The sequence below is a fragment of the Plectropomus leopardus genome, chromosome 12 (genome assembly GCF_008729295.1).
Source record: "Plectropomus leopardus isolate mb chromosome 12, YSFRI_Pleo_2.0, whole genome shotgun sequence".
Taxonomy (NCBI): domain Eukaryota; kingdom Metazoa; phylum Chordata; class Actinopteri; order Perciformes; family Serranidae; genus Plectropomus; species Plectropomus leopardus.
This window is the reverse complement of record NC_056474.1, coordinates 6563839-6676288: the sequence shown is the minus strand read 5'-3', so window position 1 is coordinate 6676288 and position 112450 is coordinate 6563839. Positions and strand designations below refer to the sequence as shown.

Here is a 112450-nt window from a genome sequence, read left to right as displayed (position 1 = left end):
ACCTCACAACGGTATATATGTAAGATTTATGGTAGATTAAAGACAATTTTCACAGGAGAATAAAGTAGATTGTTTGAAAACCACTCATCTATTACAACAGCAGACATTGTGAGAACAACAAAAGCATTTTTCTCTTGAGAAAAGCCATAACATTAGATCCATTGCAATAAATGTGTGATGATTGAGTCATTTTAGTTAAAATGGACAAAACTTTTTACAGTGGCTGAACCAAACCAATCACAAAACTACTTCTCTGAGAGCACTTAGGGTTAAGAGGATAACTGTATAGCTCATTGTAGAAAACATCCTGAAGCAGTTTCCAGTCTCCAATCATCACTTGCTTTACTGTTGATAAAATAAAACAATCCTTACACCTTCCATTAGGTTTCAGTGTCATATAAAACAATAAAGCAGAGGGCTAATACACTTAACAGGTCAGAGGTCCTATGTCTTTACTGATATTGCCTTCATAGAAAACTGCTATTAATCTCTCATCAAGATATCCAGATAAAGTACTAAAACCACGCAGTTCAAAAGACGATTCAACTGCAGAACACCAGGCAGGCAGGTAAAAACCAAAGAGTAAGCTTTGATGAAATAAAGACAAAAGACAAAAACAGGCAACAAAACTGGAAGTTGGTTAAAATAAAACATGTACAAAGAAATCTGAATTACCATTTACGGTTGCTTGCTTCTGTGAACCAGTTTTACAGTTTACAGTTTACATCTGTGTCTGTGTAAATATGTATGCTTCACACACATCTTCCCCCCCGCAGCACAGAATATCTATATATTCAGCACAGTTTTAACCTAAGACTAGTGTCGCAGGGTTTGAACAATGTTTCCCCTTCTAGCCCTCAGATATGATGTTGAATAATGGCCATTAGTGTTTCTGCCCAATATTATAATGTCACATTGATGCAGACCTTTGACCTTTTGTGTATATAATCACCACATTATTTAAAAATTAAAATTTCGAGAAATCATTCTTGAACCAAGTGTAACTTTGTGCCAAATTTGAGAAAAATCCCTTAAGCTGGTTTTGAAATCTTAAGTTAATAAGAATGAGACAGACCCAAGGACAGTGACCTTGCCTTTGAGGCACAGTGATAGCTCTGGTATTTTTTGTTTATTAAGTGACAGATGTATATTAATTTCTGTGGACAAAGAGCTTCATTGTCCACACTAGACACTCGCTTTCTTTTGGGACATGCTGTCATTTTGCTCACTCAGGACTGACTGCTGAATCAGTGGCAAACGTGGTAAAATTCAGTAAACCAGTCCGGTCCAGTGTTTAGCTTAATATCAAATCGGTCTGAAAATGTTCACACCAGCCCAACCCTACTGAAAACAAACTGGAAGGATAAATTGGTGGATTATTGGCACGTCCTTATGGGACCTCTGTTGCCAGTGGATTTGTGATATAAGGGGACTCAAGAAACTCTAAGATACTTTAAAATCTCCCTGATGAGCTGTACTGTCCACAAGGAAAACAGACAGAGAATCCAACAGGGAGCAGCAGTAGTGAGCGGCACAGATGGACTGACAAAAGACAAAGTGACAAAGGCTAAATACACAACGACAACAGGGAGATAATGCGGGACAGGTGACAGCAGGGTTAATGAGGGAAAGGTGAAAAGAATCAGGGTGAGGCACACAATCAGTTAGGCGGGAAAACACACAGAGACAGGAAGTAAAACTAGACATGACACATGCGGAGTGAACCTACAAAATAAAACAGGAAAAAGACCAAACATGAAAAAATACATAAAAAGGGAAAAACAGACACCTCACAATAAAAAAAAACAAATAGACTACAAACAACAACCCAGGATTGTGGCACTTCTTAAAGCCGGCACTATTTGGAGTCAGTCCACACGAATAGGAGAAAAATTTAAACAGATCTTCTGTAATTAGGTGATCTTAATTCCTATGAGCCGAGTGTCCAGAGCCTTATTAGTATTCTGTGTTAGGTACAGCGGTTTTAGGTCACGGAGGTGTTAAGTCCAAAGCGTCCCTTAAAATACTGTGTCTTAGGGGGACACTATATAGCAACAGTAGTGGACAGCACAGCAGATCAGGGAGAATTTTAAGTATCTTAGAGCTTCTTGAGTCCCCCTTAAATCACAAATCCACCAGCAACAGAGGTCCCATCAGGACGTGCCAATAATCCACGAATTACCCTTTAACTAGTGTGAACTGTGCTTTATGTGTGACTGCAAAGGATCATTGATTGTAATCAAATTATTATCCAAAAAGTTCAGTTATATCTGCAAAATATTTAGTGAAAGACAAAAAATAATTTTTGGAACCTAACAATTTGTGTTCGGAAAAACAGCCACTGAGCCTGGGAAGCTTAAAATATATACATTTCCAATAAGAATTTGTTTGTCCAAGAATGCATCTATGGATGTTCAATTTTTCAATTTATTTTTTTTTATGAAGCTTCTGCTGAAATGTGGACATTGAGTATTAATGTATAAAAACACAAGATTAGAAATGTATTTAATTTGCTCAATGTATAGTATACAGATTATGTGGACTAATCATGAGATTTGCAGGTTAATCTGGCTGTTCTCCTGTACTGCTGTACACCTTTTCTTATGTTGTTCAATTTTTTTAGATCACACATAAAGTTAAAAACTAGCTGGGGACCTGATCGTCGAGCATCTATCAGGCTCAAGTTCTAGTCTGTGGAAACCAAAACAGACCTAAAAGGAAAGTGAATGCCAACTTTAATTCTTTCTGAGATTCACTGACTTGATCTTATCCGGCCAGTTGGGGCATATTCCATGTTATTCTGTCCACCTCAGCCTGCTAATGTTGCAGCGCTGCTCTCCCACATGACAGCCAACATCTGCTGCATATGTGTACTCATAAGTATTGATCTGAACTGTTATCAGCAGATACTCAACAATAAATTAATTAAATCGGGATCAGAGACCAAAAAAAAAACTGATAACGTCATCTCTAATTGTCAAAAGTGTGTTGTTTGATTGCAGGGACATGCTGACAATGAGTTCTGAGTAACTGTCAGCACTATAGGGCTGATTAACACTGGTTCATATTTATGCAAATGTTCTCAAAACCTACAGATACGGACAAAAAAGCGCAGCAAGCCATATACAACCGTAAAAGACAACAAAGAAATTTAAAAAAAATAGCGGTACAGAGCAAATCGGTAATATAGTGACTAGAATTGGTGTATTGATGTATTCAATGGCCTCAGATCAGTGCTGTCAAAAATTACACCTCGTTGAAACTTTTAGTTTTTTCATCTTCTTGCAGCACCGTATTGTTTTTATAAAATTCCAAAATGTGCACTATTATTGCAGTACAGGATATATTTGCACTTGCTTTTATCTGTGGTTATCATGTCTACGTCAGTAATACGTGCTGGATAGTGAGGTAGACAGTGGCGGCCTACATCCTGAGGGTTTATCCTGCTGCATCATGTTGACAAGGTAAAGACTTTCCAGTGTCTGTAGCCTCCAATTATGAGCTAAGCTCTTTAGCAGTTTCGCCCAGCCACAAGTTATTGATACAGGCTTATCATCTTGACGCATAATACAGCAAGCGCCTCTTGTTAATATTTCATTGTTAAAAAAAATTGTATCTTAGTGCTTCTCCGTTTTTGGGGCGGGACTGAATAACAGTTTTTTACAACTGAGCTATGGTGTTCCTTGTGAATCAAATGTTGGCTGATGAGCTGAATAGTCTGCCAGAGAAGGTGATGAAGACAACAGGAGCAGATGAAAATGAGTCCAAAAGCATGTCCAGGGAGGAGTTTGAAGGATAACAGAAGCAGCAGTTGGAAGATAAGTGAGTAGGCAAAGATGCTTATGCTATATCTTCATAGCAAGACTGACTGTAGCACCAAATATGATTAACTGGTGTGGGACAACAGATAAACTTAACAGGATATTCTGCTTAAAAATGATTTTCATGTACACAAAAGTAATCCCACTCAATGCCCCACTGAAAGTGTGTGGCAGCCTATGTATCTGCAGAGACTCTATTTTGCTGTGGTCATTTTTGGGCAAAGAACAAAAGTGAAGTCAGGACTTGATTATAAAGGTAGCAAAAATATTAAAGGAGTGTTTCAATTTTGCACTTTATTTTGCAAAATGAATAAAGAACTAAAAGGCTAATGCACTGCAGAGCTGTTCATTTCATTATATTGCCAAACATAAGATAAACATTTGATTTATTTTCATTTTTATTTATTTTAATGTGCACTGTAGTGTAGAAGTATTGGATCGGGACTCCGTATCCGCAGATACTCAATATAAAAACACAATTTTTAAAAAATGGATATTATTAATAAAATTGATCATAACAGGACACCCCTAATATATATATATATATATATATATATATATATATGTGTGTGTGTGTGTGTGTGTGTGTGTGTGTGTGTGTGTGTAAATTTAGTATATTCCTGCTTCCTGTTTTACATTCTGTTTATTTATTTGCAATTATTATTTAATGTATTTAATTTTTCTTTTTTTTTAAAATGTTTTTTCCTGTATTTTAACTTGTGCTTTTTGGTGAGATTATATTTTGTTTTTATTTGCTAGATTACTAGATTTTCATCACCAAAGATTGCCTCTCTGTAATCACTGAGTATAAGATAAATAAAGAACTTGAACTTGAAGATGATGTCTGTTTTTATGTAAGGAGTGTGTGGGTGTGACTTAGTCAGTTTGAACTTGCCTTCCTGTGTGACTGTGTGATGCATGTGTGACATCAACGGATGTGAGCAAAGCTTATAAGGTAGGTTTAGGTAGGGGTTTATTTCCTTGGGGCTCAAATTAGCCAGAGAAGCAGATTAGGCTCTGTGTGTAATAACTCGTCAGGGCTCGGTTTCAGGAAGCCACCATTAAACACGTCTCTTAGCCAGTGTGCTTTAAAATGCCTATTAGATCACCTTACAACCTCAGGTAATGCTGATGTGTTGCTTATCTTTAATTAAGTAAAAAGACAAACTGTAATGACGTTAAAGGAGCAGTGTGCAACAGTCAGAGCACATCTATAATTCAGAGTCTGAGCCGGGATTGTCTGCACACGTCTCTCAACATGGAGGTTTCTGTGTTGGCGGCTAGCAGCTTACAGTGCTAACATTGTGATTAGTGCGAAAGGCAACACTGCTGTGTTGAAATCCTGATGTTTTTTTAAGCCCTAAATGGATTAGCTCCACATTACATACTGACCTGCTAACTCTATATTCTCTGCCTGGGTCACTCAGGTCATCGTCACAGCAACTCCACTCACTCCCTCAGTCACAGCTCAAAAACAAAGGTGAACGAGCTGTTTCTGTTGCTGCTCCCAGACAAGGCTTCCCTTTGCTTTTTTTCCCTTTGTTTTACTTCGGTTTTTAAAAAACATATGATTATTATTATTATTTTATCGTATTACATAATGTATAATTTTTCATAATTTCATCATGTAAGATTGTGTTTAGACAAATCCTACCACATCTGCCTCGACTGGAAAGCACTTTTCAGGACTCATCCAATTAATAATGGGGCAGCCTGATGAGACACACATCTGTTATGTCTTTAAATTCTGGGGGCATACGGTGTCCAATAATTCATTTTAAAATTTTATTCAAGGTTCCCACACATTTTCATGGGCACAATTTCAAGCTTTTGTTTTTTAAGGACCCAAAATATTTTTTTTTGCTTGGTCGTCTTGCCTAGCATTTTTCAAATTAAAAGAAAGAAAAGGGAAAAAAATCCCCCAAAATGTCTATAAAAATCAGCAAAAATTAAAAAGATGTAAATTATCTTTTTTTAAGCACAACACAGTTTGTGATTTTTCCAAGCCTGGAAAAATATGATTGGTTTTCCATGACCGTAGGAACCCTTTTTATTTGAAAATTCTTCTGCACTTGGCTAAATTTTAAAGAAATAAAAATTGTCTGCATCTTTAATACCTCTTAAGATTCCCAGCCCCTTTTCTATATTTGAACAAAACATGTCAAAGGAATGGTGTGGCTGTTAAAACAACTAATTACTTAATTAATTAAGAAAAAACATTTCTTAAAAGTCCTCATATTGTTTAATCTGCATAAGAGACAGTTTCTTGGTCAGTAAATCCCCTTAGACAACAGAGTTTAAAAATATTTCAGTGAGTTTGCTTCTGCAGGTTCTGTAATTCCTGTGGGGCTTGAATTCATATTGGTTTGTGTTTTTTGACAAAGCACATCTCAGTAAACGTGAGATCATCTTCGCGTACAGGTGACACAGCAGTGTGAGAATGAGGTGAGAGAGTTCATCCATGGCCAGGACGTCAAGTAACTGTGGATCTGTGCCAAGCTGTGGCTCTTGGTCAAGCTAATCCTTTTAAAAGAGGGTCAGGGCCTGCACAGACCACCCTTAAATAGACAAGGTTGAAGCCTAGTATAAATATGGAGACCGCTCTTCAGTACTGATAACAACATTACCGCTGATACACTCAGAAGAGTGGGCTTATAACACTGATGACGTGCGTTCAGTTTTTTTCAGGACAAGATGATTAAATCTGGATTGAGGTGAGGAGGTGAATAAGGAACAGCTTCTTTTCTGCTTTAGTTAAAGTGGAGCACCTTCTAAATTAATAACTCCTATGTGTTAGTCTTAAAGTCTTAAACTTGTCATGTCATCCAGTATGAAGTGTGGAGCTCCTCTGTAGACAATATATAGGAGCCTGATTTTGTGGATAAAGAATAATTGTTTTCTATATACCAAAATGAGCTTCATTTTATTGTAATGGTCTCAGTGATGAAACAGAATATGTAATATACTTAGATAGGTATCTGCGGATACAGAGTCCTGATCTGATAGTTATGTTTACCTGGATAATACAGCTGCATAATACTAATTTCAAGTACTTTTAAGTTATTAAAATCAATCAGTGTATATGCTTTACAGTTTAAAAGCTCTGCAATGCAATACATGAAAAAGTCTGTATCCAAACAGTTCCTAAAGGGTTTTTTATTCAATTTCCTAATAATAACAAAGCAAACAAACTTAAAATATTTTTATATGGCTCTTATCATAATTAGTGCATCATTTGTTTTTTCAACAAAATAACAGTGAAGAAAGTAAAATGTGTCTTTAGAAACTGCTGTCACATCACTTTGTGCAGCATTGTAATAAAAGTACAGAACACTATAAAGGAGTAATATAATCACTATTCCACTTCAAAGTAGTGTTATAACTGAACTTTAACATTCATAGTCATAACAAATAAAAACTGATCATAATTCAGCTCACTACAGCATTATAGTTCACTACAAAGGAACAAAAAAAATTCAAATTTCACTTTAAGTGGTGTTGCAGCTTCAGTTAAATGTGAAAAAGAAATCAGTTTCTACTTATTGGAGCAGCAGCATTACAATAAAACCTGAATATCTGCCACAAATCTCTCTCTCCTTTTATGACACCTGTGTGACAGTGGATGCTAACAAAAGATCAGGCAGGGCATATGCTTTTGTAGGGTACAATTAAACCAATTAAGCCATTATAGGAAGGGATATCATAAAAAACAACTCTGAAAATTCCCTTAAACTTCCCAAGGGCCTGCATCACCTCTCTTGTTTGTCAACAAAAGTTCGTGGTACAGCACACATGCTCTGCTCTCTTAACCAAATCAATTAGCGCAATGTGAGTGGCTGATTGGGTTAATGGGATCATGTTTCATAGAATGATCTCACACACTCTGATCAGGCGTTCCTGGTGTGAATTGTTTTCCCTTGCTAACAACATTACCGTAATGTGGTAATGCTGTTGATGATTAGACAGCAATCTTTAAGGAAAGCTTTACTCAAAGCCACCTGCTTCTTTGTCCACCCTTTAACCTTTTAATACACTGTCCGTATGCTGGGACACATTGTTTGGGCTTAAGCATCTTGGACACAGGACAGAGGACACAGAGATAATGTAGGGGATGAATTCAGATGTGGAATATTGATGCAATTTATACAATAAAGGCATTCGAAATATTAAGACTATTAATTTAATTTCTCTTGTATTAATTGATAATGGTAAATATTGCTGTTTAATGGCATTTATACATGCATAAAGCTACATCTTAATTTCTTATTTCACATTTTTTCCTCATATTTCTTTCATGTTCTTATATATATTATATATATATATTATATTTTTACCTCATTCTTATTTGTCTGACTTTCTATCTGCATCTATGAAATTATTAAATACCCAGCCTATAAAGTTCTAAAAAGTTGAAAACCATTTTTGTAACATCCACTCAACATGAACGTGTAAACGGTAAATGAGACGTTTAGACTCTAGGTGAGGGAAGCATTAACTGGGTCAAGGAAGGCTCTAATCTGGATGAGTGGAGGGAGGGTTAACCCCTTTGACTGTTATGACAGACTAAAAGATTAAAAGACAAAGTACCTGAATTGACCAAATATTTATTTTCCTCCCGCCTAAGGACGTTATCTGTCTCGGTTAAACTAATAAATAAGCTGACTTTAAAGTAGCATTGTAATAGGACAAAGGCACTGTGTTTACTGTACATCCATCAAGGATGCACTTCAACCACATTTAGGTCTGATCTGCCTTTGTTGTGAATATGTGCCTTCATTTGCCAACTAATAACTAACCAACTAATAGTTGGTTCCTAAAATGTTAGTTATACCAGCCTTCTAATGTATTATTTAATACTGGCCAACTTAATTATAAACAGACACTTCACTCCTGCTGGTGGGTGACGTAATGAGGAAATCGTCTGTGTGAAACAATGGCGGGCAGCCTGCACGTCTACGGCAAGATGTGACAAAGTCAGCTTTTTCCTTCACGTTTTGGCACGATCTGATCACATGACCAGTCTCTCAGCATTTTACCCTCCCTTTTCCATCATCTCCCTGTCATCCCCCTGCTGCTCACCATCCCCCTTTCCCCCTGTAAGCTGACACAGCGCCTTTAAACATTAGCCGCTTTCTTTCTAATAGGATCTTGTGGGCTTAAATTGTCATCTGATAAAACTAAGGAGCTTGATAGCTATGCTGCACCCTCTTAACCAATTTGTACTCAATTAGGATAATGGGGAAACAAGCAAAGAGGGACAGCTTTAATATATTAATGTGATAAAATGATTATCAATTTCCCTTGCCTACAACTTGGGTGGTACCGGGAGAATCTTGTGAATCTCATAAAAATATTAGCAATTATTGAAGCGGTAAAGGTTATTAGAAATACTTTGGTTAGATCTAAGAACAGGTTAAACTTGATTTGTTCCCTGTCCCGATCACAGAAAGTTTTTGAACATATATGATTCAAACTATATCTATTTTTTTTTTTTTAAAAATCAGTGGCTCCAATGATGTGTTCAAGGACCATTGGAAAGTTGAAAATCTATCAATAATTTCAGTTTTTACAGTTTTTGGCTATGATAAGCAGTATAATTTTAGCGATTTTTAAAGAAAACATTCCAACCCCAAAACCAGTTTATAAGCACGCACACACACACACAAACACACACACACTCTCTCTCGCTCACTCGCACGCACACGCACAACATGCAACATGCCCTCTAAACCTGTGGTTCTATTTTTTTTTTTTTTTAAATTTAAAAAATAAAAAAAAAGAAAAAAAAGAAAATGGCCAACATTTTTTTTTTTTTTACATTTTTTCTATAAAAACTGCCAAAAAAAATTAACTCGCCAAAAACTTTAAAAGAAAAAAAAAATTGCCAAACCTGCAGGGTCTGCAGGCTTTAAAGGTGTGTCTTCTCTAAAAAATTGGGGGTAAAATAAATACAAAATTTAAGCAACGTACCAAAGCTACTTTCATGTCGTCAGCTATAGAAAATACATTTGCATTTCCATGATTTTTCCAAAACTTTCAATGATGTTTCTAGTTCTTGACTTTTCAAGGCCTGGAAAATGACAGTGTATTATGAGCTGAATTCCATGTATGTATTTCTTGTTAAGGTTTGATTTGAAATGCATCAAGTCATTTTTTGACACCTTAACAACTGAATATAACACAATAAATCTTCTCACTTGCATCACTAACTAATGGGACTAATTATCATCTGCTAAGTCCATTGACGGTCTTATGGTATCAGCTTACTAAGGCAATTAATGATCCCTTCAATGTTTTGTCCTGCCAAAAGAATATTTTGTAATTTTGGTACAAAATGTTTGATGAGAGAACGGAAATCCCAAATGACAACTCATTTAAAAAAGCATGCATATGATAGTATCTTATTCAATAAATACCATTCTTGAATGGTCTTTTGTTCTTGTGCATGTATTAAAAGTTACAGGAAGATGGCTCTCTGAAACACCCCACAGGCCTGACTCACTTTATAGTCACCATATGACAACAACTTACTTCAGGGCAAATCCCTGCCATGCGGACATCTTTAAGTACATCATTTCATTCGTCTAGAGGCAAAGCTCTTCACAGGCAAAAGTAATGGGCTTTGTAGTCTCTGCTTTCTTCAAAAACAACCGTGACAACCAAGAAAAGGTGTTCAGCCAAAGCCACTTAACCCACAGCCATTCTGCTTATAGACAGCATTGGCAATGCAATCCAATGTTGCCAGATGACTTTAAACTTGTTAGCATTTTAAATTCCTCAGGCTGCTTAAGGTATGTGCCAATCGGACAGACAAGTGTTTCCTTGCTGTGTGACTCCGAGAAGATGCTGTATCCACGTGTCAAAAGGTATTGTTGGGTTTAAAGTTATGATATAATATAGTGAAAAGTCAGCGTGCCCTTGATGTGGCTGTGTTATTTGTTTTTAAGTGGGGTTGCATGGGGTACTTGTACAAAGACACTATATAACAGGCAGCTAAACAATCTACTGCTGCTGACGAGGGCAGCAACAAAACATACTTTAGCCACCTAAAACAAGTCCAACCTCAAAAAAAAAACAATATTGAGGTGCCATGTAGCTCAGTTGGTAGAGCGAGTGCCACATGTACAGAGGCTATGTCCTCGCCACAGTGGCCGCGGGTTTAATTCTGGTATTGGCCCTTTGCTGCATGTCATGTTTGTATTTATTGATGAAAAAGTAGCCATGTACATTAATACAGAAAATTGAGGACGCAATGCATCATGATGCATCGTGGAATCAAATCGTTGCAAAGCAACTACTTTTTAAAATCGATTAGTATCGAGAATCTATTTTTTGACAACCCTAGCCTACACTTAAACTGATACTATTCTTTTTTTTAGATGTATTTAGGTGACTAAAATAGATTTTATTGCTGACCCCCATCAGCAGCAGCAGATTGCTTAGCTTCTGTGTCAGACAAACTGAGGGCACGGGGACTCAAATCTACTGTAAGTAATACAGCTACGTACCCCATGCAGTCCCACTTCAAAAATGTTGAACTATGCCTTGAATGTGATAACACCTCAATCTGTATTCCTGTTACTTTCTCTTTTTCTTTTTCAAAAACTGTCAGTAAAAAATCCACTCTGAACCGCTATTCTATGTTTTATTTTTTTTCTTTTGTCTGGCCTGCAAAGAACGCCTAAATATATCTTCAGATAGGAAGAGTGAGGTCAGAGGAAATCTCTAGTGAAGTCTTTAGGCTCATTAAGGATAGGATTGATCTCTGCAACACCTACTGTAGCTGCCACAGCTTTGGTGCTGCCAGCTGGCAGAGGAGAAACTTGCAGGCAGTGGGATAAAACGGCCCCGATGCCCCCAGCCCAATTCTACTGCTAACTCTCAAACTCTCAGGGGGCGAGCAACAAGAGTATTATTAAAACAGGACATTTTATTTGTAATGTAGTTTTTTGACATATGTAAACACATGTATGTCAAAGACTCAACTGAAAAATGCTAAAGGGATGATGGGTTAAAACTTTCGTCCCCTAATTGCTCATGTTTGAGTTAATTAGGTTGAGCAAAGATTATTACTTTTCTAGATAAAAAAACATTCATTTTTTACACTGCCTACTGCACACTCAAACTTATTTTTAAATTGGAATTTATATTATTCTTAATAATCCTTAAATCTTTGTACCTTTTTTTAAGATCATTTAGTAATTAATCTTAGCTTTTAAATCTTATCTCTTTTTTATTGTAAATCTGCATCCTTTATTTTGCTTTCATATTTTATTGCTCTGTAAAGCACTTTGAATTGTCCAGTTATATAAAATGTGTTACACAAATAAAGTTGCCTTGCCTAAACTCCTGGCTTTCTTTGGTTTCTTTAGGTCCCCAAGCATCACACATTAGCCCTTTATAATCGTTTGTACTGTAAAACTTAATAGCTGTGTTCTATTTATAGTAACTCTTTCAAGGTAGACAAAGTAGAAAACCATAATAACACAAAATAATACTGTTATCAAATTGGGATTGAACATGTTTGAGTCACGTCTTTTTTTTCCCGTTATTTAAGCTATTTCAAAAGAATCGCTGCTCATAAAGAATTAAGTGCCCACTTGAATGAAACTCTTTTTGAATACAAGTCTTTACAGTGTGTAGCCATTCAAGTTAAAAGTCCATCTCTGTGTCTTTTCTCCCTTACATTGTCTATAATGAAGGGATTAGCGAAAACTCTCGGTACAAGCCATTATCTTTCAGACAATAGATTTTTTGAAAGAAAGTTTTGTCGAGGCTTCATTAGCAATGGCCTCCCTCTGTGGTCTGAATGCAGGACACATTTGGAGCAATTACTTGACCAGAAAACAACTGTCAGTCATTCTTAAAGGGGAAGGATTCCAATTAATAAACCTCTTAAACCCCTTTGGTTTTACTACCATTCCCCGCAAGCTTTGTTGTCTCGTGTGGTTAAGAAAAGTTTTGTCAGGAGAGAAAGACATTACATGTGCTTGCTGCACAGGACTCCAACGGTAAGTCCTTTGCTCACTTGTGTGCAGGGGATTTCGAGGATTTAGCTGGGAGTAACAAGTGCCTACAGGAGATGTTGTTAGTGTCACTCGTCTGCTTATGGACTACAGAGACAACATGCATGTAGCGTAGCCTGTGGTAGGAATCTGGAAGAAGGTAAGATTACTTAATGTGCTTCCTTATTGTGAGTTATATCTACTGATGCATCAGTTTCCATAATGCTCATCTTTAATCAAGACAAATTATGTCAAAGTGCAACTTGCTTTTTTGGTGCCTCTTAAGACATTTTCAAATGTCTATGGGTAGATCTTTAAACAATTTAGCTGCATACCTTTGCAAAAAATGCAAAATTAAAAACTGATGGGAATCAGACTTTGTGTTTGAATTTGTTTGCTTTGCACATCTGTGTATGATCTTGATTACCCATCATAATGGAAATCACACTAGCACGGCATAACTTGGTGTCATGCTTTTGTGGTAGAAAAAGGATGATATTCATACTCATTATCCTCCAAACTACGGAACGAGTTGCCTCTACACGTTAGGTTGGCCCTTACATTACCCGTTTTGCCTGTTTTTAAATCCTGTCTTAAAATGCTCTTTTTTTTGGCTTTTAACTCACTTTGAGTGTTGCCTTTCTTCATTATTATCTTTTTGTGTTTTAATATGGCCTTTGTGTTTGTATTGCTTTTTTTTTTGCATATTCTATTATTATCATTATTATTTATTTTCTATCATCTGTGCTTTCCTGCGTTGTTTTTATAGTTTTTGCTATTTTTTGTTACGGCCAACTGTTGTTTTTAAATGTGCTTTATGAATAACTTTGAACTGGATTATTTAATCCTTTGAAACCTGGACTGACATCACTTTTCTTATACCGCATTAGGACGCTTTTTACAAGTATCTAAATCACTGAACTCTCAGCAAGTTTGATTCCTTTCAAATCATGAACTTGGCAAGAACAATGCTGGAAATTGAAAGAAACTATTTTTTTTAAAGCTAGTGAAATATTTCTAGAGAACTATATTTAAATATATCATGGTTATATATTTCAGTTTTTTTTAATAGAATTAGTATAATTTCTAAGCAGTTTAACTACTGTTTTTTGTATTTTTTTGGGGGGGGGTTGTGTTCTTTTTCAGGGAATTTTCTTGAAATTTTTAATAATTTCTTGCTAATTTCTGGGTTATTTCTTAAGTTGCTCATTGCCCTTTTCCTATGTTTTTAAGTCAAGCCAGTTTGCCCAGGTTTCAAAGTAATTAAGTAATTTTTCTTTAAAAATTAAAACACATTGAAATGACTAATTTCCACTCGAACATGTAACAGTCTATAAAGATTATTAACAATCCATGAAATTACTTAATAATTCTATGTGCACATCTTTGCTGTATTTGTTATGTCTTATTTCTTTTCTCTTATTTGTTTGCAGACAAAGATGTGAGTTTGTCCTGCTTTTGTGAAAACAATACATTCAGCCTCACAGAACTGATCATTGAAGGATACAACCCTCACGCTTCACATAAATCTGCTCCATCTCACGTGAAGCAGAACAACATCTCTGTGCAACAACTGCTCTGCCTCGTCTGACTTGGTAGCATTTTGTTTGTTTGTTTTCTCTGACAAAGAAGAGAGAAAGTGTCTCAAAAAGGCTCGGATGCATTTGTCAATGGATACCCTGGGAATAGTGGACGATAGTTGCTTGGACAACTATGACATGGCAAAAGGTGCTGGGTCCGGCGGTGCAGGCAGGGTCCATAGTATTGATGTCATACTGGGATTCACAAAAGACCAGGACCCTTTACTCCACTCAGTAGGAGATGATGACAGCCAAAAAGCAAACGGAGAAAACCCACAGCACCCTGAGAAGCAGGTCTCATCGGACACCTATGGGCACCTTCCAGAAATGGGTGACAGCTCCCAACATTCGTCCTACCATGGTGAGTACTTTCAGAAAAGAGGCATGAAAACTCTCTTCAGGATCACAATAAGTTCAGGGGATTTTGTCTTCAACTGTACAACAAGCGGAGGTGGAGGTGTACTAAGTTTGAGTCTCTATGTCCGGTTTAATACGCCCACACAGTTTTCCAAAAATATTGCACCAGAGTCCTTACTTAAAAAGTCTAATGTTAACTTTTAGCAGCCACTCTCATAACAAGTTATTTGGTTGTCTGAAATGATGGTGATGTAAAGTATGTCAATAAATATTGCACTTTAGCCCCTAATTTGCAAAATGACCAGCAATGGCAGCAGTTTTGGTGGATGGAAGACGGAGAGGCATAGCAGTTCATTGATTAAGTCCTGAATTTATATTTGTATTTTATTTATGAGGGTAAAACCAGTAGTTTCTAGGAACGGGAGAAAATCAATGCAGCATAGAATCTGATATGTTGTGATAGAGATGCACCATATTATCAGCATGTCATCGTTATAAGCAGATTTTGGCTTTAAAAATGAAATATTGGTATCAGCCAACATGCTGATTTCTGTTGACATCACAAACCAACAACATACACACACACATATATTAGCTAATATTTTAAGGCTATATTGCGATTACATACGTAAACAAATGTTTACGACTAAAATAAAAAATATTGCATGAACCGCAGTTAAAATAATGTTAAATTAAGTACAATACAGTTAAACAAAGTTGCAACTGTGAAATATAGTTGAATGCACTATTGTTATATAGTTATATTTAGTCAAATACGGTTATAAGGAAGTTAAATAAAATATTTTTATAATGAAAATTTAAAAAGCATTGCTATAATAAATAAATCAAAGCTGGACCCATCGTGCCTTTATTTTGAAGGGCCTGGCTCGTCTCAGGCTGGAAGTGTCAATGTTTTTGCTGTAGACTGAAGTTGTGATAGCTTTAGCAAACAGTTAACAGATACCACGGTGTCTTTAATCGTGACATTTCAATCATTGTGAGCAGGCAACGTTCTCTACTTATTACAAATGTTTACAAGTTTCATTGGTGCCCCGTGGTCAAAAAATGTGATTAAATAGTCACAATCTGAGCTCTGCAAACACAAACACATGCTTCACCATGCTGCTCACACTACGACCACTACCACTCATGAAGTTAGACTGTTACTGCAGAGCTGTTTGACTTGATGATTTATTCAATGTAAGCTGGAAACAAATTAACAGCTCTGATTCATTTATTAATAGTGTTTGCAAATTACAGTAGTGCTCCATGGTCACAAAATGTGACTAAATAGTCACAGTCCGGAGCTCTAAAAAAGCCCTGCACTGCGTGTCTGTGTCTGGTAGAGGCAGAGACCCGTGGGAGACAGCAAGAAGAACCAAAAAGCCTATGGCTTAAAACATCAAGTATATTCGATATATCGCCCACATGTAATACATACAATATGAAAAAGTGAACATGTAGAAAACATCAACCCTAAGTGTAAGTATTTTTCTTAACTTGTAAAATGAAAGAATATTACATACAGTAAGAAGATTGTGTTTCATGTCTCCATCTGCTGGTGGGCCATCACAATAAGATTATGCATAATATGATGTTAATTTTACTACAGAAGAGACTTAAGGATCACTAAAATTAGGTGGGGATAAACATGGACATATTGATAATGGTAACAGTTATCGGCCAAATGAGTTGTTATATAATAGCATATCGACAAAAGATCCAATATTGTGCATTGCTATTTTGCTCGGCAATATATTGTTGTTCGACAGAGACTAAGTACAGATTTTTCTATTACATAAATTATTAATATTGCAAATACAAATCAAATTTTTGGTAGGCTATTAGAAAAACAGAATTGCTTTTTAAGTCCACTATATAAAATTTGCTGCAATAAAAAATATTCAAGGGAGATGAACAGGCTGAGAACTTTTTCTTATTGGATAAAAACAGATGTTAGCAAAGTTTTTCCCTAATTTGCACATTAAAAAAAATGTAATAAACCGCAATATATGTTCTTGCAATTCTAAGTATATTGCAATATATTTACAATCGTTATAATATTATATCATGATAATATTAATATTACCAATATTACCCGAATATTACCATTGGGAGGAGGGCCTCTGGTGGTTCCCACCCCTGGCAGTTTCAGCAACTGGACTTTAACATTTGCATTACAAAAACAGACAACGGCCAGCCAAAGATAGGTGAAATAAAAACAAATGGCTCTTACTGCCCTAGATAACGTCAGCTTGGCACATTGAGTGTCCTAACTATGCTGCTGAATTCCGATTTTCTCCTAAACGCAGCCTTACTTTGCTTCAAAATTACTCAAAACTTACTTAAAATATCCAACAATATTACAGACAACATTTCTGCTTTTGTGGTCGTTGTGGACGATATAGCCCTAAAATAATATCACAATTTCTCAGGGTATTTTTGCAATAATGATATTTCATTATTAATTTCACAAACATTCAAACAAACAAAAAAGGCTGAGTTATTTTCCTCCACCTGGACCTGTATGCTCTGCCATGTTTGGTCCACTTGTCCCTGTAAGTTGTGTCACTTGGTGCAGACTAACATTATTATCAAGTCTGAATATGAGCATATGAAGTTTTCTTATAAAAATTGAAGTTTTCCTTCTGGGATATAATTTTAAGTTTCACTATATGTTATCACACTGCTCAGCTCATTGCAACACATTTAAAAATCACAATAATATTGTACTGTGATTTAAGTATTGTAATTATATATCTTGAGGCCTCTGGTAATTCCCACCCCTAATGCATAATTGTTGGTGCTCCTCCATTGGTCAGACCTGCTTTTGTTGCTCAGCCATTGACTTTTGTGGCTACTGTACTGTTCACTTAGGTTGCAGCCATGTCAATATACCACAAATATTTTCAGCTGTTAAGCATAAACAGCAATTGTATAATCTATATTCAGAAAAGCTTAATTACATCCCTAATACTGTACAAAGAATTTTTCTCTTTGCAAAAATCTGTAGTTTTCAGGTAACATTCAGGCACGGCCACTGAAAGATAATATGAGTTGCAATTGCTTATGGATGTGCACTCTAAACATTATGTTTATTTTTTTAGGTTTTTGTAAGCACTGTTAACAGCTCTATATCTTTGTATTGCCAGTGGGTGAACAGATTTATCAACAGACTGTCTTGGTTGCTTGTAACAGTCTGTAGAATAGACTTATTTCTATATAAAGGACTAAAATCCAAAGGATGTGACACTTCTGCAAGCTCTGCAGAACCTTTCCTCTCTTCAACTCCCCTATGGCACCAACAGTGTGCAACGGTAGCTAACTTCAGCTAGAAAAGTCTGCACCTACCACTCCTGCTGTGTTTCTGTTATATATTCTGTTTTGCAACAGCTACTTGAGGATAGACCTTCAATTAGTGGCTGTAGCAACTCGAATTCAGCCAGTGCAATACCCAGTGCTGGGGTCCAATCCTGGACTGCCCTGACTCCTTGCCAGATCAGCAAACCTCCTGTTTGTTGCTGCCATCATACAGGTTAGAGCCGGCCTGCTGTGACCTCCTGCACTGGGATTTGCACTGTGTGAATCTGAGTTACTGCACTAACTGAAGTTAGTGGCTGCAAAAGGTGGAACTAATGATTGCTTTCTACCAGCCAGGAGGAATGCAAGTCAGATGCATCTAAATTCACTAGTTAACCTAACCTAAGCTAAGAATAGCCAGCTACACTGCATAGATCTGCCATACATTGTAATAAGTTCTGTGGGTAACACTAGCCTGGAAACTTTCATTTTTTGTTCTAAAATACATCAGCGAATACCCCAATTGTGAATTTTGAAGCTTCTATGTGTCTAAAACAAGGTGGTTGTGAACAAATGGCTCAATGGTACTACAGAACATCATCATGGCAAACATGGCTTTACAGCATTGTTGTGGCAGGTATTAAAAAGTCATGCGAACATTGTGTAGATTGTTTATAGCCCAACTTTATACTTGTAGTGATTGCCATTTAGGCTTCAAAAATCAGAATCACAAAAGTAGTGTTAATTTGTGAAGATTATCTTGCTAATATATAATAATAATAATAAGTAATAATATATATAATAATATAATATTAATACAGAGCTTATTTTCTGAAATAATCCAAAATCTAATGAAAAAATCCTATAGGCTTTTTGACAAGGGAACCTCAGCTGGCACTAACTTCCACATCAGGCTACAGAAAATGTTATCCTTGGAGCAATCCATTGGTTGCTTCGTAACAAACTGATAAAGCAATTTGTAATAACGGCAAGATGGTTAGTATCATGAAGCCAGGGATGTAAATAAAATACAATAACCTTACAGATAATAGAAATATTCTAAATATGATTGGAATATTTCAAGCTTTCTATCAACATGATGCAGTCAATCACATTCAGTATTGTGTATGTCATAACACTGTTTTGGTCAATGCCTTGGTGCTCGCTCATGCCTACACAGTGCAAGCACTAATAGGATGTTGAGTGCAGTTCATTTAAGGGCCTTAGGGGCTATTGGTGCCATTAATAACAAGGACTTTCTTGAAGTTACATGCAAAACCTTTCAGTTGTGAATAAAGCAACATTGCATTGGATAACTTCCAGCAGGTTAAATAGGTTCATACAATTTAAAGGGTCATGTCTATTACTGGATTTAATAGGATTTTTTTTAGGATACAAGTGGTTTTAAAACAAAAGTAAAAGAATATTTAATTATGTACCAAATAATATACCTAATTACAGGTAGGTTTAGCCAATTTACATAAGTTAGTAATGGCTGATAATGGGTTAATATCACTGGCCTCTTAATGATAAAAATTTAAACTTTTTTTTTCATTCAGCAGAAAAACATATTGCCAGTAACTTTTGATGGGTATTAAAAACCTCATCTCACTTATTCCTTATTCATCGGGTACTCTTTAAAACAATCAAGTGTGAAGATTTCGTGAACAACCTTGAAGACAAAGCGTTTGCTGCCTGGCATCAATCAGTGATCTGTTGGCCATATTGCCTTAAACGATTTGGTATGATTAACGAGCTTTGGTGCATCGCACACACGGCTCAATTGCTTAAAATCCATTTCTCGGAAGACACAATCTGGACTATGACTGTTTACTTGGCTTGTGCAGAAGCCATCTAAAGTCCCTTGTTAGATTAGAGGAGGCGGGGACTTGCAGGTTTAACTGGTAGCATCTGTTACTATGGGATTAGTGCGAGGGAAGAGTTCAGTGAAAGACGTGATGTCATTCGGACTTGCCAAACCCCTGGTGTTTGCAAGCCCTCAAGTGTATAAAGGGCATCAGTCATTAAGCTGTTTTATCATGTGGAGATGAGTTAAGATTTCACTTTTTGACCACGCTGCCTGGTTTAAAATGTTACATTTATTTTGAAATGATCAACAGGCACACATAAGTAGAGGTGCTTTCATTTGATGACACATTTTTGTCTTACAACTAGACATAAGAAAAGGTGTCAAAACGTTTTAACTATCTAGTCTGAATGAATACAGTACCAACCAAGTTGTCATTGGAAAACAAAAATAAGCTTTGAGGTAAAAACTCCAAAAGATTCACTTAGATGTAATTATTTCTGACTTATTTTGGACTTAGTTATGGGTATGGCGTAAATGTACAGTTCTCCAAGATCTTTAATTCCCCTTTTATCTCCACCTTGCTTTATCCTTATGTCCTTGACTTCACTCAGCCAAATAAGATTTGTCTAAATGGTCTGTTGCCAAACTTAAACTGTTTACTGACTTGATACCAGTTGTGAACCAGTTTGTTTAAAGTGTTATATTAACCCACTGAAACCTAAGCAAGTTGGTGTAACTATTGGTGCGCTAATTGGTGCAATTTTGTTCAAAAACTTGAAAAAAAGCAAATGTTCAACAAATTGCAAGAAATTAGAAGATTTAGAAAATTAGATTCTTTTAAGTGTCTAATGTTACAGAATTATTGTAATGTAAGCTTTTTTCAAATCAAGCCAATTTGCTCAGCTTTTAAAGGGTTAATTCTGATAATTAATTCTGGTATTAATTGACACACATTTTCTTGCATCTCACAAATATGTTTCCTGTTCTTTATTCAAGAATCGGACCTTTTCTCTAGCGACAAGTGTGATGAAGAAATGAGCAACCTGCAGAAGGAAGCGGACGTTGCTGAGGGGTCTCCAGAGGCCAATACAGAGGAGGAGCACACTAAAAAAAAACACAGAAGAAACCGCACCACCTTCACCACCTATCAGCTTCATGAGCTGGAGCGAGCCTTCGAGAAGTCCCACTACCCAGACGTCTACAGCCGGGAAGAGTTGGCGATGAAGGTTAACTTGCCTGAGGTTCGAGTTCAGGTAAGGATGTTATGACATCCTTATGGTGTACTATGAAGTTGTTACAGGGCTGTTGCTTCAATTTATTGCTTATTAGGCCTAAAATGTGAACAATTTATAGGTCAATACAGCTAAATTTATTCAGCATTTTATCTTAATTTTTTCGCAATACTTTTGTGGCAACCTCCAAGGCTTAAAAATAAAACTCCAAAACAGAATAAAATCCCATAGACCCCCATGTTAAAATGTCCAACTTCACAGCAGAAACAAACATGTTTACAGCCTGGCTCAAAAAGCAGGTTTAGTCTCTATAGCAAATTTCAACATCCATGACAACTGTACAGGGCATTCTTTTTTTTCATAAGTCAGCCATTAACATTTTCTTAAGGCCCAAAGTTATACGTATTTAAGGCTGTATGCAAGGCGTCACCACCGTCTGTCAATCAGATCTATCCCTTGCTTCTCCACAGCTTCACCCTCTCATACAAATATGGTCACATCCGGCTCCAAAAAACATAAACAAACGTGACGTTCATTGTTATTACAGTCTATGTTTTGCACTCAGCAGCCAAAAAGAGATGGCCCATTTTTGATACGAATAAAGTTTAATGTAGCACAATCAAAAACCACTTCTCAGTTAACTTGAAAGTTTCCAACTTCTGCACTACCTGGGTGTCGTATCAGAAGGAACATAGCACAGTCGGTGCTGATTCTGTATTTCTCTGGGGCATAATTTTGCCCAGGTCTCAGTGGCTCACTGCACCATCTCAAGGCTCAATGACAAGGATTGCCAGATCGCCCGTGAAAAGTAAATGTAGCCCAGTTGGGAAAGTGGTAAAAAAAAACATCTCACATTGCCCATAGCTATTGATGGAAGTAGCTAATGAGTGAGCCATCTGGCTTCCTTCTCATCTCTGGTGAGAGTTGCACGTGTGCAGTACCGACTGGGCACTAGTGAAAATAAGATTACATAAATAAACATGATAATTAACTTTAGGGGCAAGTAAAAACTGACTCAGGGCAAGGAGATTACTGACCCACTTGCTCAGGCGAGTAGGAAAAAAAACACTTAAAAGTCCAGGTAGTACAAAAACTGTATCTTTCCAAATATATTCTAAAGGTTAGAAAATACTTGTTGAAAATATGAAAATACTGGAAACTGTGTAGATCTGTGAGTATGTCCCATTTATGATTATTATAACTACTATGTTTGTTATTATGTCATGTTAGGGAGAGAATTACCATTTTTACTAAAAGCCCCTTCAGGTTTCTTAACCTCTCTTGCACAATTTTTGCTATGTTTGTTATTATCTACTTGTTTTTATCACATCTTGTGCGCTAATAAATTCAAATTTGTCTAGGTGTGGTTCCAGAACCGGAGGGCCAAGTGGAGACGACAAGAAAAGATGGACACCAGCACCATGAAGCTGCACGACTCCCCCATGCTATCCTTCAACCGTCCTCCTATGCCTCCTAGCGTGGGGCCAGTGGCCAACCCGATGCCCCTCGATCCCTGGCTGACCTCGCCCATCTCCAGTGCCACGCCCATGCACACAATCCCAGGCTTCATGGGCTCGCCGCAGGGCCTGCAGCCTGCCTATCCAAGCCACAGCTTCCTCAACACCCCGCCTGGCATGGTCCAGGGGATGCAGCCAATGGGCCCTCCACCATACCAGTGCCCACCCAGCTTCAACGATAAATACCCGATGGAGGACGACAGGAGTTCCAGCATCGCCGCACTCAGGATGAAAGCCAAAGAGCACATTCAGTCGATGGATAAAACCTGGCAGCATATGTGATCTGATGAATTTTGAGCTGCTCACGTGAATGTTTACAAACTGCTTTGCCACTGTTTGTTTCATGTATCCGTGACGAGGACACATGGCACCAAAGGAGTCAGACTTTTTTTTTCCCACTGACACTTATAATTGAAAATGAACTTCTTGTGATTTTTTTTTTTTTTTAATTCACTTTAAAAATGTTTAAGCCCCAAGAAAAGTGATCAAATCTCTGGGGCGGGGGCATTTAGTTTTTAGCTCGAAAGGTTTCTCAAAAAGAGAAAATCCTTAACATGGATGTTTTGTGTCAACATTCATTTTGTTTATTTCTGATAAACTTCAGACAGCACTGTCAGACTGCAATATAGTATATGAGAGGCTAAGTAGAGCCATGTGGTCAGCAGTAGAAATGTTTACAGTCTTAATTAAGGGGTGTCCTGTTTTTGTGAAAATATATTTTATAAAAAATATTGACTGTAGCTCTGTCTACATGTTCTTGCAACCCTGATGTCATGTCTTTATGAGGTTTAATGAACACTGTGCTGTGATTTGGGCATTTGCTCTAGGTCCTCAGAACTAGAAAGTATTAGTATAAATTGTTGAAAGATGTTTTCCTCGTATGTCTGTCTGGCTGATTTTGTCTTTTTTTTCCTGAACAGTGTTGATGCCGTCCACTATTGTCTGGTGTATTTCCAGGTTCTTTGTTAGTGGGTACAAATGTGTATTTTAAAACCACTACTCCCACTTGAAATCTGATGACGTTTTAAAGTGATATGTGTGTGTTTTATTTAAACCATTAAACTGGCCTTTTGGAGAGCACTGAGCCCTGATGGGGGGAGGTTATCGGAAGTCACAGAGCGTAATCTCGCACGGAGGCTAATTTAAACAGACAAGCATACCTCTTAACACCTAATTACTGCTTTTAAAGCGATTAACCCCGGATTCTCAGCCACAGACAGAATGCCCCCAGATGCCCCTGAAAAATCCTTTTCAAGACCTGATTAACTTCAGGCCCTCCCCTCAAACTTGATCATTTACGTTATTTCTAATTTACACAATATAGAACATATGAATGTTGCTTTTTTTGTCATGCCCTCTTAATGTTCATCTTAATGGTAAAAGATGCTCCTCATTGCGTTGTTGACAAAATAATCACTGAAGATAGGTGGATTAAGAGTGAGAAAGTTAATGGGAGCTGGCAGCCTCTCTTACCTTGGAAGTAGCACAGTTTGATTTCACTGTTGGACCACAACCAGACAGAAATTATATTAAACTGAGGAAGAGATGGGTATCGTTAAGATTTAAATGGTACTACTACTCTTAAAGATACAGCTTACCGATATGGTACTTTAACAGTTCTCATATCGGTTCTTCAGGGTTCAACACATTTTTACCAATACAATTTCACAACTTTTCATGATTATTTTACCCCATTATAATAACTTTGACTAAAGACATGTATTTCCCAGGCATTTATGAATAAGCAAACTGCTAGTGCTTGCTATCTTAGCTCGCAAATGAGACATTCCTGTCACTAACTGGCTTCATATGCCAAAAGACCAGACCAGCAAACATGGGTACTCTGCAAAACATCAAGGCCGTGACTCTTTTTTTGGGGATAGATAATTAAAGATCAAATCAAATGTCACACAGCACAGCACTAGATTTTAAATGCACCATAAATTGCAGAAATTTAGACACATTTTGAGACTTATATGAACATATTTTGAACAATATCCAAAATAGTATATATTCCAAATTTTTCCAAAACTTTCTGTTAATTCCAGAACATTTCCAGGCCTGGAAAAACAGTTGGTGAGATAAAAACTGTACATGATAACATTTATCTAACGGAAATAAACAAGAACTACATTTTCTTAATTTCTACAACACCGAAAGCAGAACCAATTACGTCTGAACTTATCATTACTACAGTCTAAAATAATTTGGCCCTGGGGCCCCTTTAATACCAGGTTTTGGTACCTGTCCCCACACTAAGGTTTGTCAGAGACATAAGCTCATGATCATATTCCTGGAGTAATATGCAGAGTAATATGGAGAGCTGGGCAGTATGGAGAAAATCAAATATCACAATACTTTTGACCAAATACCTCAATATTGATATCAAGATAATGTTGTAGGGTTGAAAATAGGTGCTTTCACAAAATATTTACACATTGACAATTTTTTTTTTTTTTTTTTACAAATAATCAGTAATGTGGACTGACTAAGTGGGTAAAGGGAAATAACAAAACAGCTAGAACAGCCTCACAAGTTCAGAAGACTGCATCACTTTACTGTAATGCAGCCATTAAAACCTGGAAAAGACAACACCTTGAACACACAAAAAATATCTCATGAGAACTTGCCATTAATTTCACCCATGCTTTCCACTATCTTGCAAAAAGACTGTAATAAGAGAGAGAGAGATCATTACCTACCTTTAGGTGACATGGAGCGCTGTGGCAATGCTTTGACTCATCCGTCAAACTGAAGTCCCCTGTGGACACCAGAATGAAGTTTGAGAAAGAGTTGTCATTTACATCACTTCAAAACATTATCTGTATATCATGGCCTTTAGAAATGGCAGCATCCACACTGTCTGTTTCACAGGTTTTGTTGTGAATATTTTTATAATCCCTGTTGACAACAGCAGACTAAAAAGCCAAAGAAATAAAAGAGAATATTTCTAATTACTAGGAAACACATTTATAAATGTGTGCTTCTGTTTGTTTGGGTTTTTTTCATCAGTTTTCATCATAACAAATATGTAGTCCTTTCAAGTTTTAGAACGTGACTTATATTTTCAACATGCAAAAATAAAGTTACAGGAGCACTGCTGTAGCAGTACTGTCATTGTGGATCTTGTTTTTCTTTCTGCACATGCATTAGTGAGCCACCAACATGACTTAGTGCCGTTAATGAGCGCCACTGTACAATAGGCCATGTAAACTGTGACAGAGCGAGCTGGCCTGATGGAGGCCTGTTGTGTTCGTCCAGGCCTGTGGAGCTTTGCCAGACTGTTAGGCAGATGAAGCTCCACTCCATCAGGCCCAACCGGGGGTGTCAGGAGGCCCCGCCTGCTAGGCTGCGGAGGCCACAAGGGCTCAAGCTCTAATTGCCCTCCGGTAGCCTGTGTAGTTCAGCTGCTCAGATTTATTTTTGGATTGAGGTTATTATTGAGGTCTATTTTGCATCTGAGTACATTGTAACAATGTGTTGGCAGGCAGAAAACATAAACTTTTTATAATGTGGACATCAACTAGACACTTCTGTCTATTGTAAAAAAGATTTGGGGGTTAGGGAGGAAATTTGTTAGATATACAGTCACTTTATGAGAGGTGTTCAGCATGATACAAAAAAAAATAGTGTGCAAAAGTAGAGGAAGAGGTGAGAATGAAAAACTTGTGTGTGCAGGGTCACGTTTATTTCATTTGATCTGATAACTAAACTGGAGCACAACTTGAGTTAGCAGAGTTGGACAGTGAGAGAAACTGTCGGGAAAAAAGTACCTTTAGACGAAGGGTAGGAAACCTGCGGCTCCGGAGTCACATGTGGGTCTTTAGTCCTGCTCCAGTGGCTCCTTACACATTTAACAAAGAAAATCACCGGGAAATTAATTCAAGTTATTTCGTTCAGCATTTTAGCGATAATTTTATCCTGTCTAGCCTCTACACTGAAGATTAAATACAATCTTTTAACATTTGGTCTACTGGAAAGTGCGTCACACATCTACGGCCTCATGCCTTTTCCTCTAAATTTTGCCAAAGCTCAATAGCGGCGGCTATATATTTCCAAATTTTAAAAAGGAGAGCCTTGAAGGAAAAAGGAGAAATTGATAGTGCATGGACAGATTTGTTTGCTTTCACTGCCAACGCTGCAGAGTGAAAGTACCAAATAATCATAAATATCCCACTGCAGAGTGGCCACCTTGTGATTAAACACATTATTGAATGCTCATTTAGCCCTAGTAGTAAATCTTATAGGCCAATTTAAACACAATAGGTTGTGTTACTTTCACAGTAAGACTCTAAGAGTTTTTGCATGTACCATGATTAAGTCTTGGTGAGGCAGATGACCCAGTTTAGAGTTAAAGCCTGTCATCTTTTAGAAGGCACCATTCAAAATATGACAAAAACATTTTTTGGCAGAGACAAGACCAGAAGACTCGGGCCTTAGTTTACGTTTGAGAACATAATAAGATAAATTATACCCATGATGACCAAATAAAGTAGGCCTCCAGCACCTCTCCACATTACAAGCAATTGCCAAGTTTTATAATTTTGCAGAACAATTCCTAAATATTCACACCATTTATATGCCTCAGCAGTTTATAATAATAACATCATTCCAAACCATGTGGATGAAAAGATGTACACTGTGCTATATTTAGTGATAACTCTCACCACACCTTTGTCGTAAAGACTTAATGTAGCAACACCCAGAATTTTCTGGAGACGCACTCAGAACTAGTGATTAATTACGCACATCATTATGTTATTTTGCTTGGTCAAGCGTGACCTTCGCTGGGGCCTGGGCTCTAGTTAACAGGCTGACTAGCGGGACGTGGTCCACGGTGGAAATAATAAGGGAAAGGAGCGGAATTAATTGGGTTTGATGAAGAACACTTTTCAAAGGGACACCATTTTCCCCTGTTGACTTAATTGGGAATCACTTCAAGGGTGGGGGGATTTTGATGGCTGGCGCCAGTTGCTCGTCCTCGTCCCAGTGTTCACTTTAGGGGGAAAAAAGGACATAATACTCAAAAAGAACTCCCTCTCTTGTGTTAAACTTATGTGTGGTCACAATAATATTTTAGTTTTGCATTCATTGTACTGACTCACATTCACTCCCCGTTACTCATCTTAATATTAATGAAAACTTCATTTTATTTCAACCTGGAACCCGTGTTTGTGTCTAAGTGAGTTAAGGCACTCACGAAAGATAGGTCCCGTTCTGAAATCTCGCTGTCTTTTCCACATGGTCGAAATCAGCAAAATACTCAGCCATGACACTAAACATCTTCTAAATAACACTAAGCTACGTTTTCTGTGGTCCAACACTACAAACTCTTCTCAGCAATCCTCTCTCCAACTCTCGCTAAGGTTACCATCGTTTTTCCTGCAAAAACTGGCATCTCGCATGACAAGACTTGTTGAGTGAGACTTGGTCACAATAACAAACAGATCACAAAAAGTAAGTAATGTTTTTTAGCAAATGTCAGCAGGGTGGCAATGATATGAGATTTTCATTGTACAATAGCCCTCTAAGAAAATATCGGGGTACATGACATTACACAATTATTATCATTATCATTATTATCAGTTACAATAAGCCTTAAATGAAGGACCATACATATGTTTTTGGGGGTTAAACAAACACTGTATTGTAAATTAAACTTGAGAATTTTTTGAATGGATGTGTAAAAAGGCAGTCAAGGGGGAAAGGAGATGCACGGGACATTCTTAATGTGACTGCATTTATTTTGGGGCGCATCTAGGGAGTGGCCTGGTGTGGCACAAGCCACCACCCGAAATCTGATTGGCAGCCACAGGTGTCACTCCATTATGATTGGCTGTCTGCCCAGGTAGTTTGATGAATAAACTGGATTTTTTTTGTTTATAGGAGCAATTCAGTGTCAAAACGGACAGGCAGTATTGTGCCACAGTTGCATCTAGATTGACCAATTTTACATACAAATATACTGACATAACTGTTAAAAAGTTTGTTCACACAGCCTTTCTTGTTTTAATTTTTTGGCATTTTAATCACGTTGGCACTTTATTTTTGATATTGCACCATTTACTTTTAGTGAAACAATTTTTTAAGTTAACTAAGGAAGCTTTCTTTTACATTTGTGTAGTGTCACTCTGGTGTTTTGTGATTAGTAGGTCTATTTATATTTAAAATGTAAAACATAAATAGTAATGTATAAATGTAAGACACTACAATCTTAATAATTAATGTAGGTATGGGTAGTGGAGACAAAAATGGCAAATTAAAGCTGTGTGGCCATGTGTGCCCACCACAGTGCTCATACTTCATGCCACCCCTGCAAACTCAATGCTCCATTTGGGCCACCCCTGTTACAAAAAGCCTGGACACGCCACTGCTTAACCAAATGTTAACCACAGCACTGTTGGAACTTTAAGTTGCAATATATCCGCTACACAATAAAGTAAAAAAGTTAAATATTCTGGGTCTACTGACACATTCAACTAAATCATGTATTCTCGTGACTGAGCTGAGGAGCTACATGAAATCTGCTCAGACTTACAGTTGGTTCTGTTGGTCCAAAAAATGTGAACTCCGTCGCCTCGCACACGATTAGTTTCAGGACTGTATGTGTCAAAATGTTAAATAACTACTTCTGAATGGTGGCGGACATCCAGTTGTCTCTTAACTCGGTGACACACGTCCCCTGGAAAAACTGTCCCCTCCGCTCGTCTTCCGTTCCACCATTAGCTAAAGTTAGCATAAAACTCGATCCCGATGAATACGTCCCCGCAGTCCAAGTCCCTCGCGCACAGGTAATTTATGGATCTAAAAAGCAGCTTTAAAATAATACTGTTATATTTCTGGTCGTTCTCGGTGTGTTCAGACTGTCTGCTTTTTTAATTAGCCCCAGCTACAGCAAATCCCTGTCCAAGTTTAACGTTAGCTGCTCCACGAGCTGAGCCCGACCTGAGCCTTGCACTTTGACCTGACGTCATGACGTTATAACGTCAGATCGGAGGATGAATTAAAATGGCAAATTTTAAATTCCTTATTTTTACTTGAAAAAACCTATCCCATTTCATGAGCCATCTGAACATTTGTTATAAAACAATGGCATATATATATATATATACCACTGGAATGATTTGTCATCTTTCAGAACATGTATTCAAAATTATATAGCATTTGTTTTTCAGTTTTACACTGCAACACAACCAGTAACTATATTAAGTACTGTATACCTCCTGGCAGACACTGACAATAAAAAGACATTTATTTTCATTGTAAGCATGCAGCTATCTTTTATGTGATGTCACAGAGCAGCGCAACCCCACGCAAGATCCAGTGATCTGGTGACTCGTTGGTGGGCAGCACCACTGCTGTGATGTAATTCAGGTCTGTGCGCCTCGGTTTCTTGTAGATCGGACAGACGTACAGTTTAGGATCCGGGGGGGCAGTGGAGTTGATGGCAAGCATGTGAATGACGGGCAAGGGCGTGAACAGCACTTTGGGGGAGGACTCGATGAGACGGATGTTCTTCCTGTCCCAGCCGGCACCATCCAGGTACAGACCGTAAACATACACTCCCTCCTGTGAGGGAGAGGCAGTCAGTGATAGAACAATGTTCACTTGTGTCACACTTAAAACGACAATGCTGCTGTATATTTCTTGTCATGTCTGACTAAGTTTATCATGAATGGAGGTGTAGGCTTAATTTAAGATCTGTGTGTGATTATTAGTTGGTGTATGGCTCGTAACTTCATGCTTTTTGACTCACTGTGGGTGAGGCTGTGATGTCCTCCTTTGCCTGATTCAGGACTTTGTTGTACAGGGTGACTGTGTCCAGAGCCCAGCCTTTGTTTGCTCTTGTTACTTCTTGTCTCATAGCAGTCAGGAACCCTGCAAGCATCCCCACCTCTTACTATTATTAGCATAAGTCTTCTATTATATTTACTGGTGTGAGACACAATTGAATAATGCCTTATTCTACAAAAACCTGTTACTCACCCTGCGGGTTGAAGAAGCCTGTCATCCAAAAGGTTTTGGGTCTTCCTTCAAACACCCAGCTGTGGAACTGTTTGTTTCTCTCCAGGAGCTCTGTGAACCAAAAGCCCAGGGTGGATGACTCCCAGGAGATTTTCCTCCACAGGTTTGGCACACGGGCATCAAAAATATTGTCAAGGGCGTTGCGGAGGTTCTAGGAGTCAAACACAGATCAGTGGATTTACAGCACTTTAAAATCAAATAAAAATGCTATTGTCCAAGAAAGTTTAAAATTTATCAAATTTTCAGGTATAAAAATGTTTTTCTGCACTTTAGATTCAAAATAACGTGTCAGTATTGCAATATGCAAATATTCCGTGAATATAATCGTGTAATTCTTTCTGTATTGAATTACAAATATGCATATAAGTGAATTCCGTATTTTAAACTGACCTCGCTCATTATGATAGTACCATCAATGGCCAGCTTCAGGTCAGTCAGACTAGTGCGCACCACACTGATGATCCTTTGCATTCGATCCACCTCCTGACGTAGGAAGATGTTCATCGGGTTCAGAGCTCCCATCTTCATCAGCCTGGCTTTGACCTTCCACCATAAAAATTGCAGAATTTAGTTGGTGTTAGCACTGGTGACTGTAACCTAATGAACAAACACACTGACCTCATGTGGCACATAATTAGGGGGCAGTTTCTCCAACATGTCCTCTGCCATGTTGTAAACAATGGACTCCCGAGTCGCTCCAGATCCCCCTCCGCTCTCCTTGGGCTGAATATTCGTGATTGTGTCTAGCACTTCAGCAGATGTGTTCGTCTGGTACCTGATCAACAGTGTACACATAGAATAAAAGCTATGTAAGCAATAAGATTACATATTACGATGACTTATTAAAATGCCACACATTATAATGTTTCCTTACGTGATATCAGCATTAGGATGCAGCCCCAATGCCTGGGGTGAATCCAAAGTGGGTAAGCTCTGAATGTATTCCATGTACTCCTCCACTGTCTTGCACACTGGAATTTTGTAGCCCGTGTAGAAGCAAAACGTTGGGTCAAGCATCTTTTTACTAAACCACACCTGCAATAAAAAAAAAAACACCCTCTCTGAAGTATTGAAACCAGTCAGACACAATTATTGACCAGAGATCTGTAACACAAGAATAAACACAAAAATAGGACTATTACACGTGCAAAGCACTTGAGTAGGCGCTTGTCATAGTCATCTGTAACCCTTCCTCCGTATTGCACCTCAGCTAACATGTATCGCACAGTGACCCATGACACATCCTGTTGGAAAAAAAGTACAAAATGAGGGAAGATGACTTTTTTTCTTTAAATCCTTAAAAGTTAAACTGCCGTTACCAAATTCTCACCTTTTTAGGGCCACAATCATCCAAGTGTCTCTCAACAAATTCAACACTTGCAGTGAAATCAGCAGAGTTGAACTCGTATGGTATGTTCCAACCCAGTGGTCCGAATTTGCGTCGTTCCTCAAGAAGAAAGCAGTAAAACATGATAAGACGTTAAATCAAATGACATGGAAATGATAAAATGAACTTATATTAATGGAAAACACTGTGTGATTAATAAAAAACATTCTAACTGACTTGAAAAGAAAAAAACTCAAAATTGAATTTTGTATATGTTGTTCAGTTTCGGATCTGCTGTTGTGAACACTGATGACTCAACCGTAACAGGCTATCAGATGGATTTCCCTATCACAAGTGATGAACACCAAACAAACACACCAGACAGGACAAGTTTTAATTCACATACTTACAATGGAATGGCGATGTATATTGGGTTTGAAGACATTTTTCTTTCCTTCCAAATAACAGCATTAAAAATTAAGTATTGTAAAATGTAGTAGGACAATGTCAGGATTCCTTTTATATTTTGCTGCTTTTATTCTGAACTGTGCCAAGAGTTACACATTTCTCTATCAGATACTTTCAGTCAGCTGTCAAACTTTTTTTCAATAATGAACCACCTTTGAAATAGCACTTCTGGTAGAAATACAGTGAACAAATGTATACATGAACATGATTTCATGTGTTATGGCAGCTGACAGTTTACAACGGTTAACAATCTGATTGAAAACAGGAATACTGCAGTACTCCAAAGTACCCCCAGGGGTACCCCTACCCCCACTTGAGAAACACTGCTTGACATAAAGCTTCTCTACCTAATCATGCAGAATCTGAGAAAGGACAGTACCTGCACAGCCGTGTGGAGAAAGGCCACACTGTACAGCATGGGCTTCCACGTAGGCAGATTGCTGACTTCCAACTGGTTCTGTGAAATTCCTGCAAATGTTCGTTTCAAGCCAGCACGTATTCCCTGGGGTGGATCGTTGGTAAACTTGATGGAGGACTAGAGGTAAACAGGTGAGAAACAATTTCTCAGCTTGAACGTGCTGTTTAAAAGAGCACCACAGTATTTGTAGAGGTAAGGTCAGGAAATAAAGTACACATTAACCAAGACTTTTATAACACAATACATAATAGCTTTGCAAAGGGTCACCTGTAAGAGTGTGATGGAGAATTGATTGTGAGGCTCTGTGGTGATCCACACCCTGAATGTGTCATGCATGGTCTCTGCATCTGTGATGGTTTCTAGCAGCTCGTCCATGAACTCCAGACCCAGGTGGCAATTTTGCAGAAGGACCCAGCCTCCCTGTACACATCCAGACACAGAGGCCAGAGATCAGGTCATATGGCCAACCCGCACTTTAATCAAAATTCTACCTGACTGACTTATGCCGGGTTTAGACTATATGATATGTTTGTCCGTTTCAACTGTCACTATGTCAGATTAGGCGATTATAAAGTCATAAAATCTTGCTGCAACCTGCAGACATGACAGACTACACAACAGTCATCACTGCTCATCTTTCACAATGTGTGTGATGTCATAAGATCATTCTTGTCCTCTTATTATTATCATTTTAGTCACTCAGTACTCAGGTAGTACTCACTGGTTGAAGAACCTCTGCTATTGAATGTGCATAGGTGCAAGTCACCATGTGCAGACATTCATGTCAATTGTTGTATGTTTCTATGTCATATTGTTTGTGATCAAACATGCTAGACTTTCTGTTGGGATGTCGTTGGATGTCCCAGACATGGCGTCTGTTGTTGTTTACTATAACACACCACACAGGATAAAACAATCGTCATTTACAACACTCATCATTGTTAACGATCCAAGCTGACGCTGTCGGAAGGTCTTGTCGGGCTATAATCGGGCTGATATTGTGCAGTCTGGACCTACATACTGTACATACCTGCGAAATTGATGTCTGAACAAGCTTCCTTGCGTGTACCTCCTGCCCTTGCCCCATGGATATAGCTCTGCATTCTGTTATGCACAACACAACACAATGTAGTGACATCATGACACGCAACACATATAGATTCTTCAGGGTCTAGGATTCATGCGAAGCTTCAGGGTTAACTTGTGAAGCTTATAAAAGTTGTAAGTTGAATAGAGCTCACCAAGTTGAAGTTTCTTAGCAAGTGCTTCAATTTGCTCAGTGGGGTCAGAGCCCATAGAGAGGAAGCAAATTAAAGGGGTGCGAGGGTCACTCTCCTCCCATGTGCTGTGAAGGTTCAAGATGACCGGCTCAGCAAACCTCATGCCCATGGATTCCCCTACATACTTTCTGGCCTGAGACAGGGTACGGTCAGGACACCAAGACCTGTGACAGAAATAGCGAACAGGAGTATTGTATTAAACATCATTTTGTGTAACTGAACATAGAAGCAGCACAACTGGAAGCAGGATCCAACCTTATTAGCAGAAGTTTAAGGAAGACATCAAGGGAGTTGTATCCATCTGGGATGACACCTTCCTCTGGGGCGTCGAGATTGAGCCATGCTTTCCAGGGTTTCCCATTTTGGGACACCTACAAAATATATCAATAGAAACTTTTAGGGACATTTTTATTGAGGATGCAGATGTACCATCCATGCAACTCAATCTCACCTGGTTTAAGATGTTAGTAAATTCTGGCCCTTTGCTGAGTTCCACCAAATTTAGCCATACCAAATCAAGGATCCAACTGAATGGCTTTGGAGGGCAGGTTTTCAGGTCAAGAGCTGCACCACCTATTTGTATATTCAGAGAAGTTATCATGTTATAAGACAAAAGGTGCATTACAATTTCCCAGCAGGGGATGATTATCTTACCTTTAATAAGTGTCTGGAATTTGCTGTGCTCTATTTTGTTATTCTGTAAGTCGATCTTGAGGGCCAGCAAGAGTGTGAAAATAAACTTGTGGTTTTCATAGAGGCTTCTCACAGTGTATCTGAACACCTCGTATGTCAGGCATTCAATGATGTTTGCGATTCGCTTCTGAGTTTTTGCAGACTTCTCAGACCTGCAAAAGCATTCTCATGATCATCACAATAGGAAACAAGGGAGAAACAAAGTGTAACAAGGTGCCTCGATATGATGAAATGACAAAGATTAAGAATGTTATGATGACACAAAGTGGCAATTATTTTCAACATCAGTGCAACTTGGAGCATGTGAAACATAAAGGCCATGGTACACAAACTGTTATAGCCCCATGCTTTATGGACAAAACAAGCACCAAGATTTTTTGGACATGTTTCTTAATCCAGTTTTGGTGAAACTGACCTTTCCAGTGACAGGTCAAAGATTTTGAGAAACTGACCCAAGGAGGTCTGGTACATGACATTGACCATGCTCATTTCCGTGATGAGGAAGTAAAGGATGCTGCCTCGGGAGGCAACAGGACGATATTCTGCTTGAGCCATATTGATCTTCAACTCTGCGTCTGCTGCAACACTGAGCTTTTCACTAACTTCAGCAGCAGTTTGCTTGGTTGTGCTCAAAATGCCGATCATGGAGTCATCATCAACCAAGGAACCTTTAAACACACAGACACAATGTTTTATTGTTAGACATATATAAACACATAACCAGTGTGGCTTCAACAAAACTGGCATTAAACTACACCAGTAATTGGTCACCTTTTGTGCTGCTGAGTTTGTACAGCAAATTGTCTTCCAGCTCCTGCATCTTTCTCTTATTGGCAGTTACATCTTCAATTAGCTTCAGTCTTTCTGCCTCTAGTTCCTGTTAAAATAATTGAAATAACTTTCACAACTCATTAATGCAACTTAAAATCACATGTAACCCAAGACATGATCAATATGAGTTGCTAAACACTGAGAGAGCAGGGCAATATGAGAGAAAACATTGATTCAGCAAGCCTGACACAAATAACCCGTTTGAAGAAAGCACCATGATTCTTCTAAACCACTCTGCAACTGCATTATGGTCTGAAGTTGTTACTGCTGTTTTCATTATTAAATGTTATATTACAGTGGTTCCAAACTGATCAAATCAAAGGGGGCAGATTTTTCCCCTAGTCTTTAGTTTTAGGTCCACACATAAGATAAATAACCACATATTCAATTTAATTTCACAAACTGTATACAACATTTCAGCAATGAACACAATTAAATTAAACATATCGCAAGAATAAAATGATATTACTTAAAGTAATTAGTAAATAAATTGCACAGCAACCAAAAACGTGCATATTATAGCTACAAGATCAGTGACAAAAATGCTGCAAAGAAACAGCATTTTTATAAGCCAAATAATAACAAGAACAGGGCAATAAAATAGCAGCCAAGGAGGATGAAATGTTACTTCAAAATAAAAGCCCTTTGCCTGAAATTCAAAATAAAGCGTGTTTTTTACAAACTTGACATGTTTGGGAGTCACTTGCGGTCGATTCAGAATGGACCCGCAACCCACTTTTGGACCATGACCGAGTTGGAAACCACTGTTATATTATATTCTGCTAATAAAAAAATACTCATGTAAGGAAATCCTGTTTTGTACAACATGGAAAAAAAACAGATACTGACATATTTCTCTCTGAGGATGACGCGACCGAGCAACTGGTTCTCCAGGCCCTTCATGTTTACAGTGAAATCAATGATGGATGTCTTGGCACTGACTTCTGGGGTGTATGCTGGATTAGGCAGTTTGGTGGTTATATAGAGCTGGAAGCCATCCATCACATTAACCTCTTTGTCTCCCACTTTAACCTACACAAAACACATCCAAGAATTGAATAGAGGGCACTTTACTTGTATGGTTGATTTCAAAAGGGCATGGCAGCCACATTACCTTGAAACTGGTCCCAGATTTAATAAAGTTTTTCTCGAGAACATTATCAAGGGCAGGGTCCAACTCCTCACATACATCTTCAATAAGCACTGGGCGTCCCAAAGACAGACAATCCTCCAGATGAGAGCGAAAGAACTTGTGGTTGAGTGATGTCACCTGAAAGTGAGATCACAGATTAATTCCACTTCATTTATTACCAAATCAACTAATTTGGCTTGTACTTGTATTTGTACTTAGACAACGTACTTGGAGTGCATTAGCCTTTTCTTTTTCCTTAATCCAAGCTTTTCCCTGAGTCTGGGGATCGATGAGGAGGGGATATCTTGTTGCTTTTGTGACAATGATGCCATTCTGCACTGACAAATCATCTCCTGGAAGTCCTTGAAGGTTCCACTCGCTTATCTGTCACATAATCAGGAGAATGTGTTTCATTCATTAATAACTTCTTGTGCAGATAGTAGGGACAGAAAATAAAAATTTGGTTTATGTTGTTCTTACAGTGGGAGGGTCCACCAGGGCAGAAATGAGGCTGAGGTTTTCTGTAAAAGGGATTTTATGGCTCCTGAGCTCTTTCTCCCAGATGTCCTTCAACAACATGTCACGGAAACTCTGATTGAACGGCCCGCAGTAAGACAAGAAGCCAGTGAGCTGGAGCACGTCTCCCACGAGTCTGCCAGGACGCACAGAAGCAAATTACCTCTTTTAACATTTTTATGATCAATAAATTGCAAGTCTCCCCTGAAAAAAACAGACCTCATTATAATAGTAAACATACTCCCTGAGTCACTTAGAAATATTATTTTTCAATATTAAATTATTTTTTTTTGTATCCTACCTGTTGATCTGTGATTTAAATTCTTTGCTTTGCTCTGTCCAGCGTACTTTCTCGCCACTGAGTCCATCAATAAGCGCAGACGCAGCCTGCATTTTATTCCTACAACTCTCAGCATCATCGAGCAAGTCCTGAAAGACACAATATTTAAGTGACCCACTATTTGAATTTCTAGCCTTAAGTAAATGCAATATTAAAATGTTCTATAAGGCTAAATCACACCTGTTTCTCTTTCATAGCAGCATCACATTTGGCCTTGACTTTGTTAAACTCTGCTTCTTTCTCAGCCAGCTGAGCCTCAGCCGCACCTAGCTCATTATTAGCCACTTTTAGCCGGTTTTCCTGAATGGCCAGGTTAGCCTGCACACAGCCAAAGGACATAAAAGTTAACAAAACCACAATGAAAGCAGTGCTTCTTTAATAATTATTTTATATGTCTAAAATGCAGCCCCATTTTATATATACTGCAGTTTATAGAAAGGAGGGCTATGAGCTAAAAGCTGCAATTCCAACACTTAAAATGTTTTTTACACTCTAAAACAAACTTAAAGCTGAATGTTTTGAACCCAGTACGACAGTACAACAATCAACTATGCCAGATCTACATTGCGAAAAATTATTGGCTGCCATGATTTACTTCACCTTGAGTGGTAGCACTTCTTTGTTAATCCCAAAGAATGTGGCCATAGCCCGGGTCCATGCTAGCAGACCAGCTACATTACCACATGCTTTCCTGGCCTGTTCCATGGTGTAATCCTCCTGATCGAAGTACGGCTGCAGCAGTTCTACTGTTTCCTCATTAATTTTGTCTTTTTGGAACTGCTGGAGGGAGGTCAGAAAACCTGCAGCACTAATGAGCTGAAGAGAAGACAGAAAATTCGACAAAAGGAAGTCATAGGTAACTTCATAATGTTGTTAATTTTGTATGTTATTAATGTTGTTAACAACACAGAATACAGAAACTTAAATACAGATACTCTCTATTAGGGTTAACTGAAACTGCTTCAAATGTGCACATTACACAACTCAAATTCAGTAGAAGTCATTTTGGTACCTTCAGTGCTTCTGTCCACGATGGCTTAATACACTTTCGATCTGGATCAATAGTGACAGAGTCCAACTTCTTTTGGAATAACAGCAGACAGCAATCCATAATCCTCATGATAAGATGTGGAGGCTTGGCTAATTTTCTCACAGTGGCAATGTCAGCAGGCTTGATGGTCTGTAACGTTTTAAAGTCTATCATGTAGTGCACAATTAATAGTGTAAATACACAAATATGTTCAGACAAAGACACAGAAATCTCACATTCAGTGCAGCTTCAGCCTCTTCTAAAGCTGGCTTGGCAGCCTCCAGTTTTTCCTCTGCAAAAGCTTTCTCTTTCCCAATTCCGTCCACAATTTTCTGGGCTCTGTCCTTCACAACCTGGACCTCATTCTTTACAATGGTAGCAGCTTCAGCACTGACTGTCACCTCTGCCACCACCTACATGAATGCATCAAGAAATTTCTTGTGTAATAAGTTCTATCACATAAAAATCCAGATTTATTCTACAATGAGAAATATTTACATGACCCCTGAGCCTGTCATATTATTTACCTTGTCAGCTTTGACAGATGCTACAGCCAGCTCTTTTTCCTTGATTTCAAGATCTTTAGATAGTTGAGCCACAGACTTACTAGCCTCCACCAGTTTGTCCAAACCTAGAAATCAGTGACATTTTTAAAATTCTGGATAAACCTTGCAACGTTGTCCATGCACATGTCATCTTACAGAATGTCATAACCTTGCTGCTGAATTTCCTTACCAACATTCATGCGCTCTGCGAGTGTGTTGATATAGTTGTACTTTTCAGTGTACAGTGTTTTGTAGCCGTTTACAAAAGAGAGGTAGGATTTAGGGGTGACATGAGTTCTTCTTCGAAACCTGAAAGATGAAACAGAATACAACTTTAACTCTTTGAAAACTGGAACAACATCAATTTTCTTGTGCCACATTCAGCTTTGAAATCTCAGCTTTGAGCTTTGAAGTAATTTGGAAAAGAAAAAGACCTGAAAAATGGTTTTCAAAAGGGAGAGAGAAAGAACAAGATAGATAAAATTATTAGAACGTAATAATTAAAAAAGGGAAAATGTCCAAAAAACTTAACTTAACTACATCAAGATTGATTTATTATTTTGTTTGTTTTTTTTCCTTTTTTTTTTTTAACTTTTGCTAAATTTCAGGTTATTCTCTTGTAAGTCAGAACTTGTAACTTCTTCCTGTGCTTTCAAAAGCAATAAAGCCAATCTGTTCAGGTTTTTAAGGGTTAAGTTCATGTAAATTATGTCTCTGGAGTACAGAAAAAAAACTTAAAGAGTATCTGGATAAAAATAATTACAATGTAAAAGTGTGAACCTAGATATGATTTTCATGGTGTACCTTTCAAAGTAGCTTTCACAGGCATGGGATACTTTGTCATGATATGTACCCATGGTGGTCACCACTGAAGCCTTCACATCAGCGGAGCAAACCACTGGAAACTCAGACAAGAAATAGTTGGACACAGCCACCAGAGCCTCATTGGGCCAAGGGGTGAACCAATCCATGGTGCAGCCAGAAATTAACCCTGGAAACTTCAGCGATCTGGAGCGAAACTTTTGCCCCACCTGTCAGGGTTATTGTGTAGCTTGGTAAGTGAACATTTAATGCAACAATAGGCATGCATGAAACAAAAAATTACAACGGAATGTAAAGTAAAGGAATGTAATGTAAAGTTTCTAAGTACTGTAAACATATTTAATTTAAACTTACTGGTGAAAAGCAAAGAACTACATGCAGATTCTTTCTAGAGCGGGATATGAAATAGTCATAAAGATTGTCAAAAGTTGGTGGAACACGAGGAAACTCCCTTTTCATGACAGATATCAGGTTCTGGGTGATCTCTTGCATCTCATCTTTGGCAAAAAGGTTGGAGACCTGCACACAGATAATTTACAGTCAATCTTAATCAAGACCAAAATATGGTTTTCTTTGAGAACACTTTTACTGGTCTCTTTGTTTCTGTGATATAGGAATGATATATTATTTCAGTTACATTATAAATAGTAACATTGTGAACGAAATTCTCTAAAGTTGAGTTCTCACCTCTCCAGAGGAGAGAACATTGTTGAGGTACTCAAGGAAGGCTTCATCTTTTATTTCATTGTCCGTAAAGATGAAGGTGATGCCTTTTCCCTCAGCCCCAGCTGTTTTATACAACACTTTCAGGTCATCCATGAAATTACTTATGTTGTATGTTCTGATGAAAAAACAAACATAGCAGTGTCAGAAATAAACCCTAAGCATCTCATGTAAATTGTCCTGTTAAGAAGTCAGAATCTTACAAATGAATTGCGCAAATTCAAAACAGTTAATCATGATTAATGTTTATTTAATTGCCTCTACGTAGAGACTTTATTGAGTTTTCACTTTATCTTGTAACTGCATGGCTACTTTCTTTCAAATTGCCGCATAAATGCTGAAAGGACATTATTTTTTTCCCTGTTTTTACCTTGTCAATGTGATCTGGAAGATGCTGTATCCGGCGATGTATGAAGCCAAACGAGTCAGGCTCTGTTTCCCTGATCCTCCCACTCCAACAAGCAGGCCGTTACCGTTGTCAGTTCGAATGATTCGCGAGATCTATACGAAGGCAAATCTCAAATACTGTAAATAAGAATTATCTACAGCTCAGAATACAGGATATCAGTCACACTGGTTTTTAGACTGACCTTGACAAGGTGAGTCATGGCGTCCGTGAAGAAAACCAGATCCAGGTTGGCACCTCTTACGATCTCATTGTGCTGGGTCTGATACATAATCAGCTTCTCTGATAGAAACTCAAAATTTGGCACCTGAAAGAACGTTAGTTTGCTCAGATTTTGGTGACAGTTTTCTGTATCAGTAGTAAAGATATCATACAGTGGTCTCAATATCAAGTTCATACCAGTTCGTAAATTTTGGGGGCATCAAAACAGGCATCATCATCCTCTTCTCCAGTTGGCTCGGGAGCATCTCTCAGGAAGTCCACAAAGTATGGCTCAGGATGAAGCTCTGGTACAAGGCTGGGGTCAATGTGCTCTTGAATCACACGAGATACAGCCTTCTCAAACCACTCTCTGTCCTCAGAGCAAATGAACCTAAAGCAAAACAAAGTTTCAGTTTGACTGTTTGTCATGTTGTTGCACTTAAAAAAGGACTTACTTTGTGTAGGCACTCTACCTGTCAGCAATCACCCTCGTACATTCACTCTTGAAAAGAGCCAATAGAGTGGGGATATCATTGCACTGCTCGGCCTTAATGTTTAGCATTCCCTGCCAGATCCTGGACAAGTCTCTCAAATTAAAGATGTAGTGGAACTTGGATGGTGTTGGAAGCATTTTTGCCTACAATGAGAAAACATTGAATAAGGTCATGTCTTACTAAATATTTTGCTATAGTCAATTCCACATTATTTTTTAATTAAGTGGTTCCTGACTGGTGGCTTGCAATCCAAAAGTGGGTTGCAGGTCCATTCGGAATGAACTGTAAGTGACTTGTGACCATTTCAAGTTTGTAAAAAACTGGCTGACTGGATTTTGTTTTTTGTTCATTTTTAAAAAAAGAAAGCATGCCTTCCAAATATATTTCCAACAGAGGTCCAGACTAATCCCTCAGTGTCTTAAAATCCAAGAAACACCCCTGGATTTAACTAATTGCACTTTATTCTTGCAATATGTTTTATTTATTTGTGGTCCACGTGTGATTTACATTTTGTAAAATAAAATAGAATATGTGGTGATTTCTCTAATGCGCAGACCTTGAACTAATGACTAAAGTAAATCTGGACCCAGAGGCTGGATCTGTTTTAAGTAATTACCTTTGTCCACTGCCATAAAATCCTCCCAGCAGACACAAGATATTTCACCATTTCAGATATCTCGGGCTTGAAATTCCTACACATATGGAAATATCCACAGCCGATTACACCTGCAGAGAAACACAATGAAAAAGTAATTGCAAAGTTTCACACACCTTAAAATAAGCAGAAAAATGAATAATTTAAGAGAAAGCTACCAAAGATCTTATCAATGGAGGTGTTGGATGGCAGAGTACAGTTGAAAACTGTAAACTGTCTCTTCAGCCTTTGTGGGATGTCATTTCTCCCACCACCAGGATGTATCATTGCAGCCAGAATCTGTACATCCACAATGGTGGTGAAGTCTCCTGGTTTGTCTAAATTGTACATGCCGCTCATTTCCATCATCTGCCGTACAATCTCATTGGTGATCTGGTTGGACAGTCGCGTACAGTAGTTACTCAGACTGAACATGGAAAGGCATTATAAATTTAAAAAAATACACAATTATATACCTGATCTCCCCATTCATTGACGATAGGCATGTTGATATCATCAATGAAGACCGTCATCCTGCGTCCCCCTGGTGGACCATAGGTGCTGCCAATTCTTTTCTCAATGTAGCTTTCCACTGTTCGCTATAATGAGGGGAAAAAATCTTTTGCAATCAAAAAGCAATTCAGATTCTATGCAAAGCCACACATAGAGCACAATAAATATTCTACCTGAAACATCATTGGCTCTGTTGCAGATGAGAAGTTCAAGGACTTAAACAGGTCTGTCTCAGGATTGTATTTTTTTGTGTAGCCTTTTATCATCACGGTTTTGGCTGTCCCTTGTTCACCAATGAGCACCACGGCCTACGCATATACAATATTAAGCTTTCACAGACATACCTTTCAAGAAAAAAGAAATCACGTTTCTATAAATAAAATGCCTTCTGTTATTTTTGAGGAGACACATTACCTTGCGTTGTTTGGCAATAGTCTCCAGCAGGAAAGAAGTTCTTGTGTTATCCACATTTGGGACAAGAATGGAGGCGTAGTCAGGCACAGAATCAGTTGGATAGACATACTCCCCCACATGGTTATTCCAGTGGCACCATTCACCTGAAACAGAAGTAGCCATACATACAGGCATCGGTGCAGGATATAACAGTCCTTCAACCACTCACTTAAAAACCAGATAAAGAAAGTAAAGAGGTTGCATTTAACCCTTTGAAATCAGGGCAAAATGGCTTGATTTCTTCCAAATCGACTAATTTTTGTAATTGTGGAACATTTCCTACGAAGTTGCTCATAGCCTTTTTTCCCATGTTTTTGAAAGAAATCACACCAATTTGCTGAGGTTTCAAAGGTTTAAATACTTGTGAAAGGTGTCTGAAAGCAAGAGAAGTGATGTCACTCCAGGTTTCATATATGTGTATATGTACCATTTGGGTTGACCATGTACTCAAACATAGTCTCTCCTGGCTGTGTCTGAGGCACATCAATACCACTGTCATGAGCTCTGATGAAATTCTCAAGTTTGTCTCTATCGTCTAACTCCAAAAGGGCTCCCAGGCTCCACATCAGGCAGAAGACAAAGAGGCGTTCAAGTTGTTTGCAACTGGCAAAGCCCCCCTTGGTTGGGATGAGGCCCTCCAGCAGATTCACAGACTGTGGGTGGATCATATTCATTTAATGTGTTTTGTTAAACAAGATTAGAGCCATTATCTGATTTCTGTTTGTATTAAGCATTTTTTCTGCAGATATACCTGCATTATGTAGTTGCACTCCAAAAGCTCCATTTTGGGTTTAAGGTTCTGCTTCATGTATAAGTAAGCATCCTCAAATATTTTGTTGTATAAACTCATAATGCTTTCAGCCTCTTTTGCATTGCGCTTGTGAGCCCATCCCTACAACATAAAGACCAAGGTCAACCCTAAGCAAGTCATTGTAAAACAAAAAAGCATTGTTTCTCTTCTGCAAACATGCGCTTCTTTAATGATTTAAGAAAATGAAATTAAAACAACTGTACCTGAAGTATTGGCTGCCAGCTGAGAGCTGACGAGCTCATGAAGACCATACCCACCCGCGACACCGTAGCAGGGGAGGCATTATCCATGTTGTGCACCTCAAACACCAGCTTGCAGCATGGAGACATGGTGATGCGGTCACCATTAGCCAGGGTCAGTGTTTTGTTATCATCCAGCACAGAGTTGAGGTTCTCAATCCATATGGCGTCCACAGGGCCATCCAGTACAATCCATATGAACTCCCCTGAAGTGAATGCATTTCAGGACTATCACAGTTCAATCCTTTAATCCTTATCTTTTCTACATTTTCAGTTACTCATTATGTTTTGTCTAAAGAACATCCCATTTTTCCTGGTGGTGTTACCAAAACCTGATGCTTAAAGAAGAATTTCACCGGTATAAAAGACCCTCACATAAAATTAGCCTGCCTCTGCAGTAGAAAGATGCAAATCATTTTGAAATTGGTGTTCTATAACCAGAGAAAACACAGTAATGTGGAATGGTCCATGTGAAACAATGGCCATTGGCCAGATCTGGTATTACAGTTAAGCTGTAAGCTAAAACATGTTTCTGAAAACATTTGAGGTGAGAAATGTGAAACTCAGAAACGGAATCTTGGGTTACGTTTGATCAGCACTGCTTAGCTTTACCATTTGATCCCCATTTTTTCAGCCTGCGTTTTCACTGTGCAGGAAGCAGTGTGGTGCCCACTTCCTGTTCACCAAGTCTCACCATTTCTGTGAAATGGGGTGTTAAAATACGTTTCTGAAAACATTTTAGGCAAGAAATGTGCAGTGCAGTAACATAATCTTGATTTATATTCAATCAGCACTGCCTAGGAAGGAGGGATACCTGAGTACTGATTAGATGGAGGAAAGTTTACCACAGTAAATCTACACATACTACCCACACTGTTTTGATACAAATTTGGTTGAAAATCGGCTACATATCTCTTCAAGCAAAAAGTGAACCAAAGCTGCTTCTATCAGACAAAACAACAAAACTTCATGAATCCTGCTTCTATGTGTTCTTATAGTCTATTTTTTACATATTTAATTAATTGGAGTTTGGGTAGTGAAAGTGCTTTATTATAAAGGCAATTGGAAAAGTAAGTTTGAGTGGGGATTTAAGTCTGTGTTTACAAACCTTTCTTGGCTTTAAGTGTCCTCCTCCAAAGAGTGGAAAAGATCCCATCAGTCCAATCATTGGTGGCTGCATCAAGACGACCGAACATCTGTGGTGCAGTGATTGCTTTGGGGTTCATGCGCATCTCCCTGTGTGGAGTTCCACATTCACTCATAGCTCGCATGAGCATGTTGATGACTGTGGTCTTTCCAGCTCCACTTGGGCCCAAAGTCATCAGGCCATGGCGCACTCTTGAAGACTCATAAAGCTGATAGTGACAGTGACAGTGACAGTAACACATCAGTGACGTATAATCCAAACAATAACATTATCACACACCAAATACAACAGGACCTTACAGGGTTCCCCACATTTTCGTGGAAAAAATTCAAATTTCAAACATGGCCAAGAATATTGTTATATTATATATTGTTATTATATTGTTATTGTTATTATTATATAAAGATCGGCAAAAAATTTTAAAAGAAAAAAATTGCCAACATTTTTTAAAGAAAACATGCCATCAAAGTTGGGTTTTCTTTACCCTTATTAAAGCTATGTTGCATTGTTATCTACAGATAATAAATTCACTGTACTGACAGACAACAAATTTCCATTATTTTTTCACAACTTTCAATGATTTTTAATAGTAACATGACTTTTCCAGGCCTGGAAAATATTATTTTGAAATTCCATGACTTTTCCAGGTTTTCCATGGCCATAGGACCTTAACGTACAAAGAGACTTTTTTAGGTACCTGAACCAGTTTGAGATTCCATGGTGGGTGGTTTACAATACCAGCAAGCTCAACTTGATGGGCAACAGCAGCTTGAAGTTCAACATATGTGCTCCCGTCCAACTCAATACCAGGGAACAAGTCATTGATCAGGCTAAGGAAGAGGGGCTCGTCCTCATCCACCTGAAACATACACAAAGATTCACACTCAGTACCTATTGACACAGCACTATACCTCTGACACAAGTTCCTGTCATACCAGTTTAGAAAGATTCATGTCACGCAGCACTCTCATGACAATGCTGGACTCGGTGTCATTGGGTCGTGCTCTTTTATTGGCCCCCAGTGTTCTTAACACAGACAGGATATTCCTCAGGCCAAAGTCATAGTGGACCTGACAAATAGCAGAGGCTGTGTATCAGTAAGTCAGTTATTGTACAATATTAATAATTCAGCACTGGCCACAAGATCCTCACCTGTTTTGTAAGTTGTTCTTCACACAGTTTATAAAGGACAAAGAATTTCTGGGCTAAGATGACATTTTCATTGAATCCACAACTGGCTAGTTTGACTCTCATGATGATCTGCCAAAGACAACATTGGAGATGAGACCATGTTAAAAGTATAAGTATAAGTATAAGGAAAAATATCACTGTCCAGCCTAAGCACCTGTAGTTTTGACCCACCTGCCGATCTGGTACCATCATTGACACTGTCCTGAACTGCACCTTCAGGTTTTCAGGAAGTTCCTGGCGACCTGCATACCCAGGGTTCTAGACACGAAATGCCAACATGTTATTTAGTGTATGTTTGTTTTTTTATACAGGATTCCTGTCCATTTTTGTATCCTACCATAGTGATAAACAGTCCAAACTCTGGATTCAGATCCACACAGTCTCCATCAGTGAAGATGAAAGTGTTTTTGTGTTTCTTCCGCGCCATCAGAACAATGTAAATCTGCTGGGCGGCAACAGAAAGCACTGGCAGGTCGATTCTGTTGAACTCATCGAAGCAGCCCCAGGACCCTGACTGTGCAAGACCTGAAAACAGAACACATCATGATGCAACTGAAACTCTACATCACATCTCTAAATGAATTGTTTCATTGCCTGGGATACCTTTGTATATCCTGCCAAGTCCTCTGAAGTCCATTTGGTCCGAACAGTTGAAAACCACCACGTACTTGCCGAGGCAGCGACCCATATCTTTAGTGGTTTCAGTCTTCCCAGTTCCGGCTGGCCCTGCAGGGGCTCCTCCCATGCTCATACCAAGAGCCTGGGACAGTGTGATATAACACCTGTAAATAAAAAGCAGATCTCTGATTCAATTTATAAATTAACCCTTTGATACATGGATTGACATCTATTTTCCTGTGCTGGGTTCAGATGCCTTTCACAAGTATTTAAATATTTGAACGCTGAGCAATTTAGTTTTTTTCGAAAACGAGGGGAAAAAGTTGGCAACTTGACAAGAAATATCTAGCAAAATGCAAGAAATAAGTAGATTTCGATTTTTTTAAAGCTAGGGGAAAATGTCCATTGAACTATATTTAAATTATCATAACTATGTTACAGAATAACTATTTTTTCTTATGCACTTTTTAAGGTCATTCATTTTGCTCAATTTTCAGGTATTTTTTTTTTAACTTTTACTGACATTGTGCTACTTTTTGGGGTAATTTCTTCTTGAGTTGCTCATTGTCTTTTTTCAGTGTTTTTGGAAGAAATCAGGCCAATTTCAGGTTAAACTCTGATTGAAAAGTTATTTCAACTGTTAAGTAACAAAATCAAATTCCTCTTCTCTTGCCTGTCGGTTAGAGGTGTGATGACAAGACGGTCGGTACAGCCTAGGAACTCATTCTGATAAATGAAGTCCACATTAGTTATAGACACAATGACCTTATCCAGGTCATCCTTGAAGTAGAATCTGCTCTGCTTCAGCCATTCAAAGTCACTGACAGATTTTATCCGCTTTTTTACCTGACGACAAAGTAGGATATCAATCTGTTACTGTCATTGTCAACACATTCATTCAGTCAACTGCATATAAGGATCTATGACAAAATTGACATTTTTTAAAAAAAACTTACAAGGTCATTAAATATGTCACTCTGGTGCACGTGGATTGTGACAAGTGTCTCATATTTGACTCTGTCAAATTTGCTTAGGTCATAGGTCGTTTGTTTAATAAGAGCACTGAGTAGATTTAAGAATTTCTTTTTGGTTAAAGGCATGACCTCCTTGTCATCCTCAGCCTTTTGCAGTGCCTCTTCTGCATCTCTTGTCCAAAGCATCTGGATTCCAAGCAAGCCCACCTAAAAAATGTCAGAGCAAAACAAAGAGAAAAAAAATCCTGATCATTTTAGTAGATGTATCATAAGGTAATAATTCTGGACACACAGGCTAAGTTGTCAAGCAATTACTATGTCGTAGTTTGATATGAATATGAATTTCATAAAATGTGTAATTTGGATTTTCTTGGAGCATTTTCAACAGCAGAGCAGAGTTTCAAGCATCTAGTAGGAGCTGTGTTCAAAAAGTTGTGTGGCTGGTTGCAGTCACGGTTGTCTTTTGTTCCACTTGATTTGTGGTAACATGGAGAAAATCTATCATAATTTTACCCAGTAGAGGCATAATGTTGATCATATATCGAATACATAGGTGGGTGCCACGAGCATGACAACTGTCAACATCCTGAACATTTTCACTGCTGTCTTCTGACCTGTGCTTGGAAGTTGTTGAGGAAAGAAAGAAGATCAAAATCATCATCGTTGATCTCCAGATCTGAAGCTTTGATTACAGAGTGTAATGAAGCCTGTTGTTCTAACAACAACTTTCCAAGCCAGAGCTCCACTGGTCCCTGTGCCATGACAGGATTGTCCAGCTGAAACCACAAACGCACATTTACTACACTATACACTTACTGTTTTATAGATTAAGATTTCACAAACAAAGAAAGATACACTGTGGTGTAAACATAATGCTATATTATACATTGTTAAATAATACCAACAATGTATTATGTAATTAAAATCAACCCTACATTGACCAGCTGCAACAAAGTACCCCACATTAAGAAAAAAATTAGCTTAACATACCGGTAGTTTCTCTCCCTCTTGTGAAATTACAGCCAAAATCTTGTCATACTCAGTTCCATGAAACTCAGCTTCATTGACATTATCAAACACTCCGAGAAGATGTGACTGAAAAAAACAATTGCATTTATAATTAGTTTTACTTTTTTTTTTGTACCACAAAAGTTTAAGAAATCAACATGACAAATGAGATCGCTATTTGAACATTTTGCATAGTTTATCAGTGTACATTTTAGAACTATGAAAAGACAATCAGAGGATTCATGTGCCAGATGTTAATATGTAGCAGATCAAAAGAAAAGAAAATCTATGAACTTCCTACATTTTCCTATCTGTACAAGGGTTACATCCTAAACTCCCCCACATTTCACTGAATTATGTTGACGATTTTTTGAGATATTCCACAAACTCTCAGACAAAACTTTGACAATCAGTGCTCTAACCTGAATAGTGTGAGAATCACTGGCTTGTCCAAGGATATCCAAAAGTGCCGGATCAGACACAAAGAAGAACCGTGGGAAGATGAGTCTCTTTTTCTCAAGGTACCTGTTGATTTAGATCACATCATCTCCAATTTACATATTGCCTCCATTAACTTTAGCAAAGCAAGGAGTGAGGAGTAACAAAAATGTAATAAAAAATAAATAAAATTATTAATAATTAAGTGTGATAATTTTGCTTGACTGAAAAGTATTAAAAAGCAATTACTGGCAAAAAAAAAAATGAAAGAACTATGAAAGCAGACGATCCGATAAAAACTGCCTATGCAGTTACTTTGCAATGAGGTAAAAAACACACATCTGTATTACTTGAATCTCTCATACATCAGCGTTTTGATTTACAGAATACTGACAAGAGAAATTTCTACAACGACTATGGCATGTTCCTGTAAATAAAATACACATAATGCATTATAATGCATTAGGGTAGCACTACCCGGAAGAGTTTTAAAAAATTGTTTTTATCGCCACCAATGTTTCCAACAAAAAAGAAATTTACTATAAAAGTACTTTTGAAAGTTTTACCCTGCAAGAGATTTTTGACAGACTTCCAGCTGTTTCTGGAGATCAGGGAGGAGCTGTCCCAGAGTTTCATCGCTCACACAGCACTCCACCACATTTGGGACTTTTTGGGCTCGCTGCATGATTGTAATCCAGGACTTGTCAATGCTCTGAAAACGCTTTGCTTCCTACATTGGGAAAAATGTTTATATTTTTATATTTTAACTTTGGAGGAACTCAAAATAATGACCTTCAAAGAAAGATAAAAAGTACTAAGTATACCTGTGGTAGGTCTTTGGCGATATCACCCCCAACAAACACAGCCTCCAAATAGATCCACAGGTTTTGCACAATAACCCACTGTTCAATGATATCAGATGATGTTGAAAGCTTAGAGACCCAGTCCTGGATCTCTGCTTTGTAGTAGGCACTGTACCTAGAAAAGGCAGACAGGGACACAAGTTCCTTAAAACAGCTCGAGACATTTTGTTGGAACTATTTCTTAAATAAACAGAACCAAAATTATCTCCATAAATACTAATTTCCCTCTTTGAATCATCAGTTGCAGTGTAATTGAGCTGGCAGCAGTCTTTTCTTTTAAGTGTGTCAATCTGTTTTTTTCTAACTTGCTGTTAAATATTGAATCTTTTATTCTGGCATGATCATGTTTAATTCTATCATTAGTGTTATTATTTCCATGTTTACTGATTAATTTAATTTTTTTTTTGTATTTGCTCTTATTGGTACGAGTTGTTTTTTTGTTTTATAATACTTTCTATTCTCTATTTCTCATCATGTCTTCGATCTCAAATGTTTTTGCCTCAGGTCTCGTGTGATTTCTACTTTAAATCCTGTCTGGCCTTAGTTCGACTTTATCGTTTGGGTCTTAAAGTTATGTTGCATCTCAGAGATACCCTTCCCGCTTCTGCTTTGCCTTGTTTGTCAAAGCACTTTGTAAACTCTGTTTTTAAAGGTGCTTTATAAATAAAGTTATTATTATATTACTTTAGTCACTGTTTTTAAATCTCCTTCTTTGATAATCATGAGTCAGTGTTTGCTCTGTCGTACCTGTTGCTCAGCAGTGACCCCAGCACCATCAGACTATCCTCCAGGTTGGTGAGGATCTCTGTTGTGTCTGCCCCTTTCAGCATCAGTTCACCTCTATCTTTGAATGTATTCAAGCTCAGTGCCTGGCTGGACCACACTTCTTTCACTTGTGACAACTTGGCCTCAATATCCTTTTCCTTCACAGCCGATATGCAGATGTCCTACAAGTTCAAGAGTTCGAGTTTAGGATATCATAGATATAATATCGTAACTAGAGATTAGGGCAGATTGCAACCAAAGTATCCAAATGCCAGCAAACCTCAATATCGTCCTTGTACTTTAACAGAGGCGCTTCCATGATGTTCTGCAGCATAAAGGTCTTGGACTCCACCTCAAATTGGTGCCCAGTCAGGTCTGTGATCCGGTCCCAGTGTCTCCTCATCATAGACTTGTTTGCCATCATCTCAAGCAGAGGGCATGACTCACTGAAATCATCAATCGTCTTCTTCAGGTCTAGGAAGGCTTGCCAGTCCTTCAGTGCTTTGGGTAGCTTGCGGCATCTAGAAATAGGGATAATCATTGACTCAATTATTCAGATTGATCAATCTGGTAATTGAGATTATTATATAAGTGTTCTTTTTGTATTGCATTTTGACTGGATGTTGTGCTCACTCAATTGTGGTGCATGACAGTTGCTTGTTTGTGTTTATAGTTGACTTCTACCAAGATATAAAGGCTGTAGTTTTCTTCTTCCTTACTCATTTTGAGTACTTTTACTTTTTTTTATTACAGGGATAAAGTATTAATTAGGGCAAGATTATTTTAATATTTACTTTAAAGTTTTCATGGTATGAAAACAAAGTACATAACCTAGAAAGTAAAGTTGTTCTCCATCATATAAAAAATTTACAGTTCAAAGTAGATTGGTTGTAATAGTACGGTGAAGAGAAATAACAAATACTTAGTTACCTATTCTGAAATTCCAAAAGCTCTGCATTGATCTTCTCAATATCCACATCTGTCCACAGAATGTTGTAGTACCCGCTAATCTTACTCATCACTGCATCATAAAGGCTGTAGAGTTTCTGTAGCAGGTCCAGCTCTTTTCTAAAACAATCCAAGGAAACCGTACATCAGTTAGTCTAAATACATTATGAAATACCATAAACATTAACAACTGATCATTTATGATTAACTGATCATTTTCATTGTTCTGGCAATGAAGGGCAAGCATTTGTAGAGTGTCAACATACTTTTTCTTTTGAAGACATTCATAATTTGTGACTGGCAAGCCAAGAAGCTGCTCCCCAGAGGTATATGTGGTGAAATTTTTCCACAGTTCTTCAAATCTAACCTGAGTTAAAAAGAAATTAAAGGTCAGCAGTAAAAATGCACTTTAAATCTAATCTCTGAGAGGTAAGATATATTTTTGTTTTTACTGAGCAAAACTTAAAACATCCACCTACTTTTAAACATTGTAAGATTAAAGGTTTAAAAAATGAAACAGAAATGCCATTATCAAAAATGTTTAAAAATTATACTTTTTACAATTTTAATAAAAGTTAACCTGAAACTGAAATGTCATTACTGTGCCACATAATGCATGCAGTGTTTGGCTTTTCTACTTGTTTAAATACTTTTCATGAATAATAGATCATTATATGATGGCATTAAATCAACCTGACAGATCCGGAGCCTGCGGCTGGCTTCTTGGGGAGCTATTCCATCAGCCATGGGACCTTCCTGTAAAACAAGACCATATTAACTGATTGATTAATTTAAATTGGTTGACTGAAAATGTACTAACACTTACAAGATATAAAGATTCTCAGATTACTTACTGAATCATATTGTTTCATAAAAGTGCCAACATCATTTTGGAAAATGGTGACACACTCCAGAAGGTTCTGTTTGAATGTGGGCTGCTTACGAACGAGTTCATCTTGCACTGATCTCTGGGAAAGTCAGGAATCAAAAACCAAGATCAAAGCCGAATAACAGAACAAAATGTGATAAAATCCCAAATAAACAAAAAGTACGAATACAACAGTAATACTAACAGCTTTGGACTGAAGCTCTGTGAAGAAACGCCTTAGAGTGTGCACGCCCTCTGCTTCTCTTTTGGTCACATCGGCATCATATTTAGTCAAAATTTCATATGCTTCCTGTAAAATATAATATCATCAAACAGTGATTAACAGCTACATAAATCGCAACTGCAGGGTTAACTTAGGAAAAAGAAAAATGTTTGACTTTGATTAGACAATGATAGTGAAAGACCTCTCTGAACCAGCTATGACCATCTGCAAATTTTTGAGCACACACAATTAAGAGAAAGCATATAAACCTTGAATCTGATGGTGATAAAAATACAATCTACACAAATACACAAACTCTGATAACTTTCACAGGTAATGCCCCATAGATCATGCAGGGCAGTTCACTCAGTTTATGTTTTATTTTTTTGTCCTTCACAACACTAAACTCCCAGCTGCTCATCATTTAATTACTCTGTGTGTCTTCAATCACACAAAAGTTTTTTACCAAGATTTCTCCATATTCCAAATCCAGAAACCTAAAAAAAAGCTTAAATTCTTCCTGTGAATCCCAATTAGTCTGCTTTTTGATCAAGATGTATTTATTTATGTCAGTGAGACCACTGGGCTGACGCAACATGGGTCCAATGCAGAAATGCAAAAATAAAGTGCATCCTTCAGCGAATAAAAAAAAAAACTAAAGCAAACTACCTCTTGCTTTCCATTTGTCGAGACAGTGGTTTAAATGACTGCTGTTTTAAAAACCTTTCCAGAGTTGTAAAATAGCATCTTGTATAACAAATTGTTCTTTTACTTTATTTCCAGGATGATATATCATCCTCTTACCAGTACCTGTCACCACTGCCACCCTTGGTTGTTTTTTTAGGAGCACTCCTTTTTTTGGTTCATACATGGTCATTTAACCACTGCAGATAAAGACACGACTTAAGCTACAGCACATCCCTGAAAACAAATTTTTGTGCCATTCATACCTCAATGGAAATCAGTGTCATATCAGTTTGTATTTCAGCATCCCGAAGCTTAGACAGGGCTGCCATGGCACACCGCACATCCTCCAGGTTCGTCACAGGGTGAGATACTTGTACAAGGAATTTGTTGGTCCGTATGCTGATGTCAATCATTTTCTTCTTGTACTTCTCTTTCAGGTATTTGCACAACAGTTTCTTCCAGGCTTTGGTTTCAACTGTCAAAGACTTCTTTAATGGCTCTGTATACAAAAGATACAATTTATAGTGCAGAATGTGCATCCCTCCCCTCTCCAATAGTTCTCAGACCAAGCACAGCCTCCAAGTGATGACATAACTGACTAAAACATTTTGCTATAAATTGAAATGTTTCCAATGACAGAGTAAATGTTTCCTCTCAGGTCAGAATGTTTCTTGTTAATGCTGTAAAGCTCTAACTATCTGTCTTCATTCTTCAGTGGAATTTGACCCAGCAGCACACAATGTAACATTTAGTGTATAGGCCAGGAAAAAACAAAACAGAAAGGGTTCTTACAGTTCATTTAGTTGTCAAGAGCACATTAGACTACTTTACCTGTTGACAGTTCAATAGAGTCCAAAATAATGATGGGTTTGATGTCATCAATTTCTTGTTCAACTGAGTCATAGCGCTGAATTTCTGATTTGATCTGGATCAAGGATGGATTGCTATCCATGAATTCCTTTTGAAGAATTTGTTAACATTATGTTAGTATTATAGGAAACATGTTTGTCAGAAGCCAAAACAAGAACACAAGATAACAAACCTTGACTTTGAGGTTCCTGTCCTCATCCCAGATCACTCTGAAAGGACTGAACTGCTTCAGAACATCAGCTGCTTCTCCTCTTTTGGAGCTGATCGCTGATTTTAGAATGAGCACAACCTTTTTGATGTCTTTGTGTTCAGCAACTCTGTGGTAGAAATTATCTTTTTCTCCACCTATAAGATCATCACATACAGTGAAAACACACAAAAATAACCAAAACTGTTACTAAAAAAAATTATATTCACCCAAACTAAAAAAGGGCTAAAAATTATGATTACTCTCAAAACAAAACAAAAAAATCAACAAATCCAATACTTAATTTGCTTAAACTAACTGCATACACTTTTGTGTAAATTCAAGCTCGTCATTTACTAAAGATCCACATATTTTCAGTATATCTAGGATATTTTAAGACATTTCTGACAACTTTTCATGTTGTTTTTTTATCCTTGTGCATACTGATAATGACTTACCTTTGTTATTTATACCATCACTACTGTACTCCCACTGCCATGAAACGCCCTTGCTAATATCCAGCACCAAGTTGATTAATCGATTTACGGCCTGTTGCATAAGATCTACTGTGGGGATTATTTCCTGACAACAACAAATATCAGACAGAGAAACACAATTTTTCGCTTCACAAGATTGTCAAGAAATTGTAGATAATCCATCTCATCTAAAAAGTAAATAGTGTGAAGTGGAATCAGTTGTGAATGGTTAGTAGGAGCTCACCACATCAGATATAACCAGCTGGATTTCACATTTTATTAGTGAGCCCATCTTAGTGTCACACTTTGACTTATGGTAAGTCCCAAAATTCCCATTTTGTGATGTTGATCTGTAAGGAATCAAATAATTTCTCTAAGATGTTGGACTTTTTTTACATACTGAATAACAGACATACTTACGTAGAGCCACAAATTCTCCTTTTCAGGGTCTCCAGAGACAGTTTGGTTGTTTTGACCAGTGTGACTAACACCCTTGCACTGAGGTACTCATAAATCTTCTTAAACTCCTAAAATTAAGCATTTTATTGGAAGCATTAACATATTTGTTGGAATGCTGCATATAAGAGCAATGTTTGGTGTTGGTAGGAAAAAACTACCTTTTCAAATGCAATTGCTTTATGTCTGTCTGGCCCTTCTAAATTCATTCCCTCTTCTTCATTAGCCTTCCTCTGGCTCTCTTCTGAAAATGTCACAGTCCTCCGTCCTAAAATGTTCAAAGAAAGAAAAAATACACAGACACCACACACAAACATAGAACATATTTAAATTGTGGGAACTGCATAACTGTTATTCAAATACTTCTATATTATTTACACTTTACACTTGGGAACACTTAGGATATAAGAGCACCTGAAACGGGTCTTTCGGCAGTCTTCTTGGTGACTTTTGTTTCATAAATGGCACTGAACACATTGTTCAGCTCCTTTATTGCTTCTTTAATACGACTACTTTTGCAGTCCAACGTCTTTGCCCACTCTTTACACAGATTCTAAAATAAATAAATAAAAATAAAATATGAGTGGATTGGTGAACACAATTCATCTTTCCTTTAAAAAGCACTTAAAAACAATAACCAGGCCTTTATTTTGGTCTCTTGGGGGACAAGTTGTGGTCACCATATTGATATATTGTCATCTTTTAAAATGGTAAGAGATGCCTATGTGCATGTCCAGTAGTTACAGAGCAACACATGTAAGATGAATGTAAGTCTAAAACTCATTCTCTCTTAGCTGTTTTTGTCTCTATCAACTCCTAACAGAAGTATCTGGATCTTTAGCTGCTAAATGCTCCAATATATTCACCAGCTAGTCAGTGACTGTGTCCGTTTACTGCTGAGCTGGTTGCGTAAAGTGGGTTTTCAGTGCTTTTTCAGCTGAAAACAGCTGCCTGACACAACTTAGAATAATGAGCGTGGTGAGACTGAACTAGGAAAAGCTAAACAATGCTATGAAACTCAGCATATAGATTGATGAATTTTTGTAGGTTTATCACTACAAGCGACCCCTTTTCACATTGCCATAGTTTTTATATTGTGAACTGATACACTGGCTTTATAAAAAATATCTATTACAGTAACTTTAAGAATTAATATAATAGAGTAACATTAACAATTCATTTTTACTTAATGCCTTAATTTAGAGGCAAAAATAAGATAATAATGAAAAAGTGAAGTCCTAACCTCATTGCGGTCAATTAGGTTCTGCACTGAAGATGCATTTTCAGGAAGCTCAATCAGCACAGTCTCTGAGATTTCTTCAAGAACATCATCAATGTGTATCTTACAGATATCCTCCACCTGATAAAAAGGAATAAATGCCTTTTTATTTTTGTAGACCCTGAACAGTAAAAGTGTGACAAAGGGTTGCTGACTGGTGATGTTAATGGTTATTTTACAACAGCTATATCAATATACAAAAAGGAAAGCTAGCTATTGTTTTGCTTGGTGCCTAAATTCAATAACATACCTTCTTCACAAGATGTTTGAGCTCAAACAAAGCAGTGTCAACATTTTGGAAGAACTTGTCCAGTAGAAAGGAGGACCAGGTGAGCAGCACTGCCCCATGGCGAAGTGCAGAGTCCACCTTTTAATTTATCAAAATAAATGAATAAGTAAATGACAGTTTCAGTCTTATTCATAACGCCTGAAACATGCATCATATTTCCTAGTTTATACCTTTTTTCAACATAAAGCCCATTTGATTTTTTGGCAAGCAAGAAACACTTTGTATTTGTTTACACTCACCTGTGGCCCATATAATAAGCAGAACTATTTCTTGTTATATTTTTAATAACATGATATGAGCAACTCTTCAACGTTTATATATTTTAATCTGCTTAAATGTTTTGCTTTTAGATGTAATGTATATAAAAACTGCTTACATTTTGTATTTTTGAAGCCATCAGGCTGGTGAATTCCGCAGGTATGCTTTCACATGTGGACTCATAATCTGTCAAAATGGTCTACATAAAACACAAATAAGGCATGCGAGTCATTTATAGAAAAAGGTAACCATCCTTCTGTGTAAAATGCATGATGATTTACCTCCAGTCTGAGATGATCTGCATTTATTTTGCTTTCCAACTTGACCAGTCGCAAAGCCTGCTTTGGAACCTCCAGACCCATCTTCAATAAACACGTAGCTTCCCGAATGACCTCTGTTACTTTAGGATCAAAGTTGACAACTAGTTTTCCAGTCTTTGGGTGACGAACCAGCAGTGTAATGTTCAAGACTGTTGTGAAGTAGAACAAGGGACAAAGTATTTGAAAATAGTCTTACTTTAAGAGGGAGATCGTGTACAATAGGCATCAACACATTAAGTCAGAGCCAGAGAACCAACCGTATTCCAGTTTTGAAACTTCATCCATCCACGCTCTGTGGTAAACAGACTCATACTCTACAAACGCAGCTGCAGTATGATTGTACATTTGGAGCACATGTTGTCCCTCTGGGCTGCACAGGATGTCAGCGTCTTTCTGATAATAACAACAGACACAACGTTAATATACATTTCAGTACAACAATAATTCAGAGTTTTTAGTTTCGCTGGTGGAAGAAATGCAGGATTACTTTGATGTATGACATGGGTTCGTCTATTTTTCTGTAGAGGTGCCTGACCCAACTAATCCTGCCGGCCACAGGAGGCATGTTTCTCGCTAATGGGGGGTTGTCTCTCTGTGTGTCATAGTGCTGCAAAGAAAATTTACACAAGTACATCAGATTATTTAATCAAAAACAACAAAGTCCATATTTAACAGTATATTTGACACTAAATTAAAATGTGATTCTTAGTACCTGCTAACAATGTAAGTGTGCAAATGGTATACCTTTTTCACAAACTCTACTTCAGAGGCAAAATGCTGAAGAATGAGACCCAAAATGTTTGAGATTTCTGTGTCAAGACAGGGAAGGTTCAGCCTCTGAAAACTACAAATAAAGCAATATATTAGAGCTGTTTTATATCTATATATCTATATATATTTATTAGTTATAATGCATAACTATCTACAGTTTTTGTAATTATAGCACAATATGTATATTATTCTACTCTACTATATTACACTGACCGTTGCATTAGGGCCAGAGCTTGCTGAGATGAAAAGATCTTTGAGAAGCATGAACACATAAATGTCTGCAGCTGTTTCTGTAGATGCCCAAAATATAGAAATTTAATATGACAATCTATATTGGAAACAATACTTGTTGTTAGAAACTTAGAAATTAGAACAAAGCTGTACATACCTCAATGTGGCTGGTTTGCGCCATAAACCTAGCAAAATCTGTTTCGAATTCAACTGTCCTTGGAGCCAACATGTCATACTGCTTCATTTTCATATTACTGGCTACAGTGTTGAATTGTCTGGCCAGAATCTCAATGCCCTCAATATTTGATTTTCCAAGACACTCGAACATCTTAAACACTTGAATTATTTGTGTGATCTACAAAAGATAATGATTATTGTTATTTGGCAAGGCCTTATCAGAATGTGATTGATTTTTTTTTTAATACTGTGGACTGCACCCTTTCCAGTTGCTTGCAGAAGCCCTCAAACTTGCAAAAAATCTGCATCTCAGAAACCTCACAGGGTCTTTTTCCAGGTCTTTCCATTGTTTCTTTCTTTGTTTTCTGGAAGCAAGCCTGATATTCCTGATATAAGCAGATACAGTCCTGACAAACATAAAAGATGAGTGAAAACAGTGCCATGCTTTTGCCAAAATGTGTACTTAAGTTAATCAATGGTACCACAGACGATATCCATGTAGGTAGCTGTCATTATCACCTGCATTTTCTTGACGATGTCTTCTGCATCTTGGTCCCATATTAGATGTGTGCCGTTGTCAGTAATGTATGACCTGCATGCTGTAACCATCTGATTTGTGACCTGGAAGGTTTTTTTTTTAAACACAATAACAAAATTTCAAAGAAAACTGGATTCTTAGATTCTCTTAACAAACCTTTTCTCTGGCTGAATATAATAAACTTACTTTGACATACAGCGCGGATATCTTTTCACTGGTATTGTAGTACAGTGAAACACTGTAAATCATCTGAATGACATTGATGACATTCTGCACACTTCTCATCATGGTGACCTGAAATCACACATCCATGTATGTCTTCATTATTAACCTTCTAGTCAACAAGTACATTCAAAATGGAACAAACTTGAATAAAAGATCCTGTGAGAAAGATTAAGGGGGATATATTGGCAGATATGAAATAGAACATAATAAGTATGTTTTCTTTAGTGTATAATCACCTGAAAAAAAGATGATAATAATAAATAACATAATAATTATGAATAGGAACTTTGTTGTGGTTTTGCACCCTTAGAATGAGGCGTTTATATCTACATAAGGAGTGGTTCCTCTTCCACAGAGATCGCACTGCAATATTTCTACATTAGCCCAGAACAGACACCCCAAACACTGGTTCTAGATAGGTTCATTCACCTTATCCCATTGGCCACTGCAGTCAGCAGCCCCTCCATGAGAGCATCGATAAAACACTGATTTTTTAAAGGTGACACTGGCTTAATTCAGTGTTTTACGGGTTTAAATCATCTGATTTGTTTCGGAGAGGAGGAGACTTGTCATATCCGCTCCTTGCAAAAACCTCCTGAACGTCTGGAATTGCATTATAAGAGAAAATGGTGAGCTGGGCTGGTGATCCATCTCTGACATGCTGAACTGCTTTGGAGAGACATTGATTTGTAATGTTAAACTACTTTATTCAGTGTTTTTACCAATTTAAATCTATAGGTCTGATTGTTTTGAAGAAGAGGTGACTTTTATAGCTGTTTGGTAACATATTGGTCTCAAACACTTGATACAGCAGTTGCTGTCATAAGAACAATTCTGTTTTTTATAAATACAGTTGCAATAGCCTGATATCCACTAGAGGTCAGTGGACCTAAGATTTAACCTGCACCTGCTGAACACATGGGCTGAACACATGGGCTGCCTGCATCTAAATATTTTTACTTATTCAATATACACTGAATTCTACATTGACATTATATGGGGTGTAATTAATCCTTACAGCACTACAAAATGCATTTACATGCTAAGTCCTTAACAGCACTTAGGGCAGTCTTTTCATAGTACTTCTTTTAATCTGCTATTTTTGCAAATATTGTACCTGAATTAAGTTCCTACATTTTACAGTATGTATAAAATTATGTAGTAGGTAGATCCTCATTAAATCCTAACAAATACAACCATTCCTTAGATACAACTATGTCTTCATGATATCAAATAATCAACATACCGGATCACTGTTGTAAAGAGGTTGACAGACTTTCTCCAGTGTGTTCAGGAATTTCACATTGTCTTTTGCCTCGTTGGCACGATCTGTGATCCTGGCATCCAGCTCCCGCCACATCTACATGATTAAATATTTGAAAAGGTTACATTTGGAATGTGATCCTTCAAAAAAAAACCAAGTTGGTTATTGACTTAAGTTTTCAGATTTTGTGAACTAATACATATTTCTTATTATTAAATCTTTTTGTCCACATTCCCTTCACAAGTTATTGTACCAGAATGGAGTGTTTTCAGTTTGCAGAATATTAAAAAACAAAAATCAAACAAACATGAAAATAGCGTGCACAAATGTATGTTATCTTTACTTCGTAAAATGTCTTTAAAAGAGTTATTGATGAATCTATTTGCACAAGAAATTTTCATCCACGCGGTATGATCATGTTTACAAGGTGGGCATTGGATTTGTGATAATTCACCACTATAGCTCACGCAACTGTAACATTTTCTAGCATTAACTGTGCAGACATCTGACTTGTTTGGTTTTATACAAAACCAATGAGTCATATTGTGACAATACACACATCTAACCACAGTCAGCTTTGCCAAAACCATGCTAAAATTCTGTATAATAATTTCTTTAGGTATAATATCTAAGTGTACCTTCATAACCTTGGAACGGCTGATATGGAGCACCATTACCACTGCCTTACACTCGGAGCCTTTGATGTGATCGATGATGGAGTTGAACCTTAAAGACATTTTTTTCCAGTGTTCCAACTCGCTCAGCGGCCCTGCAGAATCAACCCCTTTCCTTAACTGATCACTTTCTATCAGGACCTAATGATTACAGACACAAGAGTGGTTAAAATTTCCTCTTACAGCACAGGAACTCTATAAATTAATCTACTATAAGATTATCTACTATAAGATTCATTTGGGACAAGATATGCTTTAAAATGTCAAATATGGTTTCATTCACCTTGGAAAATCTTTAATGTCCAACACATCATTTTCCATTTATATTTTGGACCAAATGCATAGTCCATAAACATGCTCTTTAAGTCTTAGTTTCATGATCTTTGATCCTGTTTTTGTTCACATACATGTGACCTCCTGTTATTGTTATGCAATAAATATAAAATCATAATTTTACCAACCTGCTCAATTTGCTTATACCATTGCATCAGAATTTCTTCCAGTCGATGAACCATGTCAAAGTTGGCAGCTGCAACTTTCATGTCTTCAACGCAGGCCAATTTAGAAAAGTCAACATCTGTGACTTTATGCAGATGAACAACACTTTTACTGCTCATCTGGATATCTGGGGTACGAACAAGAGAGACAAAGTATTATTTCATCAAATTTACTTAAGGACCGCCAGTTGGTTAAAACAATACTATCATGTAAAAGACAACAACATATTACAGTTTTTATCAAACAAGTATGATTTGCCAAACAAAAAAGTTAATAAATATTACTGTTAAAATTTCTTTTAAAAATCAAAACTTGGAAGATTAAAAAATTATGTAACAAATAAAATAATGACTTACCATCTAAGGAGCTAAGACAGCGTTTTAAGTTGTATTTGAAATTCTTCTTAAATTTTTCACCATGTTTAGACTTATCTAATGCACCCCAGTTTTGTGCGTCAAGAGCAGGTAGCACACAGTTGAAAGTATTGCTTATTCCTTTCAGAAGGCCCTCTCTGGCATCAACCATTGAAAAGAAAATCTCCTAAAAATCATAAAGACAGCATCATCTATCACTTCTTAAATAATGCAAGACATGCTTTCAATTGACAGGTTTACTTTATGTATGGGGTTACAAATTGCAGACTCCTGAAAAATAATAGCAACAACTTAGAACAATCTTCCAAAATATGGCAGTATTATGCCAATAAGAGCACTACAGCAACATGATGCATTTAATAGATCAGTTCATGATTTGTTAAGATCTGTATTTTTATCAAGAACCATCATTTCAGATATAAACCTCAATGTTTTTGTGTAATGAAGATAAATAGCCGTGGTGGATGTATACACTCTCTCATAACTTTATGTTTTTTGGTTTTTTTTAAAAAAAACAACTTATTATAAAAAGGCACTCTAACATATTTTTAATTGTTTGTTAAATTTTAATATTTTAGCTCAAAGTGATTAGGATTAGTTAATGCTCTAAAAAAAGAGAAGTAAGTGCACTTTTTTTTAAGATGACTTTTTGCGGGTTTTTTGCCTTTATTCAATAGCACAGCTAATCACAGCATTTGGGTGCTAAATTCAGATGTATAGTGCATATAATAAATCAGCATCTTTTATGGCCAAGCCAAAACTTCCTTTAGTATATTAATAATAATTCTGACATGTGCATTCAACAGTGATTTCATTAAAGAAACACACTTTCAACATACAAGACAGTCTTACCTCATGTATGTTTTCTAAATTCACAGGGATGTCCACTGTAGCCCGTCTGAAAGAGCAGCAAATGCCAGTAAGGCATGTCTGAGAAAGATCAGCTATAAACAGCCTCATTATATTTCCCCCTTTGGTAGTTCCAGGATATGAGCGTCCACACTCTGAAATTAAATCCAAATGATTCTTGATTAAATGAAAAACTGAAATGGACCTGTGCAAATGAGACAGATTTTATGTACTATAGTTTGATTATTCACTAGTATGGGGACAAATACAATCATTTAAGCAATACATTTATGCCTACCTATTCCTGGGACATCAGACTCTTGATACACAAAAGAAATGGTTTTACAGCCTCCTTTGGCGAAGAAATTATCAAAAGCAGCCAGCTGTAGAGCAACAAAAGACGGAAATTATTACTTTTTTTTTTTACAGTATGGTATAGCAACATAGGCATCCTGTCATCTTGAAACATTTATGGAAATGTCAAGAGCCAGAGAGCCATAACAATACTGTGCTGGAGTATGTCATAAATTGACAACAGAAAAACAGAGTGCACATTTCATGTAAAAGTCCCTGTGTTTAAGGCTTCTGAATCTTTCAGTGGTACTTTGGCAAAAAAAAAAAACAACAAAAAAATACAAAGTGGCAGACTGAAATACGCAATAATGTGACGTATTGATGTGTTTGAGATATTGCTACTTTCAGTATAATACTCCCAACAGTCAGGTGTAGGCAATTTTCAACAATCATGGAAACAACATAAACCTTTGTTGAGTGCCATCATGAAAAACAATTTGCCTGTTATTAAATTAAATAACAGGCAAAAAAAAAATTGCCTGCTATTCCCCCCCACACACACACACATGCATTAAGTGCCACATATTTTTACAAAACTAATAGAATGATTAACTACTTCTATTATAGGATATTCTGCACTGATTGTCAAAATCCATGAGAAAAAACTCACCGATGGAGAATCTAAAATAAATTCCTCTACTTCTGTTGGCTCCAAGGACAGCCTGTCTGCCAGAATGTCAATCATGTACTTGTGTGCAGAAGTGAGGAGTTTCTTTCTCTCCTCTCTTGCCTGCTTGTATTTGGCCTGGGGAAGGTTGTAAATAGTAGTAATTGTATTTGCGCATGTAAAAATGCTGAACCACCATGCTAAATAAGTTAAATTGATCATTAACTTGTATTCTGTAATCCTACATGTTAGGGTGTTAAATCCATTTACCTGAGACCCATGCTTGTATGCCTTTGAATCATGTGCATCCATCATGAGGAGCTCGGTAATATCACCTCCTTCACTGTTGGACACTCACCTTTTCAACTTGTTATCTCTGAATTTAAAATGAAAAACATAATAAGACAGCCACTTGGTGCTGGAGCCTAAAACTGACATTAAAGATGATGGGAGTTAATGTGTTAAAGTTAACTGTAACCTTACATTTTTGGAGTGGGATATGACGCACCTCACACACAATAGGCCTTTCTCACAGCAAAAATTTTGACTTGTCATAGTTGGAAAAGCACAGGTGAAACTGACAACATTATTGATGGCACAGTTTCATTTAGTGTCCCGTAAGCTGTTCCAGAGAGACAGCATTCACCATACCAGGACATCCCCTAAGTGGAATGTTGCCATCATTATCATAAACACACCTGTGCGTTTCCTAGTGTGACAACTCAAAATGTCTGCTGCTGTAAAACAGGTCAAGTTACATTACACACCAGCTAATGTTAGAGTACATTAAGTAACCACTTGTCTTGTGTTGCTGTCAGATGCCTTTCGCAAGTACCTTTTTAAAACATAGAAGAAAGGCAATGACCAAAATGAAAAAAAAACTAGTAGATTTCATTTAAAAAAAAAAAATAAAAATTTAAAAGCTACTAAAAAACATTCTAGGGAAAATACACGGAAAAATATATTAACATTGTGTATATATTTTAAAGTGGTTTACAGAATAAGCTCTTATAAGATCAGATAATTTCCTTCTTTTTTCACTCTCTTCCATGATTTCTTTTTTGTTCTAATCTTTTGGTAATTTTCTTGAATTTTTAACGAATTTCTTGCTAATTTTATATGGCTAAAATTTTTCAGTTTGCTAATGACTTCTCCCTCTGTATAGGTTTTGACTTTTGCACTGTTTTATACATTCAGCAGTTTAACAGTTAATAAAGTCTACATTTTGTTGGCTTTCTCCTACTGTTGTATATCATCAGCTGGCTATTTTTCATTGAACAAACTCTCATGTACAAACAGTACGGTAAGATCTGTGCATTACATCAACAGGATCAGGAGCATATAAAATAGACAATCACCAGCTAATGGTAAACACTGGCTAACGTTAGAGTACGTTAACGTTAATTTTCCTTTGAAAAGGCATATAATTGTTGAAAACATGTCATCCCACAAGTAGAATACAACCAGAAGCTAGCTTGTTGCTTTATTGTAACTTAGTAGCTAAATTAGCTGCTAGCGTTAACATTGTTATAACTGAACATTTAACGTTAGCTAGCTAGTTCAACGGTTTGCTGTTAGCTAACGTTGCCGTTAAAATATTCTTCGTATTATTATTCTCTGCCAAAACCCGGTCACTCACCTGATAAAAATATAGATTCCATTTTTTTTTAGTAAGCTCTGTTTTTGTTTTCAGAGTAGCAAAGGCTGGTGCTTTGTTTAATGACCGCTGACAATGAAGTTTTCGCCAAAATCCAACAGTTAAAACTGCTGCGGTTGTCCAACGCTTATTAACCAGAGACGTCGCGCGCACTAGCCGTTAGCTTTAGAGATGACGTAGTTGTTACCAGCGGTTAAAAATCTCCACGAGCTAGTTAGCAGTTAGCAGTTAGCTTATATTCGTGTCTCTGTTTGTTTGGGTTTGCTTGTCAAAGATATGGTTATTGATACATAAATATATCAGTGGCGGATAAAATACCTGAAAGCCATACTTGACCAGAGGTACAGATATCTTCACAGAAAATAACATTGGTAGAAGTTAAAATCATCTATTAGTATATTACTTCAGTAAAACTCCATAAGTGCCTGATATTTACTTATTTATACTTATTTATTTAAAAAATAATTTACTGATTTGAATCCTTGTTCTGTGCACAAAATGCACAAAATAAGGCTATAAAAATATTATATCTCGACATTGATATGATTTTCTCCTTTCATTAAGTTGTTTTTTTAACCAACATCAGTGCTAATCATAAATAATAAAAATGATTAATTTTCAGAATTTTAACCATTTAAATGTCAGGTTTTTGTCATGCTGCCACTTTGTTTTTAGATGGAAAAAAGAAGAAAAAACTGTTTTCAATATACTAGCCTACATCCAAAGTAAAAGTTGATTAATTTATTATCTGAGCCTGAGATATGGCAATGATTTGCAGCAACATTGATTGTGACAGTGCACCTAGTGGAAATAGCATGTATTTTCTACATATGCCAAATATGGTAAAAAAAAAATAAAAAAATAAAAAAAAAAAAGACAGCATCAGGTGGAAAATAGTAAAAATGAAAATAGAAAGGATTTTTGAATTTTCCCCATATATTCAAAAAGCAATTTTCTCAGGGCTCAGTGCTTGTGAAAGGCATCTGTTGTTAAATTTTTTGTGGGTGTTAGTCTGATATTTTTTTTTTACTATTTTCCACCCGAGGCTGTAATTTTTACCATTTATCTGCTTTTTTTTTTTTTTTTTGTTAAATGTATACAGAGACAATGTTGCACCTGTTTTGCCAATGTCCCTGCACTAAGCAATTTTGGAAAGACGGTATATCGCTGATAACACTGACTCTGAATTTTCTCTTTACTTGAAAAATGTAGCCTAGTGTTTGGTTTCTACAATATCAATAGCACAAAACTTAATTACATTTAATTTTTATTTTTATTTTTATATTTGATGCTTGGCCCCCCCCACAGGACTGTTGATATTACGACAGAGACTAAATGATCGAAATGAGCGCTGATCCTGGATCAGGCTGTGGAGAGGACATATGTTTCGTGGTCTACTGTGATTGGTCCAGACACACCGTCATGTTGACCAATGGGAGGCAGACATCTGTTCGCTGGAGCGACTCTAAAATATTCTCCTCTCTTCCTTTTCCCCCTTCAAGGTATTCAACACTGAGCAGGGACGCTGTCAGCAGTGAAAAGTTGAGCTGAAATGGGGAAGAAAATGCAGGTTTTGGGTGTCGTAGCGGTAATATTAGCTGTTTACTGCGTACATGCAAAGATTTACTTTCGGGAGGAGTTTCTGGACGGTGGTAAGTTGGGCACACTATTATATCACTAGGTGCAGGAGGTTGATTCGTTGCACGTTAGCTTGACTGTTAGCCATAATTATTTTCACATTATTCATCGTGAGTTTCTTATGAAAGCCTGTTCTCTTCACGAATGTGTTTGTGTATTCGGTTTTACAAAATAACGTACGTCCAGTCTCAGTCTTTTAACTTTAACTAGGTTGGTATCTGGCAAACTTAATCAAGGCCCCAAAGCTAGCAAACGTTAAACCCATATTACTGACTCAAGTTGCTAGCTGTGGCGTAAGTTACAGTGCACATGTGTAGCTGATCAAACGAATTTGTGTGTGGACAGTTGGGTAATGAGATTATTAGGAAAAAGTCCCCCCAGTGTTTGAAACTTAGCAAACCTACCGGTGTTTTTTCTGTGCAGATGAATGGAGAAGTCGCTGGGTGAACTCCAAACACAAATCTGACTATGGAGAGTGGAAACTGACTGCTGGCAACTTCTATGGAGATGCTGAGAAAGACAAAGGTAATGTTCTTAGTTCTAATCTGCTAATTTTTAACAAAAATAGCACGTGTTTTGGCTTTGAATAAGAATCATTAGTGTTGATCATGCTATACTCATTATGGGTAGAAGCCACCTGTCATTAAAATGTGCTCCTGATGTAAATACTAAATTAATATTTCATTGACAAAAATGAGCAAATGAACCTGATTTTACACTCTAAGTATTTACGAAAGTAATCAACAGAGACAGGACACTTTTTCAGCTCTTGTGTCAACACTCCCAGTGTACCAGAAGTCTGGTTTGACTATTTTAACTATTATTTTTATTTTATTGTATTTTATTTTATAAATTATTTTATTTTATAAATTATTTCTTTTTCTGGTTTTAACTTAGGTGTTTTTTTTTGTTTTTTTTTTTACTTTTACTGGTTTATTGATTTTATTCTATTTTTAGTTTTATTAATTTTAATTCATATGTATTATCCTCTTCAAATGGTCTAATTTTAGTATTTATTTAATTTTTTATTAGTTCTGACTAACACGTCTTTATATCTTGTATTGGTGTATTTGTCATCATAATTATTTTATTTTAGGCTTAGTTTTAATTTTAATTATTTGTTTTGCTTTTGTGTTCAGTTGACGGTTTTGTTATGTGCTTGCAACTTGTACCTCCCACTTTGTGCTTCCCACTGGAATGAAATGTGCTAAATCAACAAAGTTTTGCTTGCTTTTTAATGTAGTTCAGTTTTTTTATGTGAGGTTGCATTGGGTACTTTGCATAGACTTTGCAAACAGTGGATGTCAGTTGGCACGCCCCCAGTTTGGCGACGCAGGCACAAGAAACTTAAAAGTCTTTCACTTTCTTTTTCAGGTCTACAAACAAGCCAGGATGCTCGTTTCTATGCTGCCTCCGCCCGTTTTGAGCCTTTCAGCAATGAGGGCAAGCCTTTAGTCATTCAGTTTACAGTCAAGCATGAGCAAAAGATTGACTGTGGCGGTGGCTATGTGAAGGTCTTCCCTGCTGACTTGGAACAGACTGGCATGCATGGAGAATCCTCATACTACATCATGTTTGGTAAGGGATCATGTTCATCGTAATAAACAATTAAGATTACATAAGTGTTTGTAGCATCTACTGATTTTTTTTTTTTTTTTTTTTACTCAGGCCCTGACATCTGCGGCTACAGCACCAAGAAAGTCCACGTCATCTTCAATTACAAGGGCAAGAATCACCTCATCAAGAAAGAGATTAAGTGCAAGGTAATTCTGCAATTCTGCATCATTTCCTTATGACATACAACATGCTCTGCATCTGAACCTGTGGCTAAACACTTTCGTTTTCTTTAGGATGATGAGTTGACCCACATGTACACGCTGATCCTGAATCCAGATCAGACCTATGAGGTGAAGATTGATAACGAGAAGGTAGAATCCGGCAGTCTAGAGGATGATTGGGACTTCCTGCCTCCTAAGAAAATTAAAGACCCAGAAGCCAAAAAGCCAGAGGACTGGGATGATCGTGCCAAGATTGATGATGCTGAAGACACCAAGCCTGAGGTGAATAAGCTTGCTATTATAATTGAGTAATAAAGTTAGTGAACCTCATTCAGCAGGAAACTGAGCTTTGTTCTGTTTTGCACTGACTAAAAGTGCTGTTATGTCAATGCGAAGTGCCGACTGGAAGAGGAGTGTTTTTCCATTTATTTCTCCCCCAGACTTCTACAGCACGGGGATCCGTGGATCCTTAAAAAGTCTAAAAGGGCATTGAATGCAAAGACATTGTATCTTTAATTCCTCACAATGGCCGTTAAAGCAGTGGAATAATCCCACACACAGTGAGACGCCCAAATTTGGTAATAAAACTCACCAATAAATGCTAGGTAGTTCTTGTTAAAAAAAAAAAAAAAGCATTAAATTTTAATATCTTGAGCTGTAGGAGCCCTAACAGCAGTCCTGTGCTTTAAAGAGCTAAATTTACATTCAGAATAGTTTAACTTCCCTCTTTTTTTGGTCTTTCTTTAGGACTGGGACAAACCTGAAAACATTCCAGATCCTGACGCTAAAAAGCCTGACGACTGGGATGAGGATATGGACGGAGAGTGGGAGCCTCCCATGATCCCTAACCCAGAGTACAAGGTAGGTTAAAGTTGGATAGTCATAGTCAGGGCGTAGACACAGAATAATCTATTCTGCCTGAGAACTGCTTAAAATGTACTTTGCTAAGGCCTCTGCAGCCTGATGAATACCTTCTGTATTGCAGGGAGAATGGAAACCGAAACAGATCGACAATCCCAACTACAAAGGAAGCTGGGTGCACCCTGAGATTGACAATCCTGAATACAGTCCTGATTCAAACATCTACAAGTTTGACAATATTGGTGTTGTAGGTCTTGATCTTTGGCAGGTGAGAGAGAACAATCTTCTTTGAACAGTAATGTTGTTGTTGTAGTGATGCTTAAACTACTGTGTAACATTTGTTACCTTTTCTTTTAATCTCAGGTGAAATCTGGCACCATCTTTGACAACTTCCTCATCACAGACGACGTGAAGGAAGCTGAAGACTTCACAAAGGAGACGTGGGGTGTGACAAAGGTATGCTGGTCTTCTTTTTAAGCTGCAAATAGACCGAATAACAATTCTTCTTCCGGGTGGAAAACTGCCACGTCATGTACATATAATCAAACAGTACTGAGCAAACTCTGCCATAAATTATAAGTTTCGAGCCACTTAAAAAACACACATTAAATATAACATACACTTTAAGTGTATGTTATTTTTAGAATATTTTCACCACTTTAACATGCTGTAAAATTGCCCTCCCCGGCAGGGATATGAACACAACACTAGACTCGGTTGAGAAAAACAGTCACATTACTGAGTTTCTGGTCTGCCGCTGCCCTGATCAGCTATTAGGCTTGTTAAAGATAAACTGCACCACACCTGGAATTTGGACGAGAACCGTTTTCTGAATTTTCCAGCAGCTTTCAGACTGTGCAGGAGGTCACAGAAACACTCACATCCTGTTAGATCTGATTCCATTTCAATAAAATGTTATCATACCCATAAATCAGTTCATTCGCAGTCCCCCATTTTGACTCAGTAGTCAAAAGTATCAAAGTATCAAAATACTTTACAGGCGATCTGTGATTTCTTTTTGTGGTTCAACGTCCATTTTACAATTAGTCTCTCAGACTGAAAAACTTCGCCATCGGCCACAACATTTATTCTGTTACAGAAAAAAAACAACTTTATACCAGACAAATGAAACCAAAATCCATCAGGGACATGAGAGCCAGGAGTTTCCCATCATGAACTTTTGAGGTTTTTTTTTTGTTTTTAGGTGTTGGAAATATGTTTAGGTGTGGCCCCATCTACATCAGTACATTGTTTAGTTTCTGTGCTTTTTAGATTTGGTTCATATAAGAAGTTAGCAAAGAAACACAGTTGAAGAAATAAGCACAACTTAAACGTCAGGTCGGACCAACGTGTTTAACTCGACTGAAAATGACAACAGAAATAAACAAGTTTACATATTTCGGCCTTTTCAAACAGCCAGTTGTTTTGTACCCAGAAGATTTGGGGTTTTTTTTTTTTTTTTTAGATATTTTGGGGGGGTTTTGCCTTTATTTACATGATAGTGATGGCTTGAAAAGGAGAAGGAGGACGACAGGCAGCAAAGGGCCAAGGTTGGAATTAAACCTGTGGCTGCTGCAGCAAGGAAATAGCCTTTTGTACATGGGGCGCCCGCTCTGTAAGGCTGCTTTCAGCCTCAACAAAACATTTATTTAAACGGAGATGGTGGTGCATTGAACTCCATGTTGTGTTGCACAAGCGCACTGCCTTTTGATACCACTGGGTTTAATTCAGCTCAGTCTAATTAGCTTTTTTGGCATTGAAAACATTTGTTTCCATTGCCAAAGCATGTGTGAAATGTAAACATGTAAGTACAAAATGGACATTTATTTCTCTACATGTAGCTGTTGATTGGGTTACACATCTGACAAACCCACCAAACAGGAGAAGAGAACAGAGTTTGTTGGAAAACGTTCTGAGATTAAATGCGCTCCGGGTGAACTACTGGCCGACTCGGTGAAGTGACTTTTGTTGTTAGCTGTATTTCACGGTGATTCGGTCTGTTGTCATTTATCGAACACATGAAACCATTGCCAGCGACACACTGAATAGATTAAACGACACAGTTTGTGATGATCTAAACTGTCCCCTCAGGAACCAGAGAGGAAAATGAAGCAAGAGCAAGATGACCTGAAACGAAAAGAAGAGGAGGAGAAGAACAAAGAACAAGACACCGAAGTAGATGAAGACGGTGATGAGGATGAGGACGATGAAGAAATTGATGACGAAGAAAAGGACGACATGGAGGAGGCACTTTCAGAAATGGATGAAGAGGAAGCAAAGCTTAAAGATGAGCTTTGAGGAGGTGTGGCCACAGATTTTGTCTGTCCCTCCTTTAGAAACTCTGTCCTCTATTTTCCAGGGGTATTGTGGCTGCTGTGCATCCTTTCCCTGAGATTTGGACACAACCCAATTTTGGGGGGCTAATGTAATGAAGTGGGGCGAGTGGATGTTAATGGACTTAGTTTCTCTTCGATTTTGATCATGATATTACCCTGTTTCCCCTGAACTACTGGATTTATTTTAAGGTCCGTCACCTCAAAAGTCTATTCTTCATTTTGTAATAACAGAGAAAAAGGTGGCACTGACACCCACTGTTGTCTTGATTTTTTTTTTGACATCCACGTCAACTTTATATGCAGATTCCCTTTGCACAGGTTGCACAGTTAACTGGAAACTGATAAAAAAAAAAAGACAAATTAACATTCGCAGATAATACGAATTCAGAATTTAACATCATTTTGGAAAATTTATCTTGCAACCTAGTGAAACAAAAAAAGATGCACATTTATAAATAAAAAAAATCACAGAATACAGACAGAAATCAAGATGGTGACGTAACTTATTTTGGTTGTCTGTGGCACTGACTTTTTATTTCCCTCTCCACGCGTTTTAAAGCATAATTGAATGAAGTGTTTCGACTTAAATTAATCAAATAGGTGCAACAATGCAATTGTGTTCTACATTGAAATAGCACGAAAGTCTGGAGGAGCAGATGGCGAGCCCCTGATGTGACTCATGACATCACAAAAGGTCACATTTATTTGTATTGGGCAGAATGTTATTGATACCAAAGTTTTTATTAAAAGATTATAACCTTGTTGTCTGGTCTTATTGTGTTATATGCAAGTATATAGTTAAAATTGAATTATTATAATTATCTGACTCTGCACCCACATTCTCTTTATTTTTTGCAGTTGGACTCTAACTGTATAATAAACTTTAATAATTAGGACAACATTTCATAATTGTAGAGGTTTGACAGAGAAACCTTGTGTAGGAATATGAGTAAAAATAACAAGTGTGTATATATATATATATATATATATATATATATGAGTAAAAATAACAAGAAAAATAATTAAAATTTTATTATTAGATGCATTGACCCCTGACAAGACACTTAAGTAAAATGCAGATTTGGAAAAGTACTTAACATTAAATGATTCTGAAGTATATTTTTAATATCTATGATAATTATAAATATAGATTGATTTTATATGACAGATAATATTCAGTTGAATGAAGTGCAGTTATACATACATGTCATTGTGAGTTACACAATCATTTCATTATTTCATATTAAAATAGCCTTATTGTTCAAGTCCATTATTAAACAGTAAGCCATTATTGTTCATCATACGCTGAATAAATCATTAGAAAGTAGAAATTTTACTTCTTTTTTTCAGTATCTAAGGGTCGGCTGTTATAGTATGAATATTACTAAATAAATAATACAACAATATTATTAGTAATAGTAGCATAAAAAGCATTATATATTATTGAACAAAAACAATGCATATATTTACAGTATACTTTGCTAACTGAGAAAAAAATGCAAAAGTTAAACAATGAAATTGAATGTTTGTTTTTTCTGAACATTTTGCAACCGTCCCCAGGGCTGAGGTCAGGTGCAACATCTTTCATTCAAATACATATTGTAAAATATATGTCTTATTTAACATTTTTGAATTGTAGGGGTAAAGAGCAGATGTGTAAGTTTAATATATTAAACAAATGTTTGTTGTAGTCTAAATAGTCTCTGAATTACTGCGAGAAATGCAAAAAGTGTTGCGACCATCCCCAGTCTACCTTTAATTCGGGTCCCTGTGTTTGGTCTGTGTTTTTCCATCAGAGCTGTGACTTATCCAGACTGTATAACTGGAACAATATGGGTTTTTTTACTCTCTGATTACTCTCAGCCCCACTCACTCAGCGGTGGTGCCCGCGGTGTAGTGACCGAGACGGTCCACCCACCGGAACCGGGGCCCCTACGATCCGTCGCCGCTCGTGCCCGCGCAGTTAAGGGGCGTTTGCGCACTCCCGAGGCACCAGGAAAGATGGCGGCGCTCATGTCTCTCAGTCAGGTAACAACTCCAAACAGCTCAAGAAAAGTCTCATATTTCAATATTGGACATTAACAAGTGGCGGTGACAGTCGTTGTGTGTTCTTAGCACTTTACTGCTTTACAAACGGTGGAGAAAATTAGTCAGCGGAACCGTGTTAGCAACCTTTCGTTGTCAACTAAGTTTACATGTTAGCTAGGGTGAGTAAGGATAGCAAAGTTCCTGTATTAATGGAAGAGGAAGCTAACGTTACTGTTGCATTAAAGTTAACGTCAGGACCGAGGATGGTAATGATGAAAATATAAAAAAAAAACCGTTGTTAATTAGTGGCTAAAACTAAAGAAAAACAGCCCTTCTGTTCGTTAGCTAACGTTAGCCGCCAAAGCTGTGTTTTTCTAACGTTACTTTCAACGTTACCTCCCTCAAAGTAGCTACAACCGGCTAATGTTATAGCTATTTTCTAGTTTACTAACGATTTAATTTAATGTATATGCTAGTTGACACTCTTATTTGTAACTTGGCTGGTTTTATTTTTTTTTTTATTGTTAATTTTTTATAGTATTACATTTCATATTTCACATGCTACATTGTACAGACATGCATTTCATCTTAAAACATTGACCAATTATCATTTTCACATCATATTTAAAACATCATAAAGCATAAAAGGTCAAAGAGAAAATGGTTAAATTACATGGTGGTATTTTGTTTTGTTTATATTGATCATAATTCGAATTTAACACTACTGTATAGACATACATGTCATCTTAAAACATTGAAAAATTACCATTTTAACATCATATTTGACACAACATCAATCATAAAAAGGACATAAAACTAAAACCAATACAGTTAACATTAACTTGTACGAGGAAGATTAAAACCACAATATTATTTGTTTTTATGATTAGGTATAATTTTTCCGATTTTTTTGGAGCAGTCTTAATACCTTTGATGTTTGTTAACATTGTAGTTTAGAAACATAGTCAAAGAGATATTGTAGTTTAACACAAAACAGACAAATATTTGCAATATTCGTAAGCACTCACGCTTTATGGATGTGATATTTGTGAACAAGGCAGACAAGTTTGAGTGCATTGTTAGTAGATGGTGAGCCTGTATTACAATTTAGAAACAAGACCATGTCTTCCAATATTGGTGTCAATAGATCAACATAGAAACCTTAATCCAAATTTTCTTCGGAGTGAGAACATTCGTAGAATAATTAAGAGATTTATTCAATTTCTGTTCCAAAGAACAAGTTGGAGAAATGTGTTTAATTTTATGGTGTTATGTTTCTCTCCTGTCTGCCTCTCCAGTTATCAAATGGAAACCCAGCTTATGAGAGCTATTACAGACAGGTAAGGCTGCCGCTGTGATTTCCACTCCAGCTCTTCAAATGTTCATTCAACTGAATATTGTCTGTCATATAAAGTCCGTTGATAAATACAGTTGTGTCTGCTTTATCCACTTGCTATTGATTCTTTGTAGCTGGATCCAGTGGGCACAGGCAAAATATCAGCCGGAGATGCAGCTCAGTTCCTTAAGAAGTCAGGACTGTCAGATAGTACTTTGGGGAAGGTGGGTCACAAATTCAAATATATGTACACACAAAAACACACTCTTATAATCAGTCATTAGTTTAAAAAGCATCTTAAAGTTTTGTTTTTTTCCTTGTCATTTTTTTCCCTTAGATTTGGGATTTGGCAGATTCTGAAAGAAAAGGCTATTTGGACAGACGGGTAACACGACATTTCCTGTAAATTTGCTGCAATTTGTGTTGCTGATCTGTGCATAAATTACCAGACCTGACTTGCCATCTTCCTCTTTCGTAGGGTTTCTTCATTGCTCTGAGACTTGTGGCCTCCGCACAGTGTGGAAATGATATCAGTCTTCACAACCTCAACCAAAACTTAGCTGCACCCAAATTTGTAAGTAATGAAATGACTCTCCTCACAATGGCAGTGTCTAATGATGTGGTGGGGAACACAATAGGCCAGAGGTGTCCATACTTTTTTAAATGGAGGATAATGCAAAAATATGTAGGGACCAGTTGCTTCTAGCATTAAATGGTTTATAAGAATAAGAAATACTTCACCACAGTTGCTCTGATGCTAAGCTTAGAGAATTATAGAAAGTAGAAAGAAATACTAGCACAAACAAGGTAAAAAAAGTAAAATATAAATACAGTAATAAAAAAATCAGCACTTGCATGTGAATATTTAAAAACTATAAATATGTATAATGTACTGAGTGTGTAAAGTGTGTAAAAATATAAAACTGTGTCTTGTGCTACAATACAATGTATAAAACTAGTATGTAAAGTAAGAAAAATGAAATGAGTGTTTGATGCTACAATGTTCAACAGATATTAACATAAGTAAGAAGAACAATAAGAATATCCACAATATGTGTAGCATGTTAGATATAACCCACAATCAAGAGTTAAAAGAATATTGCACATTTGAATAATTGCACAGATGATTCCTGTAGATGAATTATTGCTCTAATTATTGTAGTTAAATAAACAGACTTCCACCGCTCTTGAAAGCAACAGTCCTGCTGCTGTTGGGTAACAGTTTATTTGTTTGTTTACGGGTGTCTGCATATGAAAACACATTAGATCCGCCTGCATAGTTCCGACTCGGTGCATGTTTACCAACTGTGTGACAGTGTGGCCATCACGAGGTGAACGGAAAAAATGCACAGCAAACTTACGTGATTAACCAGTATTGTGTGGAGGGCCACATATAGCATATTTTGAAACTGTATTAAAAGGCATTGAATTGATTCATCTAAAAATAAGACCTTAATTCGCATTAAAATGTATTAAATTGATCTTTCAAAAAATCTTTAAAAAACTAAGACACAGGAAGTGGGATATTATGAGTATTTGTTTCTGACTTAGCAATGTAAAATTTCAAAATATTAAATAATTGTTTTATTTTTTAAATTCTCAAATGCCTCTCGCATTAATGTCACACAGATCAGGATAGAAGAAGAACGTTTTAAAACATCTTTCAACATAAAATAGATTTTAACTTTACCAAAGGTCATGCTTTATGTTGCAATAAACACTTGGGTAAAATTGTGTCTGTTCCTGTTTTTTATCTTCAATCTTAGATGTTGTAAAATTAGTTTACAAAATAAAATTCTGAGTGACTTTAAAATGTCTTTAAAGGTCTTATTATTATTATTATTATTATTAATTATTATTATTATTATTTTATTATTATTGTTGTTGTTATTATCATTATTATTGTTTCAGTTTTCAAAAGTAACATATATAAGCAAACTAACTGGACATAGATGCAGCCATGTTAGCCTTTACATTTAAGTAAAAGGAAAGAATGGCTACAAGTAACAAAATGTTCGTGCAGCAAGGACTCAATCAATACTTAGTTAACAATGGGAAATGATATGTCCAAAAAATGTCTTAAATCTAACTTGCCTTAAGCTGTGGGAATCCTGTTGTAAGTCGAGCTGAGGGCTGTGTAACATCTGTCCTTGGGCCATGTTTGGCCCCCCGGGACAGATTTTGGTGATGCCTGAACTAGGCAATGAAACATTACTTCTGTTGCTCATATGAGCAATTAATGGACACTGAATGCTTTGAAAAGGGGTAATGTCTGATGAAATTGCACCTCCAACTGTATTTTCCCTGAGTTTTTACTGTGTTTGCCTTCTCTGCTTGTTGTATTATATCCTCACTTTATTTCTTACAGAGAGACACAAACAGCCCATTATTAACCGTTTCAACGACAGGGTCTGACTCACACTGGGCGATCAGGGTGAGTTGATACCATTTGTCAAGAATAATTTTAAAAGAAAAAAGAATAAAAGCGAGCTTGTCCCCCTAAATTTCATTTTTATTTCTATCCCAGCCGGATGAAAAAGGGAAGTTTGAGGGCATTTTTGAGAGCCTGTCCCCTGTGAATGGTCTCCTCGCCGGCGATAAAGTCAAGCCAGTTTTGATCAACTCCAAGCTACCTCTGGATGCATTAGGAAAGGTGATATTACTGGTTGGAATGATATAATAAATGACAATCCTCTGTCACATTGCAGTGGTAACAACTGAGAGCAGCTAAAACGTGTTTATTTTGGCATTTACATTACGTTTCTGTAGATTTGGGACCTAAGTGATGTGGACAAAGATGGACATTTGGACAAAGATGAATTCACAGTGGTAAGCTGCTGCCTTTTGTTTACTTTAAGTTTCACTGTTACTCAAGAATCAGAATCCAGTTTATTGACACGTAGGCATTGGTGAAGGAAGTATTACGACACTTGACGTTAGTAAAATGACTAAAACTTAACTGTGACACTCTTTCAGTAAAATGACTAAAACCACACTGTGAAAGCACTCTGATACAAGTTACTCCGTTACCCACAAGTACTGCATTAACAATAGTACTTAAGTAAAAGTGAAGTAAAATTTAAAATAAAAGCAAGTATTGCAAAATTTAAGGAACATAAATGTAGAATAAGATTACAATAAATATATGAAAAGATAACTCTTAAAAATGTGTACAACATATCATAATTGAAATAAAAGAGCTTTGCAGTTTTTAGAAGTGGTAGTTCCTGCATGAATGTGCAAACTATACTCTAAGAAATGAGCAGAGGCTCACGTTACAAGGACATAAAGAATCTGCACTATACAGATAACGTCCCAAGAACTGTGTTAATATGACATATACGTTGATGTAATGTTTGTGCATATGTGGTGGGTTCGGGGTTAAAAATAAGCACTAGCCTGCAGCTCAATGCTGGTAAAATATGCAAGCGGCTGCTAGATTTGCTTCACTCACCAGCCAAAAACACCATGATAATCTATTAAGCGTCTTGTAGATTTTGGAATCCACTAACCACGGTAGCAGGTGGACAAAATTTTTATTTCCAACCCTGGGGGGTCGATGTCAGTCGGGGTCCTGGGCTTTGTTGATAACTCTAGCTGCAGTTGGGAAGAGGCGTAATGTTGTAATGTAATTTTGTATTTTGGTCCTGATGGACTGTAGCCTCCAAATTAATGTGATTTCCCATTTTCCAGGCCATGCATCTTGTGTATCGTGCCATGGAGAAGGAGCCTGTCCCAACCACCTTACCTGCCTCCCTCATCCCCCCGTCTAAAAGGAAGAAGAGTGCAGGTGGGCTGCCGGGGGCTGTGGCTGTGCTGCCAGCTCTGTCCGGGCTCACGGCCGGCCCGGCTGCTCTTAAAGATTCCCTGCGAAGCACTCCTCCTCTGAGCAGCGCTGCTCCTCTCATCCCCAGTACCGTCAGCCTCTCCCCAAAACACTCCTTTAAATCCAGCTCACCGGTATGTTGCCTGTCTATGTTTCTTTTAAGGTGTAGAGATGTAGTGACCTTGTTTTTTTTTATTAAGATCCTCATTCGCTTTTGCACTGCAGCAACTATTCTTCCTGTGGTCTACACAGTGACATGGTGACAATACAAAAATAAACATTCACACTACACAACATAATATCTTATTTCATTCAGTGAAATTTTAGTCCCTCTTAATCAAACTCAGTTTAAATTCTGTTTAAATAAATAAACTTGGCTATACCAAACCAAGATTAATTTTAATGATGCAACAGAGCTCTGATGGATTTTAAATCTGGATTGACTAATTTTAGACCTGGTTGTACTAAACTCTGATTAGAGCTAATTTTATATGAGATTAATTCTTGTTGGTGCAACCAAGCCCAAATGTAGTCTCTAATCTCTAATCTCTAGTCTCTAGTCTCTCGTCTCTCTAATGTTGGGATGTGATTTTTTTAATGAGGCTAATTAATTTTAAGTAAGATGAAAGACGCAAGAAAAATTCAGTCCTCTTGAAAAAATCAACACGTTTAGTTTCCTTGCTTCTCCCTCAGTGAGTGTCACAAGGGCAGAGACTTGAAACCAGCATTTCATTTATCGATTCTTTTCTGTTGCTAATGGCTGGACTTGTTTTGCCACATTGTTTTGCACATATGCACAGGCGAGTATCTCTCCACCTTGTGCTACCTGCAGGGACTTTTCAGCCGTGACTTTAAGAGAAACAGGTTTCCGTGAAAGGGAAGAGAAGCAAGGCTCTGTTCACACTTGTACCACGATTGCCTGACATGACCGTCATCACACTTGTTGTGATGTTCCCTTTTTTCCTGCTCTGCCACACCTCGTTCCTGTTCTTTTCTCCCTGCCAGTATAAAGGCAGGTTTTACTGTTTAACTCAACACAAGGCACAATGTGAGTGTTCATGCCAGATTTCTTAGTGCAGTTTTCTTACACATGTACTATCACTGGCAGTAATTCATTATTGTATATCACAACAGAAATCAAGTACTTAACCCTTTGAAATCTGAGCAAATTGGCTTGATTCATTTTAAAAACAGGGAAAAGGGCAATGAGCAACTTGAGGAACAGAAACCCCAAAAAATGCTTATAAAGTAAAAATTCTCAACATATATATATATATATATTTGTTATGGAAAATTAATTTTTTTGGACATTTTTCCGTTTTTTCTTTAAAACTGACATTTTTCAAAGCTACGTATTTCTTGCAATGTGTAGAAAAGTTATTGCTAAGTTATTTCAGTGTTTTGTTGTTTTCAAAAGTAAGCAAACCACTTTGATCAGATTTTGAAGTTTTAAATACTTGGGATGCGTATGGTAGAAAAATGAACATAAAATTCATGGCCAGTAGCTCTTGTGGATAATCCTGCAGTCAGCAGGTCAGTGGCACGCTCCCTCAAAACTTGTAACATCTGTTGCATCGTGTTGTGTGAACAAACTGCAAACTTCAGAGTGTCCTTTTATTGTGACCAGCTCAAGGCACACCTGTGCAGTAGCAATGCTGTATAATCAGCATCTTGATATGTCACACCTGTCAGGTGGAGGGGACTGTCTTGGAAAAGGAGAAGTGCTCATTTTAACAAAGTTGTAACCAAACTTTGAGAGAAATATATTTATTTAGTGCATGAAAAAGATCTTAGATCTTTAAATTAAATCTGAAAAATGCAAGCAAAAACAGGAGAGCTGCGATTAAATTTTTGTTCTGGGTATAAGTCAGCGACAAATCATCTTGATATTTGTGGTAAACAGTAGATAAAAACATTAATTTTAGGACTGCTGTGTTTGGCTTGTTGGTACTTAAAGATTTTCCTCATTTGTCCAGTTCATTTTTAATTTAAACCAGAATGAAAGTAGTATAATTCATTAAAACCTGTTAATTTATAAAAAAAACTGCACCAATTGCTTATCTAAAATCACATAAATGTTTTATGTTTTGTTCATAGCAGCCAGCGGTGAACTGGGTGGTGCCTGTGGCTGACAGGGAGCGATATGATGAGGTCTTCAGGAAAACAGACAGCGACAACGACGGCCTTGTTAATGGAACTGAGGTCATAGAGATTTTCATGCAGTCCACTCTCTCCCAGACAATGCTGGCACAGATATGGTGAGACCACAGCTCGGCTCAGATCATATTTATTTGCAGAGGTTTTCCTCATTACCTCCACAACAACACACACTGAATCACCCACCACTGGTATCACTGGGTTTAACTCTATAGCTCCATCTGGTGAACAGTTTAGATCATCACGTTTTCCAGAAGAGCGGTGCAGCATAAGAAGGGAAACATGATGGCAGATGCTATTAGCACCCAGGTGTGTGTTGCCTACAGTGCTATTTGCATCCGGGGTTGAATAGCTAATGTGGCAGTTTTCACCTGGGTGCATAATATATTCCTGGGCATCCTAACAATGTTAAAATATGACGCTGAGATGAACGGGTCTATGAAATCAGCAACTTAATACATCCTTAAAACTGAAAAGGATAAGTCATCTAAGTCTAAAAAAAAAATGCCAACATTATGTGTGTTGTGTTGTGTTCAGAGTGCTTTATTGGCATGTTAGCTCAAAAAATAATGTTACCAAAGTATCAAAACACAACTCTCTCTCTTTCTCTCAAACTCAGACCTAACTCCAGTTAAACGGAAAAACTAGGAAAGTTTTGATCAAATATAAATCAAGATTATGTTACTGCTCTGCCTATTTCTCAGCTAACATATATTTAGAAACACGGCATACAGTTTTGTGCACAGTGACAACGGAGGCTGAAAATCTGAGCTCAGACAGTCAAACTAAGCAGCGCTGATCAAATATAAACCAAGATACTGTGTTGCCTATTTCTCACCCCAAATGTTTTCAGAAACATGTTTTAACTTGCAGTTTGACTGTAATACGAGCTCAGTCGTTACCTACAAGTCAGTAACAAACAAGTCCACATTACATCACCTACCAGCCGGAGCATTTATTGGTGCAGTGTTGCACAGTGCATTCTGGTTGTTGTAGGTTTCCTGCCTCTTGAGCTAAAGTGAATGTCACAGTCCCTTTTCTTTGCTTTCTCTGGTCATGCAGCACCAATTTCAAAAGTATGTGCGTCTTTCTACTGCAGAGACAGACCAGCTATATGAAAAGTCCATCTGTCCAGTAGTAAAATGCTTTTAAATACTGCATCACCTGGCTGTCAGGAAATACATATGAGTTTAAAAAATTTACCATTTAAATCTAGCCCTAACTGTGATCTCTCAGTCCTGATCCTGACCGCTTTTGACCTTAACATGTCAACATGACAAGAAGCCCGCTAGCCAGTCACAGCATGCAGTGGATCCAATATATCGCTCCGTATGGATTGTTGTAAATAGCTAAATAGCTGCAGCGTGACTATCCTCATCCAGGTGCAAATAGACACTCTGAAAAAGTTGTTAAGGTGGTGGAATATATTGACATGCCATAGGACGTTATTATCAGTGGACGTTTTGTAATATTTCTCAGAAAGAATCTTTCTTTGAGTGAAGTGTCTCCTCGTCTCTGCAGGGGACTCGCTGACACTAAACAGACCGGCAAGCTGACCCGGGAGCAGTTCTCTTTGGCCATGTACCTGATCCAGCAGAAGGTCACTAAAGGCGTGGACCCTCCCTCCACTCTCACTCCAGACATGATCCCTCCATCAGAAAGGACTGCAGCTTCAGCGGCGGGCCCTGTGAGTCCTGACTTTAGCCCACTGCAATCACTGTTTTGACTTTCAAATGCTCTATTTATTGAACAAATCCTCCAAAGCCATTTTTTTCTTGCATCTGTACCTCAAGAATCTGTTTTCCTGCTACTATATTCATTTTAAATGGTAAGTTCTGCTTTCTGGCTTTTCATCCTTGCCTTGCAAAACTGTTTTTTTATGCTTTTGCTTTTTTGCGCTCTCTTCTTTCCTTTCTAACAGAGCTATTTGGGGCTTATGTCAGCTGTGAGACCTGATCTTGCTGCACTATCTTATATGCGCAGAGTGAGTAGTTGAGCTTTGTGTCACAAGGTGGCGCTTTTGTTCTGTGCTATCCCCTATCGAAGTCTGAAGCATGAGGTGCAAACAGGACGTTGCTCTTTTTGTATGTATAGGTTTCAGCAAAAACAAACAAAAGCAAACATTGACTTTATTAGATCTTGTTTATACACTTAAGTATATGTCATGCTTTGCATTTTCTCCATATATGTCTTTCCCAAACATCAACTGAGCTGCAGGCAAACACTGCCACCTGCTGCAGATTCATCATCAGTGGCCTGTCACAGCAGCCAATCTCAACTAACGTCCTGCTACAATATAGTTACTTTACCCTTTGAAACCTGGATCGACATCAGTTTTCTCGGGCAGCTTGCAGACACCTTTCATGAGCTATTTGAATGTTTAAAACCTGAGCACATTGGTTTCGAAAAAATGGGAGGAAAAAGCAATGACCACCTTGGCAAGAAATGTCCCACAAATTGAAAGGAATTAGTATGGCTTCAGAAAGCATGTTTTTACATTTTTTTGGTGGTGATTTTTTTTAAAGAAAACCACAGGTTTGAAAGGCACGTTTTCTTTAAAAACTGGGCAGTTTTTATAGAAATCTGGAAAAAATAAACACATTTTTGTTTGTTTGATTGTTTTTGTTTTTGAGAAAATGGGTTTGAAATGCATGCTTTCTTTAAAAATGGCCAAAATTACACCTCTAATCATAGCCAGAAACTGTAAAAACAGAAATTATTGTTGGATTTTCAAATTTCTTATATTGCTTGAACACATCATTGGGGACGCTGAAATTATGATTGAATATACTTTGAATCTTTGGAAAAATGCAGCGAGAATGGGACAAAAATAATATTTTTGGGTCCTTGAAAAGTCATGGAAAAGTTTTGAAATTTTGTACATGAAAATGTGTGGGAATCCTGAATTAAGGGGAGCAATGGCATATATTTTACTGATGCTTTCGAGTGCTCATAAAAAGGAGAGGACACTGATTGGTCAAAGATATAATGTGTTAAACACTTCTATATTAATCACTGTAGAGTGTTTTGTATTCTGCTGCATGTGTGCATTTCTCCTCATTCATGTATTGTCTTGAACACTTGCCTCCTCCCATGCATTGCAAGGTGTTTGTATTTCCTTCCTGTGTCTTTGTTTTGTTAGAGGTACCAGCGGGGAGCTCCTCTCCCCCCCCGCACGCCATTTATGTCCCCTCTGCTCTCTTTTCCTTTTTGTGCCTTTGTCCCCATTTCAACGTTATCCCTCTTGTCCCCTTTTTTTGGTGTCAGTGTCCCAGTCCAACCTGCTGTTGTCACACTTGTCATCCCTGTTCTCACCTTCTGTCACCCTCACTTCATCCATTGCGCTTTCTTACCCAGCTCTCTCCCCTCTCTCACTCGTCCGTCTCCGTCTCTCGCCTCAGGACAGCGCCAGCTCCACGGGGTCGGCCGAGCTGACAGGCATCAAAGAGCTGGATGACCTCAGCCAGGAAATAGCTCAGCTGCAGAGGTGAGCCCATGAGTAGCAGGAGGAGAGCTTTGTTTCTCTTCCTCTGAGAAAAGGAGAGAGGTGTTAGTGAAGTGATTTTCAGTTTCAATGCTCATTTAAACTCTTAGATATATTTTCTGTTAAATAATGTTTAAGCATTATTTAACAAAGTGCTCTTATTAGATTGCATTTACTCCAAGAGAGACTTAGCCAAGAAAGCAGCATCAACATGAAGTCTTGCTTCACGCCAGTTAGAGCATATTCTACACTCTTCATTAACACGTGAAATCAAATTATTTGTATATAGCCAGAGGTAATATTCAGATTATTGTCATGCTAACATCTTTGCTAGGTTATTTTGCATTCTTTGAAAGTTTAAATTTAAGTAAATATAACACAGTTTCAAGATTTCAAGATCTGGAGTACATGTGGACATTTCAAATCATTAAGGTACACTATAATAACAATAACAGTCAGAATAAGAACAAAGATAAACTTTATTTATATAGTACCTATCATACAAGGAATGCAGCACAAAGTTCTTTACATAATGTAATGTATTTGACGAAGGCTGCATCCCAGATTTTCTTTCTCTCTCTGGCTCCATGTAAAAGCAGCATAAACAGACAACTGAACCGTTTTTGTGCCCATGCATGCTCAAGTTTACCACCTCAGGACAGTTTATATTGGATCAAGTAAAGTGACCATCAAGCTAAGTATATCTTTGCTTTGTTAGGAAGTTATAACATTCTGTTACTTACCTTGCTCATCTTCCGTGTTGTCCATTTATAGAGAGAAATTCATTCTGGAGCAAGAGATCAGGGAAAAGGAGGAAGCCATCAGGCAGCAAAATAGTGAAGTTCAGGTAAGGCTGAGCCAAAACGATTTCCAAGTCCTCTGCTGAAGGTTAAAATTTCAGTTCAGAGTTGATAAAGATGATACTTGCTCGCTGTGCCCTGCAAACACCTGTGCTTGTGTGTGTGGCTGGCGGACCCTCAGGACATGCAGAATGGATTGGACCGGGAGAGCAGCAGCCTGCAGGACCTGGAGTCACAGAAGCAGGATGCCCAGGAACGACTGGAGGAGATGGACCAGCAGCGCTCCAAGCTGGAGGGAATGCTCAACGACGTCAAGCAGAAGTGCCAGGAAGAGTCCCAGATGGTTGCATTTTTTTCTTGCATTCTCCAGAGAATAAGTTTTAAAATATTGCTCCTTTTGATCTGATCTCATTAGTAGGGATGTTCCGATCAAGTTTTATTGATTTCAATGTATTGATTTTGATTTTGAGTCACGATCAAATATGTGTATTTACCTGGATAATACAGCTGCACAATGCACACTTCAAGTGCTTTAAAGTTATTAGAAATCAATCCAGTGTATATGCCTGATAGTTAAATAGCTCTGCAGTGCAATACAATGAAAAAATGTCTGCATCCAAACAGCTCTTTGAAGTTGTTTTTTTTATGTTTATAAAATAACAAAGTAAACAAACTAAAAGTATTTTTATGGCTCTTATTACAATTCCACTTAGTGCAGCATTTGTTTACTTTCCACCAAATAACTAAACAAAATAAAATATGTCTTCAGAAATTGCTCTCAAATCCACTTAGTGGTCCATTATAATGAAAGTGCAGAGCACAATAAATGAGTAATATAAATAAAATTGCACTTCAAAGTAGTAGTGTTTTAGTTAAACTTTAACATTTTTGGTCACAACAAATAAAAATCAGTCACAGTTGCACTTATTAAAGCATTATAGTAAATCTAGTTCATGTAAAATGAACAACAAAAAAATTAAATTCCACTTAAAGTGGTGTAACAGCTTAAGTTAAACATGAAAAAAGTCTCTACTTATTGGAGTAGCAGCATGACAATAAAACCTGAATATCTGCCACAAATCGTACTCTCCGTCTACATCACCTGTGTGTCTGCTGTAGTAAGCAAAGGATCGGGCATGGTGCACGCTCAAAATAGAGTGCGAAAAAATGTGTTGATTGGGCCCTATACTGATCCTTCCAATCCGATCAGGACATTCCTACAAATGTTCAGTTATTTAATAGTTACACAACTGATGAGGCTACTATTATATCACTGATGTCCTTTTTTTCTGCTTTTCACCCTCCAGATCTCGTCACTGCAGAGCCAGATCCGCTCTCAGGAGACAGACCTCCGCAGCCAGGAGGACGAACTGAGCCGCACAAAGGTGGACCTGAGCCGGCTGCAGGATGAAGAGGCAATGCTCGAGCAGAGCCTGCTCTCTGGTCGGGTCCAGCTGGACAGCATCAATAAGTCGCTCAAAACTACACAGGAAGAGATTAACCAGGTGAGTGCAGACAGAGTAACTCCAGGTTACACAAGAATGTTCTGCCACTTCTGCCCAGTAAGCTCCCCGATCAGCTCTGTATGGTGTGGCATGAAGATTGGCTGTGAAATTAAAGGGTTTTTGAGTTGAAGAAACAAATGAAGCTCTGGATGTCCAATCATAACACTGACTCCCTCTTGGTGATAGAAGGGTTTGTATGTTTATCCACTATCTGTGGAATTTCAACTTGTATTGTGTTTTGTGTTGCTGGTGGTATTTATAACACAGCTTTTACTTTTGGAAACATTAGTCTTACTTTTACTTTCATGACCTTTGTGCTAAAGTATGTACCATGCTCTGAGGCACACCTATTTGAAGCGCACTGGAGTGAAACAGTTTGTTTTGGGAAATTTTGGCAACTATTAAACCACTTTTACTTCAGCTTTCAAAAGCCTTTTTCATTTAAAAAAGTGAGTAAACTTGATTGATTTCTTTCAAAAAGGGGAAGAAGTCAACAAGCAATTTATGAGAAGAAATTACCCCAAAATATGCAAGAAGTTAGTGAAATATATGAGAATGTTACCTAAACATAAGCATAAAAAGGAAGTAAAAAAGTAAAGTAAGTAAAAAAAAAGACAAGAAATAACCTGAAAAAAGTGCTTAAAATGTAATAATTCTGTAACATTATTTTAAATATATAATTACAAAACAATTTAAATATATTTTTTTCAGCATTTTTCCTAGCTTCCTTAACAGTTAGAGTTACAAATTTTTTACAATTTACAGGATTTTTCTTGCAAAGTTGCCCTTTTTTTCCATGTTTTCAAAAGGAATCAAACTAATTCGCTCAACGATCAATAAACTTGTGAAAGTTTTAGGAAAGTCATGGAATTTTGTTTTGTGTAGTGACATTTTTATAGTAATCACCCCTGAATAATCTTTCATGTAATGTAACATGATACAAAATTAATTTTATAAAGCTGTTGATGTCACGCAGCAACGTTTGTTTACCATTACGTATGTTTCTCCGTTTTCTTCCCACATCCCATCTCTCCCTTCATGTAAACCCACTAGCTGAAATTCTGTTTGAATCTGATATGTTTGAAAAATGCCAGCAAGTGGGGCAAGAAAAAAAATGACCATGGGTCCTTGAAAAGTCATGGAAAAGAGTTTAAATTTTGTTCATGAAATTGTGTGGAAACCTTGATTTTATGAAGTCTGATGTGGAATAAACAGTCTTTCATGTGTTTTTTAGGCTCGCAGTAAGCTGGCGCTCATCCAGGACAGCCAAAAGGAGGTGACCAAGACCATTGAGCAGTACAACAGCGCTTTGAGCGACATCAACGGAGGAAACTTCAGCAACCTGCCGGACTTAAATGAAGGTTTCACTGAGAAGGAGAACGGAGGTTTCAGAAGTGCGGTGAGGAAATCGTGAATATATCCTACTTTTCACCACAAGAATTCAGCCCAGAAACTTCATTCACCTTTCCTCGTAATGAGGACCACTTTTCATGTCACCAACTCAAAGTGTGCGTGTTTCATGACAACGCAGATGTCAAGAGGAATGCAAACACATCTTATGGCATATATTACCATGTTTTTTAGCCGTGATGTTTTCGGGTTGTCCGTCCGTATGTTCATACGTCCATTTCTTGTGAACACGTTTTATCAAGAATGCATCGAGATAATTTCTTCAAATTTGGCACAAATTCTCATTCATTCTCATGAATGTATTAACTCAAGAACATCCTGAGAGAATTTCCTCATGTTTTGCCAAAACGTCCACTTTGAGTCACTGATGAACTGATTAGGGTTTGATGGTCAAAGGTCAAGGTCACTGTGACCCCGCCCATCACATTTTTGTCAACACATTGACCAAAGTATACCTTGAAGGAATTTTGTCAAAATCTGCACAAACATCCACTTTGGATGAATTGATTAGAATTTAGTGGTCAAAAAATAAAGTGATGACATTTTATACCTAGAGGGTCAAAGGTCAACTTTATTTTGACATCATAAAGTTCTGCAAAAATACTTTTCACAAAAAAAAAAAGATCTTTCAACATTTTTATGTGTTTTTATCCTTCTGTTCCTGCATTATAAAGCAGGAACAGAAGGGGAGACATTTGGTCAGATACTGAATAGATGTGTGTGAAGCATCCATGTTTTCACAGACATGGATGTAACCTGTGAGTGCAACTGGTTCGCTGAGGCGCACAACTGCAATGCGGTCATTTATATATATATAGATTCATATATGAGTGTGTAGTCTTGTAATGTGTAGACTTGACTATTGAAACATGTGTTAATCAGGTTTCTTTTCTGGATTTGTTCATCAGGATGACTCATTCAAGTCTAAGATAGCCATGTTCAACAACAGCAGTGTTAAGGAGCCTCCGGCAGATCCCTTCCAGTCTGAGGACCCCTTCAAGTCCGACCTCTTCCAAGGTCTGAACACCTTCCTCTGTTTTGTTATTTTTTGTAATTGTTATTCCCTGCTCCGCCAGCTGGTAACCTGCACTAATTTAAGGCCCCTATGAAAAGGCATTTCCACTCAATATGTACCACCTGAAATGGACCTGTATTAGGTGTCACATTGTACAGTTTTAATGGAGTGGAAGTGGAAATATTTGTTGTGTGTTGGAGTCTGTTGCAATTCTGGCTGTGGAAAACATCAAAGAAAGCTCTGATTATTTCTTCGCAGAGACTGAAGATGATTGAAGTCTATAGCCAGCAACAGTTGCTCATTTCTTACTGTCTTTTTTGTTTTTCTAGATCCATTTGGAGGAGATCCTTTCAAAGAAAGCGATCCTTTCAAAGGCACCTCATCTGAAGATTTTTTTAAGAGAACAGACAAGTCAAACCTGTTTGGATCGTCAGACCCCTTCGGAAAGAAACCCACACCACCAGCCAAGGTATCAAACACCACCTTCTTTTTAACACTCATGTTTATTGGATGTGGGCGTTTTGTTTTCAACGTGAATGAGAAAACCAATGCTCTTTTGTCAAAAGTTCAAAATGATATTTCCTTTTTCTTTGCTGTACTTGTCAGTGCCAATAAAAACAAGCTCTGACGTGTCTTCCCTTTTGTTAATAACTGAGAAAGCAAACCAGAACATCAAAGAGAGATTTCTAGTGGTTATGCTGACGGTGTCATTGTACATGTATTTTAATTGAGATCTTTTGAAAAACTTACTTACTGTGCTTGTGCTTTGCCTCTTTGTTTTTCTCAGCCAAGTGCACTCAGCAGTGGTGACCCTTTTACATCAAACAGTCAGAAACAAGGTATGTTGCTGCTCTCAAGCATCACGGGATGTCAAAACATGGAGAGATTTTACTTTTTCTCTGTTATAAATGTAAAGATTAACCAGTGATGGAGGAGGTATTTAGATCCCTTACTTAGGTAAGCCTACTAATATCACACCATGAAAGTACTCTGTTATAAGTAAAAGAACTGCACTGAAAATGTGGCACAAGTAAAATAAAGTATAATCAGGAAAATGTACTTGAAGTATTCAAGTACGGGGCGTCCTCTAACTCACCTGCTAGAGTGTGCGCCCCCGCCGAGGCCTTTGCATTCCATCGATTTCAGCCTGTGGCCCTTTGCTGCGTGTCATTCCTCCTCTCTCTCCCCCACATTTCCTGTCATTCTGCAGCTATCCTATCAATAAAGGGAAAAATCCCCAAAAAATAATCTTTAAAAAAAAAAAAAGAAAGTATTACAAGTAAAAGAACCCAATGCAGACAAATAAAAACACCCCAATAATTAAAAATTTGATAGATAGAAGTTAAATTACATAATGACTTAAATGTTCATCAGAAATAGTTGCCAGTTAATTATCTGTCAGTCGGTTAATTGATCTACTAAGTGTTTCAGCATTTCCTATTTTTGGAGCTGGACTGTTTAAATGCGCTGTAGGAAAATACATTCCTAAAAAATTGCATTTACTTGCCTCTGCAGCAGCTGCTCCTCTTATCCATTGATCTTGACAAACAAAGCAAAAGCAGAAACAGGATACATAGAAGGAAATACAACAACAGAAAGCCAAACAGATCTGTTGAACAGCAGAGAGATGAAACAAGGGTAGAGTAAGGATAAAATTCAAACAGGAGGGAAAATAATGCAAGACACAGGATACAACATGCCATTATAAAATAATACAAACAAATAAACTGAAAACAACAAAAGTAATAAAAAGCAATGAAACCACAAATAAAGGGACATAAAATAAATAAAACATAAATAAAATAGGTAAAATAATTTAAAAGGGTCACGTACAAAAAAACAACAACCAAAAAATAGGAAAGTTTGCTATATATAAAAGCCGGTTTTCCGTGTAGATTTCCCAGAATGTGACTCTATTAAATGACATCCAAATGTGAAGAAAAAAAAACACTCTCTAGTTGTGAAACAGGTCTCAAAGAGTCATTCTTTGCCACTCTGGGTGACGTGTTACATTTAGCTTTTATTTTTGAGGGCATCAGGGGCAAACAATTTTTACTCACTGTGGCTTCAATTTTTCCTGTGGTTTAGGGCTATTTTTAGTCGAGTACCTACGCATTTAACTACTGGCCAACTAAAAATACTCCCCCTACCCTGGAAAAACAGGAGGCTTGCAGGAGCCAAACATAACAGAAACTTTTTGACTGCTGGTCCTGCTCTACTAGAATACACTGCCACTCCTTTAACCAGTTCTCTACTGCCTCTGTCCCGTCTTTATATCTGCTGCTATTGGACTGCTCTGCCTCATTCGCCACGGAAGTTGTTTTAAGTTAGTGGCTACCTCTGGTCGATGCTCTGCCGTGCTACACACCTTCAGAAGAACACAGAGGCAACTGTAGACCTGAGCTGAGTTACTGTGCGTAAAAGAAAACACTGCGCACTTCCACATGAATGGGGTCTCTTGTGGTTGCGCACTCACAACAAACATATTCTATTACAATGTTTTGTTTTTTCACTGTAACCATCTGCAGTTTGCTGTTTTTTTCATTAAGCGGCGTACCGCTGAGCTTCAAAACAACCCGGGCACAGTTCTGGTTAACAGTACGCCAACTGACGCCTTTAATTAACCGATCTGATGCATACGTCAGGTTTAACAAAAACCTCTGCTTTCCAGGGTTTTTTTTTTTCTTTACACGGAATGTCATGGAAAATTAAACGGTCATGCCACATTCCCCTCTCTGAAAATAGCATGAAGGCCCTTTCAGAATAAGCAAGATGCAGAGATGATTTTTGAACGTGTGGTTTGAGGCTTAACTTCATTATAGTTTCTGTTTTTTTCCATAAATGTATTCAAATGTTCCAAATGCATTTCAATGTACTCTTGTCACAGATGCATTTGGGATAGCCGACCCCTTCGGAAGTAACTCTTTTGGAAGCAAAGGGGGTGGATTTGCCGACTTTAGTCAGATGTCAAAGGTAAGCTCTGGAGACTCTCGGAGTTATGAATCAGTTGCACCATAAAGCATCATTTTCCACTGGAGCTGTAGAAAGTTGTGTCGTTAATTTTACTCTCATCATGAGTGATTTTCTAGTTTTCCTGCCAATTTATCACATTTACGAAGGCTGTCTGGTACAAAGCCAGAGGCTTTCGATGTTGGCTGACATTTCTGTTGGAGTCGTCATTTTGTGTGATAGTTGAAAGAATTTTTTTTTGTCTTCTCCCTTGTGTGTGTATAGAAGTCAGACAACCCCGTCCTCCCATCAAAGAAAAATGTGCCTAACCGGCCTGCACCTCCCTATGGTAAGCCCTGTGTGTGTGTGTGTGTGTGTGTGTGTGTGTGTGTGTGTGTGCTTGAACATGACTGTGCTTGTAGCTTAACTTGACATTAATGGTCCAGTGATGTTCATAATTAGAATGTAATAGTTGGGTTTAACCAGTTGAAATCAATACAGTTTTTCATGCCAACGCTGTCAGCGCTACATTGTAAGAACTTTCATTTGCCACTTAGAGCTGCGTGACATCAGCTTTCATTTCATTTTAATTGTTGCAACTGAAAGTCATTTTTGCGATGCTCATTATGATTGACTGTTGTCCTACTAAAAAGGTATTTTGTGCCCTGACGGTATGCGGAAAAAAACTACTTCCCTGTTAAGCTGAGGGTGCAGAGAAAGCAGTTAGTTCTTTTGAACTGTTTGTAAACAGGAAAGCTGTTGGTAGAGGGTATGGTAGTGCTATGTCTTCACAGAGCAACGTGACCTTGTTAGTGGTATCAAGACAGTTTAAAGGCAGTGTTAAGTTAAAGTTGTGAACAGTGTGATGAGATTAAGAGCTACTTCTATTGCTTTTAGATGCAGGTTTTAGCTTGTTTTTTTCACATGCATGTTAAGTCACACGCTACCCACAGGCCATGCCCAACACATGGCCTTCCGCTGTGACCTTGCACTTAGTCCTTTAGCAGAAGCCACAGCGTGAGAAAGTTGGTGTTCCCCTTTGTGTTACCACACAGAGACGGGTAGAGATGAGTGGCCAGGGTTAGCCAGGGAGCCAGCCCCAGAGATGTGCCTCATACGCGATGAGGAAGTAAGAAGCCCACATGTAGTTTGGTTATTTAAAGCTGAAATTGCTGTTGTTGTTTTTTTTCTTTATTAGTTAGTGGAGCTTTTATTTGCACCAGATGCAGCTGGAGCACAAAGTTTGAGCGATGAATCATTGTGGCCACTTCATAACACCATGCTTGTAGGAAACGTGTTCAAAGCTTACAGTAGACAAGGGCGTGTCCGCCTTTTAAAATTTTATGTTCCAAAAAAGCGACGCTGTGCTTGTTCAAGCTTCAATGCATCACTGAGCGTTACTCAAAAAATGCGGTTAACACCTTTTTTTGAACCAATTTCTCTCCCCCCGGGGTGACTACTCTGTGTGCCATGAGCTTAAAGCTGATGGCTTCCTGTGAAAATTCAGCAGCACAATATTACACACAAGTCTTTAAAGTGTGAGCTTATTTTCCCAGGGGGGGCTACCTGTTGTTAACTTCTGAAATGAAGGCACTAACGTTTGTTGTCTTTATGTGGCTTTCATATCTTCTTTGAATGTCTTCCTTCTCCAGGAGGTTTTCTCAGTTTGACTGCATCAGAGCCGTTCCCGAGCGTTCGCTCCACAGCAGACAGTAGAGACGCTTTTGTCACGACACACTCGAGTAAAGCATCCAAAGACTGCCCTGTGGGTTTCGCAGATTTTGGCTCCGTACGTGTAGTCCGATGGGTCAAGTATCTTTGTCTGCATGAGCTGCTGATGTCACTCTTCAGATCGTAGAGCTGCAGGCTCAGAAGGGTCAGCTCTCTGTCACGTGGCCTCATTTCTGTTAACTGCCTCACAAGCGATCGCAGGACCGTCGTACACACTGGCTGTTGACTAACAACTGACAGAAAACCTGAGAGCTTTTTTGGTGTGGAGGGATATTACATGTTTGCATGACTGAATTGGACAGTCCTCGTATTAGTGTCTATCTCGTCGTGTTTTGCGTCCGTCCACCTGGTAATGGGGCTTTTGCATGCTTGCGTTGTCTCTGGCTTCAATCTTTGGCAGGAAGTCAAGGATTTACACAGTTTTAGTCAGTGAGCCAGTGAACTTGCCCAGTCAGGTAACACTCCAGGAGCATTTTTAAGTCTTGAAGTACAAGCTAAAGGCTTATTCGCTGTCAAAGCATGATATGCCTTGAAGCAGAGCACAACAGAGTAAATCTGCCTCTTTGTCCTTCTCCTTCCGCTTCTTTGCCATCATGTACAACCTAACGACTAAGCGTGCTCTCATGCAGAGAAGATGCATGGCAGGTTTTTGTGTCTGGTTTACAATTTGACATGACATGAATTTATGTTATCCCTCATGCCAGCATGACAGTTGTGAAAGGGATTTGTTGGGGGTTTTTTTATGGAGCTCTGTATTGTAATTTTTGTTTTTCTGCCAGGATCTGAATGTGTCAAGGTAAGATTGTATACAAGGGTGTGGTGGTCAATCCTTTGCATGTGAAAAACCTCTCCACACTGCATAATCTGAGTACGATGATTCTTGAGCACGATTATTTTAAATTTCACATTGATCCAAGCACTGAATGTTTACAGGAAATATGTGACCAGTAACTCATTTATCACTAGCCCTTTTTACACAGAGTTCGCGTTATAGCGCTGCTACGAAGTCCCCTCTTTGCCCCTCCTTTGCATTTTTACACAGAACCAAACAATGACAGCTCCAGTGTGTGAATTTAAATAGCATGCCGCCATCACAGAACCAGAAGTAACACAACAGCAACGACCACATATATGTGTCAGCAGCATTTTATAAGCAATAACAATGGCATAACATAATCATTTACCGTCTCTGTTACACGGCAGCTGATCTCATCCTCTGCTGGGAGTTTAAGGAGCTCCCAAATCTCATTGTTTTCCCAATTTGCGGACATTTCCGGCCACTGTTAATCTTTAAGTTAGCCGCTAACTGACACTAACTGCTTTTGAAATCCTCCAGCTATTGGTCACACTTATAACTAGGGCTGGAAAAACAAAACCAGTCATCTAATATTCATATTTAACAGCCAAATATAATTCAGCTGACCCAATTCTGAGTCGGGTACAGCCCTACACACATAACACGTCATCAATACGTTACACCCATCCTGCACATGAGCCCATCCTGCCAGCTGGCCAGTTTATTCAGCGATGTTTTCACCAATGTTATCACCTCCACTGCCAGTTTAAAGGCGAGACAATTCCCCTCCCCCAACACCACCACCAATTCCAAGATTGAACCTTTTATACAGAACACCGATGCGACATAATGGTGTAATATTCCCGCCTTTAACAGGCGGTGTACAAGGGGCTACTGTGTATTGTGTAGTTTAGTTTTGCTTTCTTGGCTTTTTTTTGTGACGTCCAAGTGAATATTTGTATTTTTGCAGTCATTTTTCTCTTACCTCTATAAATTAAATCACAGCAGTTATCTTTCAATTTTCTGCCTAATTAGAAACATTTGATTTTAAATTTGCATCCACCGTTCGTTTTTACATCTTGCTTTCACCCAGAGACTTCTCTCTTTTCGTGTTGACATTTCAGCGCTTCTTCGCATTTTTTATCCACTTCTAATGTTTGTTTCTCTGTTCTAGTTTGGAAGTGAGAGCCAGCAGCTGGAGTGGGTCAAGCGGGAGAGCGAGCGTGAGGAGCAGGAGAGGCTGAGGAGGCTGCGGCTCCAGGAGCAGCAGGACCTGGAGCTGGCCATCGCTCTCAGCAGGGCCGACATGCCCAGCGCCTGACCAGGCATGCCTCACCACACCACATCTTTTCGTCCTCTTCCTTCTGCCTTACAGTCTTCTGTCCGCAGGCTCATGACAACAGCACCGACACTGGCCCGACATGACTAGCAGCCCCTGTTACCAATTTGTGTAAGAGACCAGTGTTTCTCCAGCCATGACTGGACTCATGTCAAAACAACTCCACATTTAGCAAACCAGTTCCGGTTCATTGCCCCCAAACTACACGGCAACTGTAATCAAGGACAATACAGAGCCACTTTATTTAAACCCGGCTTTATCCTCCAAGAACGTAGCGATTTAACGCAACCAGAAACCGGCAGGGACCTCCACCGCAACCATCTAGCTCCATATGTTATTACTGCTAATCACCCTGCCTTATCAGAACGCCTTTCTGTTGCAAGAAAAATGACCTTTTAATAATATTTTACTGTTTTATTTATATGCAAAAGCAATCTGTGGTGTATGAAGTACTTGTAAAATGCACTGTATAAACTCTTTTATATCACCTTTAATTAGTCCAAAAAAATTGTCGGGAAAGTCTAACTGCATATGCTAACAACTCCGTTGGCCGATGAGTTTGTCCCCCCTTTTCTTTTTTTCTATTTTTTTTAATGTCTTCATGTACTGTAAATATTATTAGATGACGATTTTATGTACAAGCCTCGGAACAGTCCGTATTTTTCTTAAAAAAAGGCTTGTTTTAAAGGACTGGAGCTTAGTGATCCAATCAGTCTTTTGCATAATTTAGGTTTTCATTTAAATGTTACAAGTGTTTTTTGCCATCTATGCCTGGATAAGGAATATTTATGGCCTTAAAGAACAAGGAATGAAGGCATTTTTTTAATATAATCAAACCCTCGACCAGGATCTATATGTCAAAGCAGAAATATGACATTTGGGAATCCCTGATGAACAATTTAGTCTGAATATCGCTTTGGTTAAATATTATTTAGCCCCGTATCATCGGTTGCCTCTTGCTTTTACAATAATTAAAGGGATAGTTCTGATTATTTTTCAGTAGGGTTGTATGGGGTAATTATCCTTACTCAGTATATTACTTAACGTAGATGTCAGTCTGCACACTCCCAGTTTGGAGAAGCAGGTCCGACACAGAAGCCAAGCAATGAAGTGCTGTGGATGGAGTCCAACAAGAAAACATATTTTAGCCATCTAAAAACATTTATATCAATAAATTCTATGCTTTATTGAGTATTTTCACTACTTTATTTTACCGTCAGATAGCCCGTTACGACGGAGAGTTCCCAGCCACCAAACTCCATTGAGAAAAACACTAATTTTAGCTTGCTGAAAATGGGAGCAGCTGGCCTACCACTGCTTCGATCAGTTAGTTAGTTTGTGTTATTGTGTGACTTCAGTGAATCTGAACTAATGGTTTTAAACACTGAAATCGCACAATAGCAAACTAACTGATGGGGGCAGCGGTAGACCAGCAGCTCCTGTGTTTAGCGATGTTAAATCACTGTTTTTCTCAGTAGAATTTGGCTTGAAAGAGAACCATATAACTAAATTAACTTAATTTTCATGGTGAAAATCAATGTCAGATATTAAAGTAAAGCAGTAAAAATACTCTCAATATGGCAAACACTTCAACAGATTTTTTTAATGCATCTTTTGGTGGCTAAAATATGTTTTGTTGCCAGCCCTCATTGGCAGCAGTACATTGCTTAGCCTTTGTGTCAAACCTCAGGCTGCTTCTCCAAAATGTGGGTTGCGCCGATTGACATCTGCTGTTTGTATACACTGTCTATGGATAATTACTTCGTAAAACCCCACTTCATAACATCTGAACTATCACTTTAAGATGCTAACGATAATCATCAAGGTCTTCCCTTCTTAGGAACAGCCCACCTGCAGCGTTGTTGCATCCTCTTGCTGATGTCAACAGCTTGTGCTCGTCAGATGGTTTGTCATTGGTTGCCTTGTAAACGCCCAGACTACTTGCACTCCCATACAACTAAAAGCCTCTATAAAATAGAAGTAGTGTACATTGTTTATACTGGTGCTGTTACATTTACTTTTATCCTCTTCACACTACCACTGATGCAAAGTGACGTATGCTTTTTCCTCAAATCAACCATCACGTCTTTTTTTTTTTTTTTTTTTGTGGATTTCTTTCCGTCTACATTAATGTCTTATGATCTTGTCGGAGGACATCTGTTTAAATTACTTTAAAATAGTGCATCCTTGTAATGTTATTACACTAATCAGGTTTATTCGGCACATAATGTATGCACTGTATATTCCAGAGCGTACTGGACATGTACAGAGTGACAGCGCCTTATTTATCAGCATATCAACATATGTAATATTGCACAGTATGTATGTGATTATGAAAAAATAATCTGTTAAACTGTAATAACTTTTAGTTGAATAAAATTGATTTTTAACATTCCTGAAACAAGGTAAGTCTCACATTTTACATCAGAAGTAAAATCTGAGAGAAGGGAGTCAGTTACACATCACAGCAGGCCATAAATAGTTAAAATACATTTGTAAGAGATTAGTAAAGTCGTTAAATATTGTAGATGGCTTCGAAGAACAGCTCAGCGTTTCACAAATGTTATGATCAAGTCTGTTTTTTGGTCTTAATCTGATGCTTTCATAATGCAGATTTACACTGAAATGAATTTGAGATGGATTGTTTACATCTTGCAGTAATATTGGAACAAAAAAAAGTGAAATGAGAGTGATACATTTGCATTTGCCACTGCAGTTATTTTTGACCTGATGCGTGCTTCCTCTTTTTACAAATATAAAAAAATTCTAGTAACATGTTCATCAACTCATCCAAGTCACATTCTGCGTGTACATTTTATTGTTATGGGTGAATTTAAGAACGGCGTGACTTTTGATGAAGGTTGTGCTTACACTTATTGAAGTACTGTTCTTAAATATATGGTTCTAGCAAGTTATTTAAGTTTTTCAAATTGTCATAATGAAAAAGAAAGAAGAGCATCCATCCCAAACCATATATTTAATGAAAAATCTTTAATATTTACTTTATGAAAATACCATTTGACTTTGGGAGATGGGCTCAATGCAACCTTTGATGTGGGGGAAACAAATGCTCACTGACACCATGCAGACAGAAGATGCACGCAGTGGAGATACTTTGAAACTGTAGTGCAGGGTGACTCTGTGTAATTGTAGTATTAAGGCTCTTTGATGTCCTACTATAATTTCTACCCATCAGAAAGGGAGTCTAAGGGCTCCCTGATGAGGGTTTGCTGTGCCCCTCTGTCCAGACGGCTCCCGGCTCACTCTGTAATTATGGAAATGGAGTGTTTGTATTTATAGGCTAAGCCCACAAGCGGCTGCCCTTCTCTGTCTTGCAGCTGCAAAACATCACAGTGGAAATCAAGTGTCCATGATTTAAAATTAAAGCGGGTACACAATGTATGACCTATTTAGTGCAACCGATCTGATGGAGTGCAGGCCTGCTGGTTGTTGGCTCAGTCTGAAACCTGTTGTTGAGTGGGTGGATTTGGTTCAGTGCATGAAAGTAAAAGAGCTTCTCAGTCAAATGTTCAATTTCATTGTTTTTTTAATATTTACAATAAATATACATTTTACAGTATAAAAACATGTACATATTTATATAAATTTAAGTGAAAAATAATGCACAGGACATCAAGCCCTGATAGTGAACAGAGGGGCTGGATCCAAGAGTTTCACACATCAACTCCAAATTGGAAAAAAAAAAAATAAGGCAATAAAAAAAGCAGTTCAGGCCGTTCAGACATTGTGAGGCAGTTTAAATAAAACATTGTCTCTGCACGTTATGTGCATTTCACCCCTGTCGATAAGAACATGTACTGTTTTGTGGCCATGTCGTTCTGTCACGAAGAGTTTTACAGTAGCACAGTCATAGAAAGGCACTTTTGTGTCAAACACAGCGTTCCAGTTCTGTCAAAGAAGAGTAGTATATACAGGGCCAGCCCCTTCTTGGTCTGCCTGCTCTAAAGCAAACAAAGCTTTTCTAAAGCTTTTATTGAACCAAAGTAGTACCAGCTACGTTATTAGAAAATAATAACACTAAAACTTTTTTTAATTCAATAATATATATATAAAAAAAGACTTTGGTCATGTGGACAACAATTTAAATAAAAAATACATCAGTTGAATCACAATAAAAATAACACATCCCCTTCCATGAAACCCAAGTCCTTAGATGGGCTCCTTCACATGTGTCTCTTCATGTGAAGTGCCAGGTGGTCAGACCTGGAGAAGGCGCGTTCACACAGGTGGCACTGGAAGGGCCTGTGTCCGGTGTGTTTGCGGAAATGACGGGTCAGCTCGTCGGAGCGGGCGAATTTCCATCCACAGCCTTCCCAGCTGCAGTGGTACGGCTTCTCACCTGCGTGGGCAAAGAAATGAGACATTATTAGGCTGTGTTGAAAGAGGAGATGTGGTTTTGAGCCACGCATGCTTGTTCGTAATTACGCACAGATGTAGTCTTTTTATGGCTCTAACTTACCGGTGTGAGTTCGGAGATGTGCCTTCAGGTGCGAGCTCTTGGTGTAGGTTTTACCGCAGCCAGCGAAGGTGCAGGTGTGCGTCGCTGTGCGCTTCCGCGGCCATGTGCGCCGTCCCCTCTTGGGTTTGGACTCCAGCAGCTCGAGGGGAGAGGAGGGCGGTGTGAGCATCACCCTCTGCGCGCCTGGCTGCAGGCTGAGACCTTCATCATACATGCCAAAGGCGGTATGCGGAGCGTGGTAGGGCATCTGCATCTGGGGAGCCTGAGGGTGGTGCGGGAAAGCCGCCGGCGTGTGATACTTCTGTGGAAAGTTCATGGGCTGGCACAGCTGTGCCTGGCACTCCGAAGCTCCCTGGTCATCGGGGCTGAGCGGCGGGGTCATGTTGCTGGCTGCCCGCGGAGAGATGGCCACACGGGGCTGCTCGAAGGACATCATGCACGAAACGTTCCCCTCTTGCTTGATTTTGCTGCAGCTTTGGGGCACCATGCCCATAACTGGGCCGTAGCCGTCCACGTGAGGCTCCACTTTGATTTCCTGGCGGGGAAAATGCGTCGTGTTGACATAAAATCTCCCCTGAACGCAGGGGTTGCGCGTAATGCCATAGCTGTTGGGTCCATCGGCGCGGAGCAGCTCTGTCATGAGGCTGGCGCCGTACGGGGGCGGCGGGGATCGGTGGTCGTCTGCTGCGTAGGATGGCACCGAGTTCCCCGTCGGGTACATGCTGGGGTCAGCTGTGCCCACAAAGTCCGCCGCGCTGTCTGAGCCAGTCGTGTTGGCGAGAATAAAATCCAGATCCAAAAAATTACTCAGATCCTCGTCGTCCTTTTTGCTGTGATTGTCCAGGTTGTGTACCATTTCAAGCATGGAGCAGCTGCTGGAGACTAGTTTGTCCATGTCTCCTTTCCACCTCTGAAACAATAAATATATATTATTAATAAAACGCTCCATATAAGATTTCAGATGCAACTTGACAGCTTAATACTGAGTTTTATTATCACGAAGAAAAAAGTCTATTTTCTAGTTTTTCCAAAGCAAATAAATTATTTCCAGCAGCTTTACAACGTATTAATCTTCATTTTTAAATCATAACAGTTTAAACAAAGTGACATTAATTTATCCACAGACTTTCAAACAAAACACAAGATCACTTTTAACTTACGTTTTCCCAGGTTTTTTCTCGTTGGTTTGTGAATGTCGCAAATGACGGCAGCATCACTCCGGATAAGGCCATCGTTATGGTGAAATAATAACTATCTCTTGTCAAAGTCGCGTCGTGTTGAGCGGCAGCCGCACCAGAGAGTCTGTGCGCCTTATTTCACTGTCGCCTCTCCACAGCTGCGCTCCAAAGACATGAACAAGTTTAAAAGTGGAAGGAGGTCCTCCAAACCTTATAACTCTCAAACCGGACAAGTGCTGGCCAATTGTGAGAGCTCAGGAAACAACGTAAAGTTTGGTAAATTTAGCTCTTTATAAAGCGGCTCCTGCAGGCAGCGGTGCTCAGTGCGCTGTATGACAGGCTCAGGGAGCGCTGAGCAGCCTATAAAGTGGAGGACCTCCCCCACCGACTGACGTCATCACTCAGGACAGCCCACCTGAGGCTGTTGGAAAAAAGTCGCAGGCAAATTACAAACACACGAGCAATATAGCAACCATAGATACTTACGTAATATGCTGAAAAGAACAAGCTTAATGACAGAAACTGCTGGAGGCCAAGCCGCACCAACAACTTCATATTAAGGCTGTCAGTGCTCGAGTTAATCATCACAACAGCAAACGAGATATGGCTTTTTTAATGAACAGAAATAAAAATATAATTCGATTCAGAGCAGTGGGTTAAAACTCTAGAAGCAAAGATGTATATTTAAATAAAAAGCAGGCAGAGGAGATTATGGCACAGAAATATAATGAAAGACAAAAATGTCTCAAACATCAAAGATGGAGTTTTAGTGCCACATTAAAGAAAAAAACAATTCGATTTTGGGAATAAAGTCATAATTTCGAGAAAAGAGCCATAATATTACGAGAATAAAAACATAATTTCGAGGAAAAAAAGCCATAATCATCGTTGAGTAAAGTAATTTAATGCAAATATAGTCATGTTATAGCCTATTATAAGAATAAGTCATATTTTGCGAGAAAAAGGTAATATTTGATGGATACATTTGTAAATTTACGAGGAAAAAAACGTTACTTGAATCTGCGACTTTTTCCTGTTACATTTACGAATTTATTCTTTTGATTTTACGACATTGCCTTGTAAAATTGTATGATTTTATTCTTGTAATATTATTACTCGTGTCAAATGGCTGCAGTATTCTCGTAATATTATAGCTCTGTTCTTAAAATCATCTTTTTTATTTTTCTATTTATCGATCTAGTTATTCATTTATCACTTATTTCCAATATGGCCCTTATCCTTATCCTTTCTTATAAAATATATGCATTTGATCCAAAGTTATAGTGGCTGCATCATTTCCTTTCAGGCATCAAAATACATTTCTGTCTATGCTTTCTGTTTTCTCTCCATAATAATACCAAAAACTCAACAATCGATCCGTCAAACCTTCAAATAAAAATGTGAATACAGGTTTTAAATAATGCAGTATACTGTATATAAAGATATGTGTGTGTGTGTGTGTGTGTGTGTGTGTTGCTGGCTCCACCTGTTTGGCGCGTCTCGCTCTCGGCTCATTATCATTAATGGAAGATGGTTTTTGTTCTCGCGCAGCAGGCTTGTCCAAACAGGCGCCAGGGTCGTCTGAAACGGTTTTCACGGCTTTTTAACGCTCTAACCTGCCGTGATGTAAACATGATTTAAGGTAACGTCCCATTCAGGTGTAAATGACGGACGAGGGGGCTGTGGTGTCGACTGGAGTCAAATTTACATCACAACTCTGGTGCTGCGTGTTGCTGTTTCTGCTGGGAGATCTGGTTTCTGACGCCAAGGTTTTCCCAGCAGGACTCCTCTGGCTCCAGAGGTCATCAGGCCAACTGTAACTCTTCACCTCATAGCATATCGAAATCCTTCCATACCTGTTTTTGCTTTCTAGATGTAAAATCACTCAAATGAAACTTGAATTTTGAGATATAGATTTTAAGGTCAATCATGTACCCTGTTGCACATCAATTCCATGAAAAATGTAAGCAGAATACTATATATTATGTATTATGTAGATATTGTGGCACCATACACATATTTAGTATTTCTAACGTTACATACTAAGTTGCTAAGTTACTAAGTTTATCTATATTTCTTAACACTTTACATACTCAGCACTTGAAACAATCTTTTTTTTGCATACTAGTGTTAACATTGTAGCATATAGCACATCATTTTATTCTATTTTTGACATACTTTGTACTAGTTCTTCTTATTTATACTTCCTAAATTGTCTGTGCTTAGATCAGAGAAACTGTAACTACCACAATTTACCCCCAGGGATCAATTACATATTTCGGATTCTGATAAAATCACAAATAAGTAATACCTCAGCTGTAATAAACAAATAGTGAAGTATCGCCTATAAGCAACCATTTATCTGGTCTATTTTTATGCTTTGTTATAAACTGTTGCAAAAGTTTAATTTACCCAAAGTAGCAGTGTGTAGAGCCCCAGTCCCACTGCACAAAAAACAAACAAAAATCTGGCTTTCGTATTAATGGAAAAGGTAAAAATCGGCGTTGACACATGTCAAATGACTGCAGTATTCCCAAATACTTATAAATGTGCAATATACATCTAAATAATAGTGCAGTTGAAGTATAAAAGGGTATAAAATAGAGATATTCAAGTAAACTGAGTAGGTCAGATTTGTATTTGAGAACAGTACTTTTCACTATGTTCTGTATGTAGCTGCACGAATCAGCATTTGATTCAAACCCTCTGAGAGTGAATCACTCCCCTCCTGCAACAGGTGTCATATAAAAAGGCGTAAAAGTACTCGATGAACTGAATAAACACAGAAGACCTGAGCTCAGCTCCACAGGACAGACACACCACCTCTCATCAAGCTGTCATGTTCACCATCACCAGTAAACTCTGTCGGTGCAGCTGTGAGGTTTCCACATCCTGATCCCTGATCTGAGCCTGTGTGTTCATTGGAAAGTGCGTCACACGGCAGCAGTCCAGTAAGGCCAGAGAGGAAGTGTGTTTTTAGTGGCAGCGGAGAGGCCGGCCTGAAGTCTGAACCCCTGACCGCTGACTCTGACCTCGGCTCTGTGCAGCCATAAGTCCTGCTACCAGCGAGAGTGCTCTCACTCACACTTCCCTTCTTACTCAGCTACCTTTTAACACTTTGTAATGCTCCCAAGTTTCAATTTAAGGAACTTTATCCACCACTGACTTCGTGTTTTATCTCATAATTTACTTACCAGAAATGACAGTTCTGTTATTTTGCAATATTTCTCACTCTGGCAGCTGCATAATGGTTCTCACCTGTTGAATACTGGAATCTGGGGAAATCAGATTTTTTACATTTGTAAAACGAGCCTTTCTAACAGAACTAACAAACACTTCACAAATATGAGATTGTGTAGTTAGGGGTTAAGTGTCTTGCTGAAAGGAATAGTTCAACTTTTGGAAATACTCTTATTTGCTTTCTCACTAAGAGCTAGATGAGAAAATTGACGGCTCGATCATATTTGTGATTTCAATATGAAGCTACAGCCAGACCGGAACGGTTAACCTGGCTTCATCCAAAGGTAACACAATCTGACCCCAAGCACCTTTAAAACCAGTCTGTCCTCATTCTGAAGCCATCAAATGCCGCTGCTCTTGCAGCGCTTAATGCGGGAGTCCAGCATTCACTTTCCAGCTGAATGCGTTGGGTTTTTTTCTACACCTTACCGTGTGCCTCCATCCTCTAAAGCTAACCATCCAACATCAACACGGTCTCACTCTGAAATCGTCTCATGGTGACGGTAGGTCAGTGACCTTTCACGTCAGCCTATGATGTTTTAGGTATCCTCGCCCGTGTTGGTTTATTGACGTCCACGTGTCAGTTGCCATGTAGTTTTGTTGCCTAAACTTAACCACGTAATATGTAGACGCATAAGTTCAACAGCTCTATGTGACAGCTTGTGATGTGTGTTAAAACTCACTGAAGGCTGTTTCACACATGCACTGCCAACCTGTAATTATCTAGATTTTAGCAGCTGTATGTGGGAACCAAAGTCAAAATCAGTTGGTTTGAACATTACACAGACAATAATCTGCCAGCTCACAAGTACAAATTCGGCATTATGTCCGATTGAGCCTATTTGTGAATAGAGCAGGTGCATGTCCAGAGAATTCGAGCGAGCGTGTTGATAATGTTACAATCATGCGTCTCACTCCAAATCTGATGAAAACAAACATCCAGGGTACGTGACCACGGTGTAACACGTCATGTCTTGCCTCCTTTAGGTCGCTCTGCCCAGTTACCGCCCAACATCTAAGCTGAATGGAGTATTTCCAGGAGGTAAGAACATGTCTGACACAAACAATCTCCTGTTGTGTGCCACATGAGTGAAAGGGAAACAGGGACATTGTGTACAGTTCAAGATAAGAAAATTAAACCGTTGTCTCATCTGGGTTGTTTAATGTGTACAAAAAAACAAAGTAGCAGTGACAATTTGTGGAACTGGAAAGAGAGCAAATACGTTTTCTGAAATGTTAAACTGCTCCTTTATGGACACACTGATGTGGACAGGAGGAGAGTTTGCACTGGGGCTGGAGCTGGGGGATATGGGGAAAATCAAATAATCATTTTTTTGGACTAAATATTGATATTAATATTGCAGCAATATTGTAGGCTTGACTATTTTCACAAAATACTTGCACAATGAGATTTTTGATAAATAATCATCACCAGTGTTGAAACTGTGGTGACTAATACAACAGCTAGAGCAGTCTTGTAAGTTCCGAAATTTACATCACTTCACTGTAAAACCAGGAAAAAGATTACAAATTTACAATATCCAAAATCCAAAATCTAAGATGATATCTAGTCTCATATCACAATATCAAAAAGTCATTGTATCGCCAAACCTTAATTAGGACTAAACTTTAGATTAGGACTAAACCTTAGATGGACAAAAACTTCACTTTATTCTTGTAACCCAAATTTGGAAATTACCTAAATAAATCCACTTTATTAGACTTTTCCCCTTTACATAACGTTTATTTAAGATATTTCGAACCAAATGTTACTAGTTTGGACCCAAACTCATGTCACAATGGAAGCTTGTCATATTTTTAGCCACACTGGTTTATCCATTATTTGCATTGCTGTATAAAGACTTTATTTGACATCTCTGCACCTGGTGGATTCAAATGTCAGCCAGACACAAGTGAAAAAATTTGCACTTGAGTAGCCTGAAACCATGTGAAACCGCACGCAGCATGCTCTGTGACGTGCAGCAAAGTGATGAGAAAAGCAAGAAAAAAAGAAAGAAAGCTGCAGTTGGGAACTCTGGTGTTTCCCTGGAAGGCGTACTCACCCATTGGCACGATGTTTAAGAGACAGGTTTGTATTTCACTCTGATCCGTCACTTCCTGTGGAGAAGTGTACGTACCCGACGAGAGAATTTCATTTGGGAAAATTGGGGCTTTGGGCGTCACATACGAGGGGTGGGACGCTCTTTTGGCTGCAGCAGCCCACATAAAAAACAGCTTTAGAGATTTCTAAGAGCTTCATAAAGAAGTGGTGCTTAATTGCTCCCTGTAGGGAAATTCTGCTTTTTCTCACCTCCTTCACAGAGAGGTCAGAGGTCAAAAATAGGACAAACACCTCAGAGCTTGCAGGGATTCTGTGTCGTCCTCAGATTCTTGACCCTGTGTCCTTTTAGCCAGAACACCATCGCCCAACCTGCAGCCCCGTTTGAGCTGCACCTCTGACTTTCTCTGCAGAAGAGGAACCACCAAAATAATTGTATGAGACAAGCGTGTGTGTGTGTGTAAATGTGGATGAACAACATTTCCACAGAAGCCTCCGAAAAACTCTTTCCCTGAATTGACATTTACACAATACGTTTCCCATTGGGCAACCCACGCTGTCATTTCACAATCGTTAAGCGTTTACTATTAGCGCTACTGTCTTATCTATGCCGTTGAGTTACCAGGTTATCAACAGGTTGTCAAGAATCATGACGCTGTTGACATGTTCTTTCAGCAGTTTTCTTAATGCGCTTGTCAAAGAACTTTGACGGTAATTCGTCTTCCATTTTCAGATCGTTTTGAGATTTTCTTTGTTGTAAAAGCTTGCAATTTTTATTTTGAAATGCAACATCAGCTCCGTAAATCCAAAAAAAGAAAAAAAAACCCAGCCTGTTTACAAACAGGACTTCCTAATCCCACCCCACCCAAACACAGAAACAAGAGGGCTTAACCACAATACAAAGAAGCTTTCCAAGAAAAAAAAAAAGTGCATGTCACATGTAAAATCAATGTGCTTCCACCTCATCCTTTTCAAAAAATGGCCCTTAGCAGTCCTTACAGTCTCTTTATGTTTTGGACAGACAACGTGAAAAAGGGGGTTTGGGGATTGTCTGCAAGAAAATTTTAAGCATCAAATGCTGTTTTTGCTGCATTGTGGTGTGTTTATGCAGCAATTTGTGCCATTTCTGCATCAATTTTTGATGGAAATGTCTAATCACAAAAAGAGTCCTCCTGCTACCTTAATGGAATAGTTTGGATTTTGAAGTAGGATTGTATGAAGTGCTCATCCATAGTAAGTATAATATATACATGATGTCCAGTTTGGAGAGGCAAGCTGGTGTCTGAGACGGAAGCCAGGCAATGTACTGCTGTGGATGAGGGGAGCAACAAAACATATTTTAGCCACTTAAAGGAATTACAACCTCAAGAAACATAATCAGTTTAAGTGTATGCTATATTGAGAGTATTTCACTGCTTTACCTTACCGTCAGAAAGACCGCTCCAACAAAGAAGCTGTGAAGGGCTTCAGTTCCCATCAATGCTCTAAACGCCAGACAATCAATTCATTAGTTTTACTTATTGTGTGACTTTAATGAATCAAGAACTAAACCTTTTAAATGCCAAAGTCACAAAATAACACAAAAAAGCATAACTGATGGAGGCAGCAGTAGTGGCTAAATCTATGTAGAGGCACCTTTGTATTAAATATGAAATAATAATAACAATAAAAACCTTATTTGTATAGCATACATACAAGAAATACAGCCCAATGTGCTTTACAACAAGGAATTTAAATGCACCAAGTGCTTTACATGAAAAAACATAGAAGACATAAAGACAACATGTCCTGTTGTCTATAGGACATTAACAATGTCCACCACTAGTATAAATGGATGAGAGGAACAACACACTGAAAGTAGTGCATTGACTGTGGATACAAAAAGTCCACACAATCCATGTAAAGATTTTATTGCACATGTTCTTCATACTGAGGGGGACGTCCCCCTGAAATCTACACCTATGCCTGTGACGAGCATTTGCTCCCAAAAGACAACACAAAGGGTGGGTTTACATGGCTCATCATATATAGATGTATGTGTCATATTCTCCATGACGGAAGCTCATGTTTTCACACACAAGTTGTTATTGGGCTGCTGAAGTCAGTGACATGAATGCTGGCACACAACACGTCTGTGTCAGGTCTGTAAATGTGCCGTCACTGCGGTGAGGATTTGGACACATCAGCTCTGCCTCGTGTGGCACACTCCGTTCACTTCCATGGAAAAACAGTGTGTAAGTGTGAGAGTCAGTGCCGGACCTGCACGGGACGTCCTGACTGAGCAAGAGTCAGTGAGAGTTTGAGAGTGAGTGGGATCCTGCTCCGGGCTTATATAGCCCAGTTATTTTTAACCGCCCACCCCTTGCTTATTACAGCGTTTCCCCCTGGACCACTCAGGAAGCACGTTTGGCTCCTTTTCCTGCTCACACGCGGCCAGATTCAAACAGAATCAAAGAATGATAGCATTGAGGCTCTCCATCCCCCCTGTTGGAAAAAGAACGGGGGAGGACGAGGGGGGGAGAAATGTTTAACAGAAAAGGTTGGCACGCGCCAAAAGCATGACATTCAAAGAGCTGGCTTTGGTCCTGCTCCAATTTCAGAAAACCTCAAACATTTGTTAAAAAAACAGCACGGGGACGGCGCAGACGGTCCTGAACACACATTTGTACCTGCTGGGGAGCATTCAGCAAGGTTTCTTACTTGAATTAGCATAACTAAAGAACAGCTGAGTTTCACTGTTAAAGATAACTGTCACCAAACAGAGCTGCCAGTAACCTACAGCATATACAAAAGTTAATTACACTGAAGTTATTTGAATGTGTTGCATGACACTGCCTAGATGTTTACATTGTTGAGATGTAAACCAGTTGATACTGAAGAACACAGGGAGACTAAATCAACTCCTTAAAATCTTAACCTTCACTGTAACTGCCAAGCAGGGCCCAGATACAATCACCGGCCCCCTTACCATACATCTATATTATATATATATATATATATATATATATATATATGTGTGTGTGTGTGTGTGTGTGTGTATATATTGTCTCCCCCTCTTGCCCTATCCCCTTTGGGCAGTTTTCTTCCCACAAAGGTCAGGTCCTTGGGAGCTTGAGGGTCCTGCGCAGTATCTCAGCTGTTCCTAGGACTGCACTCTTCTGAACTCAGATCTCAGAGTTGTTTTTGTAATCTGCTGGAGCCACTGTCCCAATTTGGGGGTTACAGGCCCAAGTGCTCCAATCTCCACAGGCACACACACACACACACACACACACACACACACACACACACACACACACACACACACACACACACAAAATCTTTATAAACTATATATAATTGATGAAGTATGTATTAAAAATTGACTGAAATGGCACTTCATTCCTTTAATCTCCATTCTCTGTAAATGCAAGCCATGTAAGCATGATGCGCATGCGCACTCCGGTCCTATAGTCTAAAAGCAGAACTCTTCTGTGGCCTTTTTACGTACGTTAATAGTAGTGCACTAGAATAAACAATAATATAATAATATCATGATAAAATAATAATAATCTCTTGAAGGGCTCTGGTTAATATGCCAGAAATGCGGCTGATGCCTATAATCGAGATTCCGCACGCGAAACGTGCGCAGTGTGATTATAACGTCACTACGTCAGAGCTCATGCGTCAAAATCAATGTTGTCATGGCGGCGGACGTCTCCGAATTGAGCTGAGCGGATTTACAAAAAAAAAATTTAACCAAAAAGAAAGTGTATCGAGAAGGAGGACCACTTCAGTCTTAACTAACCTACAGCAATAAAAAGGGACAGAAAAGTGATTTTATACGGACAGGTGCACGAATACTTTGGCTGTACTGTGTGTAGCTGCGCTAGCTGTAGCTGCGCTAGCTTTAGCGGT

At 38.1% G+C, this 112450-nt stretch overlaps 5 protein-coding genes across 10 annotated transcripts; 3 read left to right on the top strand and 2 right to left on the bottom strand.

Annotated features, from left to right (window-relative positions):
* Positions 1–14484: 14484 nt before the first annotated feature.
* Positions 14485–22904, top strand: rx2 (retinal homeobox gene 2). The gene is made up of 3 exons (XM_042498525.1): positions 14485–14767; positions 20870–21126; positions 22467–22904. The coding sequence occupies exons 1-3, from the start codon at positions 14485–14487 to the stop codon at positions 22902–22904; spliced, it is 978 nt and encodes a 325-aa protein (XP_042354459.1).
* A 6999-nt stretch (positions 22905–29903) lies between these two features.
* On the bottom strand, positions 29904–65265 carry LOC121951217 (dynein axonemal heavy chain 8-like). Its single transcript, XM_042497469.1, has 92 exons — positions 65221–65265; positions 64954–65088; positions 64288–64372; positions 63993–64144; positions 63123–63306; positions 62730–62893; positions 62233–62409; positions 61577–61690; positions 60292–60399; positions 60087–60188; positions 59828–59974; positions 59548–59745; positions 59373–59449; positions 59133–59232; positions 58876–58995; positions 58646–58781; positions 58350–58537; positions 58187–58267; positions 57772–57888; positions 57486–57602; positions 56657–56795; positions 56404–56510; positions 56207–56313; positions 56031–56136; positions 55769–55892; positions 55296–55468; positions 55085–55211; positions 54517–54752; positions 53549–53653; positions 53330–53443; positions 53169–53231; positions 52742–52842; positions 52458–52595; positions 51808–52048; positions 51510–51709; positions 50724–50877; positions 50466–50629; positions 49884–49986; positions 49444–49548; positions 49068–49229; positions 48436–48660; positions 48153–48325; positions 47465–47643; positions 47199–47386; positions 47033–47119; positions 46823–46930; positions 46606–46740; positions 46368–46529; positions 45632–45878; positions 44488–44729; positions 44225–44365; positions 43901–44126; positions 43435–43577; positions 43194–43328; positions 42984–43106; positions 42687–42900; positions 42490–42599; positions 41853–42016; positions 41578–41770; positions 41363–41485; positions 41143–41273; positions 40737–40890; positions 40404–40568; positions 40032–40258; positions 39418–39536; positions 39210–39313; positions 38919–39095; positions 38665–38832; positions 38253–38468; positions 37833–37970; positions 37614–37741; positions 37277–37448; positions 37025–37180; positions 36779–36934; positions 36514–36696; positions 35605–35710; positions 35249–35501; positions 34795–34985; positions 34592–34713; positions 34396–34511; positions 34102–34304; positions 33891–33964; positions 33128–33280; positions 32822–32977; positions 31978–32094; positions 31790–31891; positions 31522–31682; positions 31266–31422; positions 31038–31190; positions 30609–30798; positions 30379–30500; positions 29904–30191 (listed from the first exon to the last, which is right to left on the bottom strand). Exons 1-92 carry the CDS (start codon positions 65263–65265, stop codon positions 29904–29906), a joined length of 13692 nt encoding a protein of 4563 aa, XP_042353403.1.
* Positions 65266–68088: 2823 nt separating this feature from the next.
* On the top strand, positions 68089–73981 carry calr3b (calreticulin 3b). Its single transcript, XM_042497947.1, has 9 exons — positions 68089–68259; positions 68669–68770; positions 69620–69823; positions 69914–70008; positions 70096–70305; positions 70771–70884; positions 71009–71152; positions 71248–71340; positions 72976–73981. Exons 1-9 carry the CDS (start codon positions 68160–68162, stop codon positions 73180–73182), a joined length of 1269 nt encoding a protein of 422 aa, XP_042353881.1. The 5' UTR covers positions 68089–68159; the 3' UTR covers positions 73183–73981.
* Positions 73982–75192: 1211 nt separating this feature from the next.
* LOC121951790 (epidermal growth factor receptor substrate 15-like 1) lies at positions 75193–98090 on the top strand. Of its 6 annotated transcripts, none has more exons than XM_042498266.1 (24): positions 75193–75248; positions 76547–76588; positions 76719–76808; positions 76922–76969; positions 77063–77158; positions 78953–79018; positions 79112–79237; positions 79354–79413; positions 80278–80544; positions 82511–82668; positions 84089–84254; positions 84489–84551; positions 85969–86054; positions 86826–86898; positions 87033–87194; positions 88159–88356; positions 89591–89755; positions 90675–90783; positions 91111–91250; positions 91569–91620; positions 93669–93754; positions 94016–94079; positions 96241–96257; positions 97432–98090. In XM_042498266.1, exons 1-24 carry the CDS (start codon positions 75222–75224, stop codon positions 97576–97578), a joined length of 2508 nt encoding a protein of 835 aa, XP_042354200.1. In that variant the 5' UTR covers positions 75193–75221; the 3' UTR covers positions 97579–98090. The 6 variants fall into 6 exon arrangements, with proteins under 6 accessions (XP_042354200.1, XP_042354197.1, XP_042354199.1 ...); XM_042498263.1 differs by lacking the exon at positions 96241–96257 and adding an exon at positions 95383–95519; XM_042498265.1 differs by having other exon boundaries at positions 82508–82668.
* klf2b (Kruppel-like factor 2b) lies at positions 97496–103575 on the bottom strand. The gene is made up of 3 exons (XM_042498268.1): positions 103237–103575; positions 102077–102986; positions 97496–101956 (listed from the first exon to the last, which is right to left on the bottom strand). Exons 1-3 carry the CDS (start codon positions 103306–103308, stop codon positions 101781–101783), a joined length of 1158 nt encoding a protein of 385 aa, XP_042354202.1. The 5' UTR covers positions 103309–103575; the 3' UTR covers positions 97496–101780.
* Between the last annotated feature and the right edge of the window lie 8875 nt (positions 103576–112450).

Bases quoted from the DNA above. Each gene is read 5' to 3' on its own strand.
- calr3b (XM_042497947.1), top strand. From the start codon at position 68,160: ATGGGGAAGAAAATGCAGGTTTTGGGTGTCGTAGCGGTAATATTAGCT. The intron at 70,009-70,095 runs GTAATTCTGCAA...CGTTTTCTTTAG, and splicing joins AGAAAGAGATTAAGTGCAAG to GATGATGAGTTGACCCACAT. The intron at 70,306-70,770 runs GTGAATAAGCTT...GTCTTTCTTTAG, and splicing joins CTGAAGACACCAAGCCTGAG to GACTGGGACAAACCTGAAAA.
- klf2b (XM_042498268.1), bottom strand. From the start codon at position 103,308: ATGGCCTTATCCGGAGTGATGCTGCCGTCATTTGCGACATTCACAAAC. The intron at 102,987-103,236 runs GTAAGTTAAAAG...TTATTGTTTCAG, and splicing joins GAGAAAAAACCTGGGAAAAC to AGGTGGAAAGGAGACATGGA. The intron at 101,957-102,076 runs GTAAGTTAGAGC...TTGCCCACGCAG, and splicing joins ACATCTCCGAACTCACACCG to GTGAGAAGCCGTACCACTGC.
- rx2 (XM_042498525.1), top strand. From the start codon at position 14,485: ATGCATTTGTCAATGGATACCCTGGGAATAGTGGACGATAGTTGCTTG. The intron at 14,768-20,869 runs GTGAGTACTTTC...TCTTTATTCAAG, and splicing joins CCAACATTCGTCCTACCATG to AATCGGACCTTTTCTCTAGC. The intron at 21,127-22,466 runs GTAAGGATGTTA...AAATTTGTCTAG, and splicing joins TGCCTGAGGTTCGAGTTCAG to GTGTGGTTCCAGAACCGGAG.
- LOC121951790 (XM_042498262.1), top strand. From the start codon at position 75,222: ATGGCGGCGCTCATGTCTCTCAGTCAG. The intron at 80,545-82,507 runs GTATGTTGCCTG...TTTTGTTCATAG, and splicing joins CCTTTAAATCCAGCTCACCG to CAGCCAGCGGTGAACTGGGT. The intron at 91,251-91,568 runs GTATCAAACACC...TGTTTTTCTCAG, and splicing joins AACCCACACCACCAGCCAAG to CCAAGTGCACTCAGCAGTGG.
- LOC121951217 (XM_042497469.1), bottom strand. From the start codon at position 65,265: ATGATGGATGCACATGATTCAAAGGCATACAAGCATGGGTCTCAG. The intron at 42,901-42,983 runs GTATATAATTGT...CTGTCCAACCAG, and splicing joins TCAATGAATGGGGAGATCAG to ATCACCAATGAGATTGTACG. The intron at 30,501-30,608 runs GTGAGTAACAGG...GGATGCTTGCAG, and splicing joins AGGCTTCTTCAACCCGCAGG to GGTTCCTGACTGCTATGAGA.